This window comes from Prionailurus bengalensis, chromosome E4, assembly GCF_016509475.1.
Source record: "Prionailurus bengalensis isolate Pbe53 chromosome E4, Fcat_Pben_1.1_paternal_pri, whole genome shotgun sequence".
Taxonomy (NCBI): domain Eukaryota; kingdom Metazoa; phylum Chordata; class Mammalia; order Carnivora; family Felidae; genus Prionailurus; species Prionailurus bengalensis.
The window spans coordinates 52,872,956-53,017,134 of NC_057360.1; the positions used below are offsets into that span (position 1 = coordinate 52,872,956).

The following is a 144,179-nucleotide window of genomic DNA, read 5'->3' on the forward strand; positions in this document are numbered from 1 at the left end:
GGAATGAGTTAGTGTTCTATTCTTTCTTTTTTCTTCTTATTAAAAATACCACACTGTTCTAACCATGTTGCTTTTGTTAGCCCATTCAGTCCTCACAAGAATACTATACAGAATGCTTACTATTATCTCACTGTACAAATAAAGAAACTGAGGAAGAAAGATGGTAGATAGTTTAGATGCCTACAATTTGCACAGCTGGTTATGTGGTGGAGCTACTTCTTAACCAGTTTTCCTCTTTGAAACAAACTGCTTCAACTCGCTTTACAAATCTTCAGTTGATTTTCCCCCCTGTGGTAATATTGTATTAATTTCTAAGGTTCTGTCTTGTTCTCTCATTTTATCTCTTGTGTAATGACTTGTTCTGTTTTTCACATATACAATATCTTTGTTTTTAAAATTCATTATGGATTTTTGGAGTGTCTGGCTCCATTCTATGTTGTTTTGGGGAATTTCATGTTGTCATTTTTCTTTTGGTTTTTGTTTCTTTCACATTAAATTTTTCTTTAACTGCTTAGTGATAAGGAATGAAGCCTTCAAGACAAAGTGGCAGGTGCATATAATAATCAGATTTGTTGACTGATGGGCCTCACTCTGGGGCGATACTTCCCAACTTTGGCTGCTGGGTATTTTTAAAAAGAATGCTATTTCAGGGGCACCGGGGTGGCTTAGTTGGTTAAGAGGCTGACTCTTGATTTCAGCTCAGGTCATGATCTCATGGTTCCTGAGTTCAAGCATCCCCAGCTCTGAGCCTCCCTCAGCTCTGAGCCTCCCCCGGCTCTGAGTGTCCCCTGTCAGCATGGAGCTTTCTTTGAATCCTCTCACTCTCTCTGTCCCTCCCCACTCACAAGCACTTACAAAAATGTTTTTTTTTTTTTTTTTTTTTTTTTAGTACTGGTAGTTCAGTCTATCCCCAGATATTTTGATGGTTGAGTGGAGGTGAGACACAGGATTCAGAATACTTAAAATCTCCCCCCCGGGAGATTCTAACATGCAGACAAGGTTGAAAATGACTAATCTTGGTGGACCCTTAGCATCATTTGGAACTAGGTATTCTGTTTGGGGAAAGAAGCTTTACAGTCTCCTTGGATTGGGAAGTTGAGGTAAGACAGAGGACAAGAATATCAAGATGTCCATATGCAAGGTATGAAGATGGGGAAAGCAGTGAGATGGGGTTTTATTATATGAGTAAACTCATACAAAATCCTATGCTTTTAATAGCAAGTCCCACCCCCACCCTCAAGTGTCCAGTGCCCCAAGTGAAGAAACCCTACAAGTTCACCCTTTCCAGAAAATAAAAGTCCAGTCTGTTGCCAATGGGAAAAATGGTGTCACTTGACTGTGAGAAGTTGGAAGGGGAAATCTGGGAAGTTTAAAAACATAACATGAACCCCAGTTTCAGCTCAGATGTCTGATCATTTGAGTTTCAGAGTCTTTCCGGAATTTTGTACTTCAGCAGGGGAAATCTGCTCATTTGTGGGTTGCCCCCACCCCCTATAAAACAGTCGGGCTTCTCTTGGTTGTTGAATCAGTTACCATGCATCCTCTGCTTTATAGTTCCTAGAAGGTTGACTTCTTTTGTCAGCTAATCTGTGCCATTCTTTTGTTTTGGTGTATTTGTGCCTTTTATGCCTCTTTATTATCATTTTTTAAATGTTTTAGATAAAATCTAAAGGCTTAACCATAAATCTCCCTCTTACTGTTTCTAAATCCAGCTAGGAATTGGACTAATGAAGAATGTGAACCTCGAAGTCACAACATCAAAATATGGAAGAAGAGAGCTTAAATACGGGTGAAATATCAACAGAGTTTCTCAGGACTTGTTTCTCAACAAGTCCTGAGAAACTCTGTTGATATTTCACCCATATTTAAGCCACAGGAAAATATGTTAAGGAGCTGTAGTTCCAATAATACCAGCACACACGGTTCCTCTACTATGCCTTGGGCTAGGAGTTCTTCCTGTTTGACAATTAGTATACCATTTTATGAAGTTTATTGGAAACATTTCTTTACATGTTTGTCCCAACCTCTTAGCAGACCATGGATTTCTCAGTTTGAAGTGACTAATAGACCATTACCTAATGGATGGCCAATTAATTTTTTTCAGACCAAAGGAAGAAGGGAGGAGGAGAAAGGAGAGAGGAAGGAAAAGTGATACCTGTTCTCAATAACTTATCGGAGATTGAGAGACACCCGACCAATGAGACTACAGGTTTGACTTGACCCACTGTTACTGCAGACTTGACATGTGCTAATCACTATGTATGACACTTTGCATATATTCTCTTTTAAATTGCTTGATAATCAGGGGCACCTGGGTGGCTCAGTCAGTTAAGCGTCTGACTCTTGATTTCGGCTCAGGTCATGATCTCACAGTTTGTGGGATCCAGCCCCATGTTGGACTCTGTGATGACAGCATGGAGTCTGCTTGGGATTTTTTTTTTCTCTCTCTCTCTGCCCCCTTATCTCTCTCTCAAAAAAATAAATAAAAAATAATAAAGTAAATAAACTTAAATTGCTTGCTAATCCTAATAGCTAGAAGGTATCATCTCCAAGTTCAAATTGAGAAAACGGAGTTTATTTTTTAATTTTTTTAATCTTTATTTTTGAGAGAGAGAGAAAGAGAGAGGGAGAGAGAGAGAGAAAGCATGAGCAGGGGAGGGGCAGAGAGAGAGGGAGACACAGAATCTGAAGCAGTCTCCAGGCTCTGAGCTGTCAGCAAGAGCCCGATGTGGGGCTCGAACTCACGGACAGTGAGATCATGACCTGAGCCAAAGTCGGAAACTCAACCAACTGAGCTACCCACACACCCCGAGAAAACTGAGTTTCTGAGAGGATAAATAAATTGTCAAACTCACAAAGTTAAAAAGGCTTTGAAATGGACTGTTTTTTTCTGAGCCCCGAGTCTATGCTTAGAACCCAATGCTGCCTCAACTCATGAGTCAGGAATGAAACTCAATTCAATACAGTTGTCTTTCCTCATCAACAGAGTCATTCAGAACATGAACAATATCCCACAGCATGGAAATAAGCTTGTGGAAAGGAGGATCAACATCATTTGCAGGCCCATATTTTCATTAATTCATTTTAAATGAATCCTACATACTGACCAGATCTACTTAAATGTAATAGCCCCATAGAAACAAACTGTATCTAGCCCCAAATCCTTCTACTCCAACTTAAACCCATTTCTTCTTCTTTTATCCTCAAGAGAAAAGGGAGATATCTGATAATTTTGCTTCTAATAAGACTGCCACACTTTTGAAAATTGTAATTTATAGTGTCTCTTACACAGTAGCAGAAAAGAAAAACCTTCTCACTATACTCAGCATTGGCCAGCCTCTTATTATTTATGTATTCATTCTTTATTGGATTTATATAGTATCTTTCCCCTGAAGAGCTCAAGGTTCTCTTCGAGAACTTTTAAGCAGCAAATATTATTTCAACATAATAAGCCCGACTCTGTCTCCTACAGAAAGAAAGCAGAATATCATAAATTTAGCCAGAAAAGGGTCACTAATCCACAACAAGCCAGGCCCAATTTGTAAATGCAAAGCACCCAAAGAGGGTCAGCGTCACTGGGAGTAGGAGCAGAGCCAGAAGGGAGAGTTTTCTCTGAAAGGCATCCAGGTAAAAGAGGAGTATCAGCTTTTCTTGCCCGTGAAACTCATCTCTTGCAGTGCCTGTGGGAAAGAGTGGATGGGGAGGTCCTGTGGGTGGGAAGGAATAGCAATGGATGGGAGAAGAAATGATATGGGAAGGGCAGTTCCTACGGTAAAGACAGTTAGCAGAGAGGAGAGCTCAGAGTGAAAGGTAAGAGAAGTTAATAAGCTTTAATGGGGTACCAGGGAATAGGGGTTTATAGCAGATCCTGACCCTGAAGACATCTGTGCCACTGTCCATGATCTAAATACAGCCACCAATGGTCCTGGGGATAAACTACCTCAGAGTGATTCTTTTAAACATATATCTTTACACAAGCTTTGTTTAAACATACTGTGATGGTAAAGAAATTAAATAGATCATATGGTTAAGGGTATAGTCTCCTAACTTAAGAAAAACTCACACCTTTGAAGAATTTCATTGTTAGTTTGTGTGTGGTCTAGCTAGGAGGTTTGGCTATCCAGACATGAAAGCATGGGTTTTTCTCCATGTTGTTTTTCTCTATCGTCCAGAGCATGGGAGTCTACTTATGGGATACGTATGCCCTGAGTAGATAGACAACCTTATCAGACCCAAGATCTTGAGCCGCTGTTGCACCTGGTGTGGTTAATTCTGAAACAACCAGATTAAGAGGCAGAACACCCAGTTAAATGGCCCATAGCAACTCAGAATATGCAAGAAAAAAAAAAAATTAAGACACTGAACTGATATAACTCCCTAACAAGAAAATCTGATTCCATAATATCAGGGAGAGAACTATCAGAGTTGGAAGGAATATTTTGTAAAGCTACTTGGAGAGAGATAATGGGGTGAAGCCCCCAAAGAAATGCTTGAGTAATAAAAGACAGTCATGACATACCCTTCTGGGAAGAGTGAGCCTCATCTTAGAAGGACAAAGCTTTTGTTTTAATAATTACTGTTTCTCAGAGCTACAGAAAAAAAGCAGAGAATTTCCCTCACTATTCTTGCCCCAACAACACCATTACAGGGGTTAAGAAATTAAGCTCTAGAAGGACCTGATTTTGCTTCCAGGCCTTCCTGCTTAGTTGTTGGATGACTTTAGAAACTCAAACTCTTTGAGCCTCAGGCTTAGCAGTAGGAAACGGGACTAGTAATAGTATTTGTTTTATAAAATATGTCTGTTGATTCAATGAGATAATGCATGTACAGTGGTTCATGTAATGCATGATTACTTAGCCTATGAACACTCTACGAATATGTCTTTATCGACATCATTATTATATTTTTATAGATTCAAACTTTTTTTAAGTTTCTTTTGAGAGAGATAGAGAGCATGAGCAGCGGGAGGGGCAGAGAGAGAGGAGAGAGAGAATCCGAAGCAGGCTGTCAGAACAGCCCAGCACCCCACGTGGGGCTAGAGCCCACAGACCATGAGATCATGACCTGAACCAAAATTAAAAGTCAGATGCTCAACGGACTGAGCCACCCAGGCGCCCAGATTTAAACTTTTACCTATCAACCAATAAAAAGAAATAACCACACTTGAGTTCTTATCATTCCCTATGCATAAACTTTCTTCAAAGTTTTAAATTATTTTTCTTCTTGACACAAATAGTTTATTTTTTCATAACAATTACAGTTTATTTCAGTTATTATTTGACTCCCCCACTGGAATATAAGCACCAAGTGGACAGACCCTATATCCTTCGCCAGAACCATTGTAAGTACCAACCCAAATCTGATGAAGGGGACGCACAGGCTTGGCACATGCAGCAGGATCTGTAAACCTTTATTTGGGTAGATATGAATATAAACCAATGTGTGGGTCCAAAGAGTGGTTGGAAACAACTCCATCTTTGGTGTCAGTGGCTGTTCCGCTCTGTGTAACCTTTCTTACACGGCAGGGAACACAGTGAGTGGCAGCTGCTTTATTACTGATTGAAAACTGGTTAATGAATTATGACTGCTTAGCATAACAGAGAGGTGAGTAAATTTGAAGAGGGCCAGGTTGATCAGCAGAGTGATTTAAATGTTCAAAAATAGGATTTAGGACGAGAGGCTGAGGGAATTGGGGTTATTTAGCCTGGAGAAGAATATGGGAGAATGTTGTACAGCAGGCTAAGGCCAGCTGTTCTCCATTTTTAAAGACTAATCCATGTAATGAAATGCAGGAGGTGATGTGTTAAAATAAATTCATCAAGGGACTGAGGATTTTTTAAACATACATTTATGTTCCGACTTTGGGGAACTCTCAGATTTAAATTATACCAGAGAATTAGAGATGGAAAAAATCACAATGGAAATAGCTATAATTAGTCAGAACACGAACCATACAAACAAACCTGACTACCTTAATCGTATGTGTAGCCCTTGCTTACTAAATTTGTTGTACACTTATTATTTCCAAGAAAATGGTTTAAATTCAGTAAAATTTTGATTCACATATGATTCATCACAGGGTTTTCCCCAGGAAATAAACTAATCTAGAACTTTACGGGTAAAAGAAATATGCAAGATAATTAATAGCATAAAATTTTGCATAATCTTGATTCGGTAATAAAAGTACTAGGATTTGATGATCTGGAATAATCACTTAACTTTCATCTCACTTTATGTAATTTACTTCCCAAAACATGTCAATTGTATCACATTATGAATGCATTAAAACAAATTACAATTTCAAAATGTGTCATTTTAGGAATCTCTTAGTAAGGAATTATTTTGCAACTTAAAAACTAATCTTCATATGAACAATTCTGTCGCTATCTATTTAATGACTATTTCAGAGTTAACAGACCTGTACTAGAAATACATGTTCTAATTTTACTCAAAGGATGTTGCCTTAGTCATTTTTTTTCCACAGGTCTTTCTTTCCTCTCTGCTGACTTAGAGTTTACCTATAGAAGGAAATCAGATTTTTTTAGATATCTTCTGAAAATAATTACTGCCACATAATGGGTATGTACTAAATATAAGCACTGTACGTGCTTCTGTTTTTCACAAGTCTTTAAACTCACCAGTATTGCATTGATTTTCTAGATGAAGAAAATCTAGTGAGTAGCATTGCTGGCATTCTGTCCAAATACATAGGACTCCAGAACATATGCCTAACACTTTCAAATGTGCTTACGAGGGGCGCCTGGGTGGCTCTCTTGGTTAAGTGTCCGGCTTTGGCTCAGGTCATGACCTTACGGTTCATGAGTTCAAGCCCTACGTTGGGCTCTCTACTGACAGCTCAGGGCCTGGATCTTGCTTCAGATTCTTTCTCTCTCTCCCTCTCTCAAAAATAAATAGACATTTTAAAAATATGCTTATGAAAAATAATTGCTCAAAAGAGTAACAGTAATCTGGGGAAGTTTAAATAATACATTTTATAAATATGGATTCAAATTGTATGCAACATAGTTATAGGGCTGTTACAGCATACTGGTTAAGACTACGAATTTTGAAATTAGATGGATTAGGTTCAAATGTTGGCTCCAAATGTTTGCCATCTCTACACAAGCTTCACTCTCCCTCTGTGCAAGATGCATCTGATAAGTTACACCTACTCAAAGCTGTTTTGAGGATGAATGTACATCCTGAATGTAAAACACGTATCACAATACCAGGTATACAGTAGATGTTCAATAAATGTTATGGGTAATGCTAAACCACATGTCTTACATAGACATAGAAAGCCCGGTGTTCATTTTTACATAACAAAACAATGAATTTCTGATTTTCAAACTAGCATATATGCCTTTAACATATTATTTCACCATTTCCTTTTTTCTGCCACTCTCATACTTCCCTTCCAGCTCTGTTGTTGGAATGGAAGACAGTAAAATGGTTGCAGGATCCTGCATTTTTCACAAGTGTTTTAATTTGATTTGTTAGCTCTCTTGTGGATGGCTGCTGTTTAATAATACATTTTCAAAAAAAAGCATATCCTTTAAATTAAGTTGTTTACATTTCAAATGCAATATGGTAAAATTCAAGTACATTGTCATTATTCCACAGCCTTGGAGGTTTCATACCATCAGATTCTTTGAAAGATGTTTTTTCTCTTCCCAGCTGCCTAAGTGGTACATGAGCGCCATCTGTTGGCCAAAAGGAGTCATGAATTTGACTTTTTTTCATTAACCGTTGTTCTCAACTACTGTCTTGTAAGGCATCATTCTAAAATTGACCCAAATGAAGATAAAATTAAAACAGTTAAATTGTCCATTTGTAAAGTGATTTTAACCTTGAAGGAATGAATCAAGAAACTTCTTTCATTTCTCCCACAATAACTCAAAAAAATGAAATAAACAGCAAAGATATAGTTTAGAAATAGATTTTGTCGATCCAGAATCTTCTTAACCATTCTGCCCCTAACAGGCACGTATCCAAAAAGGCCAATTCACAGAAGAGTACTGACTCCATGACTGCTGTGTTGTGTGTGCCCGGATCTCATTGCAACAATCACCCAGCATCTCTGCAGTGTTCCCAGGTGATGCTCCGCTACCTACCGGGGCTGCTAGGCCAAACTTACTCAGTTCTAAGGCTGGATGGACTCTAGCCCTCTGCCTTTTCCGGGTGTGGGCCACTCTCGAGATTTCTATCGGCCATTTTACTAATGTGACACTATTTTTCCACTGTGACATTGTGAGGCCTTTGCTCTTACTGTTCCCTTGACAATGTAATATTTTTTAATCAATATATTAAAAAATTCTGAATATATATTTATTCAACTTCTGAGAAGACTCTGAGTTGCACAAATTTAGTAAGGTCGTTGTTTCATGTCTTTGGAGAAGCAATAAAATCAGATAAAATCCTGCTGAACTTTTATGCATGTGGTTGTATCTAACAAAATCGGAGACAATTTGTTTACTGGAAATAATTAAGAATTTTATTTTTTTTTTTAATTTTTTTTTCAACGTTTATTTATTTATTTTTTTTGGGACAGAGAGAGACAGAGCATGAACGGGGGAGGGGCAGAGAGAGAGGGAGACACAGAATCGGAAGCACGCTCCAGGCTCCGAGCCATCAGCCCAGAGCCCGACGCGGGGCTCGAACTCACGGACCGCGAGATCGTGACCTGGCTGAAGTCGGAGGCTTAACCGACTGCGCCACCCAGGCGCCCCAAGAATTTTATTATTTTTAAATGCTAAAAAAGATTATATATACTAATTTGCATTTCCAATGGTACAAAATTTCCCCAACTCTTAGAATTTATGTATTAATTTTTAATGGGAAAAGGAGGCATCCCAGATTCTAAATATAACTCTCTGTCTTTCCCTCTTTTCCTCTCTTTCTCCCTCTCTCCCTCCTTCCTTCCCTCTCTCCCTCCCTCCCCTGTTTTTGCTTTATCATAATATGAAGAAGAAAAAGTTTTGAAAATTTATTGGTGAAAAAAGATATAGCTCAATCTATTGTTCCTAGGGCTTTGTATTTAATACAATATAATGACAGTGATAAAACAGTATAAATTCAAAGAAGTTAACAAATCCATAGTACTTCAAAAGTGTATATTCGTAAGTAAAGATAATACCTTGCTTAAGAGACATTTTATGTGATCACTGTAACATCTTGTTAGGTCAAGTCCTCTGGTTTCTTTCTAAAATGGAGATTTGTATGAAGCAAGTTTGTCAGATAGCACTCGTGTTACCAAAACTCCTGGGCAAACCAGAGAAGGAAGTTTAGGTAGAGAGGAAAGATTGAACTATGATGCAATTCAACAGTTCCAGAGCAAAGATGGTTCCTCAGAGGTGTCCCAAAATTAGGCAAGGGACCTGGACCTTTGCACCATTTCACTGAGCAGTCATCAGATGCGGGCTGACCACACGGAGACCCCATGACCTTACGCAAGGCAGCTCATTTTGACCAAATGTAATTCCCAGGATCTAGCAGCCATCAGTACTACCAACAGCTGGTGAATGAAGGCTTCTAACCTGAAGGGGCAAACTGGGCCTTACGCTTCAATGTCCACTGCCTCGCTAGAGCTAGATAAGGAAAACTCCCCATTGCTTATTTTTTTAGTTTTTAGCCTTCCTCACTCATCTGATATATCCAGCCCATACTTTAAATTCAAATGCCATTTAATGCAGAAATTCTTAAAGTGAAATCTAAAATAAAAATGTTAGACTTACCGACTCTGATGAGTTCGTAGTGACTTAACAATTACGACTTCTTGAGCAGAACAATTGCTACATTTTTAAGTGAAAGAATAAACTCAGTGATGGGGTGCCTGGGTGGCTCAATAAGTTCAGTGTCCTAGTCCTGATTTCAGCTTAGGTCATGATCCCAAGTTCTTGGGATCAAGCCCCACATCAGGCTCTGGGCTGGATGTGAAACCTGCCTAAGATTCTCTCTCTCTAAATAAAAACAAATAAATAAATTTAAAAGTAAAAAAAAAAAATCAACTCCTGTGGTACTATTTTCAATGCCAGTCTTTCAGCATCATGTTCCCAAACTATGTGCCAAAGTACTGGGGTACTATACCCCTATACTGTACTATACCTGGGGTACTATAGCAAACCCACTGGAGACCCACAGAATATTTCTAAATTTCTAAGGAAACACAAGAATGTCAGATAGCATATGAAATAGCACCTCAAAATAGTTCATAATTTTAACATTAGATCAAACTCTATTCCTTTTAATGATGAGTCTTTGTAGAGCTGCAGTTTCTGGATGAAAAAAAACTACTGACATGCAAAAATCAATGTAGAATAAGAAATGAAGGCGGCGAGATCCAATCCAATTGTAAGACTTGAGATACTGTGCAGTACCCAACAGATGCACACATCCCACTAGTAAGTAACCATGGTTGAGAAAGAAATATAACATTTTCTTCTTTTGCTTTAAGTGTAATACTTCTTAAAATGGTTGCTGAGTTGTTGGGAAATAAATATGTATTGACATCAGTGGGTGCTAAGTAAATATTACTGAGGCACTAAAGACGTCATGAACCAAGAAAATTTGGGAACCTCTCTTTCAGCATTTGATCACAGTTGAGAGAAGGATGTTCCAGGTAAAAGAAGTTGCATGTGCAATGGCCCTGCAGTAAGGGCATACCTGGTATATTTAGATCAGTGTTGTCTCTCTAGTACAAGTAAACACTGGCACGCATGTAATAAAAGGCACAATAGGATGTGGCAGAGGTAGGGCAGGCTGGCTCTGACACACATTATTGACTTAACTATTAACTTAATATTATTTCTTGAAGGCAATAGCGAGGGTTTTACTACTGGGGAGACACAGAGTCAGAGTTGCATTCTAAAAAGATAACTCTAGCATAACTATCAATAGAGTGTAGTATTTTATAAATATTTGAGACAGTTTAATGACCCAGGAAAAACATGAGGACCTAAACCAACACACATTTGGTTGGAGTAGAAAGGTCAAATTCTAGATATGTAATTAAAAGAGCCTGGCCATCAACTGGATGTGAGAGAAATTCAAGAATGACTACCTGACTTTTGTCTAGTACAACATGAAGATCTATGTACCGTGATAAGGAATGTAGTGGAGAAGCGTACTTTCACAAGATGATGATAAGTTTTGATTTGGCACATAGATCATCTAAATAGAGCTGGCCAATAAAACTACCCACATGGATCTAGAACTCCAGGTAAGACCAAACAATGATATTATGCCAATAAAGTGAAAGATGTTATCTTTCTGCCTTAGAAATACAGAAGAAGGGGAGAGGAGAGGAGAGGAGAGGAGAGGAGAGGAGAGGAGAGGAGGGGAGGGGAGGGGAGGGGAGGGGAGGGGAGGGGAGGGGAGGGGAGGGGAGGGGAGGGGAGGGGAAGGGAAAGAAAAGGAAAGAAGGGAAGGGAAGGGAAGGGAAGGGAAGGGAAGGGAAGGGAAGGGAAGGGAAGGGAAGGGAAGGGAAGGGAAGGGGGCCATACACCTGCAATTATGTTCACCTAAAAAAAAGAAATCTATAGTATTTGAAGCAGTATAATAGTGGGTGACTCCACAGCATCATCAGGAATTCAAGCACCTAAGTTTTCTGCTCTACTTCCTGAAGGCCTAATCAAATTCCAAGACGGTTTTTGGAGCACTAATAATCTCATCAAGCAGAAGGAGAAAGACAGCCGGCCCACTGTCTTTTAAAGAGAAAGCTATATCCCACATGACATTTCCTTCACATACTATTGACTAGAAACAAGTCAGATGTGAGATGACCAGTTAACCCAGGTTTGCCTGTGATTTTCCCAGTCTAATTATTGAATGTCTCCCAACACAGAAAACCCAGCAGTCCCAGGCAGACCAGGATGATTGGACACTCTAGTCACGTGATCCCATCCTGCAGCCTGAGAGACTAGAACAAATGCTTTTTAAGCTGTTGAACAATGAATTCGATTAAAAACAGGGTTTTCTACTAAGAGGAAAAGAAAAACTGACATGCAACTAGCATACAAGAATATAATAGACATTGATAAGCAATTAGCAATGTCTTCTGTAAAGGTAATAATCAAGACTTTGAGCACATCAATACGTAAGAGAAAGAGAAGGAGAAAGAGAAGGTCATTCAGGAGGTGGAAAGGACTGTTTAAAATGGAGAAAAAGCATAACAAGTGAAAGAAATTACAAGAAAAGAGTAAATTTCAAGAGGAAGTTTTCACCATATAATCACATGCTACAAAGTCTGAAAATTACCCCCCCCCCCCCCCGCCAGTTGTGTTGCAGCTAATGCAGCCATGGGTTGGGGTTCAGGTGCCCTGGATACCTAAGAAGAGAAAGGTTATCAAGAACTGGGGGTAAAACACAGAAGGAGAGGTGAAGGGCAAATGAAAACAAACCTCACTTCTATCAGAACTACCAATATCAACATTAGATCTCAGGGTGATACTGAGAATAGATGTGCTTCATTTTTTCCCAGCTGTTTGAGATATAATTAACACACAACACTGTGTAAGTTTAATGTACACAATGTAATGATTTGATATACGTATACATTACAAAAGGCTTACCACAGCAAGGTTGGTTAACATATCTACCACCTCACATAATTGCAATTTTTTGTGTGTGGTGAAAATTTTAAGATCTGATCTCAGTAACATTTACATACATGGTATAATGGTATTAACTATAGTCACCATTAGATCCCCAGAACTTACTCATCTTGTAACTGAAAGTTTGTACCCTTTGACCACTTCCCCCAGTGAGATATCACTTCATACCTGTTAGAATGGCTATTATAAAGCAAACAAACAAAAACGTAAAAATAAATTTTAAAAAAGCAATAACAAATTCTGGTGAGGATACGGAGAAAAAGGAACCCAGTGTACTGTTGGTGAGAATATAAATTGGTAAACATTATGGAAATCAAAATCATTCAAAAATTAAAATACAACTACAGCACGACCCGACAATTTTACTTCTGAGTATATGCATGAGGAAACAAAATCGAACCGTGAAAAGATATCTGCACCCCCACGTTCACTGGGTTGCTCTTCACCATACCCACGTCTTGTGCCAGGTGTGTTTCATAGCTGTGTAACACTAGTGCTGTAACAATGTGAGAACGTACATTTTCTTTGCCCTGGACACCTTATTTCCTCTGACAGAGAGCTTCCTATAATATAGGTGCTCTGTCCTGGCTGAGTCTTTCTTCCTGGCAACATCACAAAGTATTTTATCTGTGTCTGCCATAGAAACTGCCCACTTCAACATTTGATCAGTGGGAAAAAAAAAAAAAAAGGTTCATGGTCTTAATTCTCAAGTTTTCCTGTCTATGATCATAAAATTCTGGACAGGGTGGAAAAAAGCAGAGGTTATGGTTTTTGATGGCAAATGAAACATAACTTCATTTTTTAATGTTTATTTAATTTTGAGGTGGGGGAGGGGCAGAGAGAAAGGAGGACAGAGGATCCAAAGCAGGCTCCACACTGACGGCAGCCAGCCCATGCGGGTCTCGAACTCACAAACCATGAGATCGTGAACTGAGCCATCCAGGCGCCCCAAGCAAAACTTCATTTTAAAAAACAGAACTCCAACACTCTATTTATTCCGGCTTATTCACTCAATTAATTTACCATATAATGCTTACTTATGAGGATTTTAAGTTCATTGGCCACCCCTCTGCTTTCTCCTTATTTCTCCTGCTTTCTCAATTTCCCACTGACCTCACTTCTTTTCCTGTCCAGCTTTGGTTTCATGGCCCACCACATCAATCACCCTTTTTTTTTTTCCAGTATCCTCATTTCCCCTATTTCCCTTGTCCTGGCAAATCTCAACCATGATCCAGCCAGCTGCCCAGTTTGTCCATCTCCGCAGCACAGCACCTGAGTACCACTAAAGAAACTCACATTCTACTCCTTGTAGACTCTCTCGCCTGTTCTTCACAGAGGGCTACTCTATTCTCAAAATCAAACTGCTTTCTTCAGTCACCTGTATTTTAAACTCAGCAGATGACCTTACCTTCCACCTCACAGATCAAAGAGAAGCCATCAAATAGGTACTTCAACCTCAGCACAGCTGCAAAATCCTCTTGTTCTAATGGAAGAGGAGCTGGCTCTCCTATCTCTCCATGTGTCACACTGGACTTCATCTTCTTTGACCTTCTTTCTTGAAATATTGTCAATTGCCCCTTCCATCTCCCATGTTATATTTTTTCCTTTTTAAATTCCTTCCCCTGAATAGCCAAGCAAACAACTCTCAAAATTATATATATATCCTTTCTTGAGTCCTTTGTTTCTACTCTCTCTTTGCAATCAAACATCTCAAATAAGTTTTTGTGTACATTACCTCCATTTATACCTGCCCCCAATCACTTTGCAATTTGCTCTGATCTGTATTCTGTCCCTGGAACTCCACTGAAATGACATTCAGTGAAGTCACCAGTGACCATGATGTTACTATAGCCAATGAATGTGGTTTACACCCTTTTTGCATAGACCGTGTGTCAGGACACAGTAGGACTTCAAAGAGTATTCAAGTTGATACAGCTTTGCCACTTGCTAGCTGTGGGACTTAGGACAAGTTCATCAGTATCTACTTTTATATAAAACGAAGACAAAAAGGGAAAGTACCTAAGAGTTGTTTTGACAAGTAAATGAGATAAATAATAGCACAAGATACATAACTAAATATTAGTTTTGTTGGTAACTATTTTTGTCTCTCCCTTTTATAGGAGATAGTGTTCTAGGAATTTCTCATATTTTTGCACATCTTGAGAACAGAGACACTGATAGCTTTTTGTTGTGGAATATCTTTTCAAAGATTTCTATATACCGTGTCTTCTTAGAAGTAAGCATGTTATTTGCTACCCAGTATATTGGAGATAATATCTCCCTCCCAGGAAAATTTGGATAATTTTGCTCACAGTACATGTTAAAAGATTGGGGTCAAGATCCATACCTGTCATGTACACTCACGGTGTGTGGAGCGTCACCTGGGTCCACTCTTCACTGCCTCGCGGAACTTGGAAGACATGAGAGCAGATGCAAATGCAAAGTTCATGGCGTCTTTTCAGTCACAGACAATATAGTCCTTTGTATTCTGACTCAAGAGTCTCATGGCTTCTATCAGTACCTTGAAATTGTGGTAGACTTACTTGTTAGCTTGCAAAACAGAGTGAATAAACTCTCCACAGTTCTTTTGTTTGTTTACCCTTCACAGTTCCCAGGATCTTGGATATCTGTCTTTGGAAACTTGAGAACATTTTCATGAAATTCTGTCTTTGGCTTCCATTAAACTCCACTCTTGGCTTCTCCTCTTACCTCTTCTTACTGTATTTTGCTTCTTAGTCCTACAGTAGTCATGTGTGCATTGTTGGTGTTCCTCAAAGTTCTGTCTCTCTTTACTTTTCCATCTTAATCCTTCCACATTTGTCCAAAACACTCTTCTCTTTCTGCATGCTTTCACTTAACCTTTTTTGTTTTTGTTTTTGTTTTGTTTGTTTTTGATAGAGAGACAAAGCAAGAGTGGGGAAGGGGCAGAGAAAAAGGGAGACACGGAATTCAAAAGAGGCTCCAGGATCTGAGCTATCAGCACAGAGCCCGATGTGGGGCTCAAACTCAAGAACAGCGAGATCATGACCTAGGCTGAAGTCAGATGCTTAACTGACTGAGCCACCCAGGCAACCCTCAGTTAACACATCTATGTCAATGATTCAAAATCTATACCCATAGTCCAGATCTTTCTCCCAACCAACAAAATAGAAAGCAACTTTAAGAAGTCAAAAAGCCAAACAGAAACATCAGCAATTTCCTAGTACTGGATATAGAGTTCAAGAGTCATTAATGAACAAGGGCCACGATAGACATCCCATGATAGACATCTCAGGTCAGTTAAGACCTATAGTAAACTGAACTCTAAGAATAAGGCAAACTCAAAAGGGATTTGACTTCACTAAACATGATCTGTCTGTCTTCTATTTCCCTGACAGAAAACAATCAAATCCTCTCCAGGCCAAAAGAGAGTTTCCTGAAGATTCTAAAATTGTCAGTATACTATATCCATCATTTAATTTACAAAAACCAAGCATACCAAGAAGTAGGATTATGATCATGAATTAAAAAAATAAACAGACCATATATGCAGACCCACAAGTAGTCCAGATATTGAGGCAGACAGACAAGGACTTTAAAATAACCATATAATACATTCAAGCAAAGAGACTTTAAAACAACTATTTAATATCAAATAGAAATTACACACCTAAAAAAATCCTCAATAAATAAAACAGCAGAAAGAATTAGGGCTAGTCAACTAGATGAAAAATTTGATAGAAACAGATCAAAGCACAAATAAAAGGGTACAAAATATAGGAAATGATTTAAGAAGCATATGAACAGGGCGCTGAGGCCTAACACATATGTAATGGGAGGTCCAGAAGAAGAGGAAAGATTTAGACAAAAGCAATATTAAAAGATAATTGGGGGGTGCCTGTTTGGCTCACTCAAGCGTCCAACTCTTGATTTCGGCTCAGGTTATATCAGGGTTCATGAGTTCAAGCTCCACATTGGGCTCTGTGCTGACAGCGTGGAGCCTGCTTGGGATTCTCTGTTTCCCTCTCTCTCTGCCCCTCCCCAGCTTACATTCTATTTCTCTCTGTCTCTCAAAATAAGTAAATGTTTTTTTAAAAAAGATTTTTTGCTTGAAGATTTTTATAAAACTGATAAAAGGCATCTATCCAGCCTAAAATTTAAGAAGTTATATAAACTTCAAGCAGGATAATAATAAGAAAACAATGGGTGCCTGTATGGCTCAGTCAGTTAAGCATCTGACTTTTGATTTCAGTTCAGGTCATGCTCAAGGTTTGCGGGTTCAAGCCCCATGTGGGGCTCCATTCTGATGACACAGAGCCTGTTTAGGATTCTCTCTCTCCCTCTCTGCCCCTCTCTTGCTCTCTCTCTCTCCCTCAGTAAATATTAAAACAAACTTTTAAATAATTTAAAAAAAAGAAAACCACACTTATCAAAAACAATGGGCATAATTTTGAACAAACAATTCACAAAGGGGTGCATTCAATGACCAAAGACATTTTTCATGGCCAGAATAGCCCTGTATGGTCTGCGCACATCTACCTCTCATATCTTATTTCCTACTACCTTCTACCTCAACCATGACTCTTCTTTCCATTCTTACAACAAATCCAATCACATTCATGCCTTAAGCTCTATCTAAGTGTTTCTCCCACTCTCTGAAATATGTTGTGTACATTTCCATGTGGCTGTGTTCTCATCATTTGGAGGCAGCTCCCGATTACCCAAACTAATTATATTCCTTCCTTACTCTCTCCCTATCACATTATTCTATTTAAGTTCTTCATAGCACTTCTGCTATTGAATGAATATCAGCTTCTCTGCTCACTTGTTCTTTTCTTTATTGAGTAGAGCCTCTCCAGAGCATCTAAACCTCATTTGTGCAAAGATATTGTCTATCTTATTCATCGCTATATCACCAATTTCAGAGCTGAAAAGAAAACTGGGCATGTAAAACATGCTCAATATTTGATGGTTAGATAAATTAACAAGTTAACGGATGTATATGTCATGCTCATCACTGACTTCATGAGCTAAGACATGTAATTATCTTTAGATATTAATATCCTTAGAATTTTCTCCTGCTCTGTTCTACTTACCTGTACCTCTCAAGGTCCAGCTACATTTTTGTATCTACATAACAACTTTGTTGATTAATTCCACCACCAGTTATTTTCTGAATTTTGGTGGGTTTTTTTTTTGTATTTTCTGAATTCATACAGCCTTACAGCTTCATCAATATTTTATCATTTCATTTTATGTTCTAAACTTATTCAAAATTATAAGTTTAATTATTTGCTTCTGTATGAGACTAAAAGCTCCTTGAAAGCAGTCCTTTTTGTATTTCCCACAGCACATGGCATTTTTCTGAACAGTATTCATTGATTTACAGATTGGTCGATGATGAATGTAGCATAATAGATAAAAAGTGGAAACAAGGCAACAAGGATTCAGAAAGTAAGAACAGTGGTGACAAGAGAAAGGTTGTAGCTCTCTAACCACCTGACACATCTGGCTGTAATCCTTTAAAGGGATTACCCTCATGTTAATGGTTTTAAAGGTCATTTTTCAGTTCATTTTTTCCTGTATCCTTTTTCTCTATCTTCTCACTGAAAATAAATGGAACTGATATGCTGGTGATTGTTAGTGCCTGACTGTCTTTGAATCACTTTAGTTTGGTCTGTCTCCAAAACTGTGAATTGTTGTCTAAACCATAAAAGAAAAATTGTGGTGTTTGGCAACCTTTCCTCTTGTTAAACCACCCAAAACCTATCAATCCTTTAAATCTTGCTCAAATTCTTACCCTCTCTAAAGTCTTCCCTGGCTCATATAGACCAGATTAATATTCCCCCAACACTTCTTGTGTATCCCTCTTTGTTCTCGGCATGTGGATAAATAAATAGCTATTCTGTAAGTCTCCATTTGAATAAATTATTTTTAATTAATAAAGCAATTTAGGATTTAAGGAGTAAAAAAATAATACACTCTGAATATTAGAAAGCCAGTATGTTTTCAGAATTTAAAAGAGAAAAATACAGAATTCACAAGTAATTGAGGAATGCGGAGAGTGACAGACTTATAAAACAAGTTGAAGCAAAATAAAAGAATATTAGGTACAAAAAAAAATCAGATGGACCATCACTTTAAAAAGTAAATATATATAAAAGTACTTACTATGGTTTAAAAGGGAGAATGGATCATTTATGAAAAGCAAAGGTGATTTAGCTCAGCTGCAATAACATGAAAGATTAAACAAGACATAATGCTCTTCAGACACAAAGGTGACAAGAGACTGGTTAAAAAGAAAATTGCAGTGTGAAATGCAAGAGACTTCACAATACGGAGAAAAACTAAGCGAGAAAAAAAAAAAAGTAAAGGGAAAACAAATCATTTATCAAAAGGTGAGATGGAAAATAAGGACACCTGGATAAAAAAGCAAAAACATCCTTAGAAGAGTGTGAAGAACAAAAGCAGACTCACCTGAAGAGAGACAAAAAGTAGTTGCCGTAAATCCGGTGAACTACCTGGGCCCGAAGAACAAGAACACGATTGACGTACACCGGGTGGAGGTGGAAGGAACGTGAAGCGGCTGAGATACAGAAAGGGCTTTAAAGATGACCTTGGAGTACATTAAAAGACTTAAAAATAGGTGAGGCACAAAGGGAATAACTCAGCTGCAGGGAAAAATATGGCCCTTGTACTGCCCCAAATGAGAACGCTCCGTTACCACGAAGATACACGCAACAGCACACAGCGCACGCGGAGCTGGAAGAGACTGCACGACACAGAATCGGAACACGGCAGGAACCGGAACACGCAGGAGTCGCTGGACGTGCCGAGCCCGCGGGACTCGAAGACGCCGGGCAAGAGACTAAGCGGCCAGGTACTCGACCACACAGCGCAAAAGTAAGTTGTGATTTGCAGGAAGCCAAAATAATGGTTTCGGGGGTTTACAAAGAGTGTGGACAAGTGATGCAGTTGGTGCAAAATGAATTTATGAACAATTGTTTGGCATTGTGGGGAGAAAGGAAGGGATGGGAGGTGAAATAATAAAGTCACACAGAACTCAAAGTCTTTACTAGATTACCATGGTAGAAAGTCAGGAGATGGGCAAAAGTGAGATGGGACAATGGCCTTCTGTAATTTAAGGATGGGATGGCGAGGGTGGGGCGGGAGGGCAGGGAAGGGAGGATTTTCTTACACAGATGCCAAAAGCGTAACACACCGACATCTTGACTCTGGAAAAATGAACTTAGCCAGCAATCAAATGAAGAAAGGTGAATTACATTATATAAGCAAAATAAATAGACAAAGAGAAAAAAGAGTGAGGCTGTGTAAACCTGAAAGAATTATTTCGTGCATGTATTTTACAAAATAAATTTCAAATCTGTGAAGAATAATATATAGAATAATAGGAATAATAGTAGAAAATGCAGTTTGTATCATTTCAAGAAAAGCAAAACCTTGCTTACCTCACATCATATACCCAATTCACTGCAATTAAAAAAAAAAGTGAATGTTTACCGAGTTTGAAGTATAGAATAGCCTTCCTGAATACACATATCAAAATAAATCTATAAATTAGCTAAAGTATGTACATATCAGAAATCACTATGAGAAATATAAAAGATAAATTTAAAATAAACCAGGAAGACCATTTACAACCTATATGACAGTTACCAACTTTGCTATAAAGAGATTACTCCAAAATAAATGAGAAAAAAATATCCTAATCAATGAGAATAAGCAGTCCCCAAAAAGAAGAAATACAAAAGCCCACTACCCTTTTAAAATTTTTATATTTCATTATTATTTCAGGAAATATAAAGTTACAAAATAATATGATAGCTCATTATGCCTTTTAATTTAGAAAAGAAAAAAAGGAAAAGAAAAAAACTAAAACAAAATCATGGTAAAACTGTAATATCAAGATATCATGTAAATGAGTACTCACATATACTCTAACCCCAATTCACATGTAAATGGATGCATGTTGTATGGAAGACAATTTAGCAATGTATATCATAGCCTAGCAGTTCAATTTAGGATAGGAATTTATCAAGATTAAAAAAATAAAAACAGGACTATGAATCAAAATATTTCTAAAGTGAAGCTAATTGCAGAGTTGTAAGAAAAAAGCATTGGGAACTAATATATTTAATAATCTAATTTGATCAAACAAATCACTCAATATACATAAGGAAAAATATTGTTCTGACATGTTGTCCTAATATGTTAAAAATTAGTATTGGAAAATATATTGTGACATGTAATACAGTTCACTATATGCTACATAGATGAAAACATGAACAGTGTTTATCCTGAGTAGTTGGTTATAAGCAATTTTTATTTTCTTTTTCTTATTTATATCTTATCCAATAAATAATCATTGTTTTAGTAATATGAAAAACAGTGTAAATATGTTAGAGTAGAAGGCAGTTTAATGCGATGGGGAAAATGACTTATAAGACAGGATGTAGGGGCACCTGGGTAATTCAGTGGGTTAAGCATCCGACTTCAGCTCAGGTCATGGTCTCCTGGTTCGTGAGTTCTAGCCCTGCATCGGGCTCTGTGCTGACAGCTCACAGCCTGGAGCCTGCTTCAGACTGTCTGTCTCTCTCTCTCTCTCTGCCCCTCCCCCACTCATTCATTTTCTCTCCCTCTCTCTCCCTCTCTCTCTCTCTCAAAAATTAATAAACATTAAAAAAATTTTAAAAAGAATAAGACAGGATGTATATTATACATTTATGAAGAGAAGTAGACTACATACACACACACACACACACACACACACGACACACACGCATAATTAACTTCAGGAAATTGTATTCCAGACTATTTTAATGGGTAATTTTTTCAAATTGTTCACAAGAAATGTATATCACTTTTGCATTAGGTCTGTAAAATGTTCTTGAATAAGAACCACTTTTTTTGTTAAGGGGGAGCAATTATTAAGTTGAAGTTTGCAGAAAATCAAGGTACATGAACTACAAAAGCTATCCTTGTATGTGTATCATGGTATAGAAGAAGATAACTCAGAGGAAGGAAGAACGATGAAGAAACAAGTTGTTTTACTCTGATTATGAAGAAAAACAACTGCATGGGGAAGATTTCAAGAAAAGTAAAATACACAGAAAATGAAATAAGTGATCAAAGTTGATTTTCCTGGGTCTATAGTGATGAACCCTTCCCAAAAAAACTAGGAGACAGGAGCCCATGAGGAATGGGGCATTAAGATGACATATCAGTAGTTCCAACAGTAGGGCAATAAATAGAGAACTTGAATAAAAAGATCATGTTCTGTGGACATTTTTAAAATTTACTATTGAGCACTTTAAGAAAATCATTGCTTGGGGCACCTGGGTGGCTCAGTTGGTTAAGTCTTCAGCTCAGGTCATATGATCTTGTGGTTCAAGAGTTCAAACCCCCCATTAGACTCTCCGCTGTTAGTAAGGAACCCACTTTGGATCTTCTGTCCCCCTCTCTCTGCCTCTCTCCCATTGGTTCTATCTATCTTCTCTATATCTCTCAAAAATAAATTAAAAAAAAAGAAGAGTCATCACTTTGTGTTGTGCATACAAGGAGAAAGAAAGAGATTTTTTTTAATGTTTACTTATTCTCGAGAGAGAGACTGAGACAGAGTGTGAGTGGGGGAGGGGCAGAGAGAGAGGGAGACACAGAATCTGAAGCAGGCTCCAGGCTCTGAGCCATCAGCCCATAGCCTGATGCGGGGCTCGAACTCACAAACTGTGAGGTCATGACCTGAGCTGAAGTCGGACGCTTAACCGACTGAGCCACCCAGGTGCCCCAGAATAGATTTTGAGAGACAGAGAGAGAGAGAGAGAGAGGGGGGGTTACTCTGCCCTTAGGACCTAACAACCTAATGGAAGGAACAAGAAATATAAGTAAATATAAATATATGTGTAAATAAATATGCACGTATTAGACATTGTTGGTGAATGTCAAAATAAGCATTATCAGCCATGAAGGATAAAATAACTCAGAGCAGGGAGAAAGAATGAAGGGTTGCCTGGGGTTATTCAGAAAGTTTTCACAGAGAAAATGGGATTCTGAATATCATTTAGGAAGTAGAAAATGGGAAAGACAATGTAACAATGCACCTAGGGTGACCCAAAAGCTCACATCACCATTCCTTTTCCAGAGAGGAAGAAATAACACCTCAGGCAAATGGCAGCCCAGCTATGCGGCTGTGCACTCCACCTTTATGTATGTGAGGCAAAGAGGAAAGCCCTGCCTCTTCATGTGTCAAGCAATGTTGTACTGCACGGAATCGTTTCTAGCTGTAAAGCGAGGGTTCTGCAACCCCCTTGTACTCCACTAGAGGGCTAACAGAAAAACCGACAGACAACAATTGAGGATGTGTACACAAAGTTAGACGTAAACCATCTGTAGTGTCCCTGAGGTGACGAGGGTGCCGAAGAGAAGCAAAGACAAAGTGAAGGCAGTAAGCAAGCAAAGATACGCTGCCTGGGGCGGTCTCGGGTAACTCATGAGAAGAGTGAACAAAAGTTGTGTTTCTCCGGGAAGCAAACTTTAAAAAAAGAATGGAAGAAATGGACCGACAGTTCACAAGGAGAGAGTCTGATTTATGTCATGCACCTAAAGCCAAGTCAGAAAGGAAACAGCTGGAAATCAGAAAATGGTCCTGAAGTTCCACTCTTGCCATGCCTGCAGCAAACATTTATTGCGTGTGCATGTTCTTGTTTGACCTGAGAATGAATAAAAAATGCGATGTCCTTAGAAAACTTGATACCCCGGGGTTATCATAGATAGAAGGAAAAGGTTTGTAAATAAGTGTAAGATACCATATTTGTTGAGATCAATTGTGAAAGAAGAAACAGGAAAAGGAAAAGGAGAAGAGAGGAGAAAGTGAAGGGAGGGAGCCCTCAGGGGAAATTCCTTTAGCCCATTGGAGAAAAGTCAGCAGCCCCTAGAAAGGGGGGGAGGGGGGACAGGAACAGTAATGGTAGTGACGTCCATGAGGAATAAAGTTTGCATTTATGAAGAGACCTCCAATACGGACTTTATGAAATGTAAAATGCCTACAAGGCCCTGCCCAGCCAGAACCCATCTTCTCTCTAACCTTACTTACCTCCTCCGTCTTCCTCACTAACTGTACTGCGACTTCCTCCCAGTATCCCATTGACACCAGTGCATACTCCCAGGTTAGAGCCTTTAAATTCCTGTTCCTGTCACCTGGAATATTCCTCACTCAGATATCAATGGCTCACTCCCTCACCCTTCAACTGAGACCTTCTCTAGGTGCCTATTAAAAGTGCAAAATCCTGGGGTGCCTGGGTGGCGCAATTGGTTAAGCGTCCGACTTCAGCCAGGTCACGATTTTGTGGTCCGTGAGTTCGAGCCCCATGTCAGGCTCTGGGTTGATGGCTCAGAGCCTGGAGCCTGCTTCCGATTCTGTGTCTCCCTCTCTCTCTGCCCCTCCCCCGTTCATGCTCTGTCTCTCTCTGTCCCAAAAATAAATAAACGTTGAAAAAAAAAATTTTTTAAAGTGCAAAATCCTATCCCCCTGCAATACATACAACAGTACCCACATATACATTTCTTATCACAATTCCCTGGTGTATTGTTTTTCCAACAAGCATTTAATGCCTCTTAATACAGTAGACTGAATTTTGCTTATTCATTCAGTTGTCTTCTGTCTTCCTATTTAAGATGTAAGGTTTATGAAGGCAGGAGTTTATGTTCGCTTCCATATTATCAGACCTAGAAGATTGCCTGGCACACACATGTGCGCTATAAATATTTGGAGAATGAATGAATACTTTAAAAATTAACAGTGTACTAGCTTAGTATTCAAATAGAAGAAGACTGAAATTCCCAAGCCCTGAGGAACAAAGGACAAGTAAGCACTGGACAGAAAGAGGATAATTTAGGTGTTTCGTGTTTTTACTTAGCTGAAAGCTACATAAACGGATGAAACTGATGCAGGAGCAAGGTTCCTTAAAGACTTAATATTTAAGAAGAAAAACAATACCTCTTCCAGCACAAAAGAGCATGATGACCACTGTTTGTAGAGATATTTTCTGTGCCAGGGGAGAAAAGTTACAATGTTCCCAGGGAGAATTACTATGAACTAAACATGTAGACAGAAGACCTGACTGGGAGACAAAAGTTAATGAACATAGTTTGTATTTTATAATTTCTGTGGAGTCAATGATGAATAACACATACCATAGAGGGTGAAATGTATACATTGTGGCTACCTAAGGGAAAATTCTGAGCAAGACACCAAGAAGACGGCGTAAATATGTGGAACACAAAGGAGAGTGTGTATTGCTACAGCATTGCTGTGTCACACTGATGAGTAAGCAAACTGAATTTGTGAAATTGACAACCTGGGTCATTTTGGAACACAGAGAGAGAAGACAACTTGGCTCTACGAAATAGAGGTCCTTCAAGAAAAAGTTAGAGGGGTGCCTGGGTGGCTCAGCTGGTTAAGACTCCAGCTCTTGGTTTTGGCTCAGATCGTGATCTCATGGTTCACTAGATTGAGCCCCACCTTGGGCTCTGTGCCACCTGCACAGAGTCTGTTTGGGATTCTCTCTCTCCCTTTCCCTCTGCCCCTCCCCTGTTTGTTCTCTCTCTCTCTCTCTCTCTCTCTCTCTGAAAATAAATAAACTCTATAAAAAAGAAAAGAACTCGTCTATAATGAGGAATAGCTATATAATTTATGTAAATTGTAGACATACAGAACCCTGTTTGTGTTCTGACAGACACAAAAACAATTTTGTATAAGAAATTTGCTTTCTCCAAAATCTTAGGAATGAGATTATATTGTACAAAACAACACATTAACTATGTCTTCTTCATTTTGATGAGCATAGAACTCACACTAGGCCTTGCTCTTAACAAATTGAACAAGTGTTTACCTGATGTAATAATGAATATAAATGAAAAGGCAAATGATGACCCCAGAGTCTGTTTGTTTTTATGTAAAAAAATTTTTTTTAATGTTTATTTATTTTTGACAGAGAGAGAGACAGAGCTTGAGCAGGGGAGGGGCAGAGAGAGAGGGAGACACAGAATCCAAAGCGGGCTCCAGGCTCTGAGCTGTCAGCACAGAGCCCAACGCGGGGCTCAGACTCACAGACCACGAGATCATGACCATGATGCTCAACCCACTGAGCCACCCAGGCACCTCCCTAGAGTCTGTTTCAAAAGAAAGGCACAACACTGCATATTCCTACTGGGACGAGGAAGATCAGGGGAAACACTGCAGTGCTGGAGAGTAAAATCTACACGTATGCAATAGTATAAAGTCAGGTATACCTAAACTAGGAGAAACAGAAACATCTCTTGCTCTCCTAAAGCGGGAGAAGCAACCTGCCCTCCTAAAGCAAGAAATATTGATAGATGCTTGCAATGAGAAAAGATGACACAGCCGAGCAGCACATGAGGTGAAAAGGTATACCAGGAGCACGTAGAAGAGCAGGAATAAGAGAACAGAAGGTGACGGTATTATACGTCTGTGCTGGGAAGGAGAAGAGCCATATGCACCGTGGCACAGGGGGGAAAATTCAACAAACTTGGGCACAAAGACAGAAAGATGACTCACGGGGGATGGCTTATAAAGATCCTGCTTTTCCCTGGAAGGAAATACAAGGCATCTGGATCACATTGGGAACAGATGAAGCATACAGGGGGGAAAGGTGCATCTGGAGTCCACAGAGGTGTATGTGGTTGAGGAGGGGGTGGGATTAGGTGGAGGAATGGAGGCAACTAATAAGTACTGTGAGCAAGAACGATACTCTTAGGAACACTGAGGGAAAATTAAATATTCTTTAGTCCCACTGGAGGAAAGGGAGGTACTTTATGCTGACTGACAGATGTAAACACTGTTAGGGAAGTGTTGTTACAAGTGAAGCCTTAAGAAATATATCAAGAATGGAAATAATAATTATACAGCAAAAGGAAGCAGATCTACTTTGTGCATTGGTGACAAGTGTGTACTAGGGATTCCATTCCAGCTGAGTGTTTTGAGCACACCAAAGGAAAGATGAGAAAGATAGCCATCTTTCTTGAGGATGTTCTTGGGGAACTTGGGGATGGGGGTAAGTCTACCAAGGAGAAAAGAAGAAAGTCTGAAAATAAAACCCTGGAATGCACTAGAAGAACATTTGAAACATCCACGAACTTTGGCAGATCATTAAAAGTACTTCCAGTATCTAGAAGAGACAATACCCATGGGATTTACTGAGGGGAAAAGGAAGGAGAAAATTATGAGCTATGAGTGTGGACACATGGAGCATCCCAACTAAATCTGAATATTATTGGGCTCTTCCAGGAGATAATGACTCATATTCTACCTTTTTTCAGATTATATTTGAGTATTTTTAGTGTGGAAAAGTATCTGGGTGCATTTGTGTAGGAGTTCCACCAGCAAACTGGTTTGTTGGAATATTGCTGGGACAGGCAACTTAACCCTCACAACATGCTTAGGCATATCTGAAACAAATTATTTACCTAGAATGTCAATAAAATTCTTCAGTATAAAATAGCACTGTTCAACTTTGGAAGCAAAAATATCACAGATTAGGGTCTCCCTAGGTCAACAAAATTTTGATTCTGTGGGTCAGTCCTTGCATAAGGAATCTACATACAGAAGTCACTTTATGAGCTATAGCATGATGTAAATTGTAGCTACTGCACTTCTGGCATCCACCACTTGCAGCTGTCCTGAGATTCCTGGCTACCTCGGTGGGATGTGTTTCTTACAAAGCTACAAAACAGAAAGTGATGACAGGAAGTTGAAGAGGTCAGGCTTTCTGATAGAACAGAACTCTGTTTACGGTACAAAGAATGAATAAGGTGTACTATTTCGCCAGGGTTACCTGCCTGATTAGTACCTCATTCAGAGCCAGGAATCTGCCACTGTCCTAGACTCTCTTCTCCTTCTGGGGTCCGTGTCCAGTCAGAAACAAGCCTGTTCCTTTCCATCACCATCACCATCACTATTGTTCCACCCCTGCATGTTTGTCTCCTAGACAGTAGCTTCATAACTTGCCTTGCTGACTTCTGTGTTGCTACCATCAAGTACATCCTCTGCTGTGACCAAATCAGCCTTATCTTACTAAATCATTTCCTTGCTTCTTTGCCTTTAATAATTTCTTCCCACATACAGAAATAAAGTTTACCCTACTCCTAGAGTGTGAATAGTGAAGACAGCTTCATGACCTCCACACATCTGCCTTTCTATTCCCATCTCTCACAGCTCACCTATACCTACCTACCCCGTCAATGCCCCAACCCACACCTACCTACCCAGTCAATGCTACTTTGCAGCCAGCACAGACCTCGCTGCCCCTTACCTCAAGACTTTGCATATGCCATTCCATCTGTCAGACATCTCTTCTCTCCTTGTCTGTATAATGATCTGTTTCTTTAACAGTGCCATCGAGGGTCACCTGCCTCCCTCTGTGAAGCATTCTCTGATATCTTCAGTGTCAATAATCCTCTCCTCTGCCCACTTATATAATTTTGTCACTGTGCGTATCACACTGGAATTTAACTATTGGCTTAAATATATGCTTTCCCTTCTGTATTGTGATTTTCTTGAGAGCAAAGACTATTTATTTGCATCTTTCTAATCTCAACATTTTGTAAAATGCTATGTATAGTCATCTTAAAATATTTGTTTTTGCATCTGTATAGACTAATTGAATGAAAATAATCTAGGAGATATGAATAACTAAAAATTCAAAGAAAAAATAATATGGAGAGAAGACGTTAAAAGAAAATTAAATTACAGAAGTTAATGTGTCCTGAGATAAAAAGAACAAAATGCAATAATTACCTGTTAAACTTGAGTGTTGTATAAAATGGTAATCCATCTATGTTTTAATCGGTCTAAGATATCTAAAAACTATACACAAAAGTCATGAAGACCGTCTGTGAGAAAATGATATCTATATAGATTTACCTTCACTAAAATATAATATCTGTGTTATGGAAAGAGAAACAGTGATATACTGCCAAGATAATAGAGAATAACAAAGTGATTACTGACTGTTTGGATGGAAAAATATAATGCATTCTGCCTGATGTACCAAATAAAAGAGAAGTTTTATAAGGCAGCAGAAGAAATGAAATACTTAGAAACTCTTCACCACAGAAGAGTAAGTACAATAGCCTCAAATTCAAAGAGTCCCAAACCATAGACACAATATGAAATAGAAAATTGATGAATAATAGAACTGATGATAAATTTTATTTAGCATGAGAAGAGAAATGGCAATTTATCTGCTGAGCAAGGGGAAATGACCATATAACTTGGGACAAGTAGAAGAAAAAGTGATGGTTTTACACGCTGAGAATAGAAAAGAACTTTCTGAAGTTGAATAGACTTAATAGAGAATTCCATGCTGAAAAACAAAGGGAAGAATTGGCTCGTGGGACCATAACACTAATACTAGTGATCCTACAGAATGGCCTCTTGGAGGGAAGGGTGCTGCTTGTGGGGAGCCAAAGGAAAGGTGGCCAGGAAGAAAGAACCGGCCCCCTACAGCAAAGAAGGGGCCCTAGACAGAGGAACAAAGAGCAGAGAAGTTCTGGCCCTCATTCAAAAAACAAGAACACATGGTATTGGCAAAAATGTGAGAAAGAAGGCAAGGTATATAGTATATTAAAAAAAAAGAAAACACTAGATATGTAAGAGGAAACACTTTGATCTTCAGACGCTATGGGAGAAATCCAATGATAAAATCATGAGAAAATTTGATAGACTAGACATATAAAAAGAAGAAAGAAAATATCACTCTTCTAGACCATCCACTGGGAAGGAAGAAAGGTAAACTTTTTAGGCTGAAAAAATACCATGCTTTTCTGAGAAAATGAATAAAACTTTCAAAACAGAGTTCTAAGAATATCTTGGGGAAATGAAGACATAAGTAAATTAAGTAATAAAAAAATTATAAATGGAAATTTACCATGAAATTTAGTAAAGTAAAATAGGAAACAACTAACATGTATAGAAAGAGACCTATAGACTCTTAACCCAAATGCAAGAGTTCTCAAAATTGGTTTCTTTAGTAGAGATAGGAAATGAGAGACAATGATGGTGGACAAAGGTTTGGTAGCCAGAGAAAAAGAAAGAGGAAGCCAATCAGCTCTTCATCTTTCCCCAGGTTGGTAACCAGCTTATTGCAAATACTGACTGGGCCACAAGGAAGATCTGTCATACTTAAATGGAAATTGAAGATGGTTAATTCACTGGATAGAAAACTCTAGTGTTTTTTTTTTTAATTGTTTTTTATTATTTACTTATTTTGAGAGATAGAGAATGCGAGCGGGAGAGGGGCAGAAAGAGACAGAGAGAGACAGAATCCAAAGCAGGCTTTGTGTACTCAGTGCATGATCATGACTTGAGCTGGAGTTAGAAGCTTAACCAATTAAGCCACCCAGGTGCCCCTCTAGTTTTGTTTTGTTTTGTTTTGTTTCAAATTTGAGAATGTTCTGTGAATAAAAATAATTTTAAGATTTTCTGTTATTTAGTATTGGTCATTAAAGCTCTGAAGTCTACTACGGTTTTTATTTAGTGGCAAGGGAAAAAATGGATGGCTGAATACAATTTCACTGGAGAGTAAGAGACCAAAATAATACTGAATTTTAATTACATCCCAAAAGTTGTGTACATTAAATATACCAGTTAACTGTATTTGTTATGGGTGTGAGTATTTGTGGATATGTATTTGCATATGTATATCAAATGCATATACTCACCTACTCTATGAAACGCCAATGCAAAGTGCCATAGAGACAAAACTAAGCACAAGATACTTTGTATATCTTTTAGATATTTCTGATCAAATTAAGTAGTCAAAATAAACATGAAAAATGGAATACTACAAAGGAATTAAATAACTTGTGTAAATAAAACATCGTAAGAAATAACACAATTTCCTGTGATGGTAATTATCAAATAATTCAAAAGAAGCATAGATAGAAGGATTTAAAGCACAATTCCTGGAGTAGCCTGGAAAGATTTCACAGGGGAAAGTAGGAAGGAAAGTAGCATTTAATCATGCAGAAAAGGAAAAAGAAGAAAGAAGTATGGCTTCTGGGTACAGTAGCACTGAAAATAAAGCACAAGAGGATAAAACGTTACATACTAAAGAGAAAAAATCAAGTAACTTAATAAATAAGTACTTCCGTGGACTGCCAACCTGGAAAACCCATCATGGACTGTCATGGTGTAAGGTCTAAAACCAAGGCTCAACGTTATGTGTTATTTTGACATCTGGAAACTGGGAGGGCCTAAAATGGTCTAACTGCATGCTCCCCCTTCCCATTCTGCCCCTATGGAGAAAGTGCCCTAGCTAAACAATACTCTTTCTTGAGCAGGCACAGTTCCCGCTCATCCCTAAATAGTGGGTTTCAGTACCCTCCTGAGCCACAAAATTATTCAAACAAGACAATGACATCCTCTCACTGGGACAGGAGATACACTGTCCTCTTGATACTACAGAGCCTGCTCCCTACCTTTCCTGGTTGTTCACTCTTGTTCCTAAGTGGCCCCATGTGCCATGTAGTATCCATCTCACTCAGGCTATGAGTATACATAACTTCTAAACTGCTGCCAATCTCATCTGTCCAGTGCCAGGTGTGTGTGTTTGGTTATCTCCATAACCCTAGAGCAGGAATCCCTGCCAACGGGCTGAAGAAGCAAGTAAAGCATTTGTTTAAAAACAAACGATCAAACAAAAAAAACAGTGTCTTGACCTTAGATCAACTGAGTGAAAATCTCAGGTGTTAAACCCTCCCCTCATTGATTCTAATGTCAACCCTGATCTTGAAAACTACTGTCTTAAAGGAAGAGGCATGCCCTCCCTTTTTACCATTTCCATCTTGGACAGGGCTTGCAAGGACACCTTAAGAATGGTAGAACAAGAAAATAGAAGAATTGTGGGTCCTTGAAATCTTGCTGGTTCCTCATACAAGATTAGACTTTTATATAAGATCTAAAATGTCTGTCGTCTTTTAGCACGTTATTATTATAGGTCTCTATAATATAGACAGCAGCCAAACCTATACCTTAACTAAAACACAGACTTTGGTGGTGATTCCATCACTGTCACCTTTGAGTACTTAATAGTAGACAAATTCCTTAAGACTCTCCCTCCTCTCCCACTGTACTATTTATTTCATTTTCAAAAATAGATGGAATTATTATTTCATACCCATTTAAAGGAGTAATAATAACTTACGATTCTAAAATAAATGCCAGGCATGAGTGGACCAAAATTGAAAAGTCACTATTCAATTTTAACTTGTTTAAACTCTACAGTCCACACTTTCTGCAAATGATAATAGTCACATTTTACAGATAAGGAAATCAGATCACAGAAAAGTTAAGAGAAGTCCTCAAGGTTATATAGCTGGTCAGTGGTAAAACTGGGACACTAATCCAAGCACTTCAGCTTCAGAATCTGTGATTTTATCTATTACAACATACTAAAGACCAATTAAATGAGAATTAATAAATGACAGCACCTACTAACATGTTTATCACATATTAGGCATAAATAAATTTTTCACCCTTCTCTTCCAGTCTTCACTGACTAAACTCACATACACACACACACACACACACACACACACACACACACACACACAACTTCTTTTTTCTTCTCTCATGAGATTACTTAAACAGTAGTTTTCCAGAAAATGATATTGAGGCAGAGTTGAAAGGTAATGTAGGGAAATTCTTTGGCATGGGTAGGAACATAAAATCTCTACCCAATGTGAAAAGGAAATACCCCATTTCCCCCACCAATTTCCATCAGCCCCCCACCCAAACTACAAAACTAAATTTGCATCTACTGTCTCAACACAAAATTCAGCATGTAAAAGTGAAATGAAAGTTCATTGATGATACTTATAACAGTAAAATTACAAGCAAACTTGTTTTGACAACCAGAAGTTAAAAACAACATTCACAATAAAAGTACTGAGTCCTGAAAATAAAAATTAAGTATAGATGCCCCAAGGACGTAGAAATGTCACAAATGGAATGCATGCTGAAAAGAGATGTCCCTCCCTAAACACATTAAAGGAAAAGACTGTCACCTACTAGACACATAGACAGGAAAAGATGTCCTGACGGGGTAGAGAGAAGAGTATACTCCTGGAGCTTATGGTTATAAAAGATGAGGTACTTGAATACAAAGGAAGAGTATGACTGACCCACATGTCATAAAAGATGACACACTTGAGATGCTATAAGGGAAAAGATGATTTATCAGAGAAGTTAGTAGGTAAAATATGGAATGTTGTACTATTACAGAGACAGATGGTGGCTTGTGAATAGCTCTTCTGAGTCAGCTTACCATGCTTCTTTTGTTCCTTTCATGTTGGGAGGGATGGGGTGAAAGAATTAGAAGAAAGCCTCCTGAGATCTTCCGATCTTACCAGTATTCCCTTTGTTTTTACTGAATGCATTTAATAATTCAACAAAATGTGTTTCCAAATCTGTTAAGAATAGCAGTATAATTTTTATCCCAAGAAGCAGTAAGCAAAACCAGAAAGTCTCCAAGTTTAGGCATATACAAACAAAGGAATTTTCCAATATGATCCTATAAAACCCCTGCCATCTTGGCTTTGAAACGTTGTTGAGCTGTCTACTACTTCATCCATAGTATGCATATAATATTCACTACGAGTGAATTCATCCTTATAACTATCCTTAGAAGATGTTTGGGCTTAATTCTGTGACGGGTGAACAAAACTAGTGTGAAATACCACACTAATTATGGTTCCAAAGAAGGCTAAAACCTTCGAAATTCCAAACCCAAATTATTTTCAAACATTATTTTATTAATCGACTAAATAATAGATGTCTGTATGATAAATGCTTCAAAGGAAATTTTAAATAAATAACTCTTCTAGAAAGCTGGAGAGGAACTGCCACTGACGTTTTGGGCTTTTTAAAGTCCTACCTGTGCACTAAATGTGACAGGAAGTCATTGCTTGAAAAGTATCCACAAAACAGCATAGATTGTGGGAGGGTGTTGAGAGGTGCTGTTCTGTACTGATATATAAAGAAGGTTTCAGGGGCGCCTGGGTGCCGCAGTTGGTTAAGCGTCCGACATCAGCCAGGTCACGATCTCACGGTCCGTGAGTTCGAGCCCCGCGTCAGGCTCTGGGCTGATGGCTCGGAGCCTGGAGCCTGTTTCCGATTCTGTGTCTCCCTCTCTCTCTGCCCCTCCCCCGTTCATGCTCTGTCTCTCTCTGTCCCAAAAAAAAAACAAAACAAAAAAAAAAAATAAATAAAAAAAAATAAAGAAGGTTTCAGGGCACCTGGGTGGCTCAGTCAGTTAAAGTGACCGACTCTTGATTTCAGCTCAGGTCATGATCTCACTGCTCGTGAGATTGAGCCCCACGGCAGGCTCTGTGCTGACAGCTGCTTGGGATTCTCTGTCTCCCTCTCTCTCTCTGCCCCTCTGCTGCTCATGTTCTCTCTGTCTCTCTCAAAATAAATAAACATAAAAAAAGAGGATTTTAATCCTGTCTAGACCTCTTAGTAGCTCTAAGATTGTGAACAAGTTATCTAAAATTTTGATATCTCAGTTTCTTATTCTGTAACATCAGGATCACATCATATACACATCAAAGCATTTTCATAAAGATTGAATGAGTTAAAATCTATAAAGTGCTTAGGATAACACTTGGGTACATACATATTTGACATTACTGTGATTACCATATGACCTTTAAAAATACTCCTCTCAGCTTCTTGCCTGGATATAGCCAAAACCTGAATAAATGAGGACATTTATTTTTTTTTAGGAAATTCAGAATCTCAAGGAACTGTGCTTTTCCTATCACATCGGCAGGAATTCAATAACAATGACAATGTACTCGGTGCGTTCAAGGAACGGTGGAAGCTGCATCTTCTTTCTCTGCTGGTGCATAGCTAGGTTGGTACAACCACTTTAGATCTTAGTTTTTTTCCGTATTTTCTCAGAGAAGAATGGAAAAAAATATGCCAGATGAAAACAGTGGTTACTGATCTGTGCTGCATGCAGCATGTAAGCATTATTTCGCGCATATGAGAATGGTTATAATATGACCTTAAAGCCTGTATGCAAATACAGCGCAAAATAGAAATTTATAGACATCATAAGAGACATAGAAAAAATGCTATGCAGGTTTAGAGTTAGAAAAGCTGCTTCCATCTGAAAGTAATTGCATCAAGTTTCAGGTGATCATGGCGTTTGTGCAAGCTGGAATCTAGACTGTCAGGGAAGGAATGTGGGATAACTTTGCTAATAGGGGGAAAGCATCAGATAGAAGACAGGATTGGGCATATTTAGGAAACAATAAGGCATCTAGTTTGTCTACAACTGATACAAATGGACGTTCTTTGTGATGTCCTGAGTCAGAACTGGAAAACCACATGCATTGAGTCATGTTACACAGAGACAGTTATAAAAGAAAAAAAGAATCAGGCAAAGTGGCATTCAATTTTTTTTTTTAGTAAAGCTTTAAAATCCTAAGATTTTAAATGAAAATCCTAATTCCAGGAATATCTAGTCTGAATGTTGGTCAGTTGTGGCTGCATCCCTCTTGAGAGCTGAGATGCTGAGATGTGCTTTACAGGGTCATCACGTATACGGCACACACACCCCACACCCACCTCTCGCTCCTGCTCTGTTGCCAACCTTTCCCGCAGAGGACTCTGCCGTCCACAGAAGGACATTAGAAGCCTGATGAATGGAAGGACCAGGATATATTTCAAGACTAGATTGTCTCTTTAAGGTAAAAAAAATGTGATTTATTCATTCAGTAATTTATACCAAGGTAGATCGCATCCAAAAGGAAAGGCAATGCTGCCATGTGCACGTTCTATGACCTGGGAAGGGAGGTGGCTGCTGATTCTGTTTAAATGCTGTTTGTTTTTTTCTCATTTTGCCCCCTTAAATCAAAACCAACTCAGATGTTTGATTTCTTTCCTCTCTTCTCCATTATTTTTTCCTTTCTTCCAAACAACATGGAAGAGAAGCGTGGCCTGTTCTTTCTTGTGGATGCTTGTTCTAAGGAGTATAAAACTCTTGTAAATGTTTAATTAGTATTCATTACCTGAGCTTCGTCCTCTTCCTAGTCCATGATGCTAATGCATTATGACATGTATCAAATTAGCGTGTTTCCTAATGTTCTTTAATGTCTTTCCTTTATGGTCTAGAGCTCTCCACACCCCCGCCATTTTCACTTTTGACCTCTATGCTCTCTCAGTCTCTCCAAGGAGCTGATTTAGGAGGGATTCCCCTGGGATTTTATAGTTTATTTAAAGAATGTACATTTGTTTTCTATGTAAAAGAATTTCTATATAAACAGGATTGTGAAACATAAGAAATGTTAGATGCATGTCTCTGAGAACAGGAGTCTCTGTTTCATAATGATAATAAGATGGACATTTACTGAATGCTTCTTATGAGCCAGGCCTTTTCCTTAGTACTAAATGAGTCATAATACATTTACAATTAAATTAACTCTTAACGATTAACTCTTCTCAACAGTTTCAGCTTCACAATTCAAGAGGGAGCTACCATTTTTCCTTCCACATTGCACAGATGAGAAATTGAGAAACAAAACACAAAGTAACTTTCACAACACTCACAGCTGGTTGGGAGCCCAGCCAGGTTTCAAAGGCAGGCAGTCTGGTTCCAGCACCCCACCTGTACCCACAAGGCTAGCTGCCTCCCACCTGTCCCACCCCCAGTGGTCACACATGGCCCAGCACGCAGGACATGGTCCGTGAGTGCTCACTGGCTTCACCTCAATTTCATTATGAAGTGCTAAGATATGTATAAAGGGTCAGATAGGAAAAATGGAAACTGCAAATGTGTAGCTATCATTTCAAGTGGCAGAAAACATTATTAAAAATGTTACACTAAGTCCTTATCTATGACTTTTTTTGTTACTTGCTCATTGTCATTTTTTTTTACATTCACCCATGCACCTTAAGGAAAGATGTAAGATAAAAGATTCTTTATAACACAATTCTGTTTTAATCAACCACATATTTTTATGTTTAAAAATTTGAAAATATAGAAAAGTAGAGGAAAATAACATAATAAATGACCATGTTTCCATCACCCCAGATTGACTAATGTTAGCATATTTCATTTATCTTTCTTTGTTGGTAAAATAAATAAAACAATGAAGAAAAAGTTGCAGTGCCCTTTAGGGAACACAATTCTTTTTCCTTGGCATGATCTAGTTTTCTTTGATCGAAGATGCTGGTTCATTGCCAAGAGTGAATCTCTTTCCAGCCAAAGATGAATCTTCCCTTATAACTCACCACCCTTCCTAAGTAACGTGTAGCAAGAAGTATGGTGTCTCTAAAACTATCCTTGCAATTGCCTTGCTAGGGTCAGCTAAAATAGCTGAATTGTCTTTAAATATATTAGTTTACAATGTTTTCAATTTTTCCCATTATACATTAGGATAACATAATAACAATCTATTTTCAACCTCATAAATACTCCATCTGAAATACTATTTATAAGCCAGTATCTCTGAAGCCACATTGTGGAAACCTTGAGATTTTCCCTTATTTTTCTCATAAAAAGTTTTTAGATTTCAAGATGCTTTCCAGAGAAATCCTCCACAGAAAGTACAAGAACCAGTAAGTATTCTTTAAGCCTCAAACCAGTCAACAAAATCCTTTACTTCCATCAGCTGAATGGCACATCTGTGAGGAGCTTTAGCTCTTCATTCCTTTTCATATATTCATTCTGCTTTTGGGAAAAGTTGTTTAGAGTGTATCACCTGCATGCTTCCACCCCCCTCTTTATCTTTGGTTTCCAAAAGAATGCCCCAAATCACTTATTCCCACTATATTCTCCTGCTACTAGTTTCCAAAAACTTCTCCTAACTATGAGTGTCCAACAGCCTCTTCACTTACAAGAAAAGAATATTTTCTCTTTGTTGGTTTGTGCAGAAAAGTCATAGTGCATACTTAGGTAGTAGAGACTAGATCCCAGCAGGATTTCTGCATCTTCAGGCTGCCTAGTTGTGCATAGGCAAACATCAGTGCATGTAAAATGGTAAAACACTGCATAAATATTGGTGTTATTTTTTATATAAAAGATATGTTTTAGTTATATTATTCAGCCTTATAAAAATTATCACTACTTACAACACAATAATGACAGACTCACGTTTACAAACACTATAATTTAGAGCTATCAGCGAACATAAAAGCTGTGATAACTTTCTGTAGTAAGATGTATAAAAGACCACTATTTATATCACATATGCAAACATACTCATGCACACATCTAGAAGTGGAATTATAAGTGAGAACATATAAAAGCAATCAATATTGCTGTTTACTTTCTTACACAAGAACATGACTACTGAGTTTGAGTAAATGAAATGAGATTAAACATTTAAAAATATATCCATACATATGAAACATAACTATAATCCTAATGTACTTGAAGGCACCCCATTCCCGACCAGCACAGGTTTCTGCAACCACTTTCTCCTAACTAGATTGCCTATAGCTGGTAATGGAGACTTTGTCATTATCCACTTATAACCCATAGATTGGGAGAAATTGTCTCCTTGAGGACAAGGGCTTGGTTCAGGCGCGTTTTGACATAGGAGGCTCCAAGCCAAGATTTTGTACACAGCCTCCACTGAAGTCAGACGGTGTCATTTCTCACCTGCTGATTTATTCACATGTTTGCATTATTCTCCCTAATATACAAAAGTGCAATTCTAGTGCCACCCATTATAAGACTATCTACCACTGGTCTTACTCAACACCTTCTAGAGGAAAAGCAGTTTGTACCATGGATACACAATTTGCTACCAAATTTCCTCTGAATCTAGAATAGCTGGGGGACTATACACCATTGAGATGCCCTGTCTCACAATCAATGTATTCCCCTCTGATGTCACACCCACTGTGCTTCTGGGTTCTAATTTCCTCCACATTGGTTGGAACTCCCATTTAACCATGTCTGTCACGGCTCTTTGTGACCCAAGTGGCCTTTGCTCTCCTTACTACAGGTTTGAAGGTCTCTGCTGCCTTCATCATGGTCTCCATGGCAATTATAACTTGACTAGAAGGCAAAGGCCTTGCTTCTGAGTCAACTGATTTGCAGGAAAATACTAGAAAGGATGACACAAGTTATTGCAGCTTTCTGGTTACTGCAACATAACCTCAGGTTTCCTAATTCCTACTTTGGAAAACAGCGCTCTTGGAAAGATTCCTTTGGCTACCCCACATGCAGTGTGGATATGCTCATATAGGGAGTCTCTTGCTCTGTGAGCATCTCTCTGAGCATCTCATATAAGGAGTCTCTTGCTCTCTGAGCATCTCCAGGAGTCTCCTTCAACTGGGGGCCTATATTCTTCAACAGACTGTCTCTCCTTTCAGGCTAAGAATCTAACCTTAAAGTCTCTATTCACCTTCACAGAAGCCTAAAGGCATACACAGAAACAACACAGCTGTCTAGTTAGAATGCCCCTGTCCCTCAGATGGGAAAAACTGTTCACCCTACAGTGTGTCTAAAACATACTCATTAAATTCCGTAGGCCTGGGTTACTCACATTTATCACATTCTTAAAGGCTATATCTTACATTAGTGGTGAGTCAAACCATATTTTTCACTCAATTATGTTTTCTAATGGGTAAACTCCACAGGCCCTTATCTGTCTTTCTGCTCATGAGCCCTTCCTAATTTATCTTCATTTTTCTGATACTGAAAACTCTGCACTAAGTTTAGTGGTCCATGTGAAATATCTTTGGAACCCTGTGAAAGAAAACTCACCATATGCAACTGCAAAATATTGTTGCCAGGGTTTTTTTGGTCTGTTATTCTGGAGATACATATTTAATTTTCTTCACCCCTTAGTGTTTTCTGCATCAGAATAGAGACTTTTGCTCCAGTGTTCTGTTCTTCATTGTATTTTACAATGCCTGTTTCACTTTATTTTACAATTTTGTCCCATTTTAAAATCAACTTGCTATTCTCCAGTCTTATTGGTAACTCTACTCTTTTCAAACCTTATTGTATAAAAAATGGAACATTAAATATTATAAAATGTGATGTGCATTAAAAAGTAAAATGGACCAATTGGGTAATGGCCCACTTTAAGTTATATCACACTAATTAATTTGTAAGAATTTCCTACATTATATTTTTGTTCCCAATTTATATATTGAATTTGACATTTAAATGAAGAATCCATATGCCGTGATGTCTTGTCAAATATTCTGCCAACAAAGCCAAATAATGTTCACACTAATTGACATGTTTGAGATACATAACTGTGAGTTCTTTTGAGTCCAAGGAGAGGAAAGGGGAGAGAGAAAAAAGGAGATGTGAATATCACAGGGTAGACAGTTTTTAAAATATACATTTTGGTATAAACAGTTTCCTAAGCTTATTTTTCCAAGAATCTCAACTGGTTTCAGGAAGCTATTTGCTATCAGAGTTTCACATGTGTGTCACCAAAGCATCGGGTTCTCTAGCACTAACAGAGAGTCTAATACTAGTATGCCTTTCCCACTATGACATGCCCAAGGGCCTGGAAGGGCCCATGTCATCTCAGAATATATGACTTAAATCAGTTTCAAAAAAAGCAACAAGTAAAAAAAATAAAAGAGTACAAAGATATAAAAACAAATCAAAACCCAGAGGAAAATAACACTATGGCTCAGCCTGCTTGCGATGTAAAATCCCGGTCTAGTTCATGCTTCATTTATAGCAGACAACAAATGTTCAGAGCCTTGCCGGTGTTTTGTTTATGTTTTTTAGACATACAGACATGTGTTTTTTTTTTAACAGTTAAGTGTGTCTTGAATTTTATTAAAATTTTTTAATATTTTTTTAAATTTGAGAAATTCTTAGGGAGTTTCTAAAAGAAAGGAAAAGTTTCATGAAGGAGATCTTAGACTACAATAAGGTGAGTCATGAATAAGAATGACTTCTGTGAAGGAGGTGGATATATTTGCTCATTTTCCCTTTAGGTTCTGGGGATGTTCCTAGTCAGTGGTAGAAATGTCTGAGTAGGTGTTCCTTTTCTTTAGTTTATTTTCAATGTCAAAGAATGAAGTTATCTTTTTTCCAGCTAGAACATAACCCCAATACCTTTGTTTCCCTTGTAAGTCACCTGGAATTAACCACAGTGAATTTTTTTTTTTTTTACATTTTAGTAAATCAAAACTACCATCCTAATAGGTTGAATTAACTGTTCCAAGCCTCTAATGTGTCTGCCAGCCAGAGATGGGCTGGTATGCCCTTTCTTTACTGGCTCCATAGTCTGCATCCAAACACTCTGTTGTATTCACGTCTGCAGCTTTTGTCTTTGTAGAAGTTGTACTGAAGAAAGAATCCAAATTTGCATGATCAAAACTACCACAATTTCATCAGGCAGGACTATACCAAGAAAGGTATGGTACCTGAGGTATGGTACCCACAAAGCTGGGCCCTCCTTTAAAGGTTCCTTCTCTTGATAGAAAGATGAGAGTGAGGGGACGCCGGGGTGGCTCAGTCGGTTGAGCGTCTGACTTCGGCTCGGGTCATGATCTCACAGTTTGTGGATTCAAGCTCCGCATCAGGCTATGTGCTGACAGCTCAGAGCCTGGAACCTGCTTTGAATTCTGTGTCTCCCTCTCTCTCTGCCCCTCCCCTACTCACACTGTCTCTGAAAAATAAACAAAAACCGTTAATAAAAAAGATGAGAAGGAGAGAGGGAGAGGGAGGAAGGGAGAAGGGAGAGGTGGGACAAGGAAGGAAGAGGAAGAAGAAGAGATTGAGAAAATGAAAGTAACACAGTGTTGGTAGTGTCAGTTTTAGAAAGGAGATCTAATGCAGAGTATAGTGAATATGCACAGCAATATTGTGTTCTAATCGTGAACTTGGCAAGAGACTAGATCTTAACAATTTCTACCACAAAACAAAAGGATAATTACATGACATGATAGAGGTACTATCACTACAATGGTGATCATGTCACAATGCGTCATGTATCAAATCAACATGCTGTATACCTTAAATTTACACAGTGTTATAAGTCAAATGTATTTTAATAAAATAATAGGTAGGGGGGAGTCACTCAAACCTTATCCCATCATTGCTCTCCAATACACCAGGCTGAGATCCAAGGTAGCCACCATTTTTACCCTAACCAAGATATTCTGTGTGTCTTCTTTTCTACTTTCTGATACGTAGGGAATCTCAGTTTCTCTAGCAGTGGCTTACATTCTTTCAGTAACCCCCATTGTCTACAGAACGTGGTTCAGACCTTAGAAATCCTTTCACAACCAGGCTTCTTCACCTCGTTTTAGCCTCAGGTCCATGACACTTTGCTTAATTGAACTACATTTATTTCTCAATGAACGCGAAGACCTTTCCCCAACTGTCCCTTTACTTGAGCATCACAGTGAGGTGGTCCTATTCCCTTTATCTTGGAAGTTCCCTGTCTTTTATGTCCGTGTAAAGTGCACATAGTTTCAAATCCGATGAACTTTTCACTTTGAATTATTTTCCAATTTCATCCTCTGAAAAGATTGCTATTTACTTTTCCCTTCTATCCTCCTAGAGCATGTGGTCTATATGATTTTATTTGTGTTTTCTTTATATTTAAGTGTGATTTTCACTTACTAAGAATATGCATTTTGAGGTCCATGATGAACATTTCTGACATATGGTATGTAATGAAAAACTGCTATATTAATAAATAGAGAAATTGTTCTCATTTTATTTTTTAAGATTTATTTATTTATTTTGAGAGAAAGTGCAATCAGGGGAGGGGCAGAGAAAGGTGGGGAGAGAGAGAGAGAGAGAGAGAGAGAGAGAGAGAGAGAGAGAGAGAGAAAGAAAATCCCAAGCAGGCTGTGCACCGGCAGTACAGAACCTGATGCAGGGCTCGAACTCATGAACCGGGAGATCATGACCTGAGCTGAAACCAAGAGTTGGAAGCTTAAGTGTCTGAGCCACCCAGGTGTCCCAAGAAATTGTTTTTATATTTATTTATTTATTTTTAATGTTTATTTATTTGAGAGAGAGAGACAGAGTGCGCACAAGTGGGGGAGAGGGGCAGAGAGAGAAAGAGGGAGACAGAGGATCTGAAACAGGCTCCTGGCTCTGTGCTGACAGCAGAGAACCACATGTGGGGCTCAAACCCATGAACCATGAGATCATGAGCCTAAGTCAGACACTTAATGTCTGAGCCACCCAGCCACCCCATTTTTCTTTTTATATCTTACCTCATTACTCAAAGGAAGTTCTACATTATGGCTAATAAAAATACATTGAATACTTACTCTATTCACAATTCTAGGCTGGTCATAAGACAAATTATAAAGTAGAACACTTTTCCAGCATTTATTCTCCTTAAGTTAAAAATCTCTTAGGGCAGCTGGGTGGGTCAGTTGTTTGGCGTCTTGATTTCCGCTCAGGTCCTGATCCCAGGGTCATGGAATCAAGCTGCACATCAGACTCTCCCTCTGCCCCTCTCTCTTTGCCCCTCTCCCCTGCTCATGCTCTCTCTGTCTCTCTCTAAAATGATATAAAATAAAATAAAAAATCTCTTCAGGCCGTTCTCATCTAACTAAACTTTGGGTTCCTCCAACCACCTAGAATTCTCTAAATTTTTCGAAGCTCCAACCTAGCACTCTCAGAAAAAGTCTCATTTTTTAGACTCAACTTTTCCCTGAAACCCAGAAAACCAAAACAGTTACCTTAGACTTCACACATAGAAGATAAAGGTGTCAGCCTGTTTCCTGGAGCTACAAAGGACAACTGGGGACTTGTCTAGTAAGAAGAGAGGAAGTCTTTCCAGTGACTGGTCAAAAGTGCTTGGGGGTCTTTCTAATGAGAAGGAAACAACTTCCCCTTGCCTATCTCCTAAAGACAACTGAGCAAATCAAAAAAGATAAATCTTCCCTCTATTTACAACAACACATTGTCTTTTTATGTTAATTCTTTTGTTCATGTAAAAAATATGGTTAGGTTAAAAAATAGTAAAATATGGGGGCGCCTGGGTGGCGCAGTCAGTTAAGCGTCCGACTTCAGCCAGGTCACGATCTCGCGGTCCGTGAGTTCGAGCCCCGTGTCGGGCTCTGGGCTGATGGCTCAGAGCCTGGAGCCTGTTTCCGATTCTGTGTCTCCCTCTCTCTCTGCCCCTCCCCCATTCATGGTCTGTCTCTCTCTGTCCCCCCAAAAATAAATAAACGTTGAAAAAAAATTTTTTTTGAAAAAATAGTAAAATATGTTAGAGTTGTTTTTTATTTTGATTACATTTGAACAAAAAATTTCCAATTATATGAATAGAAAAACTGATGTCCTGGACACTGCAACTTCCTAGCAATGAATATATAGAAAGAGGTTTTCTTCCATTCAAAACTACTAGGTTAGAGGCCCATGTTTAATTTGGAGCAAAAGTTCAATTTATTCTAAGAGGCTCAAATAGAGTACATGCCGACTCTTCTCCACATTTGTATCCAGTAGAAAGTAAGCAGTGGCTCTTCTGTAAATTCTCCTTCAAATTCTTTGTAGATCAATAAAGATCCAAGTACAGCTAATTTAGAAAAGCCTTGCCTGGCATTGGAGTTACGCTTCTGCAGGAAAGGGTAAAAATGACTTATAAAAAAGAAAGAAAGAAAATGAAATTGTGTTCTCTAAACGAAAAGTGGTGTATATAGAGTCTGTATAATCTGTTAAAAATATAAGTAATAGGATCAGGAAAGAACTAAATTCCAGATGCCAGTTGAACAACTCCAAGCTGGGAGAACTTGGAACTTTGTTTTGTCATTCGTGAAGCAGGGATAGTGGTGGTGCATTCTGAATTAACCTGGACAGAAAGCAGACCATCAGTGAGATCATCACTCCCACCCAGATAATAAGAACAAGATAGATACACTATAACATCATAGTTTTTAAAGAAAGCATTCAAAGGGTGAGGAAGCAAAGAAACCTGAATGAACTAAATTCCAGAAAGTGATGAGCCTCTCCCAGGAGAGAAGAAACCTGATAGCTTTCATCCCACGTAGCATGGTCAAAGGGAACCACCAGAGACAGTCAAACTCCTACAGTGTTTGATAGCTTCATACAGGCTACCTGCTCAGGTTAACGTTCCAAGGACCACTGGTCACAGAGCAAGCCCTTACCTCCCTGCCAAACCTTCCTCGCACGCTTCATCCAGCATAAGGGAGAGATGCCCAAGGCTGTGAGGAGGGCGTGGGAGCTGAAAGAGAGCCCCTGCTCTCCACGCAAGGCAGACTCTGCTAGCAAAACCTTACAATGATAATACAAAGACATAAAATCAGCTTCATAGCCCTCTTGAGCATAGAAGGAAAATCTTTAAGAAAATTAACAAATTAAATCCAACAGTGTGTAAAAATTTAACTCCAAATAGAGTTCATCTTAGGAATGTAAAAGTTACTTTAACATGTTGAAACAGCCAGTTGTATGTCATTTTTGTTAACGTATGCCATGATGTTAATGTGACATATTAATAAATAACAATAATAGGTTATGATGTTAACAGAATAAAGGATATAAATAATATTAATATCACAAAATATGCATTAAAAATTAGTTCTAGTATCTACTGAAGGTTTTTAAAAATCTCTCAGACCAATAAGAATAGAAGGGAACTTCTTCAGTCATCTATGAAAAACCTATAGGTAACATTATACTTAGCAGTCATAATATTTTAGCAGTATGTATACAATATATATTATCAATATACAAAATAATTGTGTTTCAATATGTTGGTAACAAACAACTGGAAAATAAAATATAATACATATAATTTACAATGCAATTTCAAAAAATATCTACACTGAAAACTAGGAAGCAATGTTGAGAAGTTGAGTAAGACATAAATAAATACAACATATTCATGCTCATGTATTAGAGAAGACTACTGTTAAAATGTCCATTCTTTTCTAAAGTTGTCTATAGATTCAACACAATCAAAATGTCAGCATGCTGTTTGTAGAAATAGACAAGTTGATTTTAAAATTCATATGGAAATTCAAAGGATTTAGAATCACCAAAACGAGAACAGAGTTGGAGAACTCTGCCAACTGATGTCAAGAGTTACTATAATACTATAGTAATCAACATGGTCTGGGATTGTCAAGATATGAACAAATAAAAATCAATGAAATAGAATAGAAAGTCTATAAAGAGATCTGCACATATAACGTCAGTATTTGAGAAAGGCAGCAAACAAGTCCATAACAAAGTAATGTATTTTTAACAAATAGAGTTGAAATAAATCGATATCCCAATATGAAAAAATAAAACCCTACCTTATTCAATATGCAAAAAGCAATTCAGCTTAGACCATGAACCTAATCATAAATACAAGAACCAAAAAGCCTCTAGAAAGTATGTAGGAGAAGATCTTCATAAACTTGAAGTTGGACAAAGAATATTTTAAACAAGACTGTAGAAACACTAACCACATGCACATAAAAAGACAAGTTGGACTTTACCAAAATTTTAAATTTCTTTTTATCAAAAGATACCATAGGGAAAATGGACAGGCAAATAAGAAGAATAAAATCGTGTCATTTGTGACAACACACATGTATGTAGAGGATATTATGTCAAGTGAAATAAGCCAGAGAAAGACAAATACCATAGGATTTTACTTACATCTGGAATAAAAAAAAAAAAAAAATTAACAAGCAAAACAAAACAATAGCAGACTCATAAATACAGAAAACAAATTGGTAGTTACCAGGATGGGGGGGTGGTAGGAGGGATGGGTGAAATAGGTAAAGAGGATTAAGAGGTATAAACTTCCAGTTATAATATAAATACCTCACAAATGTATAAAATACAGCATTGGGAATATAGTCAATAATGTAATGTAATTACTTTGTATGGTAACCTATGGTAACTAGATTTATTGTGGTGATCATTTTGTAATGTACATAAATGTCAAATCACTATGTCATATACCTGAAACTAACATAATATTGAATGTCAGCTAAACTTCAATTTTAAATATAATAAAATTGGGGTTCCTGGGTGGCTCAGTTGGTTAGGCATCTGACTCTTGGTTTCGGCTCAGGTCATGACCTCACGGTTCATGGGATTGAGCCCCATGTCAGGCTCTGTGTTGCCAGCATGAAGCCTACTTGAGATTCTCTCTCTCCCTCTTCTCTCACTCTCCCCTGCTTGTGCACTCTTGCTCTCTCTCACAAAACAAATAGACATTAAAAAAAAAAAACACTTAAAAAATATGAAGAAGAAGAAAATGAACAGGCAAACCATAGTTTAGAGAAAAAAAAAATTTACAACGTATATCTGACAAAGGGTACAAATAAAGGGCACATAAAGAACTATTTCGAATCAGTAATTAAAAACAAAAACCTAGGCAAAATCATTAAACTCTTACTTTCAAAGAAAGATTAAAAAAAAAGGCAACTAGACCCTGAAATAGTGCTCAACATCATTAGTCATTGGGGAATGAAAAGTGAAGCTTCAGGGAGGTACTATTCCATATCCTATAGAATGGCTAAAATCAAATCATAATATCAAATTTGGTGAGAAGATGAAACAACCAGAAGTCTCACATGTTGTTATTGGTAGAAATGGAAAATGAAAAAATGTCATCTTCTTACAAGGTTAAACATGACCAGAAGTCCCAATCCTAGGTGTTTACTGAAGAGACATGAAAACGTATATCTAAAGAAATCCTTGTTTGGGAATTTTCAAAGGACATTTATTCATAATATCCAAAAGTGGAAAGAATTCAAATGTTCATCAATATGATACAGGAAAAATAAAGTACGGTATATTAATACAGTGGAATATAATCAATTTTTAAAAAATCAGACACAGTACAACATGGAAAAATTTCAGAAAGATATTATGTTGCGTGAAACAAACCCTACACAAAAGAGCAGAGAAAACATGTTTATAATTAAATGAGGTTCAAGAACATCTAAAGTACAGTAGTGCTCCCTTATCTACAGTTTCACTCCCCACGGTTTTAGTTACCCGTGGTCAACCACGGTCTGAAGCAGATGATTGTCCTTCTGACATACAGTCAGAGGTCCGTAGTAGCCTAGTGCTGTGTCACAGCACCTACATCACTCACCTCACGTTGTCTCATCAAGTAGGCATTTTATCATCTCATAATATCACAAGAAAGATACAGCACAAGATACTTTGAGAGAGACCACATTCAGATAACTTTTATCAGAGTATATTGCTATCATTGTTCCATTTTATTATTTGTTGTTGTTAATCTCTTACTGTGCCTAACTTATAAATTAAACTTTATCATAGGGGAGCACCTGGATATCTCACTTGGTTAGGCGACTGACTTCGACTCAGGTCATGATCTCGCAGCTTGTGAGTTCGAGCCCCTTGTCGGGCTCTGTGCTGACAGCTCAGAGCCTGGAACCTACTTCAGATTCTGTTCTCCCCCTCTCTCTACCTCTCCCCTGCTCATGCTCTGTGTCTTTCTGTCTCTCAATAATAATAAATAAATGTTAATTTTTTTAAAAAAATATAAATAAACTTTATCATAGGTATGTATGCACAGGAAAAACATAATATATATAGGATTTAATACAACTTGTGGTTTCAGGCAACCACTGAGGCACCTTGGAAGATATCCCCTGTGGATAAGGGATGATGACTGCAACAGAAATTAAAAATAGTTCCCTGGAGCGTCTGGGTGGCTCTCTTGGCTGAGGGTCCAACCCTTGGCTTCAGCTCAGGTCATGATCCTGGTTCCTGGGATAGAGACCCACACTGGGCTCCACACTGAGTGTGGAGTCTGCTTGGGATTCTCTCTCTCTCTCTCTCTCTCTCTCTCTCTCTCTCTCTCACTCTCTCTGTCTCTCTCCCTCCCTCCCTCCCTCTCTCTCTCTCTCTCTCCCCCTCTCCCTCTCCCTTTCCCCTTCTCCCCTGCTCACACACACTCTAAAATAAGATAAATAAAATAAAAAAATAGTTCTCCTGGGATTTTGAGGGGTGAAAACTGACAGCTAAGTGGTACATGGCAACTTTCTGGAATAATGGGAATATTCTACATATCGTTTGAGATGATGATTATGATTATATGCAACTGCCAAAATATATTGAATAGCAACAAATCCATAAGGTAATTATATATAAATATCTGAACTTAAAAAGTAATGTATGTACAATATATAAAGAAAAATAGTATCTATTTCATTGATCTTTATATAAAGTTCTTAACACAGCTGTAGATACATAAGTTAAGTCAGAGCTTAGCCCAGTGGCTGACAAAATAACCAAAATATTTTATTTTGATGTTATCTTAAAAATGGTGCCTCATTCAAGGAAGTAGGCTTGTATTGTATAGGTAATTTAAAAAAAAAAAAACTAAATGGAGGGACAGAGTCACAGATGCAATCCTTCCTAGCAACTACCATCCACATTCTCTTAAAACAGAGATCATTACCCCTGTCTTGTGCATAACATCGTGGGAAGTAGAAATGAGAATTCAAATTAAGTGTATTATGAACATTTCAAAGGCCTAGAGAAATGTCTGGAATCATTAAGATTAACAACCACCAACCTGGCATCAGTGAAGCAACTGTGATTTTGTTTCTGTCCATGTTGCACCTGTTGTGAAAATTCTGAAGAAGTAGGTTAAAGCATCCTCTTTCAAAGATACAACTGAGCTTGAGATCCAACCTGACATGCTTTGTCTGGGAATGGATGTCTTCCACTTGTTTCTGGAATCAGCAAGGCAAGTTGCTGAGGGAAATATAAATTCCCAATTGGCCTTGCAACAGCAAGATTCAGTCTCAACTGGAGAGAGAAGTGGAGGAGCAAACAGATGCATCAGGATTTCTGATTGTTGAAGGTGAAGACCCTCCACTGAGGACACTTAAGGAAATTACTTTTTTTGTTGTTGTTGTGAACTTGCCCCCTTCCATTGTTATCTCATTCCTTATCCTCAGTGAGTGTTAGAGCCCTGAAATGTTCATCTTTTATGGTTTGGGTCATTTGTGCCTTGCACAAATATATAATACAGATTAAATTTCTTTGCTTTATTTTTCTTCAATCAGTCAAGAAAAAAATAATACCTTTGTATATTTTCAACTTAAAACACTTTATCCAAATTTACCTGAAGGTTTCATTCGACTATTATTGATTTAATACAATTCTGAAATATATAAATATATAAAGATCCTTAGAATAATGCTGAGAAGCAGTATTATAGACATCATCACAAAGCTCTGTTCTCTAACAGAAATTTTCACAAAGAATGTCCTGGAAAAAGGAAACAAAAAACAGTTCTGTAGAAAGTTCTGTGGGAATACAAGTTAGGGACATGCTGCACTCCTCAACCTCTCTATTCATAAGGAAGGTGTGTACAAATACGATGTACAGGTCCTTTAACAAAGGACTTTGGGGGTGCCTGGGTGGCTCAGTCAGTTAAGCATCCAACTGTTGGTTTCGGCTCAGGTCACGATCTCACAGTTTATGACTTAGAGCCCCATGTCAGGCTCCACACTAAGGTATGGAGCTTGCTTGGGATTCACTCTCTCTTTCTCTCTCTCTCTGCCCCGCCCCTCCCCTCCCCTCCTCTCTCTCTCTCTCTCTCTCTCTCTCTCTCTCTCTCTCTCAAAATAAATAAACATTAAAAAAAGGACTTCAGATAATTTGAACATGGAAACTTTTTCTAAGAAAACATTCGTTAAATATTGGATAAATACTGAATCATTTCACTTGGACCTGGATCTGTGATACTTTGTGCAACTCTGTGAGTAATGATCCTGAAGCTTCCATATAAAGAGAAAACTTGGAAGTGGGTTCACAGTTTCATCACGACTTTGATTATTCATTTTGTAAAAACAACTAATTCATCATTTGATGCTAACTTTCCTGGAGCTTATTTCCCAGGGCAGAAAGTAAAAAAGATCGAGCAAGGATAGATACAGAGGCAAACACTTGATAGCTTTCATTTGGGACTTGGAGGTATTTGGGCTTCAGTGAGTTACATTGTCAACAGGGAAGTGAAGATTATGTTTGGAGACGGAAAGTAGCTTCCTGCATTTGAACACTCATTAGCCTTGGAGAAAGAAAATGTGGGTTTTCTCTGAGCTTTGTGTGACCTTGAGCAATAAAGTTTACTTTTTTTTTTTTTTTAATCTGGATTCCCATGTGGAAAATACAGATGATAGAATCTGCCCTAGCAATTTAGGTCTGCAGTGGGGATAATATCCAAGGGAAAGGGTGCATTTAAATTTGTTTAGAAAAATCCAAAACACTGTCAAATGTGAAGTATGATTAAGATATAAATTTCAAAGGCAGAGAGGTTGGACATATTGTCGAGAAAGAAGGTCAGAGACCAGGAATGGCTGGCAATTTTCCCAGGAAGTATATAATTGCTGCTCCTTTTCTGTCACAGCCTTTCTCTTAACCCTTTGGGAGGGTGGCGGAGATGTTGGTTTAGAAGCTGACAAAATGGCCAACAGCTGAAAAATGCACTATTTCACTTCTTTTCAGGCTTAAAACAATCTGAGAAGTATCCCTGACCCTCTGGGATTACCAAGAAATTCAACAGAGAGAAACATAAGTGAACCACAAAGAAGTTCAAAGAATGTGAATTTCCAAGAAATTAAAAGAATTTATTAGTGAACCTTACCATTCACGTGCGTGAACTTAAAAACACTTTGCTATTTCCAACAAATGCATGTTATATTTCTGCACATATGTAACTTGGATATCAGCTCTCTGGCTATCTCAAATCTTTTACTATAATGAGGAGAACCTTTTTAGTAACATTTGAATTCAAAAACCCCAAAAGTTCACCCTAAACACACTGAGATCTGGAGAGCTTACATTTTTCCTCATTCTTTCGTACTCAAATTCCCATCTTTATCTAAACCATTCATCTCTCTTCTAGGCCTTGCTCTTTAACCCCTAAATGCTACCTCTACGGAATGTGAGCCGCAATTGAAAGTTTATGTGCAATAAGAGACTTAAATTGAGTTACCTCATGGCAGATAAGTTTAAATGTTATATGTAGACATTGCAGCTTCAGACATTTCCCTGAAAATATTCACCTCCTTAGAAAATTTTCATGGGCTCTTTCTCTTCTCTGGGCCACTATGAACCCTGGCTCTTTTATTCTCCCCAAAGGGTCCCCCAGAAAAGAGGTAAATGATTTATATTTTAGCATTAATGAGAATAACAATTTACTATAATTTAAAATGAAGATTACAGGCAGGAAGAAAGTGCAGTTTAAGTATTAACTTGATTCTTCTCTCCCAAAAGATGGTAATGGGGAGATGAGAGCCTAAAGGAACATATGGTTGTCTTTGCCTTCCGAAGCTTATGGATGAGCTAAGAGTGTAAAGCCACTAAGGTAAAACCCTGGAGGAAATGGCCTTTTGCTAGCTGAAAACTCTTTTTTTTGGTGGGGAGGGGAGTAAAGTTAGATCTTGATACGATTTTATATAGACAGGGAAGGACTGGATTTCTTTGTATAATAAGGTAGAAAAGGTGTCCTACTTTGTAAAGCTGAGTGCTGGGTAAATGTGTATTCACTTTATTATTCGTAAATATGTCTGTATGCACATTATATTTTGATTTCTAAAACAATCCATTTAAAAAACTGAGCCATTTTCCCCAAACATAAATATATATAATATTTAAATTATATTTTTAAATTTTTTCTTAAATATATATGTAAATAAATATAAATATAAATATATATTTTTGTTGATTCAGAAAGGAACAGCAGAAAAGCTTCACATCTTAGTGGACCCTTGCCTGCATTCAGGAGTGAAGAAGGTTGAGTTCTAGTACAGACTCATAAGATAAGAAATTGTGACCTTGAGAAAGGCATTTCTCTGAAATTTATCTGTGAAACAGGGATTATATTTTCAAACTGGGAGGGTTCACCAAATTCAGATTCTTATTTTATAGATAAAGAAATTGAAGCCAAGATTGATTAAATAACTTGATCGAGAACAAGGGTGTTCTGATCACAAAGCCTCAGGTGGAGCCCGGGGCCCAAGCTTCCAGTGGTCTAGCCACTGAACAGACTTAACAGAAGCACCTGTGGGGTCTACCTATCAGAGCTTTGTGGAATCCAAGGTGAATGAAATATAATTCAAGGATGATGGTTCCTTCGCTCTGAGGGCAGAGTTGTTACTTCTTGCTTAAGTGAAGAGTTGTTACTGTTGACCCAAGATGGGCTTGCATCCTGGATCTATGTGTTTCTTTTTCCTGACATTTTCCCCCTTCTATTTTTGGAATTAAATCAGTATTAACACAGGTTTGTTTCAGAGCTGAAGCAAGTTAGTCACCTTTCTCTGGTCAACAGTGCCATCTGGTGGACACCTAAAAAATCTCTGCATTTGCTTAGAATTGACAGTTCTGGGATCCTGAAGGTCTTCAAGCCTCAGGCAGGCAAATCCAAGTTGCAATTTTAAACAATGTGAGAAAGACACAGTGCTTACCATGGTGTGGGAGTTCAAGAAACAGAAAGAGGATTATAAATTAAGCTTTAGTAATATCAACAGAGCTTTCAAGAAGCTAGAAATCACCCAAAGAAGTAATTTTTTAATGGACTGCACTGATATTCCTGATTGCTCATGACTCCCTAAGATAGTATGTCTAATTTATGTCATAAATAAATTAAAAGCACATTTTATCCTTTCCTTCCCCTTTACTCTTGTCACTACTGAAGCAGATAGCTAAAGATGGGGCAACTTTGAGAAAATGAAAACAGAACAAAATAGCAACAACAACAAAAAGAAATCCCTGTTAATGTGTAGTTTCAAGGTTCAAAAAGCCCAAATGCTTGTGGCAATAAAGAATACTCAGGCACAAATGTGAAAGAATGATCCAGATCCAGGCAGGGAAAGCCTGGGTGGGCAGGCAGGGATGGGGCTGTCGGGAAATGTGGAAGGAGTAGAGGAGATGAGGGTGATGAGCTTGTCAGGTTCACGGGCTCCACACTGTCACAACGTCCAGGGAGACAGGCTCAATCAGGAAGCAGCCTCCTCATATGTCTCAGCTGATGCTGCTGCAGAGAGTTTTGTGGAGATTCTTTTGCACTCGCAATTAAGGAAGCAGATTTTTCCTGTACCAACAGAAGCATGCAAGACCACACTCTTGAAAGGTCAGGGGAGCAGGGCCATAAGGACAGTGACCTTGGCAGTCTCAGTCATGGACTGATGACATTAAAGATGAGATGGTCCCTCCTTTCCACCTCCCTACCACAACGGTACTAAATAAACTGTGATGGTGACCTTTATGTGTCACGTTGGCTGGGTCACAGTACCTGGATAATTGCTTAAGCATTCTTCTAGACATTTCTGTGAAGGTGTGTTTTAGATGAAATTAACATTTAAGTCAGGAGACTTTGGGCAAAGCAGATTATCTTCCACAATGTGGGTGGGCCTCCTCCAAATCAGTTGAAGGCCTTAATAGACTAAAGTTCCCAGAAGAAAGGGAATTCTGCCAACAGACTTCTTTCAGATGCAAACTAGACTGTGTCTTGGGTCTCCATCCTGCCAGCCTACTCTGCAGATTTTGAACTTGCACCTCCATGATCATGTGAGCCGATTTCCAAAAATAAACATCTATGTATAGAGATAGATACACATATATGTGTACACACACACACACACACACACACATCCTATTGTCCTATTAGTTCTGGGTTTTGTTTGTTTGTTTTTTGAGAGAGACCGTAAGTGGGGGACAGGGGCAGCGGGAGAGAGAGAGAGAGAGAGAGAGAGAGAGAGAGAGAGAGAGAGAGAGAATCTCAAGCAAGGTCCATGCACAGCACAGAGCTCAAATTGGGGCTCAATCCCACAACCCTAGGATCATGACCTGAACTGAAATCAAGAGTTGGACGGTCAACCGACTGAGCCACCCAGGCTCCCCTGGTTCCGTTTCTTTGAGGAACCCTGACTAATGCATAGGCTCCCAGAGATTAGACAAAACTCAGGATAAAGCATACTTATATGATACGGGAAAGAGACTAATTGATAGTAAGATCCTGTTACTTCTGGTAGAATGGAAGATTAAAATAGAAGTAAGTTGTTATACAGAAAGAAAAATGAGCAATTTGTTTATACACTGAGGTGCGAGTCTGCTGCATCAATGAGAGGAGAGTCATGGAGGAAATGTGCTTTTATGCTTGCCTAAGAGAATCCAGGCCAGGACTGTCAAGTGCTGGTTATTGTTGCTTTTCTTCTGTAGCACTGACAGATTTCTCAGCAGCATTGTTTGAAAAAAAAAAAACTATTTAAATTTTTGTAATGTTTATTTATTTTTGAGAGAGAGAGAGACAGAGTGCAAGTGGGTGAGGGCAGAGAGAGACAGAGTGCAACTGGGCGAGGGGCAGAGAGAGAGGGAGACACAGAATCCCAAGCAGGCTCCAGGCTCCGAGCTGTCAGCACAGAGCCTGACATGGAGCTAAAACTTGAGAAGGGTGAGATCATGACCTGAGCCAAAGTCGGATGCTTAACTGACTGAGTCACCCAGGTGCCCCTGCAAAAACTATTTACATATCATTTTCATTAAAGTAAATATATAATGCAAAACTAATATGTAAGTTTCTAATAAAGCAAAAAATTGTCTTTAATTGAATATCAGAGTGACTACAGTACATCTCTATTCGTCTTAAAATACAAACCTTTAGAGTGCATTGTTACCAGATACATGAGATCTGTTTTTGTCTTTTTGTTTTAGATCTGTTTTTGTTACTGAGGGATAAGCTAGTTATTACTTTGATGTGAAAATTCGCATTTAAGAAGTTGCTTTATTTTTCCCACATGGCTATTGACTCAGAACAAATGATATTTTGCCAACAATTTTTAATTCATCCATGCTTTATTTTTAGATTTGATATTACAAAAATCTTTCTATCTTGCTTTGACTTGCTTGTTACCGTTATTTTCCTAATCAACTTTTGACACAACTCAGGAAATTTTTTCCAAAGTATGTTTTCAATTTATCTTAAAAATATTCTTTTACTAATAATTCAAAGACATTTACCCCAAATGCATGTTTAATTTGTGTGTAGGTCATGTGTCTATCAGAAAATAGCTTATATTAGCTTTTAAAACAGAAGATATCTATATCAGCAATATATAGCCCAAAACAGATCTACTGTCATTTTGATATAATGCACGCACCTGTTTACCACATCTATCTGGAATAAACAGAGTGAATAGATTTGGCCTGTGGACCATCTGGGCAGTGAGTTACCTAAAGAAACAGGTCAATAGCATTGTGACAAAAGTCACAACCTGGAGTAAAAGAGGTTGTAAAGGGTCTCAGGGACCTCTCTGCCAGAGGTAATGCAATACATCTTAACACTTCAGAATTGTTGGATGAGATCCTTTTGAAGTATTTTACTAGAAAAAACTTTAGAAAACATTTTTCCTTTCATCTACCGAGAAAGGTGACAAGATAATATATTATCTCAGTGGTTGAATAACAGTAAAATTTTTAAAGCATTTTCATATGCTTTATACTTATGCCCACCTATCCTGATATCCAAAAATCTTTAGAGTGTGTTCCAAAAAAAAAAAAAAAGAAAGAAAACAATGATAATTACCTTAGCTTGAAAAGAAATGAAGGAAGATAATCTACCCCCATCTATATCTACAAAAATAATAAGTTTAGGTTTGACATCCATATGAAATAAGTGCTCAGTAATCAAATATGCAGTGAAAACGACAGGGTATTTCAAAAATGTTAATGGTTTTATTGTTTTATATTTTCAGAAAACTATTTTAGTCTTCTTTTTTAGTTATCTTTGTTCTATTTTACTTCCTTGAGGTCTAGAGCATTTCAATTCCATCACTGGATCAGCCACATAAGCTCACAGATCCCTGCCCCAGCCGGTCCTCTCTTAGGGGTCAAAACAATTCTCATCAGGTGTCTCTTCCCACTTAGAGTGGCTTGGAAGTTAAGTCCTAGTGCTGGAGTCTGGTGTGTGGAACCTCCTCTTAACAAAGCAAATTGTCTTTCCTTGATGCCCAAGACAAAAATGATGACCAAACCACCTAGTCTCAAAATAGAACCCATGTTTTGCTGTACTTTAACAGAAAGGGTGTGTCCATGAAGATACCATATACCACTATAGGGAGTGTCTGTGCTCCAGTCATGTCTGGTAGGTCCTGTATTTTTTTTTTCCTCCCATTGGTAATATTCAGCCATATGAACACTCTGTGTCTGTTTCAGTTGGGTTCCCGCCCCCCCACCCCCGTCATCCTTAAGTGGCTTCAAAGAACTTGCCAAAGCCAGGTCTCCATGGCCCTTTGCTGAACTCTTTAATTAATTGTTTCAGTCATATAAATGTTCAACAAAAGATCACTTCTATTAAATACTCATATTATTAGCCACGGGTACCTTCATCTAGAAAATAGATAACAAAGTGAGGAAAGACAAGCTTAAATTGTAAACTAACCCATTAGGTAGCTGAGACCCACACAGGCCAGCACAAAAGGGGGTCTTCCTTCTCACTAGGAAGGGGATGGAGAGACGACTCAACCTTCCCAGCCTATTTATTCAATGACTATGAGAGCCATTGAAGAAGGAGAAAGAAAGAATTGGTTTAAAATAAATAACATTTGGAGAGTCTCAGCCTGTCTTCACATATCTTTCCTATTACTCTGGCTCTTATCATAACATGTCTTCATCCTTACCCCCTCATCCTAAGGCAAGTCTGGAAGGCTAATACAGATTAGAAGTCCTCTCCTTCACCTCCAGCACGCAGAGGAGGACTCATCAGGGTCAGAGGGGATGGGGCAGAACTTTGGCCAATCACTTCCCTCCAGCTGCATCCTAAAACTAATCCCACATCGAGAAGGAAAGTAGTGAGTTGGATAAACGACAAGGTTACTGGAGGAGGGAATAAGGGAAGAAAGCGTTTTCAGATTTGAGAACTGAGGTCAGGTTCTGTGATGCTCATTCAGTCATTGGCTCCCATTCTGAAGACAAAACACTAAGACCAGATCAAATTACTAAATGTGAACTTTAGGCACCTCAGGATGCTTACACTGAACTTGCTGCAATTGTCTAGATGTGCTTGCAAACTTGGAAGTAGAGCTGTGTGTCCATCCAGTGCAGTTTTGGGCATCATTTTACCAATGGAAACAACTATTAACATGTGTTTTGTAAGGGCACAACTGTGACTGTGTGACACACACTAAAATCAGAAACTGAATAATTTAAATTAATTAACCTCATTACATGATAAACACTGTTCAAGGAGCTGAGAAGGATGCAAAGAAATATGAGTGAAGATCTGTTCTTCACAAGATTAAAACTCTTAAGGAAATGAGCAAAATGTTCCAAAATGGGTAAACTGAATGATTCCACAGCACTGCTGTGGGGTTGAGGTGATGGTACCGAAGGCAATGGATGCATCTGAAAATGCAATGGTAGAGGAAGAAACAAATCATTCTTAATAGCGCATAAGACATTTTCAGGACATATTCAATTTGGAAACAATTCCTTTTCTGCCAAAAAGCATAAATACACATAAAGTTTCTCACCAGATGTACAGATATCTATAGCATGTATTTTAAGAGAGCATATTGGGAGAGGATGAGACTTATTTAATTTTTTAAATCAGCCAAGATACATGTGTAACAGCTTACTCACTGAGAATTAGTGTCTCAGATGTGGTTTTTTTTTTGGGGGGGGGGGTCTTAAATATTGTTTTATCAATCACTTCATTTATTTTTCTATCATCAGTTTATTTATTTTAAGCCTTAGTGCTATTTAAAATTTACTCCCTGCTTTGGGTCTCCAATATTAGATTTTTCATTTTCCTGTGGGAACACAATGCCTTTGTTATGGAAAGGGCTGTTAGAGTGTCGTCTTGTAATTGTAGGGACAAAAGGTAAGCCTTTGTCCTTTGTGGTGCTGTGGGGATGGGATTTTTTTTTCTCCATGTTCCCTTCAGGTACAGAGCATCCCTGAGGCAGATGGACCCTTGAACTCTCCTGTCCCCAAAGCCTGGTTGTGGCTCTGAAAGCAGGCTCGGGAACTCTCCTGAGGTCAGCATTTGCAAACAGTGGATGTGCTGGCCCAGCTGAGTCCTCCTACTCTTGAGCCACAAAGAAGACTGATCTTGGACTGGGGTAGGCAAACCTTGTGGATCTTGGAAATTTGGGCAATGGGAAGCCCTCTGGTATTAAAAATTGCTTGTACTTTTAACGATAAAGGAAATAAGGTCTTGTCGCATACTCTAAGCTAGTAAAAGAGAACATACTGGCTATGTTTTACATGTATCAGAGTTGATTGCAAAACAATTTGGAACATGAAATAGTAGTAGTAACTATCATGCATGTGATGCTTGGCTAAAGCAAGCCTGCCTTCTAAATTTTTTATATTTGTTTCTGAATATATGCTTGGGGAAATTTCTGAAAGCTTGTCACTAAGATATTAAAGCTGGTTATGTCTGGGAGGTAGGCTATAGGGTGATTTTTAGTCATAGCAAAATCACACACAGTTTATGCAAGTAGAAATAAGAACCATTGTAAGTCTATAAAGCAGTTTGTTATTATGTTTAGTATTACAAAAATGAAGATTCCACATATATAAAGTATAAATATTTCTATATATGATATATGTGATGATTCTCAGTTGATTGGACCTACCCTTTAGTTACCTATATATGTTTACTCAATCCTCACAACAATAGTATGACATGAAAAAAACATGGCACAAAAGAGACAGAAAGGTCTCATGTACTTGATGACTGTTTGTCTCTCCCAGGTGACTAGCCCTGTCCCTGATTGCTATCTTGCTTGCTATGGATGAAAGGTCGGGAGTCACACCAAGAAATGAAGGAAGGTAGACTAGTTGCAGAGCAGAAACCTTAAAATGGATTAAGCATATCTCTTCATGTGACTGGCTCTATAACATCATTATTAGTTAGAAACAGCATTGTGTTCAGCTAAGAGAAGTTGGCACTATATTTGCACTTCCTTTTCCCCATAAGCTGTATAAGTTAGGTTTGCAAATATATTCAAAGTTTAGTCTTTGTCATATCCAGGGTTTTGTTTAATTTAGAGGGATAAATAATCAAATGTTGACAGAAATGAGCAATGCTCCATTCAAAAAATCTAATCTTTCTGGCCTTTGTTAAAGAAACATCAGGGAAAATTGACGACCATGAAGATTTATATTTATTAATCTAAGGAGATTTCTTTCTAGCGTTGGAATCATAATAGTTATTTGAATTATGGCTGGATAATGGAGACTGTTGAATCATGGAGTCCCCTTATGGTTAACACTCATTAATCATTTTTATAATTAAAAATATATTCCTCAACTCAATCTACTTTTCATATTTAAAGAATATCTATCAGAATGAACCTTTCCAGATACCCAATATGGGAAGTTGTTTTTTTTAAGTGACTAAAAAAATGATAATAACAAAATATAATTTTTTTAATTAAAAAAAGAATGGTGGAGAGAAGGGAAGTCTAGTCAACTAAGCCTCATCGCACATATATATATAGAAGTATAATGTCTTATATATGTGGAAATCTTTTATTTCATAATACTGAACAATTTACATAAATTGTGTGTACTTATTAAAAAACTCAAATGCAAAGTACTGTGAAGTAAAAATCACTCTACATCCTACCTCCCAGACATAACTGAGTTTAATATCTTAGTGACTGGCTTCAGAAATTTCCCCAGGCATACACTCAGAAACAAATCTTGCTCACAGAAACACTCACAAAATTTCCATACTAATATGCTATTGTGGAAATAATCGAAGACTACCTAAATGAGACCAAACAGAGGTTATTTATTCAGAACTCACAGGAGCAAGGGATTCAACCACCATCACTTGCATTTGGCAGAGACTCAAAGGCAGAGATGGGGAGATAATGCCTTACGGTGGGAAGAAGAAAGTTTCAGATGTGCTCTTCTGGGTGATGATGACTGGCATGAGGAAGGTGGAGGGACTTCTAGAGCCCCCTTCTGTAGGCTAACTAGAGGAAGGGCATGTTATGTGATTGGTTAGAGGAACATGTTTTGCTTTCTCTGGATGGTTCAGAGTTGGAGGTGGAGGTAAAAAACAGAGAATTTTGCAGTCATGGACCACACCCTCCCTGTTCGGGGCTATTGGTTGCACAAGTGTGGTTTGGTTTCTCAGCTGGTGGAAGCTTCCTTTGATGCAGAGGTTGAAAGTCAGAATTCTATTATCACATATGGCCTGGCCATTGCCTATCCCTGTATTAAGTTTCTTACTATTCATGATTTGAATTTAACTTAAAATGTTCTCCTTTAATAATAGGTTCAATCAATACTTCCTGATAACATTATCATTAATAGCTAAATATTATTTCATTTCATAGATGTGCTATACTTTCATACCTATCTTAGAGATATGCCATAATATAATATCAGCCCTCTTTTTAATGTCACTTGAATAATTTCAAATTGCCTGTATTTTAACAACAATGAAATAAACTTCCTTGAAGATAGTTATATTTGCCTTTTTCCATTTATATTTTAAATATAAATTTTCAGACATTTTCATGTATGGAATCTGAATACAGAGTACTAAACTGTTCTCTAATTAAAATGCTTATTAACTCCCTATGTGGATGGAAGTGACAGATATCACTAACACTGTCACTAAAAAAGATTGCTAATCCTACAGATGGCAAATGTTCATTTATTATGAGGTTGAATATCTCAAGTTTTTGTTGACCATTTGTATTTGTTCTTTTCTCAATTGTCAGCTCATGTTATTTGCCCACATTTTTATTGATACAATCTATTTTCCTTCTGATTTATGTGCTATTTTTCACGTAGTGAAATTTTTCCAACTTCTCATTAGTCTTTTAATTTTTAAATGGTGTTGTGCTTTGTTTTTACTATGCAAAGTGCTTACACTAATGGCATTTGGAAAGTTGCTAAGATTTTATGCCTACATATTATGGGTGATGGCCAGATGGCATTGTTGTCTTTAGAGATAGTGAGGACCATCAGATCTAAAATGCTGACCTTTATTTTTATTGTTGTGATTAGAAAATAAACTCATTAAAAAACACAAGAAGAATAGTTTCCAAATTACTCCACAGGGAGTAACCAAATACTTTATTTTAATAATAAATATCCGAATACTTAGGCTATGCTATATCACCTGCTTACACAGATTATATATTCTTTGTTATACTCAACTTCTGGCATTTTCTCAGTTTAATCTATAATCCTTAATTTACAATTATATAATCCAGGTGAACACTAACCCCTCAGGCTTTCTTCCACTCTTGCTGAGAGGATCTTAATTAACTAGTTGACTTATGCAAGTATAGACAGTTGAACAGCTTTCCATTAATGAGCTCTGAGTGAGCAGGGCCAGTGGTTCTTTTTCCAATGGGGAGGTCTCCAGCAGAGTTTGAGTGTCCTTATTCTCCATCCACAATGGACCCACTCTAAATTCTCTTCAATCTGGTAACTAACAACTCCCCCCCAAGTGTCAGCAGTTTTAATATTGGCTATAAATTCGAATTACTATGGAGTATACAAAAATTTTTCATATCTCATTCCATTACCAGAAACACTAATTTAATTGATCTAAAGAGACCCCAGCATCAGTACATTTAAAAAAATCTCTCCAGGTGATTCAAATGTTCATCCTGCACTAAAACTCATATTAACTCATTTTCCCCTTACCTTTTATTAATATGCCTTATATATTATACAATTTATCTTCCACAACATACTTGCCAATTTAAAATGATTGCAGCATGAGTTAGCTCACTAACTACATCAACTTTTTAAAATATTTGCTTCTCTTTTGAGTGATTTTAAATATAAATGAAAATAGCTTATAATGATTAAGCAAAAAAAGTTTTCCTTCAATATTTAAGTCATCTAGTGGGACTTGATTAACTTAACATTCATATTCTTATATTCAGAAAGATTCATAAATATTATATCTAAAAGGGATCCTAGAGATCATCTAATTATACTATTATACTTTATCTATAAGGTATCTGAGACCCAGAATTAATAAAGTGATTTTTCATAATGCTGAGCGGTTGTTAAGTGTTAGATTTTGGCCTATAATAATCAATATTTTGGTATATGAGTTCTCAAACACAGTATAAGAAATCAGTCCAAAACTTAGCAACAACAGCAACAAAACCAACATGCATTTATGACCTCATACATGTCATATAGTGTCTTTGGGTCATGAATTCAGGAGTGGCTGACCTAGTTATTTCTGGCACACTGCACTTCATGAGGTTGCCATCAAGATGTTGCTCAGGGCTACAGTCATTTGAACGCTTGACCAGGGCTGGAGAACCTGCTCCCAAGCTCACTCACATGGCCACTGTCAGTTAGTTCCTTGTCACAAGGATCTTTCTTTCATAGTGCTGTTTTAGTATCCTCGTGACGTGACAACTGGCTTACCACCAAAATTCTTGAGCTAAGAGAATAAAATAGGAGCTACAACCTATCAATGAAATAGCTTTGAAAGCCATACTCCATCAAATTTGCAATTTCCTATTAGTGACACAAGACATTTTTATTCACTGTAGGAAGGGAGTACACAAGGGTGTGAATGCCAAGAAGTAAGACTCCATTGAAAGCCATCTTGGAAGCTATGTACCACAGGTATCTTCGCACATCATACAATTTTAGCTCATAAGTAAATCATAAATTTTAGGTCTTTGGCAGTGCATTACAATTCATTAAGTTTTTACCACCACTAATATATTTCATGTCTTATCATCACTTGATATTTCATTATTTGACAATGTGTCATCTAGTAACAAGTTCAAAAATGTAGCTTAAAAAATATAGTTTCAATACTTTGTGATGCTTTAACAAAATCTGCTTTGATCAATTGATATTTTTTGACATTTACCTTAAAAAGATGTTTTTTTTCAGAGACCTGAGAATTTTAAATTTCAAATTTTTATTTTTCTAATTTAAAAGAATTTTTTAAAGTTTATCTCCTCAGAAGACATATGCAGTCTTTTCTATCCACAAAAAGTAAGATTATTTTCTCAATGATCAGTATACATGATCTATATCAGCACATCACCTACATCCTAGAGATGAATCAATTCTCATGTTTGAGATTGCCATGAACTTTAGGAATGAAGCAAGATGTGTATTATCAGGTTTTTTTTTAATGTTAAAAAGAATGTTAACATTTTATAATTTGGGGGTAGAAAAACAATTTTTAGTTAAAATTTACTTTAAAGAAAAAAAGTGATATTTAAAATCAGTCCTTAAGTAATGTATAATTTCAAGAAAGATGAAATCTACAATACTGATAGAATGATTCCTTTCTCTTATCTCCTACCACTAAAAATATCTGCTATGCCCTGAAAAATGAATGTAAGGAATTACAAGATGTGAATGTCTTATTACTTATATAATCACTAATAGCTTATTGAAATAGGACCTTAATAACTACTCTGGCAATTTTAAGGTATATTAAACTACTCAAGTAATTGTAAGCTAATGGTAATAGACATTATGTTATTACTAAAAGTAAGACAGAAGTAAGGACTCTCCAGTTCTTGAGCCAAAATCTACCCTCTGATGAGTTTAACATAGTTTATTATGAGTTTAATATAGCTTATTCTTTTCGCATAATACTAAAATGAAGCATAGCTTTAAATGACTTTAATGGCCAAATCCTTAAAAATTCCAAGGTCAGTTATCTTTATAAGGAAGAATGATGCAGGTGTGTCTGTCTGTGAAATGTGTCTCAATGTATTTTTCATCTGAGTTTCTGAGGCCCTATGAAGACTTGGCATGCCTCTCTTCATGGAATACTTTCAGCTATTCATTAGTTAATTAAGTCCATTTCATCCCCAAAAGTGCCTAAAGTAAGTAACTCTGGCATTTGTACGTAGGGTTTGTATGGATTAATATATGGGGTGGAGGACTCTATGTGTGTGTCTTTGATGAGTTTGCCTCTGTTCTTGGTCTACATTTCCCTAGGTCTACCTGTGTCTTTCTGAGTTAAACAATTTATTTTTATGCATCAGTATTATACCTCATCTCATCCCAAAGAAGATTTGAGGCAGCTGCATTACCCTATATGCACAACTTTCTGTATGTCATGTATGTCTCTACCTCTGTATCTTCGCTTTTGTCTTTCCTTTTCTTCTTCCTGCCTCATTCCAAGACACAAATAACCCTATATTTAATCATTGGTTCTTCTTTTCATAAACTTTATTTTAAAAACTTTATCTCATTATTCATCATATGAACTTCTGCAAAGTCTTATCATCAGTTCTGCCATCTGTTTCCAAAAATATGGCTACCCTTTTAGTGACTGCAGGGCACTTTAGCACCACCCTCCACTGAGTCTCAAATATATCACAACTAAACTTTGCAGAAGTATGCTTCTTAAATTTCAGATCACAGCTCTGGTCTCCCCAAGCTATTCAGAGATCTATTGCTGAAACTGAGGGCTAAGTCTATTTCTAAAGCAGACCTCTTAGTGGTGCTGTTGGGTTATGGGTCATGCCCTTCCTCATTACCTTTTAATGAGTATAGGGAAAAATGGGTAATCAACACAGTTGCTAGTTAGATTGACCAAAACCCTCTTTCATAAGCTACGGAAATAAGATTTCTGAAAATAAAAGATGGGGGGAGAGGAAGTGGTTAATATTTTTAAAGACGTCTTGGGCTCCAATCTCCTACCCCTACTGAATTACTCGTGTATATGGGTAGCATTTTGTAACTGATTAAAAATAGCAATGAATTTTTTGGCGACTCTTTCATGGAAAATTAGATTCTAAATCTCTTCTCCTTTAATCTGGCTTGGCCTTAGTGACTAGCTGGGCCAGAAGAATGCATTAGAAGTAAAAGGATGAGATTTCTGAGGCTAAGATACAAATAGCCCTTCAGTTTCCTTTTTTTTTTTTTTTTTTTTGAATATTGTCTCTGAAATATTTTACATGGGTCATCGTGTAAAAAGTTAGACCAATTTCCCTGAGTCCACCATGTTGGAGAGGCCATGCTCTGGAAAACCATCCCAGCTGAGCCTTGCTTTTCAGTCTCCCTACCAAGATTCAGGATATGTGAATTAAGCCATATTGGGACCAACAGTCTAGCCCATTTACCAGTTGAATACTAATGAGCAATATTCATAAATTGATGTGCATAAAATAGAACAATCAGCCAACTAAGCATGCCTAAATTCCTGACACAGATATGAGATACAATATAATCGTTGTTTTAAGCCAACTAAATTTTGTGGTTATTTTATAGAAGTATGTTGCTGGAGCACCTTACTATCCTACATTCTACAGGTTCTCTCAGTCCCTGACTTGCAAGTAAAATTTCAAATCCTTTCTTGATTTCCAAACAACACAAGCATCCAACACTCACACGTCTAATTTTCCTTCCTATGTACAATCCTGGTGCAAGGGTGAGGCAGGGAGGGAGAGAGAACGAAGATAGTTATCAATTCCTGACATAGTTTACATGTATGACTTTTTTCAACACCAAATTCTATGAAAAATCTACTTGTTTCTATTGAGATATTTGGAAGCTACCTTTAACCTATTGGTCTCTCTATGACCATATCTCTTTATGATCAATTCTTGTTGCTTTGGCCTATACATTAACTAGGTTCCTTCTGGTTATCAAGTAAAAATTCTATACTTAAGCAAACTGAAAAAGAAATTACTATACTGAGTTTCATATAATACAGACAATAAATATTTGTTTTATTGATTGAATCTTTAACTCAAAGGTCTCTTCCAGTAAATCTTTATATATTTTTGTCTGTGCTTCAGGAGTAGAGCAACAGAACATAAGGATAGTTGTGATAAATGAAAAAAGGAGGGTTCTGCCATTTTCCACTACCAGAGATTTCTCCTTGTTACTGAAACCTTATATAATTTCAAGAAAAGAATTCCCCAGAGGTTACTTTTCAAACATGGCTATTTTTGTTAAATTATGAACAACAGAAAGAAAAATAGCTTAGAGGCATAGTGCATTCCATGGGACAAATCTCTTCACATCTAATAAACCCCAATGGAAAATATATGCATTTCTCTAGGAATGTATATATGTACATATCATGGAAAATTATTTTCCACTCAGAGCCTCATATTACCAGGACACTTTAATGGGTACCTCCAGGAGTACCATTCACATGTATTATTTCATGGAGCTGTGCTCCAGACAGTGGCATTCACACAGACATTAAATGGAGCCCCAAGCCAGAAGTACTTCCTTGAGTTACCTTCTCCCTATGTGTCTTACTCCTTCCTATCCTCTTCCATCTATGCCTTCTCATCACCTTCTGAGATAAGTTAATAGTCCTTAGCTTGTACTCAGAAAGAGTACTTTCATTCTCTGCTTTGGCAAGCCCTGTTTTGGAGTAGACTGGGATAATTTTTCTTATCAAAAGCACTGATAGACTCAATATTTTGGGAAATGCACTTTTCAGTGTAAAGCATTTCAGCTACCTTTTACCTAGTGCAGACTGAGAGTCAGGGGGATTCCAGAGCTGCTAGCTTTAGGAATTACTTCAGCCGGTTGACTTGAGCAACGCATGATTTCCATTTTTTTTTTTTTTTTTGGTCTGTGAAGCTTACCTCCAATGAGAAATATTTAAGCAAAGGTTATACATGTGGAGGCATTCTTTTGGATAAAAAGAAATACTGGAGTCAACATTCCCCATGTTGTTAGTGTGATCCAAATGTCACCAAACTGTTATCTCTGAATTACCTGCATTTTATGGCACTTTTCCGTCTCAGATTTGGGATTAGCAAGAAACATAAGTCATCTGGTAACTTAATTAATATTAAGATAATACATTAGAGGATTCTATTTAACCATTGCTAAAACTTGGCTCATAATGAACCTACCTCTCAGTTGTACGATGCCAAAGTGAAATGCCAGAAACAACTACCTTCTATTCAGGACTGGGAGCCTCCCACTAACAGCAACTAGTTGACTGTTGTGAGTGCCTCAAAGTCATCAGACTCTGAACTTGACTTCTAAAAGTATAAGAAGATGGTGAGGTAGGTAGAAGGTAAGATATCACACACACACAAACACATACATACACACACACACACACACACACACATATGCACACAAACATACACACACATGCATGTACCGGGTTTGTTCTATTTGTCTCATTCCTTCCTCAGGCAACTAAAGTCTACACTGAATGTACTTAAGATCAAAGAGTAACGTTCATTTTGTACAGGACACTTTACTAAGCAGTACAATATCCTACAACATCCTAATTTCCTCTAGATCCACACTAAATTTTATTTAATTTTTTTAATGTTTATTTATTTTTGAGGGAGAGAGAGACAGAGCATGAGTAGGGAAGGGGCAGACAGAGAGGGAGACATAGAATCTGAAGCAGGTTCCAGGCTCTGAGCTGTCAGCACAGAGCCCAACACGGGGCTTGAACCCACAAGCCACAAGATCATGACCTGAGCCAAAGTCACTTAACCAAATGAGCCACTCAGGCTCCCCTCCACACTAAATTTTAATGCCTGTGGAGTCACCCTAATGACATTGCTGGGAAGTTCTATTCCTTAATCACATACTACAGCTCAAAACTGGGCTATTTCCTTTCTCCATTTTTCTGCCTCTACCTAAGATAATGACTGACCTGGTGACCCACAAGCACTCTGGGTGTGGCCTCAGAGTGTTGACCATATCTCCGAGGACATTTGCCCTACACATTTGGAGTATCAAATTACCTTAACCTCTTTCACGGGGCATATTTTATTGACCTGACAATAGGGTAGACAAGAAAAGTAGATCTACATGCTAATTCCCGTCACTGTAAATAATACTTAAACCACAGTCTGCCTATGCAGATATTCATCATTAGGCATTGGTGAAAACATTTATTGTCAGATTTCCCAAGATGGTCTTTTTCTAGGTCCACCACCGGAGCCCTGTGCATGTAGTAGCTATCCCCCTCTTTCTCCAGGATGAGTGCCTGAGTTTTGAGTATTCTCTCCCTCTGTCACTATTTTCTCTCCCTGGTTTTTGGCCTCATAATGTCTTCATTTCTCAAACAAACAAAAATCATTCTCTCATCTCAATTTTATAATGCAATATAATGCTACATTAAAGCTACATTTTTATCAGAAAAAAAAAGGAAAAAGTCTATCAGAATCATTAAAGTCTGTAGGTCTGGGAGAGTTTACTGCTTAAATATTTCCTGAGGGTAAATATTTTTATGCCTTACAGGGAATGTAGGAGAGGCAAAGTGAGTCCAATATGAGAAAGAAAAAGAGAAAAGCCAAACAGCTAATTTCTCCTAATATGTTGGCTGAAGTTCTTAACAACTGTACCTCTGAATATGACATATATCAGAAGTCTAAACTCCATTTACCTGTGCCAAAAATTATGCTTATTTTTCTCTTTGTTACTGAACAAAGGGTCCATTATGGGCTAAATTACACTTCCTAAAATTCATGTTGAACCCCTGCTACCACAGAATGTGACTATTTGGAGATAGGGCCTTTAAGAGGTAATTAAGTTAAAATGTGGTTATTACAGTTGGCCTTCTTCCAATCTGACTGGTATCCTTATAAGAGGAGGAGATTAGGACACCAGAGACGTCAAGAATGCATAGTCACAAAGATAAGGTCACATAAGGGCACAACAAGAATATATCCATCTGGAAACCAAAGAGGGAGAGGCCTCAGGAGAAACTAACCTCAGGAGAAACCTGCCAACATGTTAATCTTGGACTTCTAGCCCCAGAACTGAGAGAAAATAAATTTATGTTGCATAAGACACCCTGTCTATGGTATTTTGTTATGACAGCCAAGCAAATTACACAGGGTCCAGGGGAAAATACTCTTTCTAAAGTCTAGGTCTCATAGATATCTAATATTTAAAAAACAAAAGAGAGAGAAGAAGAATACAGCAGAAGTTTTACATTTTTGGTCCCAGTTAACCAGTTCCAAGAGAGAGACCAATTTCCTCATTAAGAGGAAAAGTTTCTTCTTCAGGAAACTACAGCAAGGTCATGGCGATGAGTCATAAATGCAATGTTGTTCTTTTCCTTCTCTTTCCTCTCCTGGAAGGAACATTTAAGTACACATTTTCTTCCTTTGATAAAATTCATCTAAAACACTTTATACCCCAAACTTACACCCATAGCAGAAGGCTTCTCTAAGAGTGCAGATTCTTGAGCAATTCTTACCCAACCTCTTACCCTAGTATCCTGTTAAACCTTAGGAAAGCTTTTCAAAATTTACCAGCACTGCTCAGGTAACAAAATTTAATTATGTAAAATAGATGATAAAATGTTAAACTTGAATTCAGGAATTCAAGGTTGACTTAGAGTCTAGTGAATCTCCCCAGTAATCATTAAACCTTGGCTTTGTACAGAATTTCTCTATTGCAGCAATTTAAAAAGTTTTATTAAGTTTAGATGAATCCTAAAAGCCTCTTGTGTTTTCATAATTCCACATCCCTTAGCCATTGCAGTTATTAAATTTAGTTTTTTTATCAATGTTCATAATGTTCATTCTTCTGTTAGTATTTGCCTTGTAGTGATGTGTACATATTTTTCTTTGATGAATCTTTAAATACAAAAAGGAAAGCGTCTCTTTACAACTGCTCTAACATAGCAGTTTATTCTTAGAATATCTCAAAAGCACGAGCTGCTGTTATCAACTTCCTCCAGTTAATGTCACCTCTGCCAGTCATACACCACCTCTACAAAAAACTGAGCATGTAATCGTCACACCCATATCTGTTGAGAGGACAGGGATGCTGGAATATCTGTCCCTGGGATTATAAGCTGCTTTTAGTTTTCCATTTTTAGCAGAATGAATGGTGAACTTTGAATGATCTCATATACCTCCCCTGAGAACTAGGCTTTAAATTGGCTCATTGTTAATATAACCCTTTGATAAGAAAGCATATGATAAATTTGAGTTTATGTATACTAGCTAACAACTGATATGTATTGCCCTACCATTTCTTTCTCTCAGTAGGGAATCCCATGCTTAACACTAAGCTTAGTTTTATCAACATAACCAGTAAACGAAGGAGAGAGTGAAAAGTCTAGATGATAATCCGAGTCCTTACAGAGAATGATGTGCAGAATTCGGCACCTGTGGAGTATCTTCTGGCCTGCGAGGTGCTAAGAAGGCCCCAGTTGCTGCTGACCTGTCTGCAGCTTCCCTTCAGAGGGCCATTGCTTTGTACGTGGGAGGCCTTTTTAAAATCCTATGATAAGCACTATCAGCCAGTACCACTTCACCATCTAATTAGCCAAGTAATGTTTTCCAAGGAAGTAGAAGAGTGGGAGAACAGCGAAAGTTGTTTCATAGCCTTGGGGGAGGGAGAAGCACAACATGTAGCAATCATGGGGACAGCTTGAGAGAGGAGAATGCCTCTTGTTATGATCCCAACAGAAAAAAGAGAGACTCTTAAGGAACAGGTAAGAAGACACAATTCAAATAGTTTCCAAGAGTAGACACTACTTGTGAAGTTTATAGTCAAATAATCAACATGCTATGATACCACTACAATCTGCTTTTTTTTATATTACTCAATCCATTATTTGTTCCATTTTTCTAAGTTCAGTGGCAGACTTGTCAAGAGTGGGGTTTCTGCAGCCTTCCTCATGAGAATATGAGGAGCTTTTTTTTTTAGGAGCTTTTAACATCGTGTGATTATCCCTGATGTAATAGCCAGGCTCTAAACATTATGTCATTCTTATTATTATACTCTGAAATACCCTATTAAATGCCTCCTCTCTTGTCTCAATATTTATAGCTTCCAAATAATTGCAAATTATCATGCTCTCCCAAGTAGCCTAAAGTAACTGCTCAGCTCTGATTTAATACCTTTCAGTAGTTGAGTGTAAATCACCTTCTTTGTCTGTTAACTTTGAACAGGTTTGGAAAACTATGAACTTATGCAAGGCATAAAATGAAAGAAATAGTCTGACATACCTAATTGGTCAGACATCTGTCTTTCAGTTTTAGTCTCTTTGCTTCTGGTAAAACTGAGGAGGAATTCACAGCCACCTGGTGATCCTAGCCCTTCTAAATGAAGAATTAAGACTTTATTTCCTTCAGTCAACTCATTAAAGACTTGTGGAGATTGATTTGGTAGCAAAGTGGCCCCTCTTTGAAATGTTATATATTTTGTCTTCCCAAGGATCACACAAAACTCGACTTGCCAAGAGGGCAGCTGCAGTGTTCAAGTGACGCCATCCCACTTAGCTTGGTCACAGCTGGGACTCTCATAGAAACTGTCAAAGTAGCAAGTTGTCAAGATAGTTGGAGAAGCTCCCTGCTGCTGCCATGTGTCCTTCTGCTCTAGTTTTCTAGCACAATGAAAATGTCAGCAATTTCTTTTACACCTGAGAGAGTAAGCTTCAAATTATTCTTTTCTCTTGTTTATTTTTTGTCACCAATAGGACAAAGACCTGGTAGTGTAATAGAAGAGTCTTAGATTTATTCTATTTGAAAGATTCTTGGAATCTATTGGCTATTTTAATTGTGTCTGAGCAATGAGGCTTGTGAAAGAGATTGTGAGGAACATCCCTGTCCCTCCCAGATTCATACTAGAACTGGACCAGAAGGGAACCCAGTGAATAGTGTGGCACCTGGTAGCTATGGCCGCGCCACTGCAGGTAGCAAAGAAATGCTCATGCCACTCAAATGTGTGTTCCAGCTTTTCTCTCCTGTTTTCTTAGAGGACATATGAGCTATCCAACAATTGAGTTAATAGCTGCCAACCTCATCACTTCTTTGCCTAGAAACAGCAGCACAACTAGTACCATTTGCTTTAGTTGACTAAAATAACTTTAGAAATTATTGCATCCAACTCTTTCACTTTATGGAATGAGAAAACTGAAAGTAAGAAGGTATTTACTGAAGTTATATCATAAATTCGTGCCAGACATGGGGATAAAAGACTAGTTTGTTTTTCCCCAAATTCCATACTTGATTTTCTTACATAACTGAGTGACTCTACCCACAAAGAAAAAACAAAACAAAACAAAACAAAAACTCTCTATTACAGCACCAAAGAACTGTATAGCTTCTGTGTTGTTGGGGGTATTCTCCTCCTCCTCCCCCTCCTCCTCCTCCTCCTCCTCCTCCCCTCCTCCTCCTCCCCTTCCTCTCTTTCTTCTTCTTCTTCGTCTTCGTCTTCGTCTTCGTCTTCGTCTTCGTCTTCGTCTTTGTCTTCTTCTGTGTTACAGGAGAGAAAATAATGCAAAAACATTTTTTCAACATATCTCTCTAGACTCACCAAAAAGAAAAGATGAGTTACTATCAAGAATGAAGAATACCTTTATCTCCCAAAGAAGTGTCTCAGGTTTGGGAGTTTGGCAGGTTTTATGAGTATAGAAGGAGAGATTAGGTGGGTTAGTATTACTTTGGCTTCTTCCAGTGGAAGGAATTTCTGGTAGATCCAAACAGTATAAGACAGAGAGGAAAGTTGTAGGTATCATAATTGGGAAAATTGCCAAATGCCTCATAGCCATTTGTGAAACTGCTGCAGTAGATCTTATAATAACTAATCATGTTAACTTCTCCTATAGTGTATTATATACAGGAGAAGAAGCAGTTAAAATTTCTCTCTGCTATGGAACTTAGGTTTAAGTGAATTGTGTGTGAAATTGGCTACTTAAGGCTCAAGTGGCAAATAGAGCTTTCAATCTAGAACCTGACATAAAAGAAGTCATTAGCTCTTTCATTATTGCTTCTTCTGTATTTCATTTCTCTTTAATTGTAAATATTTTCAGACTTAAATAATAAGCACAAGATAGATCCAATAAAGCATTCATGAATCCAAAGGGTCTACTCTCCCAATATCCCATTCATTCTGTAATTGATCTCAAAATTTAGAGTGTTAAGTGCTTTCACCTCAGAGTATGTATTATCAATATTATATTATTATATATATTATGTATATATATAATATTATGATAATATCAAATTATCAATATTGAAAGCCAATTCATTTTTCCTCTAGGGCTTACACTAGTAAAAAGACATTTTGAAACTTAAAATGAACAATGTGAACCATATGCGTCTGAGATCCAAACATCTATAGCGACAATCTTGAATGTTTTGAAGGTAGAAAATCCTTTAGTCAGACAAGAATGAACCAAAGCTTGGTAAGCTAATAGCCAAATTGTTTTCCTCCCTCAGATGTTGCAGAGCTGAGAAGGAACCAGGTTTTTGAAGCGTGTGTATCAGATACAGAGCAATATAGCAAAAGCTGTTTTGTTTCATTCACAACTGAATGGTTAGTACACATATGTTGAAAGTCATCCCAAGATATACTTAACTTGCTTGGTCTCATTTGTAAGCCATCAGTGGAAATTCCTGTTTGAAGAGCCCCACAATCTGCTTTTCCAGGAAAAATTTTCTTGGTAAAAATATTCCTTATATCCTCCATAGAACTTTTTCTTAGGTAGGGGGAGTGAAAAGTTAGACTTTGGCTTCCCATGAGAACTACTTCTCATGATTTCCAAGCACATAAAGTATTCTCTTTAGCCAGTCTAAGAGAGAAAGATTGTCACATCTTCTAAAAGAAACTTGCTATTTCTAGTCTACCTTTTGTGTACCTATGTAATTTAGGACTCCTGAAGCATGTGGGTTGACCCTAGCATTTTGACCCTGAGTACATTTTGATCCTGAAGATGTTCTTATTCTAGCAGGCATTTGAAAACTTTGTCTGCTGACTCTCTGACATTGTGTGTGTGTGTGTGTGTGTGTGTGTGTGTGTGTGTGTGTATCTCTTAATCATCTTCAATGTCTTCTTGACTTTCTCTTTGTCTTTGCTTCTATCTCTCTTTCAGATTGTGTTTCACAACATCACTTACAATTTTTTCCTGACCGAGCTGACTTCAGTCATTTGTGAAAAGGCATAGTAAATAGGCCTGGTAGAAATAACCATAATAAAATAGAATGAATATGGCTAAAACTGTGCAGGGTTAAATGTGTTGGACAAATTAAACCTTCATGGAAAATATGCATCTTCAAATTTTAATCCGAGGATTATGGGCTTAGTAGAAATAATGACTAGAAAGTTATACTTGATAAAATTAAAATTAGTGTATTTGGTAAGATGAGAAACTGTAATGAACTGGATCATTGTAAGATATAAATAAAAATAAACTTTTCAAAATGAAGGAAATTTCAGTAAAATTAAGGAAATTTCTGTATCTGTCCATAGCTTCCAGCGGCTTAGTGGCTGTCTTTGGTATTCCTTGACTTGTAGAAGCATCATCAGGATCTCTACTTTCACATTTACATGGTATTCTCCCCATAGGTGTGTCTGTGTCCACATTTCCCCTTTTTATAAGGACTCAGTCATATTAGAGTAGGGGTATACCCTACTACAGTATGACATCATCTTAATTTAACTAATTATACCTGCAATGACTATTTTCAAATAAGGTCATATTCTGAGGTATTAGGAGTTAAGATTTCAACATACGGATTTTGGGAGGAAACCATTGAACTCATAACAATGTACTTAAAAATATGTTACCATCAAAAATTTATCACACATATATATTTTCTTTTTTATTATATTTTCTTTTTTATTGTATTTTACGTATATATATATATACATAGGTGTGTATATATATGTGTATATATGCATATATATGCACACATATATGCATATAATATACTTATATGTTTATACATGTATCTATATTATATGTATATATATAAGATATATATAGTTAAGTATATACTCAATTGGCAATTGTCAAAAGGAAAATAGATACAAATGAGAGTTGTAAAAATAAATTATAAAACTTCCTTTAAAATAGCCTTTTGAGGGGCACCTGGGTGGCTCAGTCCATTAAGCATCCATCTTCAGCTCAGGTAATAATCACATGGTTCATGAGTTCGAGACCCACGTCAGGCTCTGTGCTGACAGCTCAGAGCCTGGAGCCTGCTCTGGATTCTGTCTCCCTCTCGCTCTGCCCCTCCCCTGCTCGTGCTCTGTGTCTCTCTCGAACATAAATAAACATTAAAACAATGTTTTAAAAAATAAAGAACAAAATAGCCTTTTGAACATTAATAATAAGTAAATACATGAAAATTAAAATAATTATGATATATTATTTTCACCTACCAAATTAAAAAACATTTTTAACAATAATGATACCAGTATTGATAGGATGTGAGAAAAATGTGCCCTTGTAGAAACTGCTAGATGGATGTAAATTGATATAAACTTCTCTGAAGACAACTGGGCAATTGTCTTCAAAAATGCTTAAAGCATAACTGGTCTTCTTTTGAGAATTTATTCTAAAAAATAAAATAAAGAATTTATTGTAAGCAAGTGTGTCTCAAAAGTCTTATTTACTGGATATATTATTGAAAAGTTAGATTATTTCCAAAGTACAGGAATATAGAAATTGTTAAACAAAGCATGAGCATATGTATATACCAAAAGGTAAACTCCATTATATATATCGTGGGTCACTTTGTAAGTAATTTTTGTTTTCTATTTCATAACTGAGTTTTCCGGGTCCCACAGAAAATGGATAGTGGAGCTGTGGTTTGAAGGATCAAGTTCCTAATATCTCTGCTATAATTTTTCTAGGTTCTTAATGTTATTTTATTTATCACCTAAAAGAAAGTTGGTGGGGGCGGGGGGTGGCGCTTGGGTAGCTCAGTCGGTTAGGCATCTGAATTTGTCTCAGGTCATGATCTCGTGGTTGGTGAGTTCAAGCCCTGGCTCAGGCTCTGTGCTGACAGCTCAGAGCCTGGAGCCTGCTTCAGATTCTGTCTCTCTCTGCCCCTCCCCCACTCACGCTCTATCTCTGTTTCTGTCTGTCTCTCTTGTCTCTCTGTCTCTCAAAAATAAATAAAAAATTTAAAAAAGAAAGAAAGTTAGACTTTTTTTTCTGGAATCAGAATGAAAAGATGATCTGTGTGGTCCTTGAGAGACCACAAGTTCATGTGTCCAGGGAGGGGGACAGTATCTCCCACCATCTTGAGCCTTCAATGTTGTGCCTCTGGGATTGGTCCTTTAATTTTCTTGTTTTGTTTTTTTTTTTTCTTCCCCCTCAAATTTTCTTTCTTTTTTGTAGTTTCTACTTTGGGAACATTTACTCAACTTCATCTTTCTTCACACTTTTTTTTTTTATGTTAGCTTGCAGTTTTAATTTTGAATGGCTGTTTCTTATTCTCTGATTATTCCTGTGGATAGCATCCAGCTCTTATTTAATGGATGCAATGTCTTCTCTTACCACTGGGATAGTTGACAAATTATAGAACTTTATCTTAATTTAGGTTTTTCTCTGTTTCCTGAATTGTCTGTTTCATTTTTTTCTCTTATTTGGGCCCTCAGGTTGAAGACTTTTCTCAAATATATGTGGAACATTGCTCTAATATTCACACAAAGAGGAAAGCCTGGACATGAGAGCTCTCATCTGGTTCCCACACCAGCCCCCCCACCCTTGTCCACCTCAGGCCACCTCAGGTCAGAATTCAGCTGTTGGTAGTCACTTATGCAAGTTCCATGATCCTTTATGAGTTTCTTTTGCTCTTTCCGTCTCTGTATAAATAGTCCATTCTGGAAAGTCTTTTCAATGATCTCCATGGCTCTGTTTCCTGCCCTGCCACATTAGCCAATAAAAAAGTAAATCCTATCTCTTCCATAGTTTCCAGACTCGGTACACTATAAATATAGTTTGAATAAATCAGTTAATTCACAAGGCAAATTTCCTTTGGCACAGGTTATTTTACCTGTAACCCTAGGGCCCATAGTGCATATGTGCATTTTTCTAGAAAGAGGACCCATAGCTCCCATCAGGATCTCAAAGAATTTATAATCTAAATATAGTTAGAAATGATTCTTTTTAGCATTGTATTTGTCTTCCAGAGATGTTATGTCTGACATTCTGGTAGCTGATACCTGGAGGCAAAAACGTAGTGAGTAATTAAACTATCATAACTCTTCTCTAGAAGGTGCTGATTTTATTTTAGAGATAAAAAAAGAGGTGGTGACTTTGATATGTTTTCTTATAACTGTTATGCTCAAAAATAGTTTTTAAGTAAATTTCTTGCATAATAATAATCAGTATCATTGCTAAGTAAAATTTAATTGGACTAAAATGTCAGTAAACTTTATTATGTACATCTACTATACAATTCCAAAATAACATTATGCATGTTGCCAAGTATTTTATTCTTTGTTATAAACTGCATCTCCTTTCCAAAGGCCTACATGCCTATAATTTTATGTATATGTAGAAATTTTAATGAGAACACAAAGTTTATGTTTAAATCACAGGTTTTCTTGATATTGCTTTACCATTTTTAATTATTTTAAAACATACAAAAATATTTCAGTAATTATATCTGAAAATTTATAAATCATTGGCAGAATGTAACAAGTCAAAAGAAAAATATGGAAGGGCTAAGTTATTACCCAGGATAATCAGAATAGCATCTCACTATACAAAACAGCATGAAACAAAATTCAAAACTAATGGACTAAGTCTCACAAGCATATTGTGTTTAATAATTGAACAGGAAAACAGATATTCAAGATTTTTCAAAGTGACGTTAGTAAAAGTTAGGGAAAGGCAATATTTCCTTTTGCAGAACTGACTTAATCTTCTTCCTGTCTTGCTGTGCCTAATATCTTCCATAATTGTTGAAGACAGGCAATTTATACTGAGTGATGGGTAACTTAAATATTCGAATAAAGGCAGATTCCTTCCACTTAAACTTGCAAAGATAAGAACAAAATAGAGAATTAGATGTTTCTGGGTATGTAGAAACTAATCATTCAAGAATATATAGTATCCTTTATTATTTATTTTTTTTAATTGCATGTAAAAATATTTTACAGTTTTAGCTGCTAGAGTCATCATCTATTTGCAGCTTGGAGTGAAGCACCAACCACGTTGCAGTGGCTTTATTTTGCCACCCAAGATTTTATGAAGACGCACTTCTAGTAATTCTTTTCCCTGCAGTCTTCCCATAGCTCTGTATCTACTTTCTCTTCCCTACTCCCCTTAAAATGCATAGGTTTTGCTGCTTTCATCATTCATCTGTTACCTTTATCAAACACCTATCCTGTGATAAAGTCATCACTTGTGATGATGGTGAAGCCAGGACCTGGTAAAGAGGATGTTAAAGGAGAGAGCCTATTATTTCACTTATATGGACATTTCATCATGGAATCAAGCCCACCTCTTAATGACCTTAGGATTTAGACATGTCCCTGGATTTCTTTGAATCGCTAATTAGTGAGGGAGGAGGAGGACCATACCTGAACTTTTTACCTTTGGATTTGTGAAGGTTAAATGAGGAAGTGAAAAACATTTTAAAATTGTTAAGTGCCTCTGTTATTTAAGGCATGCTTTTTTTTTTAATTTTTTTTTAGTTTTTTAATTTATTTTTCAGAGAGAGAGAGAGAGAGAGTGCAAGCAGGGGAGGGACAGAGAGAGGGAGACACAGGATCGGAAGCAGGCTCCAGGCTCTGAGCTGTCAGCACAGAGCCCGATGCAGGGCTCAAACACACAAGTCATGAGATCATGACTTGAGCTAAAGTTGGACGTTTAACTGACTGAGCCACCCAGGCACCCCGAGGCATTCTTTTTTAATGTAGAAGTAATAACAGTTAATATATATGTTATGAACACATGTTGTATTCCATATTAAATCCTTTATACTCACTGTCTTATTCAATCGTCAGAAAACCCTATAGAGTGAGGACTATTATTATCTCTATGCTACAAAGAGCCTGAGGTATATAGACGTTAAGCAATATACTCAACAATCACACCGTTAATAAGTGATAGCATCAGGCTATGAACCCAGGCAGCCTGGCACCTGAGGCCATCATGCTGTGCTGAATTCTGCTACATTACTTTCCATAAGGTTAAGTTAAAAAACAAAACAAAACAAAACAAAACAAAACAAAACAAAAATGTCCTCTTGAGGAAGCACCATGTTTTTATTTTTTTTTCAATATATGAAATTTATTGTCAAATTGGTTAGCACCATGTTTTTAGATGAGCAGTTCTACTATCATAATTCTGGAAAATCATCCCCTCCATACCCATCATGGTACATTCTACAGATTCTCTCTTTGTTTTCTCCCTGCTCCTAACTCCCTAAGAATTCATTAAATTAGGACTGTCATGTTAAGGTGAATCAACAAAGGAATGTTATGTTTAACTGTCATTCTAATTGATGGTATGAATTCTTACAGCATATGTGGAAAATGTAAACTTTAAGAACTTATTGCATGTGTATATATAAATATCAAACTTAACAAACATGAGACAAATAGAAGAAGTCATGTTCTTTAGTTTTTAATTTTGTTTAAAGTTTATTTATTTATGACAGAGAGAGAGAGACAGAGTGTGAATGGGGAAAGACAGAAAGAGAGGGAGACACAGAATCCAAAGCAGGCTCCAGTCTCTGAACTGTCAGCACAGAGCCAACGTAGGGCTCTAACCCACAAACCGTGAGATCACGACTTAAGCGGAAGTCAGATGCTTAACTGACTGAACCACCCAGGCGCTCCAAGAAGCCATATTCAAAATGAATTTACACTTTACTGGCTTTTCTTTATCTCTCCTATGCAAATTTTTTTAGTTAGTTTTTTTTTTTAAGTTTATTTATCTTGAGAAATAGAGAGAAGGAGAGAGAGAGAGAGAGAGAGAGCGAGCAGAGGAGGGACAGAGAGAGAGAGGGACAGAGAATCCCAAGTAGGCTCTGCACTGTCAGCACACAGCCCAATGTGGGGCTCTAGCTCCTGAACCGTGAGATCATGACCTGAGCCTATACCAAGAATTGGGGGCACCTGGGTGGCTTAGTTGGTTAAGCATCCAAATTCGGCTAGGTCATGATATCACGGTTTGTGAGTTCGAGCCCCACGTCGGGCTCTGTGCTGACAGCTCAGAGCCTGGAGCCTGCATCAGATTCTGTGTTTCCTTCTTTCTCTGCCCCTCCCCCACTTGTGCTCTGCTTCTCTCTATCAAAAATAAATAAATGTAAAAAAGTTCTTTTTAATTAGAATTGGAAGCCACCCCAGTGCCCCAGTGTTTTAGTTTCTTAAGATTATCGATATTTGAGAATTCCATAATCTCCAAGGTAAACTTGTGAGAAAAGTAACTTGTGACAGGGTGTCTAACAGATTGATAATTTTGTTGAACATAATTTGAGTTGATCAGTTAACTTCAAAGGGGAATAATAATAGTTAACATTTGACTGAGTGATCACTAAGTATCAGATGTATGCATTATCTCATTTAAAATCTCAAAATTATGCCATGAGGTAGACATTGCTCTTATCACCACTGCATATGGAGAAGAATAAGGCTCAGAGGTGTTAAATCATGTCCATTAGGAGGGACAGGATTTGGTCCCAGTCCTGAGTCAACAGGTACTTTAACCACAAAGTTTCCAAAGGGGGGCCACATTTCCCCAACTAGATAAGTCCCCATATTTTCCTAACTAGCCTTCTAGCTGAGTAATTCTTTGCCATACTATGTGAATATGCCATTACAAATTTGGAACTACCCATATTTGTTGATGATTTACCACGGACCTATAGCACTCCTTTGCAGCACAGGAGAACATTAACAAGCTGTTAGAGCTGATTCAACATATGTAAAGTTGCAAATTATATTTAGAATAATTAGTGACATAGGACCAAAGGCTATGTCTGTGTCTCATTCTCAAGATCTCACTTTAAATATAATTATCTGATTTCAAGGAAAAGTGATTTCTGTGAAGAATGTTTAGATGTTATGCATGGTGAAAATCAGGATTCCTTTTTTGTAACTATCTGTTAAGGACATTATTACCACTTTCTTTTCACAACCAGGAGTGGTAAGCCTCCTCAGTCAAGAGGCAGATCTTATTTCTGTTCTCCCTCTGCCACATTGAACTGCTTATCTCTCAACTAACTCATGTGCCTCCCTTCTGAGCCTAGGTTTTCAAACCTACCAAATAGAATTAGTCTTACATAGTCTATCTTCTAAGAAAAGATTTAAAGATCAAATTAAAATGTATCTGCAATGTTGGGTGGAAATAAGTAGCTAGTAATTTACAAGTATAAAAAATGTTCCTTCCTGGGATGCCTGAGTGGCTCAGTTGGTTAGGCGTCCAACTTCGACTCAGGTCATGATCTTGTGGTTCTTGAGTTTGAACCCAATGTCGGGCTGTGTGCTGACAGCTCAGAGGCTGGAGCCTGCTTCAGATTCTGTGCCTCCCTCTCTCTGCCCCTCCCCTGTTCGTGCTCTGTCTCTTTCTCTCTCTCAAAATAAATAAACATAAATTTTTTTTCAAGTTCCTTCCTAAAACCAGAAGCTCAGAGCAATAACAACATTCTTATAATTTGCCAAACCCACCCTGTCTCTGTCAAGAAATGAACCAAGCTCCTTTTAAGAAACATCAAGTCTTGCTTGTTTTTAAGGCGATTGAATTTAAATCTTTTTCACATGCTGTTGTTAATCTGCTTTTCCAATTTTCTGTAATCTTCTTTGGCTTTTACTACAAGCACAGGAACTTGCTTATAATTTAAAATATAAGCTGTATGAAAGCAGGAATATGTTTTTGTTTTTTGTTTGCTGATGTATCTGTAGCAATTAGAGAAGTGTCTGCCACGTGAATTGCTCAAAAATATTGCTGAAGAAACTGAATAAATGTAATACAATTCAGTGCCAGTTTCCAAACACAAGAAAGTACATGCATACATTGCGCTATATGCTAGATACAGCGCTGTGTGATTTTGTACCGTATTTCCGTAAGTATTATGAAATCCTGAGGGGAAGGTAACTTTCAGGAGAAAAAAATACCTTACTCCATGTTTTGTAACTTCCAAAGTCACTTTTTAATAGCCGAAGTAATGAATACTTATATAACAGCTGCCATTTATGGAACATTCCAAACTAACTGTGTTTTGTTCATCCTTACAGTAAACATACCAAGAAGGCATTATTCTTATTTTAAAGATGAGGAAATCAAGACACAGTGAATAGGAGCTCAAAGCTGATGACCAATAAATCCCTATCGTTCATTCCCTGGCATCAATCTAGCATTTTCTGAACCCCTCGGTGCTACAGTCAACCTCTTCCATCTGCCATAATGATCTCTTCAAGTCCACGTGAGGTCTGGGAATGGATAGGAACTTGCTGAATATTTTTGAATGAAGAAATGCTTTTATCCAATGTGTGAGAAGCTGGAAATAAGTAAGATTATGAACCTTGTCATTCAAGTGGAGTAAGATCATTAAAGAGTGGTCAGGACTTCCCCCAAGTATTGGAAGGCTTACAAAAGAAAGTGGCCTGTGATCAAACAAATTTCAAAGACAATGAGAAAACAACTTTATTTATAAGCAGGACCTTTCAGCACCTTTATTTAATATCCGATATAATTTTTATGAAAACGTATCTTAACCAAATTTTCTCCAGATTTGCTTCACGAGAGAGCCTACTTTGAGAGTAGTTATTATGTAGGTTAGTAAATGATGGATACCAGTGTCTACTGTATTTGTTTTTAGTGGTTTTTTTAATATAAAAAAAAAGTTTTTCCCCCATAAAATATATCAGCAAAGCACTGTGTCATGGAATTGGAGGGAGCCGTGTTACCTCTCTGGTATTTGGATAGCATGGGTCTAAATCACTGCATATTTTAAAAATGTCTCCTGTAGATATAAAGTTTTCCTAAATATAAAACTTAATGGAAAATAAGCTTTTGATCTTAGCACCATGGGAAATAATTGTCTGATTAGGACCTGACTCTAATCTCTGTAAAAATTATCTCCTTGTAAACACTTGCATCGCTAATAAATTTCTTACTTAAAACCTGAATTAAATATATAAATGTAATATGTTCCTGCTGAAAAATAATTTCCTAATGAGAAACTAAGTCATACAACCTATTTAGCAGAGTTATTATAGTTATTACTAATAAAATTGGCCTCCCATTTAAATGTGGAGAAGCTGCAATGGTTCCAATACCAATTATACATTATCCCTAAATTACATATTGAAACTTGGTGGAATTATGCCAAGATGTAATCAGAAGGAATCATGAGGTGAGCAATTTTCAGAGCTCAATTTAATTCAACATCTTTTTAACTGTATCTTCCAAGATTATAATTACACTAAGAAATTGGTTTGATTGAAGGGGGAAAAAAATCATACTGCTTCATTGACCACCATTTTACATACTTGTTTGAATGGTATTGCACGTGATATAATTTGTAATAAGTTCAATTATGTGGAGAGCAGCAACACAGATTTTTTTTTTAATTCTAGTGGAAGTAACATAAGTCAAAGAGCCTTCTTTCTAAAACTCAGTGTCACAGGTTACATCTCTTTCTCCCAATTTTTCATGGCAATTCATGTATTGGTTGATCACAGAGACTGTGGGCTGTTGGGTAGAACAAAGGTTGAATTTCTGAATTTGTCCCTTACAGTCTCTGGGATGTTCGGCAAGGCGCGAAGCAGATACTGGTTCTTTGCATCTAAAGTGAGAATTATGAGCTCCCTTTATAGAATTGTTGGGAGAATGGTATACATATACATGCTACACACACACGCATGCCACATACACTGTATACATGGCTGTAATATATACTGTTAGGAGACAGTTCTCCATGGGTCTGCCAAATTTTTACATGCCTGTGACGGTTTTTATTCCAGATAATCTTTTCCAGAATATTTGTAGAGCAAACAGCTTTGAAAATTGGCGGTAGTAATTCCTTCTGGAATAGAGGACAGATTTGTCTCCCGATGAGCATCATAAAGATACAGTCTCCCTTGGTGTTACAGGATGGACGAGACTGTTAGCAGCCCTCTTGACACTGGGAGTCTCCTAATCTCGGTATTCTTCGGTGTGACACAGACTGCGCAGCATCCACCCGCATCTGTTCAATATCACCTCCGTCCGTGGAACTGGAGGACAAAGGAAACCCAAGTGAATGTTATGCTCATGTTGCCTCCTGTGCCGTGAGTAACGAAGACCTTTGTCTCTCACCCAGCAGTCCCACATTCTGCCGACATCTATGAAACACTGACGGGTGAACTTGTCACACTGTAAGGATAACTGTGCCCTTCACAGTTCTTGACACCCAGCATGAATCCAGGCACTTACCACTCTTCCTGACCATTGTGAAATATGTAATTTTTAAAATACTGGCATGTAAAAAGTAAAAATATCAATGGTCATACTTTATGTGTGAACTGCGTACTGTCAGGGAAGCATTTGTTAAATGAAATGCTACTGCCACGCATATGCTTACTAAGCCTTGCCCAGTATCTTATTTCCTCCTTACATCTTTCCTTTACTTCCATCAAAAAATATTGGAGAGGAGACCCAGGCACTTGACTTAACCAGGAATCTGGGTCATTTTATATTGGTGTCAAGCAAGAAAATTAGGGGGTTGAAACCTAGTCACCACACATCTAGCATGCAAAATATGCAAATCTGTCTTTTTTTAAATTTTTAAAAAATTTTTTTTTAATTTTATTTTATTTTTTTTTAACGTTTATTTATTTTTGAGACAGAGAGAGAAACAGAGCATGAACGGGGGAGAGGCAGAGAGAGAGGGAGACACAGAATCGGAAACAGGCTCCAGGCTCTGGGCCATCAGCCCAGAGCCCGACGCGGGGCTCGAACTCACGGACCACGAGATCGTGACCTGAGCTGAAGTCAGACGCTTAACTGACTGAGCCACCCAGGCGCCCCTGTCTTTTTTTTTTTTAATATTTAATTATTTATTTAAAGGGAGACAGAGAGGGGCGCCTGGGTGGCGCAGTCAGTTAAGCGTCTGACTTCAGCCAGGTCACGATCTCGCGGTCCGGGAGTTCGAGCCCCGCGTCGGGCTCTGGGCTGATGGCTCAGAGCCTGGAGCCTGTTTCCGATTCTGTGTCTCCCTCTCTCTCTGCCCCTCCCCCGTTCATGCTCTGTCTCTCTCTCTCCCAAAAATAAATAAACGTTGAAAAAAAAAATTAAAAAAAAAAATAAAGGGAGACAGAGAGTGTGAGTGATGTGCATGGGGAAGGGGCAGAGAGAGACAGAGAGAGAATCTCAAGCAGGTTCCATGCCATCAGCACAGATCCACAGAGTGGATCCCACTAACATGAGATCATGGACTGAGCTGAAATCAACAGTCAGAAGCTCAACCTACTGAGCCACCCAGTCCTCCTGCAAATCTGTCTTTAATTAGCTATTGTGATAGAAGGAATACAATGTTTTTGGTAGCTTTTTCTTTAAAGAGAATCAGGACAATAATATCCATTTAAAAACAATATATGAATAATAGGCAAAATATTTTAACTAGGTCCTTCTTTCAGTAATTTATGCAATTATTGATGGAATCCTTCATTTCATGACTATATTATAATTATCAATATCACCTCTACCATTTTTAAATAAATTTTTAAAAAATTAGTTCACACATGACTCTCCTTCAGATAATTCTCCTTTTTCTTGTGTGTGTGTGTGTGTGTGTGTGTGTGTGTTTCTTGTTTAAAAATAACAAATAGCAGAATCCCCCTCTTCCTTCCTTCAGGGGACTGAAGAACTTCTCTCTGTTTCTCCGCCTGGAGCAGAGATTCACATCAAGAGTGCAGTAATTCTTGCATTAAAGCATTAAAGCGTAAATCTCCTTTTTCCATTAAGGGATGCCTTTGGCAGGAAACAGAACCGGATTTGGCCATACCGGAGTAGGTTTTAAAGGAGCAGCAAACACGCACTGCTGCCTGTCGCTGTCGACCTGAAATATAAAGCTGCCTCTTTAATACCTAAATTCTTACCTACTGCTCTTCCCCCTAAGCATTAGAAAAGTGATTATGATATCCAAAGATGAGTATGGATTATTTTGAAGATAACGTTTTGAGGTTCAATGGGAAGATAAGGCCCAAAATGTACTGCAGCAACCATCTTTATTTTTCTCCAAATTAAAGTTGAGAGAGCTCAAGAATGAAACTTAAAAAAAAAAAAAAAAAAAAGCAAATCACACGTTCAGCGCCAGCCTGAACCTTCTTTCATTAGTACCTCTGGGATGGTTTGCACAATAACATTTGTATGCACATTTATTACAGAGTCTTTATAACCATCGTTCAAATTTGATTTTACCTTTCCAAAGGACCTTTTATTTTTCTTCACTGGAACAAAGGACAAACTAATGAGGCAACAGAACTAGCAAACCTTATATTGAAAGGGAGTTGCTCTGAAAAGCAGCAAATAATACCAAACGAGTTTGACTCCTCAATAATCTTTCTCTCCAAGCATTGTTCTAAACGGTCACAATAATCTCATTTGTTCTTCTTGCCAAGATATGGTTTAGAAATGAACGTTTTGACCAATAAGAAGGAATATGCAGGGGAGATTTCCAAGGATGGATTCCTTGTTTGTAAATGAAGAAGTAAATAGATATTGAGAAAAGATCTCTTTTTCCTTTTGGCTGTAGTCAGTCTGCGTGTGATGCTGAGCATGGCTGAAGAATCTTGAGATCATGAGCCAGAGTAAGATCCACAGAGGATGGCAAAGCAGAGAGATGGGAAAAGAATGGGTCCTCACATCAGTCAAACTGATTGAACAGTGGACTTTTCAGAATGTGGTATGTTTTGTTTTGTTTTGTTTAAGCTAGTTTGAGTCTTCCAGTTGAAAATATCATTGTCAATATGCCATCCAAGATCCCCTTAATGTCTGATTGTGCAGACTCAGCTGTCCTACAAGACTTTCAATAATGTTATGGAAAGACTTAGATGGAAGTGGATTAGATAATATTACAGGTTTATTTCAATCTTAAGATTCTCTTCTTATCCTATAATTCTATGTGTGTCACTATTTTTAATGAGTGGAGTTGACTGTAAAAGAAAAAAGAAAATTACCCTGTTGAATATAAACCATACACTAGGAACTTAATATCTACTCTCTTATTTAATTTTCATAATAATTGCATTAGGTAAATTTTATTGATCCCCATTTATGGATTAAGAAAGAGGTTAAAAAATTCAACCTACATGCCCAAGATTACATAACTAAGTAGGTAATAAAAGCAGAATTTAACCACAGTTGGTCTTTCTCCAACGTTTTTGTTTTTTTCCAAGATAATATCTAAAGATATTATATATTTATAATATTTGCAAAGCTAGATGCATGAATGAGGGGAATGAGGTAATAAGCAAAGCTATATAAATGAAATGATGAACCAGTAGTTTTTGCTTTGCATAATTGATTTTGCCTCAATAGTGTTTGACCTCAATCTGAACTCTTGTGAAAATGGAATAATAACTTATTTTCTAGTGTTAAGTGATATTTATACACATATTTGAAGATAAACTACTGTGGGTATGGAGCAACATAACATTGCATGTCAGTTCTAGACAGAAGTTAAAATAATTCAAACTTTTAATGTCTCAGTAATTTGCCTTATTATTGATGGGACTAAACGAGGATGTGGGTGTGGGCATCTGATTTAATGCTTTTGATTCTTTACTGAAACATCAGAGTGTGCCAATAAACTGTACATTGTTTTTGCCATTTGCCTTTGATACTGGGACTGGAGCTGTGGAGTTACAAAGTGTTTACTGATCTTGTCCATTAAATCATGAGGAAAGAAACATATCCTACCTCTGACAGTCATTTCTGTGTAATGTTATTGCAATGTCTGGAGAGTGAAGAGAGAGTACCCCCAGAGGAGACATATGAGCACCACCCATCTCTGCCTCATGCCAGATCTCTCCAATCCTCAGCCTACACCAAGGCCACAAAATGGTTGAGAAACCTCAAAAGGATGACTAACACTGGGGTGGAGAGTTATATAATGTAAGAAAAAATAATTAGAGCAAATAAAATATCACCTTCAGTGCTGATTTGTATTATCACTATAACCAGCCTACAGGGGAAAATTAAATCTAAATATTACTAAGTTTGATGAAGATTTCTCTGAAATATATTGTCCATATATTATATGAGGTAACTTCTCCATGGAGGTATTTAAAAAGAAACATGTTAATTATTCTGTAATTCAAAATTATAAGTAGAAAAGAGTTATGTATTCAAAACCACATTTTACACTTTGTGAACACTTTGTGTTCATTTAGAATTCAAAGAAAAAAAATGATGCATTATAAGTGTTTTATTTAAAGAAAATTAGAGGCAGACAGTCTGTAGAGCAGAAGTGGTCTACCTGGATATTGACTTTGCATTGTGTCTCTTGTCACTGTGAGTGCTACTACATTATGCATTGTGATGCTTGGTTGTATTATGTCCTCAATTTGTGTATGTCTTGATTTGCAAAAATCATCAGTTATTTGGTGGTAGTCAATGGGCCATGTAATTAAAAAAAATAATAACCCAAAAACCTCTTAGACTAACACAGAAGAAACTCAACAACACTAAAACGATCCAGCACTCTACTGAATGTTTCATTATAGTTATGTTTCAGTTTAATGCTAACCTATATTTTCTAGAATTCCAGGCAAAGACAACATAGTTGGCTAAAGTCAAATTAAACCAAAGAGTCAATTACTGATACTTACTCATATTTCCCTTGCAGTGCATATTTTTTTTTAACATGAATACTGGAGGCTAGTGGACAAAAGCAAACATTATCAATCAACCAATCAATCAATCAATCAGCAGAGGTGTATTAGTTGAGTATCTGCTATGTTTTCAGCACTGAGTAGATACTCAATATCCCTCTAATCAATTGATTGTTTTTTTTCTCTCCACTACCCTCAGTAATTGATTCTTGTTTTTATTTCAATTTTTTTCTAATAAGGAAATAATGACAATTCATCTTAAAACATTGCTTAAATTTAATACAGGTATAAAATATGATAAAGTACTGATGGTTAAGTTTAACTTCTATTTTTGAAAATTGTCATCAAAACTGGTGTGAATAAATTGCCACTAAGGAGTTCATCTTTTAGCTGTGAAACAGCTAATTGATGTGGAAAATACTCCAATAGGCTTCATCTTACTTGTTTTGTGTTATATGTGCTATAATAGGGTCAAAGTTTAACTACATTTGAATATTTGTGCCTCAAAAATTCAATTCATGAAGTTCATAAATTCATAAAATTCATAACATAAGAGCTATTCAATGTGAAGTCATTAACATTTAAATTGGGGGGAATAGTGGCCGAATCTTTTCTTTTTCATGATTATGAAAACTACTAAGCTAATCATTTTAAAGTACATTTTAAAATTCACAAATTGGCATATTTTCATGTTAAAAGCTAGTGAACCAGACAGAGCTCATAGCATCTACCAAAGACAGAAGGATGGGGCTTTTGTAAGAGTCTGTGATGTCTTAGAAACACCTAGACTAGTGTGCTAACAACCTGATGCACAGCCCAAAGAAAAAACTGATTAAAGAAGAGGAAGAAAAGGAGAAGGAGGAGACTTGTATGTTAATAAGCTGCATCTAGGTGAATGTGGAAAGGTTCTGGGGACTAATTCTGCCGTGTTGGCCCTCCCTGATGGCCGTGCTTTTACCTGCAGTCTGGACGGGGGACAGACAACTGGGAGGGGCTGACAAATGGGCCAACCACATTTTTATAACAATAATATTTAAATGTTTCTGAATAGTTTCCAAAATACAACCTCCCTTTATTTTTCTGAATTACAGCACTAAACAAGCAAATAACTGTAATCTGGCCTCAAACTGTAACCCTGAAAATAATTAATGGCAGGAAATTTGTCATTAATGTGAAAATTTTAAGCATGTGGGGGAAAGAAAGCTGTTTGATTAAATATAAGTAAATTCATACTGTAGAATATTTTGTTTGTTGATCTTTCCCAAAAAACCAGAATATTTTTAGTACAAAGTTACACAGCTTTTTATTATTATAACTTGATTTTAAAGATTCAAAAATTGTTTTACAAGTTTACCTATGTGCTCAAATGCCGTTTGTGTATGTTATGATTAGTTTACCTGCAAAATGCATTTCAAATAAGTTCTTGTTAAAGGGGATATATGACACAAAGGTGTTAAGCTGAGAAAGCTCTGTTTCTATTTTGAAAGGATATTAAATACAGTAAAGTCCCCCCCCTTTTAAGAAACCCAAAGAATAACTATTCAACAATCCCAAACAAATGATTCTTTTGGTCTTTACAAATTTTTAAAAATGATATGAGATCTGATGCCAGGTACTTTTTATGAAAAGCTGCCACCCAGTGGACATTTTATGCAAAGCTAGCTACTTGCTTAATACTTGGATGGACACGATGTTTAAAAGTTGTCTTTAACGGATCTGAACAATTACATTGTAAATGGCCATCTAGTAATAATAGCTAAAGACAAAGTGGCAGGAAAAAAGCTTAAAGGCTTCTTAAAATCTGCACGTAAAATAGTGCCGTGATCACGAATGTTTGTATATTTTACAATTTGGCAACCAGTTCAGTGTTAACAATTATATTGTAAGCAAAATGTCACTATATAAAACTTAATGTAAAATCTGTGTCCTTACCTATCAGTTCCCTTATTCATAAAATAGAGACAGTATTAGTAATATCTACTCCACAGGGATGTTGTGAGGAATAAAGGGGACAATAGAAGTGAAGCTCTTAGAACTGCCGTCAGCAATGAATTGCTGTACCGCCACTGGTCCTATTATTAGATCAATGATTTCCAACAGGGTGAGACAAGGCCCTCCTTGGGCCTTATCAGATTTGCTTGAGGAACCTTCAAATTAAAGCCATTTCCTCCCTTCAAGGCCCTCCTTGGTACCCATGGGTCATGCTCCCATCACCCATCCTTTCTTCTCCTATACTCACCTATACTGATTGAACCCTCCCAAACCTCTCTCCTGATAGCAAACAGGCTGATACATGTCTATCGCTGGAAACAAATTGTTCAGAATCTTGATCTAGATAATAAAAAAACCAACTGGGTGGCTCAGTCAGTTAAGTGACCAACCCTTGATGTCGGCTCAATCTTAGGATCGAGCGCCCACATCAGGCTCTGTTCTGACAGTGAGAAGCCTGCTTGGGATTCTCTCTCTCCCTCCTCTGCCCCTCCCTCCCCTCAAAATAAATAAGTAAACTTAAAAAAAAAAAAAACAATTGATCTCACTTGTGGAAGCATTAAAATAAAAGGTGAGACAATTTGTAAATGCTTCAAAAAGGATGTGTAAGTTTCCTATTACTGCTATAACCAATTACCATAAACTCAGTGGGTTAAAACAACACAAACTTATAAATCTGGAGATCAGAAGTCTAAAATAGGTCTCATGGGGCTAAACTCAAGATGTCAGCCGAAATGTGTTTCTTCTAGAGGCTCCAGGAGAAAACTGGTTTCCTTGCCTTTTCCAGCTTCTAGAAGCAGCCTGCATTACCTGGTTTGTGGCTCTTTCTTCCATCTTCAAAGTTGCGTCACTCTGACCTCTGCTTCTGTCTTCATATCTTCTCTGATTTCTCTTGTCTTCCTTTTTCAATTATAAGGACTCTTGTATTACATTTGCCCCACCCAGATTCTCTAGGATAATCTCCTCATCTCAAAATCCTTAATTCAACCATACAAAAATCTCATTTGCCATGTAAGGTAACGTGTTCTGGATGTGGACACATTTGAGGGGCCATTATACCCATCCCATTGAGGTAAACTATTTCCACAGGAAGCAGGAAGAACAATTAGCAATCTAAACTCCTGCGAAACAGAAACCAACATGATTTCATGAAGGACTCAGTGGAAACCATAAATAGTTGAAAACAGCTCAATCACCTGCAAATGGCGTGAAAGGGAAATTATAATAGACAATTTATGGTTCAAAACATGACAATTGAGAACTTATTTCAAAACATTCTGTAAACCAGTTCTACCACTTTCTAGCTGTGTGACCTTGGGAAATTTACTTGAAGCCTCTTTGAACTTTGGTTTTCCTCACCTGTAAAAAGGTGTAGAAATACTATGTGTAGAATAAGCCTATCTTATTGCCCGACAGACTCACCCAAATAAACTGCTTGGTAATAATTGAATTCAAAATGGTTTCAAGTTGATTTTTCAATGCTATTGATAGAAATTGCTATCCATTCCAGGGAGCAATGTGAGTCGATATTAAAATCTTTATTCTTATCAGGTCCTTACTTTGCATTTGTACTAGTCTTTGTCCCTATAATTGTGAGTCAGTGCCACAGGGTAAAGTGAGCCCAGGGTAATTCCCAGTAGCAGTAATAAGTCTATCAATAGCTAACAAGCAGCAAGTGTTCAACATTAAGCCAGACATTGCTCTAAATGTTTTACAGATTTCATCTCTTTTAATCCTCACAATGACCCTATCAACATACAGTTGGTGATTGTCATTATTTTGACAGGACCCTTCTCATGTTAAGACTACTGATTCACTGGCATGTTACTCATAACTGGTTTGTTAATCAAAAGGAAAAAAAAAACAGAGTGAAATGGAATGCCATACTGCTTTAGGAAGTGTCTGAAATCATTTTGCCTAAAATGAGTCTCTGAGAAAGGGTGCCTTATATAAATCCACTTGCCTGCATGATCCACTTTCCAGTATATTTTATTTTCTTAAACCTCTTAAAATGTTTGCAGGCAAAAGCCCCAAAGGGAGAATGATAACTTAAATTTCAGCCTTCAAACCAATGGTATGTGTTCAAAGCAGGTTTGGTAATCTTTCTCTCTTACTCGCACCTAGACTTTGGAAGTTTGCATCTGTTTGGTAGATAGAACCCCCAGTGGCTTCCAAATGAGTCATCCTGCCCAAGTGCTGCTTCACGTGAACTGAATTAAACAGAGACCAGGACTGGATATGCTGTGGTCTGACACGTGGACGAGAGTTAGGGAAAACACCCGCAGTAGAAATGCCATCGATAGGGATGATCCCCATGAGTGTCTAAGACACCTTTTACAACATGGACTAGAAGTTCTGACCCTTATTGTATATCAATGAACAAATGAAAGAAAGAAAAAAATGAAAATATGTACTTTCTCCTCAGAGAGCGCTTAAACCAAAGTGAAGAGTAGCAATATGTATGGTGTTCTGAAGGCCAGTAATTGTGATAATTTTTAAAGGAATTCCTGTCACCACAAAGGACACAGAAAATGGCCATAGTATTACAAACTTTCTTTTTCATTAATCTGATAAAAAAAAAGCTTGAAGCATGGTGGTATTTAAAAAAATATTATTTAGTATGAATTAAAATGAACCCTCATATGGCGCACTTGGGTGGCCATATATAGGTTAAGTGTCTGACTTCAGGTCGTGATCTCACGGTTCGTGGGTTCAAGTCCCGTTTCGGGCTCTGTGCTGACAGCTCAGAGCCTGGAGCCTGCTTTGGATTCTATGTCTCCTTCTCTCTCTGCCCCTTCCCTGTTTGTGCTATCTCTCTCTCTCTCTCAAAAAATAAACACTAAAAAAATAAATAAATAAATAAAATGAACCCTCATAAATTCTAAACAAAAATATTATCAAAAAGATTGTGAGCACCTTTATATCAATTATAAAAAATAGTTGGGAGAGTCATCCAAATGTGCAGGCAAAGTAAATAATAGACTGAGGTATGATTTGAGTATCATGGAATGACCAAACCGAATAAAATTTAGTCCTAGAAGTAGCTGTGATATAGAAAACCACGTCCACATGGTTAGTTCTTTGAAAGCCTTCTGGGAACATGTGCATATTTACTGGATTAAAACTAACATTTTTTTATATCTTCACCTACTACCACTTGGCAAAGGGCATTCTTTAAGGAATGAGAAAACAAAACAGGTATGATTTTATAGGGAAAAGAGTAGGAAAGCTCTAAGGAAATGGACAGTGTGAGAAATGGACTGCACATTGGCTCCTAAAATTGAAAGTTCTTAGTTGAAATGTTTGATTTGCTCACCTTAATTATTTAGCACAGCACTTAAAAGACTCAGTAATGTTTATGAAAGTGAATAGCAATCATGATGATGGTGATGATGCTGATAATGGTTAACATGTGAATACTTATTATGTGTCAGACATTATTTGCAGTGCTTTCTACTTTTTGAATCCTGTCAATATGTTGAGCTACCCTGTTAGGTAAGTATTGAGCTATATAGGGAAGTTCAAGAACTTGTCCACTAAGGTTATGCAACAAGAAGGTATAAGAGCCAGAATTCAAAAGGAGGCACTTGGACTCCAGCTCTGGTTAGAAAGAAGGGAAGGCAAAAGGATGGAAAGAGGAGGAAAAGGGATGCAGGGAGAGCAGGACTGAAAGAAAAAAACAAACATAAAAGGGAAAAAGAGACAATAAAAAGAGAGAGTGGGAGTTTTGCCAATTCTGTTTGCCTCTGATAGCCCCCAATCAGCATTGAAGCAGTGCTTCCTCATTGGAAAACTGAGAGTCACCTAAATAGGCAGATGGAATTTGGAAGATAAAGGAAGCAAAATAGACAGGAGATACCTAGGCAGATACCCTACAACCAGAGTTTAAAAGCTCAACAACTGAAGGGTACTTAACTCTGTCTTAGAACTGGTCAGGCTCAGCATCGCCTCTCCTGCCCTCCAGGTGGGAAAGGAGGTAGGAGGTTGAAAGCACCAGTACAATTCCTCAGGGAAAGGAATGTCTCCCATTTGACTGACAATCAAGTAAACTATTGAATCAGAAACACTTACTTAGAAGGTAAGGGGTATAGTTCTGTTTTCTTATGAGCAACATTTTATGTCTCGTCACAACAGAAGGTGGTTGAACCCTTAGAATTTTACTCCATTTTCTTCTTCCAGTTCTTTCCAAAGACTTTTCTGATATGTATTGCAATCTAAGACAGATCATCCTGGGGATGATTTCAAATTAATTGTGCTGTCTCTCACCCATTCATAATTTTGCATATTTAACATAATTAGCTTAAATGCTCTTTCCCGTGTTGCCAAACACTGGGACACGATATAAGTAGGTAGAGTAGAGACTGACTTTCTAACTATGAAACCGCAATTGTTAAAGCAATCTGACCCTCCAAAAAGCTCTTCCATCCACTTGCTGAAATTTGAAATTTTCTCTTTAGCAGAAAAAAAGCCATTTGTTCCTATGCAAAATAACACAGTATAAAGTGTAAGTCCCACCAAAAGAGGCAAACCATGGACTTAAAATGATACTAAATGTAAACAACTGACACTAGCTTCCTTTGGGGTTTGCACATTTTGAGTGTGACAGAGCAAAAGAGCCGTGGGGCTGCAGGAGTGACAAGGGCACGGGCAATGGGTGGAGATGAATAGGTCAAAACAGAGACGCTGCAAGTCGGGAAAATATCACCTACTGCCCAACTTTTCCTAAACTAGATTTGCACCCAGATTAATACCATCTCCCATTCATCAGATGGAAAATGCATGCAGAATATAATATGTGGTTAAGAACTTGAACTATGATCTGAAACACCTGGATTTAAAACCCTGTTCTGTCAACCAGCTTTGTAAGGTAAGGCGGGTTCCCCTCTCTGTTTCAGTTTCCTCACTTGAAAAGTAGGTTAATAATAGCAATACAGTAAAACCCTAGATGGAGAGTAACTTGCTCTGCCAGTGCTCCACAAGATGAGCAAACATTTCTAATAAATTTTAACTTGATAAACAAGTGGTGTCTTACGATAAGAGTAGTACCTGACGCCAAACATCACATGATCACAACGGAGACAATGGTTCTTCTCCCCCCCCCCCCCGGGATTGTGGGTGATCATCTCCCATGCCCAAATGCTCAGTCTCAGGCCATGATGTTTGGCAGATATCAGTGATTTTTCAGAGCATTGCAAGGTGCCCACAACTGGCACTGGTGTATTTTTTGTCACTTCAAAGCACCTGTGGACAGTCCTTTGCTTTTCCATACAAGAGTGAACTTAGGAATGCTTTGCTTCATTCTAGGTCGTTAGATAGGTTCCTTGTTAAAGTTGCACAAAAAGAAAAAGATTCCATTGAGCCAATGGATAGCAGTGATTCCATTAGTGATAGTGAAAGTCGTCCTATGCAACAACCCTCCTCTCTCTTGTCTCCCGCACACCAGCCATGAAGGTTTTCAAAGGTAAGTTCAGGTTAATTTTTCTTTGTATTTTGTATCTTCTTTATTATTTTGTATTACAGTACAGTACTGTAATAATTTTTATATGAATACTTTTGGGTGATGGAGCAAATCATCTGAGTTTCCATTATTTCTTATGGGAAAATTCACTTTGATATTCGAGTGTTTTGGATTACAAGCATGTTTCCAGAATGAATTACGTTTGCAAACCAAGGTTTTACTGTATTTCAAAGGGTTGCTGAGAGGATTAAAATAAATACATTTAGCATCTATAAAAGTGCCAGCATATACTAGGTGCTTGACTAGAATTAGCTATTACTATTGCTGTTATTACTTAACACAACAGGAATTATTTAGAGAGAATTATTATTATCTTGATTTTGTAAGTATGTCTGATGAATAAATGGAAGAGCTTCTCATAGGTGACATTTCACTAAGTATTTCTTTTGGTCTCATTAAATCAAATAGTACTAGTACTAATAAGCACAAAATAGAAAAAGTAAGATTGTTTTTCTTTAAATATTTGTTCTACTGGCTGGCAAGTTTATGTCAAGTACACTTAGAGGATATTTACTGATCAAAATATGTTAATTTAATCACAGATTTTTCTGAAGCTAGAAAATAAATAATGACTCTATGTCACCAGGCATTTTTAAAATTATTTAGTAGAAGTTACAATTATTGATACATGAGTCCTTAAAAAATAGAACTTTTGTCTTTTTTAGGTAATGCCTTTCTCTAATTTGGCTAATGTAAATGATAATCTGCAACTCAATTTTGTCCTGCTTGCATCATTCATTCTGACACCATTGAATGTTAAAAGAAAATATGAAAATGAATTATAGAATGAATGCAAGACCACTGACTTTAGAGCTACATGGGACCTTGGAAGTCAAATAGACTTCAATCCAGAGAAGCCCAGGGTCTTGAGCAAGGTGCCACATCTCCAGGAAAAGGGAGTAGTTACATATGACATTGTCTTTTTACACACACAACCCTACATGTCTAGGAAATTTCTTAGAAAGTGTATTTCTGCAAGCCCAGGTAGCAAATGTCCCCCTTCTGGATTTTCTTCTAGAGTAAACAGAAGTCACAACACATACATGGAACCATGCTCTGTTGCTACTCAAACGTTAGCTCTTTAAAAAGTCCATTCTGTCTATCTAAAATTCACCACTGACACCACCACTGCACCCCCACATTGGTTTTCACCCCCTTAACCTGCTTAGTTCTTCTTCAAAGCACATTAATGATACAAAAATATAATTGTTGTTGTTGTTGTTGGAAATTGGGTGGCTGACTTGTTACTTTATTTCTCATTGCTCCCAGGAGAATGTAAACCTCAGGAGGTCAAGGGCTTTATTTCTCTTGTTCCCAGGTGCCAGGACAATACCTGGCATATCTTAGATGCTCAGAACACTAACCCCACCTTGGCCAACATCCTGAGTAGGGATATATAACCTACACTTCAGTGTATAGCCCAGACCATTGATTTGGAGACTCTAGAGGAGAGAGAGAGAGAGAGAGAGAGAGAGAGAGAGAGAGAGAGAGAGAATCTTTCTCTGAATCCATAAATTACAGGAATTATACAGGCAGAGGGCTGTCTGTGGCCAGTTCTTCTCCAGCTAGGGGAAAATGTGAGATAGTTTCCAAGAAAAGTTCAGAGCCCCTTAGGTTGTCAGTTGACACTCTTTAACAAAAAGATTGATCAGAGAAAAACAAGCAGTTTATTAATGTGTGCAGTGCACATCCGGTGGGAGAAACCTGAAGGAAAGGAACTCAAAATGGTGGCTTGGGTTCCATCTTACGCAGCATCTTCAACAGTGAACAACACATTATAGAGAAACAACAGAACAAAGCACAGAGTCATAGGCTTCCAAGGGTGGCAGACCCAGGGAAGGTAAACACAGGTGACCCTTGAACAACACTGGTTTGAACTGCATGAAACCACTTACACTGGGATTATTTTTATACATATAAATATAGTACAGTACTATGAACGTATTTTCTCTTATGATTTTCTTAATAATGTTTTATATTCTCTAACTTACTTCATGATAAGAATAGTATTTAATACATATAATATACAAAATATGTGTTAATTGACACTGTATGCTATCAGTAAGCCTTCCATCAACAGTTAAGGTTTAGGGGAGTCCAAAGTTACATGCAAACTGGGGGGGGGGGAGATTGGTGACCCTAACCCTGTGCTGTTCAAGTGTCAATGTGTATGGGAGAGAATTAATAAAGTTGAGTTTTATTTGCAGATTCCTCTGGAGGATCTCTGGGCTGATCCGAGTGTCACCAATAAAAGGAATATTTATTTCCCGTCGTGAGGTAGAAAGGGGAAGCTTTTGTGAGTTTGCTTCTTCTTAATTGCTTTCACCTCAAAATAATTTTTATGTCAAAGAGGCATACTTTGGGGTGACATATTCTGGTTTCCTTCACTTATATCTGATCTAACCAGACCTAGATTCATTCACAGTTTCACAGGCCCTAAGATTTCTTCATTTGCTTATTTCCTTTAAACCCTGTTCCTGTCATTTGCAACTGAAAAGGTCTCAACAGTAGAAATTATACAAAGAACAATTATGGTGCCTCAGCCCTGGTTTGTGTTCTTACTGTGATACTTTGTCTGATGTAGTTTTGAGTTTTCTCTTAATTGACTTCAGGTTTATTTTAATTATAAGGGAACAAAATCAAAAGAAGGAACACTTATTAATCACCAGGATGAATTATTTATTACAGAGGCAATGTCTGGAAAAATCAATTTACTGAAAATGTTTCCCACAGGTTTGCAGATTTTAGCAATTTACAAAAGCTACTATAATTCACACAAGGAGAACATTCATTGTGTTTCCAATAACTCATTTTGATAAATTTGGCCCTGATTGTGTCAAATTTTGTAGATAAGTATGAGTTTAAAACTCACATAGTGCACAGGCCCTGTTTCTGATGATGACCCATTGATAGAAAAGCTGACAATATATGGCATCTAGAGGCTGTATGGGCAACAACATTGTGTGTGTGTGTGTGTGTGTGTGTGTGTGTGCAAAATTGAGATATGTTTGGGAGTTCAGTTCTTGCTACTTAAACAACAGGATAAGGATATTGGAAAACAAGCAGCAGATCTTGTAGGAAATGAAGAAGTTAAAAAACAAAGAACCTGCCACTCCTACACCAGGAGGCATTGGCCTTGTGAAGTTAGAGCTGAAATCCATACCGTGTACATCAGAAAATAACTTAAGGTTATAAAATACAATATTCTACTTTTTTAATATTGAAGTTTTACAAAAGGTTCAGTGTATTTATTTTTCAAGGTGTTGATTCAGTATGGTGACCCAGTCCTGGTATCAGAGGGAATTTCTTACAAATATTCCTACAAATACCATCTTATCTTGGCAGAAGGCGGTAATGAGACAATATCATTGTGTTATAAAACCAAGAGATAGTTTCTGTGTACAGATTTGTGTGTGTATACAAGAATATGCATGTGCGTATAGGTATGTGAAGTTGTGTATGACAGATTCATGAAGAAGATAAGGTGCTTCTTGTGTTTAAGAAGTCAGTTTCTAGATTTATAATTTATAATTCAAGGGACATTTAAAAGATATTTCTGGGGGCGCCTGGGTGGCACAGTCGGTTAAGCGTCCGACTTCAGCCAGGTCACGATCTCGTGGTCCGTGAGTTCGAGCCCCACGTCCGGCTCTGGGCTGATGGCTCAGAGCCTGGAGCCTGTTTCTCATTCTGTGTCTCCCTCTCTCTCTGCCCCTCCCCCATTCATGCTCTGTCTCTCTCTGTCCCAAAAATAAATAAATGTTGAAAAAAAAATTAAAAAAAAAAAAAAAGATATTTCTGATTGACCTAATCTATTAAAAATTTGTATCATAAAAACTATTCCAATTTCAAGCTGCTTTTAAGATCCATTTTGGGCTTTTATTCCCTCAACTAAAAACAAAGAAAATTTAGAAAGTTCCGTCTAAACTGTATCTCTGAAGCTCTTGGCAGTTCTTACTTTGGAACAATGTCCTTTTCTTCCTCACTAAATATGAATGGTTTAGAGGATCTATTTTAATTTGGAAAGGCCTCTTTTTCCTTATTTGAGGGCTAGCCACTTGACTAACGAGCGTTTGACTGGATACTTATGTTGCACCATAGAAAATAGCACTGAACACAGCACAGAGAAGAGAGGCACAAATACGGAAAGGGACGGGAGAAGGGCCAGGTGGCAGACCTATACACACCCTGTCCACATTTAGGCAGATGAGTATTGGCTAAACATTAATGAGTGTCTGCAAAAACTTCAGCAAATATAAGGTAAAGATTTAAAAAATAATCAGAAGCAACCATATGCTAGCTCATAATTAGTGCTGTAAAGCAGTGAATTCCACTAAGTTTGTCTCAGAGTACTGGTGAAAATGCTTCACAGGAACAGATGTTTGAGTCTACAAAGGAAGGGCAAAGTTAACATACTGACAGAATATCCTCTTATAGTTCATCCACTGGCGCTGTCCTGGGTCACACCTCCATCTCTTACCTGCTATGATGTAACAGCCTCCTAGCAATATACCCACCATCAATCTCTCTTCTAACTAATCTTTTCTATATTCTGGTGCCATACTGATTTTTCTAGCATTCACATTTCATCTTACTATGCCTCTATTTAAAAATCTTTTAATGATTGCTACAATCTATAACATTATGTCAAAATATCCAGCTTGGCATACAAGACTCTTATAATACGCCTCCTACTTATTTATCCATTTTTCATTTTTACCATCCCCAGAGCCACCCCACTCTGGATAATCACCATGTGTGAGATAATAGGAAAAAAAATATATATATATATACACACACACACACATATATATATAGGTCTCTGCCCCTAATTCCTACCACAGAAGTTCTAAAACCCTTCTAATTTCCCAGGTCACAGGAATGTCTTTTGTTACAATGAGGGGACTCTTGATGGGCTCCTGGATGATTTCTGAATAAGGGTAGTCACCAGAAAGACAAAGCCATTATTAGAAGCTTTGAAATTTAGCCCCACCCCACACTCTTGTGAGAAGGGAAAGGGGCCAGCAATAGAATTAAAGATTGATCGGACCTTCATGATGAAGCCTCCATAAAAATCCGAGAGCTTCCAGGTTGTTGAACATATCCACATACCAGGAAGGTGATACACTCCAACTCCACAGGGATGGAAGCTCCTGTGTTCAGTACCCTCCCAGACCTCACCCTGTGTATCCATTCATCTAACTGTCCATCTGTATCCTTTATCCTATCCTTTAATAAACTGGTAAATGTGTTTCTCTAAGTTTCATCAGCTGACCTAGCCAATTAATTGAATCCAAGGAAGGGACTGTGGGGAACTCTGATTTATGGCCAAGTTTGACGGAAGTTGTAGGTGACCTGGGGAACTATTACTTGTGCTTGATATCTGAAGGTGGGGGCAGTCTTGTGGGACTGAGCCCACAACTTGTGGGAACTGACACTATCTTCAGGTAAGTTGTGTCAGAATTGTAGGACACCCAGCTGATGTCATAGAGAATTGCATGGTGTGGAAATCCCACATACACATATTTGGTGACCAAAAGTGTCAGAAGTGAAGTGCTCTGTATGAGTAGTAAAGACTCCTAGGAAAAAAACCAAAAAACAAAAAACTGATTCTGGGGGAAGGGTTGAAGCAAAAACTCTATGCCTTGCAAGGGGGTAGGACATCCCCTTAGGCTCAGTATCTTCCACAGTTACAAAGCAAAAGCCTGTTAACAGGGATAGAGGCAGGGGACGGGAGGGGGTGGTCAGGAAACTCCTGCTCAAACCTTGCATAGGAAGAAAGCCCTACCCCCAAAGTACAGGAGTATAAGACTACTGTGAGACTGAGGATCAATCAAAGCAAATGAGAATCCCTTGCCTTTACAAGCCTACCAGGATTAACAGCAATCTACTGCTGAGGAAAGACAAGAGCACAGACAGAGGCTCCCTCTAAGTTCAGACATGCCGGGATTGCTAAAAGGCAGAGGTAGAGAAAACCTAAGGAAAAAACTTTGGCAGCCCAGGTCATATTGTGACCTGAATCAGGAGCTAGAGAAAGCCCCAGGAGTAGCCAAATGTTGTAGAGAGCTGTACCCTGGAGAAAATGCACTGACTGAGCAGTGGGAGAAAAAATGGTGGGCTTTCTGGGAATCTGCTCCTTCATTCTGAAATGTCTCTCTAGTGTCCTCTATTGACAAAATTTAGTTTTATGCCAGCTGGTGCAGGGTGAAGATCTATTTTCATGAATGAGACAATGAAGTATAAATTTGGAACTAAGAGGTTATAAATCAATAACTGGCACACATGGTATATCTCTTTTACCTTTTTATTTTTATTTTATTTATATATTTCTATTTAAGTGGATTTCTTATAGACAGAATATTCTTGGGTCTTGATTTTTTTTTTAATTTTTTTTTAACGTTTATTTGTTTTTGAGACAGAGAGAGACAGAGCATGAATGGGAGAGGGTCAGAGAGAGAGGGAGACACAGAATCCGAAACAGGCTCCAGGCTCTGAGCTGTCAGCACAGAGCCTGACGCGGGGCTCGAACTCACGGACCGCGAGATCACAACCTGAGCTGAAGTCGGACGCTCAACCGACCGAGCCACCCAGGCGCCCCTAGGTCTTGATTTTTAAAAATAGAATCTGACAATCTCTGAATTTTAATTGAGGTATTAGACCATTTATAGTTTATGTAATTATTGATATGTTTAGATCCAACCCTATTTTGTGTGCTGTTTTCTAGAAAATTATTTTTTATTAGTTGTTTAGTTGTTTTTTTGTTATTGTTGTTGTTCCTTTTTCCCCTTTCTCCTGCCTTTTATTGGATTCAATTTTTATATGATTCAGTAAATGTCTATTTATTTATTTATTTATTTATTTATTTATTTATGTCAATTTAAAAATATGAACTGGGTAACTATTGAAGTATTCTATAACAATTCAATCAAAATGATTACAAAGTTCTCATATTTTATCCTCCTAAAAACGAAAAATTATGGAACTGGAGAAATGTTTCTATTCTGTACTAACAATCCTATTCCAAAGAAATGGTCAGACAAAGGTTTGTATCAGTAAACTGTATATCACTTTGGCTCATCTAGATATATTTCTTTTGATGAAATTTTGGGACTGACTGATGGCTAGTGTTTCAAAAAACACTTGGGACTTGTTTTCTCCAGGGAGTAAAGATTATATTTCTGGTATTCTGCAAGTTCTATCTAAAGGCCACCTGCATAACCTAGAGAAAAGAAGATGCACAACACCCTAATGACTTAATTTGCAAGTAATCAATTATAGGTATTACTCTATTCACATTGTGTAGACCGTGATTACCCCTGGCTATTTTTAGACAGCATAAGAGAATTGCCACCAATGTATGAGATAAGGGAGATGATATTGAACAGCAGAGATCTACATTCTGTGTGACCATAAATCAAGATGATATGTTGCTAAAATAGCTGTCTGCGTATAATGGAAAGCAGGTTATGACCAACTGCCCAGAAGTTAGCTGTGTCCGGAAATCAGCTGGGGAAAACAACAAATCTCTAATTGAATAGTTAATTGAATAATGTTTCTGATGGAACACCATTCCTTATAATAATGCTGGTAATGAGATTATTTCCTCACTCAGGAAAAATGGTTGGATATTTTAATCACCATTGAATTTTCTGTCTTTAAAAGTCAGTGGCCAGGTTTGGTAGACATCAAACTAAAGAAATGTTTGTATGTAAACTATGATGAACATCATATATGATAGAATGCATGACTGGCTGGTGAGGCCTTTAGTGATGTTCTCTAATGAACCAACTGCCAGAGATATAAAGATAATTTATCTTCCCTGAGGTATTATCTGTTGATATTGGACAGATAAAGGAATGTCATCCCTATAGAAGTAGATGGACAATATTACATAATGATACCTGGAACTCGATATCTGTAAAATCTTTACTACAATAGCTGGTATATGGTTCTGTCTACAAACCAGATGTAATGCAGAATTCACTGAACAATAGTGGCCTCTTGTCACCACCTAGGACAATGGAGATTGTAATATGTCAGAAAGGTCATTTCTGTTGAGAAGGGGTGGAGAATCACAGTATAATCTAAACTGTTTTGATGTGTTACTATTTTCATCTCTGCCAAAGCTATACAGTAAACATAGAATTGTTATTTCATTGACTGAATTAAATGAATATCAGACTTATGTAAACAATGATCCCTATGATAAGAAAATATTATGCAAGTTAAAATCTACCACTTACTAACACTCAGAAAATTTTTGGATAAATTTCTTTATATATTCTCTGCAAAATGGCTTTTTAATGGCTTTTAGAAACCTCAAAAGAGGAGAGTTCTCATATCATAATAGTTCTTGTATCATAATAAATTGTTATAAAGTAGTATTAAGCCTAAACAATTTTGTCAACCAAAAAAGAATCATTAGGATGTGCTAGGTGGAGAAAGGTTTGAAGTAATACTCTTCTCCATACCTAACGGTGCTCAAAATAATGGTTATGGTAAAATATGATGAAATTTTTCCTAGACCAATCTTTCAGATTCTATGGAAACTTTTGATATTCAAATTGTATTTAGCATAATATATTTATTCATTTAAATAGTCTATATATAATACTTTGATATATTGACAAAAATCTTGTTTGTTTTACTCACTTTTTCTTTTCATCATGTATACTCAGTCTGGAACTTGAAGAAAGAAATTTCTGATTGAAAAAAGGAGATCAGAGTTCTAAGCTACTGTGATATTATTTCGTATTTAAACCAAGGAGTTACGAAGTGCTTTCTCAAAATTCATGTACAATTGTATAGATTTCTTGGTCCACATATTTTCTACTATATTGTACAAGTAAGTACAATAAGGTGGTACTTTTTTTTAAATAGTCCTCATCACAGAAGCCAATTTTGGTTAAAAGTCTTAGTGAAATGAAGTCCCTCAAGTTAGTCTGCTTTCTCTTTATTAAGACTTTCACTATAGTAAGACTCTCAAACTGTTAGCAGACATATTAAGAAAATACAGTACTTTTGAATTTTTTTTCAACGTTTTTTATTTATTTTTGGGACAGAGAGAGACAGAGCATGAATGGGGGAGGGGCAGAGAGAGAGAGAGACACAGAATCGGAAACAGGCTCCAGGCTCTGAGCCATCAGTCCAGAGCCCGACGGGGGCTCGAACTCACGGACCGCGAGATCGTGACCTGGCTGAAGTCGGACGCTTAACCGACTGCGCCACCCAGGCGCCCCCCTTTTTTTTTTTTTGGTACTTTTGAAATAATAAAATTTGTTAATATTTTTCCAAGAATGTAAGGCAGAACTAATGCCCTCTTAAATGATAAACGGTATCGATTATAGAGGAAATGTTTCTATATTTTGGGCTTTTGTAGAAACAAACTATATCAGTATAATATCATAATTTGAACACATGAAGAATTGTTCTGATTAATTCCCTCTTATTTCAAACCTTGCGATGATGGGATGGGATTTGGATTTATGGTTTTCAAAGCCCTTTTATGTAATGATTTATTAACTTTTAATGAAAACTCAATATATATTGACTAATGGTTACGGGAGGCTTTTACTCATTAATAATATATGATTTTTTGAAATACTCTACTGAATATATTAATCAATATCATCATCCGAGAAATTGTTCTGAAATAGAAATATTCATGTAGCCACAGTAGTCTGTTTTTGCTCTTTCTACACTTTACAGAACTGTTGGTACACAATTTTGTGTAAATAAGAATCATATATGTACATCTCGTTGTATTTAAGGTTTGAAACTTTATGAGAAATCCCATATTTCAATTTCAGTAACTAACCCCATTTCTGATTTAAAGTTGCACAACATCAGGGGTAAATAGGAAAGACAACTCAAGCTCTGGGAGTTTCCTCTGGATGAGATGAAAGAAAATCATTATACTGCTTTCTTTCTACTTATGGTGACAAAATGGGGAGAGAGTCCTGCCTAAAAATTTTATCGCAGGCCAAAAAGAAAAAAAATAATAATAATCCCAAGTCATCTGCCAGTTATTTGTCTAAAGGCAATGATTTCTCTGTTCTTTGGAAAGTTACAGTAATGGGCCTGATCTATTAACTATCAGTAGGCACTAGGCATGACCTAGGTTGAAAAACTTTCTTTATAAAAGTCCAGAGAGCAAGTATCATAGGTTTTAAAGGCCATATGGTCTCTGTCATGACTGCTCACCTCTGCCATTGTAGTGCAAAAACAGCCACAAACATGGCCATGTTCCAGTAAAACTATGCTTCCATAAAACTTTATTTAAAAAGACAGATAATGGGGCGCCTGGGTGGCGCAGTCGGTTAAGCGTCCGACTTCAGCCAGGTCACGATCTCGCGGTCCGGGAGTTCGAGCCCCGCGTCAGGCTCTGGGCAGATGGCTCGGAGCCTGGAGCCTGTTTCTGATTCTGTGTCTCCCTCTCTCTCTGCCCCTCCCCCGTTCATGCTCTGTCTCTCTCTGTCCCAAAAATAAATAAACGTTGAAAAAAAAATTTAAAAAAAAAAATAAATAAATAAAAATAAAAAGACAGATAATAACCCAGATCTGACTTGTGGGCCATAGTTTACCAGTGACTGGTCCAGAAATAAGAAGATAATAAAAGGAAAACTGAAATAGTTCTGCTTAGTAATTGTGGATTCTTCCATTGTGGATCTGGGAAAATTTAGCAGAATATATTATTATTGTTAGGAGTATTATTGCTTCGAACATCTTGTTTTACCTTAGGAGGGGTGTGTGTGTGTGTGTGTGTGTGTGTGTGTGTGAGAGAGAGAGAAAGGGGAGGAGGGGGATGGAAAGATATTAACTAAATAGGGTTAAAGGTACTCTTTAGGGAGGTGTGGGCAGATTTCAGGGATCCAGGAAGGGATGGTAAAATACACAATGACTAGGAACAACAGGAAGCTATTTTCCCTTTTTTAAGGGAAGACATGGTTTACAGGGGACCTAACCAGACTTAAACCTCTGAAAGAGGAATATCTTACATGAAGCGTGACCAGAGAAAAACACAGACACTTCCAGAACTATGCAGAAACAGGGGAAAATAAATGTCCTGGCCATTGTCTCGCTATGCCCTGAATCTCCAGCTTGTACCTCCCATTGGCTAGCACCAACTGGAAGTCAGCAGGCAAGGGAGCCCAGGTGATGCAGTCCCTAATTTAAGTGTCTCATAGCACATAGGAAAAAAGAAAAAGGAAAACAAAATTGTGGAATGCGAGAGTGGCTTAGTATTATTTCCCGGAGTTACCACAGATGATTAGAACACGGCAGAATCCATGAGGAAACATTATTTTTCACAATGCATTTGAGGTATAACTAAAATACAATAAACTGCACTTATTTAAGGTGTACAGTTTATTAAGTTTGGGTAGATGTGTACATACAGAAAATCATCACCACTATCAAAATAATGAAATAACCATCACCCAAAAAGTTTCCTTGTACCTCTTTGTAATATTCCCCACCAAATACCTTTCCATCTCTCCTCCCCAGAAAACCACTGATCTATCCATTTTCTGTGATTAAACACTGCTTTACATTTTCTAGAATTTTATATAAATGGAATCATGCAGTACATACACTTTTTTTTTTGGTTCGGCTTCTTATATTTATATTTTCACTCATTTAATTATTTTTACACTCATCCAGGTTTTTATGTATAGTACTTCATTCACTTTCATTGTTGAGAAGTATACCATTGCAAGGAATGGAATTTGTTTAGCCTTTTGCCTGATGATGAACAGTTGGATTGTTTCTAGCTTTTGGCCATTACAAATAAAGTTGATACAGATATCTGTGTAATAGTTTTTGGAAAAACATGTAAATAGTGGTTCCCAAAAGATATGTCTAAGCCCTAATCCCTGATACCTATGAATGTGAGTTTATTTGGAAATAAAATTTTTGCAGATGTAATTAAGTTGGGTATCTTGAGATGAGATCATCCTGGATTTAGAGTGAGCCGTAAATTCAATGACTGGTACCGTTATAAAAGAAATGAAAGGGAGATTGGACACACAGAGACACATGAATTTCCAGGGAAAACCCCACCTTATTGTGGATATATTATTAATTTGCATTTTGGGGGATTCATCTAGGTTCATGAGGGAAATTGGTCTGTAGTTTACTTGTATCTCTTTCTGATTTTGGTATCAGGGATGCTGTCCTCAGAGAATGAGTTGGAAATTCTTTCCCAATTCTTACGTTTTGTGGAAGGGTTATAGAGAATTGACATTATTTCCTCCTTAAATATAAGCAGAATTCACCAGTGAAGCCATCTGTTCCTGGAATTTTCTTTGTGGGAAGATTTTTTTAAGTGTACTTATTTATTTTGAGAGAGAGAAAGGGAGAGAATGTGAGTGGGTGAGAGGCAGAGAGAGAGAATCCCAGGCAGACTCCACGCTGCCAGCATGGAGCCCAATGTAGGGCTTGAATTCACAAACCATGAGATCATGACCTGAGCCCAAACCAAGATGCTTAACAGACTCAGACACCCAGGTGCCCCTTTGTGGGAGGATTCTGAACTACAAATTACAATTCTTCCCTAGAAATAGAGCTTTCCAGGTAGTCTATTTCTTCTTAAGTCTTGGTAGTTTGTGTTTTTTGAAGAATTTGTCCATTTCATGTAAGCATACTTTGTGGGCATCCTTGTTCATAACATCCCCTTATTTCCCTTTAATATTCCCTTTAATAGTGTGATCAGTAGTGTTACCACCTCTCCCATGCCTGAGATACATTATTTGTGTCTTCTTTCTTTTTTTCCAAATTCGTCTGGCTAGAGGTTCATCAATTTAATTAATCTCCTCAAAGAACCAGATTTTGGCTATGTTGTTTTTCTCTTTTCTATTTCATTGATTTATACTTTGATCTTTATTATTTCCTTTCTTCTGCTCACTTTGATTTTACTTTGCTATTCTTTTCCTAGTTTCTTAAGGTTGACTCTGATGTCATTATTTTCTAAGTATTGCTTTAGCAGGATCCTGTACATTTAGATATTCAGTTTCAAAACACCTTTATTTTGAACAATTTTTAATTTCCTTATAACCTATACATTATTTAGCACTGTGTTATGCTGTTTCCAAATATTTGGGGATATTCCAGATATCCTTCTTTCTTTCTTATTTATTTCTTACATAATTGCATTGCAGCCAGAGACCATAATCTGTATAACTTGAATCTTTCTAAATTTACTGAGAATTGTGTTATGGTCCAGAATATGGTCTATCTTGGTAAAAGTTCTGTGAGCACTTGAACATCATGTGCATTTTGCTCTTGTTGAGTGGAATGTTCTACAAATATCAACAAGTTATTTTAGTTGATGTTGTTCAAATCTTCTTTGTCCTTACTGATTTTTTCATCTACTAGTTCAACCAATTATTGCAATAAAAATACTGAAACACCTGCCGATAATTATGCACTTCCTTATTTCTCTTGGCATTCTATCAGTTTTTTCTTCCTATATTTTTAAGTTCAGTTACTAGGTACATAAATATTTTCAATTGTTATGTTGTCTTAATGACACAGCTCCTTTATCATTTTGAAATGATCTTCTTTATCCTGGTAATATTCTTTGTTCTGAAATCTACTTTGTCTAATGTTGATATATCTGTTCCAGCTTTCTCTTGACTAGTATCAGTATGGAGTCTTAGTTTGGGCTGCTATAACAAACTACCATAGACTGGGTGGCTTATAAACAACAGAAATTTCTCATGTTGGAATGCTGGAGGCTGGGAGTCTGAGATAAGGATGCCAGTATTTGTTGGGTTCCGGTGATGCTTTCTTCTGTGTTTCAGAGTGCCCTCTTCTTACTGTATCCTCACATGACAGAAAGAGGGCAAGAGAGCTCTTTGCCATCCCTTTTTTAATGGTACTATTCCCATTCATGAGGGCTCCACCTTCCTGACCTAATTTCTTCCTGAAGCTCCCTCTCCCCATACTACCATATTGGGGGTTAGAACTTTAGCATATGAATTTGGGAGGGGATCCAAACATTCAGTCCATTGCATATGGCTTATTTTTCACCTTTTTTTTTCATTCTTTTATTTTTAACTCATTTGTGATCTTATATCTTAAAAGGTTCTCTTTTAGGTGGTATATTGTTAGGTCTTGCTTTTTTTTAAATCTAGTCTGGAAAACCTTGCCTTTTAGTTGGAGTGTTTAAACCATTTATATTTAATGTGATTATTGATAATGGCTGGGTTTAAATCTACCGTGATGCTAATTGTTTTCTACTTCTGTCATCTATTCTTTTTCTTGCCTTGCTATTTTTATGCCTTCTTTTGGATTAGTTGAGTATATTTTTTATGGTTCTATTTTGTTTCTCTTGTTGTGTTAGAAGAACAAACATCTCTCTGATAAGGTGATATTTAAGCAGAGTCCTGAAGAAGTGAGGCATTTGTCTGTCTCAAGGAAAAAGTTTAAGCAGAGGGAAAAGCAAGGTGTACAACCCTGAAGCTGGGGCATATTTGACATTTTGGAATAATAATAAGGTGGCCAGTGTACCCTGAATGGAGTAGCGAGGTAAGAAGGAACATGGGAAGAAGATAGCAGAGGGAGACTGAATGCCAATAGGAGATATGTGAGATCATCTCAGACCTTGTAGACCTTGAGAGACTTTAAAAAGGCTTTAAAGAAATAGTTTTCTGGGAGTGTTCATTGAACTTTCTTTGCTTCAGACAAAGGCCTTTGCTGTCATCCACACCCCAAAATTAAACAAAACCTTCTCTGAATCACAACCACAATCTGCCTAAGGGAACCTCAGGACTAATCTGTTCATACCAATTTTCGCATTTTATATTGTTCTGCACAAAAGTCCAGCACTCACAGATCATATCTCATTATCCACTCTTCTCCCCCAAAATACAACCCTTCCAATGTGTGCTTTAGAATTTATGGTCCCTTATAAGGAAAATAACCTTCACCCTCACCGTCTTTTCTCAATGTTCTTGGCACAGACTAAAAGTGGACTCTCCCCTATGGACACTGATTCCCTTGCTTCCTTCTCAACTCTAGTCTATTTTCTTTCCCATAATCCTCATACCATGGGCCTGGAGGGTAGATGTCATTCTGGCCCTTCACCAATCTTTCCAAATTATTGTCCTACATCTTTCCTTAAACCACAACGTCTTTGATGAGTGTGGCATCAGACTAGGAATATGTTTTGTTTGATCAGGTCTGAGGGATAGGATCCAGTGAACCTCTGAGACCTTTTCCCTTTTTCTATGGCTTGCCTTTAGATATTGACAGTTCTGTGGAGAAAGTTTTTCCAATTACTGTCAGTAATCTCAAGCCAAGGGTTTTAAAATCTGGTACACAGAGTATATCATTAAAGACATACCCAAATAATGGGTGTATCTACACTTAGAGTGGCTCAGAAGATAGCAGTAATAACAATGGCAATGGCAAACACCGGACAAATTACCTATCCTCTTTTTGGCTCAGTTTATCTTTACTCGTTGGATACATGTGGTCTTCCTTCATCTACTTAAAGACATAACTTTAATCATTATCTTCTTTCTGCCTCTCTTGACTTACCAGTTTTTGCTCTCTACTAAATGGTTTCTCTCAGTATATGGTTATTTATTTTACCATATTTACAAAGTTCTTTCTTGACCTTACTTTCTCTGCTTATTAGTATCCATTTCTTTACTTTTCTTTACAGCAAAACCCCACCAATCATGCCATTTCTCTCATTGCTGAACTAGAACTATTCTTACTTAAAAGGTCATCAATTTCCTTCATGTTGCTAAACCCAATGGTCAATTCTTAGTTTTTTTATTTGGCCTATTATCTCACTGGACCCTCTGCTCCCTTGGTTTTCCGCCAGCTTGCCAGAATTCCTTTCTCCTTGGCTGAACCTTCTTCTTCTCCCAGTCTCCCAATGTTGTATAGTCAAGGGTTCCCTCCTGATCCCTATTTTTGTCTCATTCTACATTCTTATGATCTTATGATCTCAGGCAGTCCCATGGCTCTAAGAGCCATCTCAACACTGCTAATACCAAAGTGTTTTTTGTTTTGTTTTGTTTTTGTTTTTGTTTTTTTGAGAGACAGTAGGGCAGAGAGAGAGGAAAAGGGAGAGAATGCCAGGCAGGCTCCATACTGGCAGCATGCAGTATGCAGGGCTCAAACCCATGAATCCGTGAGATCATGACCTGAGCTGAAACCAAGAGTCAGAAGCTTAACCCACTGAGCCACCCAGGTGCCCTCTCCACCAAAGTTTTAGTTCAGCAAAGTTTAAGAGTATTTTCAGTTTGAATCTCTCTTCCAACTCCTATATTCAACTGCCTACTCAACATCTCACTTGAATGCCTACTAAGGGATTCTGCACACAATTCCACTGTAGAAAAAGGAGGGGTTTTCTACCACCATCAAGCAATTCTCTGTACATCAGTTGGGGGGCCAAAACTCAAATCTGACACTATCTACCTGGAGGTCGTATCAGATTCCATAGGTTAAGGGCTCAGTCCTCTAAGAGTGTCCTCCACTTCAGATGCCAATCATAAGCACAGTTTGTTACCTATGCTTCTGACTTACTGGCTGCAGATTAGAGGTTTCTCCAACTCACTCTTTGGACTTTAGACACCAGTTCCAACTCCAGGTTGTTACCAATGCTTCTAAATGACTGGCTACAAATCATAGGTTCCCACAAAACCCCTCGTTGGATTTGATTAACTTGCTAGAACAGCTCACAGCAGTCAAGAAACCCATTTACTCACTGGATCGTTTGTGTATTATAAAAGGATATATCTCAGGAAGAGCCAGGTGGAAGAGGTCCAAAGAGCAAGATATAGGGAAAGGGTACAGAGCTTTGATGCCCTATCAGAGTGCCACTCTCCCTGAATCTTTATGTGTTCACCAACCTGGGAGCTCTCTAAACCCTGTTTTTTGGGGTTTTACAAAGTCTCTGTTGATTAAATCACTGGCCATCGGTAATTGATTCTTCCTAGAGGTGGGAGCTGGGGGTGGTGGGACTGAAATTTCCAACCCAGTAATCACAGGGTTGGGTCGTCTAGCAACCAGCCCCTAAACTTTTGGTTACCTAAGGGCTTTCCAAAAGTCACCTCATTAACATAACAAAAGGAACATTTATTGCTCTCGTCACTTAGGAAATTACAATGGTTTTTAGGAGTTCTGTCCCAGAACAGAGGATGAAGACCAAATATATATTTCTTATTATAAATCACAATATCACAGGCCTTAGTCTAACTCCAAGTTGCCTCTTGAATTCACTGAAGGCAAAAATCTGTTAGTATGCTTTTACATTCTTTCAAGTTATGGGCCTAGGAAAAACTAAATGGCCTTTTTACCACCTAATTCTATACTGCCAATTTGAAAGCAAAACTTTAGATCCTAATAGAAATGGACATTATCAGTTGGAGCAAAGATAGCTAACTAACACTGTTTAAAGTATGAGAGATTCTTAGTGTGCTGCTCCTTAATCTAAACTGTTACTCACCTCAGTATAAAGTGAAGGTTTAGGGTACAGAGAGAGGCCCTGAAATTCAACTGCCCACCTACAAATTCCTGCTATGCCCCTTGCCAGCTATGTAATTTTGAGCAAGTTTCCTGATCATTTTAACTCTCAGATTTTTTTATTTTTAAAATAGTGATAATAGTTGTAAAGAAAAAGAATGACAAAAAATATGTAAACCATCTAGGATGTGAAAAATTGGTAATAAATAATGTCAAAAAGAAAACCACAGGCCCCAAATGGTATCACTTAGGCCAAGTTTAAGTGCCAGCTGGGCAGGCTGAATACATAACCTGACTGCAGTTTCAACCTCCCCCAGAAATGTAAGTTTTAACCAGGCAGTCAGGAATTTTCTGATAGCACCAATGAAATAATCTGTCACATGGGCCTTCTCCATCCTCCAAAAGATGAAGTAATCTAAGACCCCTTTCCCTGTCCCTCCTTGCAAGGGAAGGTGATCTTGCCAGAAACAATTCTTTCTTGTCTTTTGCTGATAACTCTCTTACCCCATCTTCCTTCCTATAAAAACCGTGCATTTTGTACAATTCCTTAGACCTCCCCTCTACTTGCTGGATGGGATGCTGCCCGATTCATGACTTGTTTAATAAAGCCAATTAGATCTTCAAATCTACTCAGTTGAATTTTGTTTTTTAACAATACAAATTAGCTATTATTATTATCATTGTTAACTGGGGTAAATAATATGTATCATATAAATAGTGCTAGCCTCGGGGCGCCTGGGTGGCGCAGTCGGTTAAGCGTCCGACTTCAGCCAGGTCACGATCTCACGGTCCGGGAGTTCGAGCCCCGCGTCGGGCTCTGGGCTGATGGCTCAGAGCCTGGAGCCTGTTTCTGATTCTGTGTCTCCCTCTCTCTCTGCCCCTCCCCCGTTCATGCTCTGTCTCTCTCTGTCCCAAAAATAAATAAACGTTGAAAAAAAAAAAATTTTAAATAGTGCTAGCCTCTTTTAAATCAAATTTGGATAAAGTCATCATTATCACTGGTATATTTTCCAGCAGAGTGTTTTATTTTTTTAATTATTATGACAATGAAAATAAAACCATAACATCATGTAGGTCTTCAGTTTGAATCCCTCTGGTAAAACTATTTTTAAAAACACAATTCATGCTAAGAATTGTTAAACAAAATCCAACTGAGTAATTTGAAGATCTCATTGGTTTTATTCAACAATTCATGAATGGGGTAGCTTCTGACAGTGGTACAAAAAAACAGTTTTAGAGGCAAAAGGAGGGTGGAATGGGGAGGTTTAAAGACTCAATTATTCCAGGTAGGGTTACCTTTCCTTAGGGAAAGACAAGGGGGCTTATCTGGCAAGTTTCCTCACTAATGCTGATTGGGAAATTCCAGACTAATTGCTTTATTATTTATTTATTTTTTAATTTAGTTTAGTTTGAGAGAGAGAGAGAGGGAGAGAGAGAGAGAATGCAAACAGGGTAGGGGCAGAGAGAGAGGGAGAGAGAAAATCCCAAGCAAACTCTGCAAGCACAGAGCTCAATGCAGGGCTTGAACTCAGGGAACCATGAGATCATGACCTAAGCCCGAAATCAAGAGTTGGTGGCTTAACCGACTGAGTCACCCAGGCACCCCCAGACTAATTGTTTTAAATTTCCAGTCCTAGAAGAGGCTTAAGCTGCAATTAGGTTAGGCATTAAGTTTTTTTGTTGGATTTTTTTTTTTTTTTAATTTTTTTTTTCAACGTTGATTTATTTTCGGGACAGAGAGAGACAGCATGAATGGGGGAGGGGCAGAGAGAGAGGGAGACACAGAATCGGAAACAGGCTCCAGGCTCCGAGCCATCAGCCCAGAGCCTGACGCGGGGCTCGAACTCACGGACCGCGAGATCGTGACCTGGCTGAAGTCGGACGCTTCACCGACTGCGCCACCCAGGCGCCCCGGATTTTTTTTTTAAGATTTTATTTCTAAGTAATCTCTATACCCAAGGTGGGGGTTGAACTCACGGCCCTTCCACATGAGCCAGCAAGGTGCCTCAGATTAGGCACTAAGTCTTGATGGGGTTTAGCAAAAGTGACTCCATCTTGAGTCTTTCTTTTTAACAGAGTTTAGTACCACAGACTAATAATGAACTCTGAAACATGTTAGCTAACATCAGGTATTATAGTGTTATGATTTTAAAAATATACTTTAGGGGGCTCCTGGGTGGCTTAGTCAATTAAGTGTGGGACTTTTGATTTCAGCTGGGTCAGGATTGGGGTAGGTGTGGTGGGATGGAGACCCCATCAGCTCAGCACTGAGTGTGGAGCCTGCTTGGGATTCTTTCTCTCTCTGCCTCCATGCTCGTTCTGAAATTTTTAAAAAAATTAAAAATTATGTGTATATATAATTATATACATACATACACATACACTTTAGTAGCGGCTAAGTTTTCAGATTCCAATATATATTTAAAGTAAACAATTCTTAAAGTATTTGTGTGTGTCTAACACTGAATGCTTACTGTATTCCAGAAACACATTGCCCTACACATGCTAGGGGTTGTTTTTGTCCTTTTGTTTCCTTCCCGGTTTAACAAAACAACAAAACTGCTTGGGGGACTAGGGTTGAGACTGAAGAGGGTAATACAGTAATGAATTTGCTGAGATAAACGCTATTTTAAAAAGTTACAAAATCCCCAAATTTTCACTGTATTTGTATTTTTTACATTTAGGCAGCAACTACTACCTCCAGGATATTTCCCCTTCACCTCCCAAATCGGCGTGAAGGGAGACAATAAAGTTGCTTAGGACAGTCTGCCCAGACTTGCTTGCCCCCAATGTGGGGAATCTGACTACTGGAAAACCTTAAATGTAAAACGGAACGGGCTGGGATCGCGCGGGGGGTGGGGGGCGGTTGGAAAGACCTGGAAACCCGCGCCTACGGGCGGCGGCCCAGGAGCACATTCCCTTAACTCCCTCAGTGCCAGCCCCGCTGGGTTGGGAAGCTCCTCCCCCGCCCTTCCTTCCTCCTCCTCCTCCCCCCCCTCCCCCGCAGCGGCGGGCGAAGCGGTGAGCGCTGCGGTAGTTTGTCCCCAGCAGCGACCCCTTCTCCCAGGCAGGTTGCGGCTGCAGCGGCCGCCTTGGCGGTGGCGGCAGCGGTGGCGGCGGGAGCCGAGCACTAGGAGAGGCCGGGGCCGGCCCTGCGGCCTGGAGGCCGCGAGAGGTGGAGGCCGGGCCGCCCTCCCGCGCCGCGGGAGCGGAGGGGAAGAGGCGGCCGCGAGAGAGCTCGGCCCGGCCGCCGGGAAGGTGGGGGACGCTCCGGGCACCTCCCGTCCTCCGGCCGCCGCCGCCGCCGCCCTGCTGGCCCTGCCGCAGCCGCCGCCGCCGCCGCCCCCGCCGCCGCCGCCGCCGCCGCCGCCTCCTCCGCCTCCTCGGGCTCCCTCTGCGGGCTCGACGGCCCCGGCCGGGGACGGCGGGCGGCGTGCGCGCCCGGAGCCTCCGGAGATGGCGGGAGGGCACTGTGGCAGCTTCGCCGCGGCGGCGGCTGGCAGTGGCGAGATCGTGCAGCTGAACGTCGGGGGGACCAGGTGAGTCCGCGGAGAAGGGCCTCGGAGCGGGCATGCGGCGGACGGCCTGCAGGGGGACGGCGAGGCCAAGGTTGGCGGGGACTTGGGCGAATGTGGGAGCCGAGCCCGGTGGGTGACGCGGGGCCCTCCCGGCGGGAAGAACGTCGGCGGCTCTCGAGTTGAAGTCTCTGCTCCGGGGACGGAGAGGCAGGAGGGCCTCTTGGAATTAGAGCAAGCCGGGCCCATGTGCCCGTGGCTGCCTTCCTAGAATGCCAACCTTTGTCCCTCCCCCTTTCTAAACTACCAGGCCAAGTGGAACATTAAAAAGCCTTCCTTACCTAACCTTAGAGTGTATTTGAGGAATTTATTTTGTAGAAGCCTGGCCTTGTGGTTTGGCTTTTGCAGATGAACCTGCTTCCCTTTTCGGTCAACAAGGTGTCGGTGGGCGTGGGTAAGAAAGAGTACTGTGCTCTTTTCCCCTTCTAATTAAGGAGTGTTTGCAGTCTCGAAGGATTTCGGTGGATGGAGTACAGTAGAGTTGCCGTACGTTGTTATTTATTTTCAGAGTTTCTGGGTGTATAGCTTTGAAGGATCTGTTCAACCTGCAGGGCAGTGGGTGCAGGAACCGCAATTTTAACAGTTGGTTCTGAGAAGCTTTGGATATTGGCACTGTCTACTCAGAGTAGACAGACTGAAAGCTCTTTATCCTCTCTCTTGCCTTCCACTCCCTGTCTGCGACTTCTGTTAAGCTTTCTTGGGGGAAAATCATTTGTGGATTCGGTATGGCTTATGAGTCACTCTTCTCAAAAATGGGACTTTGCCAGCTCTGTTTGAAGGAAGGAGTGGTTGAGTTTTAAGCTTGGTAGGAGATGAACGATAGAGTGCTCGAGAACATGAAAGGATTTCAACATCCCGGACGTAACTAATATTTTTAAAAATACAAAACGACATTGTGAACCATACGGATAAAAATGTATCGTACTTTAATCCTAAACGTTTAATTCTAAGTGTACTATTCAACACAAGAAGCAGTAATTCTTCATTCTTTGCCTGTCGCCCCCTCCCCCCATGCAAAACCGTTCAACAGTGTGAGGTAGATTATTGCGCTGTATAGATACTGGTCTTCTGGAGAAGGCATGTGTCCTAATGTAAGAAATGGATTTTTTCCCTTAAAATCACATGGAAATTTTGCGGGTTTGATAACGTATGGATGCAAAGGAATACCCCCTCTAGAGTCGACCTGCAGTGTGTGTTAATGCTGAGGAATAGCACTATAGTCATTGAAAATACCTACACTGGTTCCTAATTGCTATAGATTGTGGATGATGTTTCTTTTCAGGCATTCTAAAGTATTACGATATTACTATTACGATAAAAATTAAATGTAGTGTTATTTACTGCATGCTGAAAGTGGATGGTTTAATAATGAGTGAACTCTTGGTAATGACTATAGAATTGAGTTTAAATTTTTTAATCATAAAAGGCAGCCATCTTGGAGCTGAAACACTTTATTTTGTTTCACTGTTTATGAAACTTGATTTTATCAGGGTGTAAGTTTTTCTAAGTGATGATATTAGCAAAGAATACAAAAATAAGATAAATATATTATTGGATCGAACAGTTTAGAAGACATACGAAAGTTGTTAGATAGGAATGAGAATTAAAAAAAAAAACAGCATAAACTTTATAGATTTGCTAGGATAACATGGTTTATAAAATAAGTAATGACATGGCCTATAGAAAATAGGACATCCAACTTCAAGTGTTCTAAGGCTATTTTCTTGAGTTACTTTGAATCATAGACTCTTGCAGCAGTTTAGAGCTAGAAGGGATCCAGAAGTCATCTGTATCTTGTACAAAATAGATTAACACAGTCACCTTAGCCATTGTGAAGAAAGAAAAATCCTGATTTGATTCTCAATAAAGTTGAGGAATTGCCCCTGGGAGAACTACCTGTGGCAAGAATGGAGGTAGGCTCCAAGGTGATAGAGTAAAACTCAAAAGGAGGGTATACTGTGAGCAGAGAAGCATATGTTATATAGGTGAGGTCCTTTCCACCCCCCGAAGAGAGGAAGGATATGAAATTGGACATATTCAAAGGAATTATAGAAATGAGCAATTTTTATGATTTATTTAACACTGTGTGGGTAATTCAGGAAGTAGAGAAGATAAGGGTTCACTTAGAATTAACATTATTTACCAACCCCCCCCCCCAAAAAAAACCTAAAGAAGTGAAAGAAACCTAATATGACTCAATTTGTGATTAATTCTGTTATGAATGAGTACAATTTGAGGCCTCACAAGAGAGGTCTGGGATCTGCTAGTGGGGAACTTATGGACAAAGGACTTTGGAATCATGCAGATACAGATTCCAGTTCCCAGGCTTTCCCTGTAACTACTCAGCAGCCTAGGGCAAATTATTTTTTAGTGCTTAGTTTTCCTAAAATGTAAAGTGATGATAATAGTACCAGCCTTACAGGTTTGATAAAGGAATTTGAAGTAAAAATGGGAAATGTAGGGGTTGGTGGCATAGTAACATCGAAGGATAAATAATTTTAATTAGATTGCTTCCAAGTTAATTTAGAGGGAGGCAAAGAGCAAGAACTATAAGTGTAGATATTATGCTAATATCTTCAGTAACATTTCTGTTGAGACCAGATTGGACATGGCCCTTTTCTTGGCACACTGTGGATAGGAGCTAAAAACCATTAGATAAGCCTTTCATATATATTGCAGAAAATTATGCTTGTCACATGTAACTTTACTTATTTTTTTCTTTCAAGTTTTGCTAATTTATTTTTTCTTTAAAGTTTATTTTTGGGAGAGAGTACATGCACACCTGCACGAACAGGGGAGGAGCAGAGAGAGAGGGAGCGAGAGAATCCCAAACGGACTCCAAGCTGTCAGTGCAGAGCCCAGTGTAGAGCTAGATCTACAAACATTGAGATCATGACTGAGGTGAAGCCCAAGAGTTGTACGCGAAACTGACTGAGCCACCCAGGCACCGCATGTAATTGCAATGTCATTTTTATGATGTCATACTTGAAACCTAGTTTTTATGTTCTGTGGGGTTCCCGCCCCCCATTTGTCTTCCTCTTGTTTGAAAAGTGGAAAATTGGTGGGGGAGAGGATCTAATCCTTTTGCCCATAAATTTCAGATTACTAACCCTACCCCAAACTGCTGATTTTAATTGAAATTTCTAATGCAACTTTAAGCAGACCTGTGTAATTTTCTAAGTGACACAAAATTTGAGTTCTCTGGCAGTCTGCTGAATAATGAGTGAGTATGAAGGATCACAAGTTATAAGTGATCATTATTTGGAGTTAATTTGATAGCCTCAAGAACATAGTGATTTTGTGGGGGGGGGGGGGGCAGTGGGTCCTTGTATCCTTCAGTTTGCCATTTACTGAATTTGCTTTTATTTATTTGGCCAAGTCAGTTTCCTTTGACTAGCCGTAATCTGCTCCTCATGTTTTCTTAAGCTTTTGCTAAGATACACACTTGCAAAATTTGCCGTGGTTTCTTGAATGAACTCCCTGGATCCTTTCTTAATCTGATTAATGGGCACAGGGACTGCTTTAAAACAGTCATAATGCTAGACAAGGAATGTGGAGAAAAGCAGAAGTCTGTTTGGCTGTCTTCTGTGTGAGGACACATGGTGATGGCAACAGAAAGTAAAAAAATATATATAGGTAGAGTAGATACCCAATGAGAGAGTAAGCATGAATTGTCCAGGGGTATTGAAGTACTATCTTATTAGATGGGAATACACTTGTGTTGGAGAGATGGAATGGGACTTGAAGGTAATTGTAAATGTTGAGAATTTTGGACTTGTTGTGATGGCTTTGTTGATTCTTCAGCAGATGGCATGCTGGAAAGTGGTATTTTAAGAAGCATTATATGTTAGCGAATTAGTTATTTGATTTTGGGAGCACCTGGGTGACTCAATCGGTTGAGCGTCTCACTCTTGATTTTGGTTCAGGTCACCAAGTCAGGATCCCAGGGTGATCCCTGCATCGGACTCCCTGCTGAGCATGGAGCCTGCTTGGGATTCTCCCTCCCTCCCCCTCTCCTTTTGCCCCCCCCCAGGTTGTATACACTCTCTCTCTCTAAAATAAAAAATAAAAAAAATTCTGTGATTTTTGTTGCGCTCTCTTTGAATAATCTTAGCTCTGAATTGAAACTGGCACGATTTTAAAATAATAAATGTACATAATTGATGTAGCTATAGCTGTGCAGCAACTTGTAAATTATTATATGAAAGCAGGTTAACTGAGATTTCAAATCATGTCCTCATTTATAATACCAGATTATTTTTAATTGCAGATTTAGTACCTCAAGACAAACCCTTATGTGGATTCCAGATTCTTTTTTTTCCAGGTATTTTATATAATTCTTTAGTACCCTTTTTTTTAGAAACTTGATTATTAAAGTAATAAAAAATTTTATTTTTCCAGTTAAATTAATGTTTTCATTTTTTGGGTAAAAATCTTCACTTTTAAAATAGATTTAAAATTTTTGTTTTATTTTGAAGATACGATGATTCATTTGTATTGGTCTTGGACATTTGATAAAAAATGAGGGCATTCTATTCATACTCAGATTTTAGGAACTAACTGCTTATTGATCATGACTATTCTAGTTTGCTGAGTGGACGAATTTCAACACTGCGAGATGAAACTGGTGCTGTGAGTATAATATGCTGATATATATTTCTAACTTGAAATGTTTATTATTAATATAATTAATTATTAATATTAATGCTAATGATTGTTCCATATTATATAGTGACTCTAAGAAGACAGAAAAGCTAATATTTTAATAACCACTAAATGAAAGTGATGTATATGTACTTAAAAAGTGTTTCATTTCTTGTTACATATAGTGTTTCTGTAATTAATAAGACCTCAAATTGGAATACTGCATATAGCAATTTAAGTATTTATGATTAGAGAGGTTGGATGATACAAGCTTACATTGTCAGGAGAGGAAATACTTTTAATCAGTAATTAAAACTTTAGCAATAATTAGATGAATATGAATACTAAAGCATTTTGATATTGAATTAGAATGGTAAGATATTGCAAATTAATTAAGTCCTACAATTTTTTTTATCTTGGAGAAAAACCTTAGGAACCTGTACAGCAATGGCAAAATGAGGGAAGGAAAGAACTATCAGGGTGCAGTACAGAAATACTAGTTTATACATTTAAAAAACAGTTATAATGTGCACAACGGTATGTAAAGGAAATGGCTAGTACTCACAAAAGCTAAAATAGCTTTCTGTTTGGAGGCAATAAAGTGACCAGACGTACTTATTTGCTGTGATGGGATTTGCAGATGAAATTAGGCAGCAAAAGCACGTACGTCCATGTGAGATTATAGACATCAGTAGTAACAACATCTGCACCAATCTGTTGTGTTTCTCCAACTTCTCACTGGTCCTGATAAAAACAAAAGCAAGAGCTTATGTAGCTAGAACAACCTCATTTATTGTAAAAACATAATCAATCATAGTATAAAGAGGTTTACTGCTAGCTATCATTTTTCTGTCTAATTGAATAATACAAGTTTTAAAAAGGTGTTCATTTTTATGGTTAGAACTTTTATAATTGATTTAAAATTTGTATCCAAAGTGTTGGTATACATTCCTGTAGAAAGTTATCAATTACGTATTTCATATTTTCTAAAGCATTGTTTTTTTTCCCTGTATCTGGTGCAGTATTTGTTATTTAAGAAATGTGTTTTGTCATCATCCCCCACCCCTGGCTTTTGAGGAAACTGAGATAATGGAATGTAAAAATGCTATGAGAATAGTATTCATTTCCAGTTTTTATAGTAATGTGCAGTATTTATTTTTCTTGATTACCCTGTGTGTTTTATTAAAGTACATTGTTGTTTCATTAATTCACATATGAATCACAAATTATATAAGTTACAATCATTGTCACCAGTAATTAATGATAACATAAGAAGGTATTATTTATGTATAATGGTTTTGAAGTATTTACTGATTTCTACAATATTTCAGATAAAAAGTATTTCACTTTCACCAAAAATATCAATAAATAGATGCCAGTATTCCTACATTTAAAATATTATCAATCTAATAATAGGTTTTTGGGTGAAGAGACAATACTACCTTAAATGCACACATTTAAAACTGCATTCTAACTTTAGAAACATTAAAATCTAAGAGTGGGATCAAGTAAATACGGTATTTAAATAATTTAGTGTTTGTCCCCTTAGTGCTACAGATTAATTAGTTGAATTTATAATTTGAAAATAAAACAATTCTTCATTCACAGATATTTATTGATCGAGATCCAGCAGCATTTGCACCCATTTTAAATTTTCTTCGGACAAAAGAACTAGATTTAAGGTAAGAAATGTATCTTTTTAAGGTAAATTCTTACTGATAGGTCTGTGTTTTTGGAATATTCTGTGGAACAAAAAAGTTCTCCCCCGCCCCCATCCCCAAATTATTTTTGCTTGAAAGTTTCCCCAGAATTAAACTCACAGGTAGAGGCCACCATCGTATCTATCGTCTCTTCCTTTAGACCACTCCAGTAGCTTCCCATTCAGTTTCCTGCCTGCATTCTTACATCCTTCCGATTAGTTTTCCACACCGTAGCCAAACTTATCTTCTAAAAATATAAATGTCATCTGGTTGCTACTCTACTTAAAACTCTTATTTAATATGTTCTTGGATTAATGGCTAGGGATTTGGGAGTTTATTGTTTCATAAGGCTCTCTACGATCTTGCCCCTGCTTAATTTCTCTTGTTGCAACAGTTTCACCTCTTTGTGGTGTTGGTCTTTTTTAATTTTTTTTTTATTTTTTACTATTTATTTAGTTTTGAAAGAGAGAGAGACAGAGAACGAGTAGGGGAGGGGCAGAGGAAGACACAGAATCCAAAGCAGGTTCCAGGCTCTGAGCTGTCAGCATAGAACCTGATGCAGGGATTGAACTCCCGAACCGTGAGATCATGACCTGTGCCAAAGCGGGACGCTTAACTGACTGAGCCATCCAGGCGCCCCTTTGTGGTCTTGGTCTTGGTCCTGACTTCTTCAATAATGTCTGGTATGTTCAGTCAGTATAGGTCTTCCCAGTTTCTTGTCCTGCCATTACCACAACATTTCTTACACATTTTCCTTTTTTAGTAGTCTATCTTCGGTTTGACTTTAAATTCCAACAGGGTAAGCACTGTCCTATATAGTCCCAGGATCTAGCATTGTGTTTGGTACATGAGTTTTATGCGTCATGTCCAATACGTGAGTTTTATAGATTGTAGATAAACGAATGACCGTTTAAACTGTTACTTTAACTTTGCCAACATCTGGATTCCTACTAAGAATTTACAGTCTAATTTGCCTTTATTATTCTTTTATTCCCTATATTCCTAGTGAACTTTCACTGAAGATCTCTTTATACTTTTTTAGACACAGCTTTTAAAATTCCAATTGTTTAGAGGTGCCTGGCTGGCTCAGTTGGTGAAGTATGTGCCTCTTGATCTCAGGGTTGTGAGTTCAAGCCCCATGTTGGGTATAGAGATTACTTAAAAATAAAATCTAAAAAATATTTTAAAAATTCTAGTTGTTTATTTGACCTGCTTCTTTATAATATTATGTAAGTTTTGGCTTATATTTACTGGAATATGAACTCCTTAAAGATGACAAAAATCTTTTGGTCTCTTGTTTCCTGTGATTTTTCCAGTGTTAAAACAGTGCATATAAAACAAAAAAGACTGCATATAGTCACTTTGTAGCTTTTCAGTAGATATTTACTGAATCAATAAAATAGTTTGTTGGAGCTTTTTGGTTTTTTTTTGGTCCGTGGAGGTGGCAAATAAGTTACTAACTACTTGAATAAAATTATCTTGACTCATAGAATTTGATGAAAGAAGCCTAAATTTACTTGTGGTCGATTTCTTGTGACTAGTTCACAGCTAGATAACCCAGGAAAGGCAGAATTAGTAAGAATTAAATATCTGTATTTATTGATTGCGCTTCTTATAAATTGCTATGTTACTTCATTTAAAGAGGCCTATCAAATTAAAATTCTCTAAGTAGTAGTATCTTTCAAAAGAAGATGGGAAGGAATTTAAAAAATACTGTATTCTAATTTTCTACCTTCCATAAATGCTTCTGTTGCCCTTATCACACTGCTATAATTACCATATTTGTTTTTTTGTCCTCCCCAGGAGACTGGGTTCAAGAACTGTTGTGACCTGAGCCACCTTGTAATTAGCACTATGGTGCTGTTAACACAGATGGTTTTGAAAAGAAAGGTTTAACTGTTTTTGTGTTAAACCAGTCACAACCAATTTGGCAAACAAAAGCAATTTAACATTGCAGTTGTACGTGTTTATTAAACACAAGGAATTGTTTAAAAGACCTTTTTTGGAGCGGTTTTAGGTTTCCAACAAAATCAAGAGGAAGATACAGAGATCTCTCATGTACCTCCTGTTCCTACACATGCATAGCCTACCCCATTATCAACATCACTTTCCAGAATGGTACTTTTTTTTTTTTCATGCCAAGGGTGAACCTCCATTGACACATCATAAGCACGCAAAGTTCATAGTTTACATTATAGTTAACTCTAGGTCTTGTGTATTCTGTGGGTTTAGACAAATGTATAATGACATGTGTCCATCATTTTAATATCATAGAAAATATTTTCACTAACTTAATCTTTTGTGCTCTGATTGTTGATCCCCCCCCCCCCGCCCCCCTGCAACCATTGATCTTTTCATTATCTCCATAATTTTGCCTTTTCCAGAATGTCTTATGCTTGGAATAATACCGTAGGTAGGCTCTTCAGATTGTCTTTTCTTTCACCAGTATCACACTGTTTTGATTACTATAGCTTTATGGTAAATATCATGGTTGAGTACTGGCAGTCCTCCAATTTTATTCTCCCTCAATATTGTGTTGACCATTCTGGGTCTTTTCACTCTCCATATAAACTCTAGAATCAGTTTGTCAATATCCATAAAATAACTTGCTAGAATTTTGATTAGGATTTAATTGAATTTCAGATGAAGTTGTAAAGAACTGACATGTTAACAAAACTGAATTTTCTAATCCATGAGCATGGAATATCATTCCATTTACTTAGTTCTTTGATTTTGCTCATTAGAGTTATGTAGTTTGCTTCATATAGATCTTAACATATTTTTTGTTAGATTTATACCTAAATAATTGTTTTTGGTGGTACTAATGTAAATGGTATTATGTTTTTAATTTTAAATTCCACTATTCATTATTAGTACATAGCAATTGACTTTTATATACTAACCTTGTATCCTGCAACCTTACTATAATCGTTTATTAGTTCTAGGAGTTTTTTGTCTGTACTTTTGGATTTTCTACATAGATAACCATGTCATCTGTGAATAACAGTTGTATGTTCTCTGTGTGCCTTTATTACAGTTCTTGCCTTATGGCATTATTGAGAATTTTTGCACCAATGTTCATGAGAGATACTGGTCTGTACTCTTCTTATAGTGTCTTAGTTTTGGTATTAGGGTAATACTGGCCTTATAAAATGAGTTAGGAAATATTCCTATTTCTAACTTCTGAAAGAGATTATAGAGAATTGGTATGATTTCTTAACTTAAATGTTTGGTAGAATTCACTAGTGAATCTTTCTGGGTCTGTTGCTTTCTGTTTTGATTCAATTCCTTTAGTAGGTATAGGCCTATACGGATTGTCTCTTTTTTTCTTATGTGAGTTTCAGCAAATGATACTTTTCAAAGAATTGGTCCATTTCATCTTGGTTATCAAATTTGTGGGAAAAGAATTGTTGACAGTATTCCTTTATTATCCTTTTAATTTTTAGTGATGCTGCTCTTATTTCTTCCCAGGCAATATTTTTAAAGTAAGGACAAGTTATAACTGCAAGTCAAAATGAATCATTAGTATTGTAAGCTCTTAATCTTCTGTTCTTTTTACTTTTTATTTTCATATTATTTAATGGTCCTATAACATCTTCTAGTAAGCTTAGCCCTTTTTAAGGCTAGTCTTCCCCCCTCCTTTTTCTTTATATTTTTATTTTTGGTTTCTGATGAGAAAAGTCATTTATCTGAATTTCTTTGTTCAACAAATATTTATTACATAATTATTATATATAGTCATTATGCAAGGTATATGAAAATGGATGGATCATGCGCTTGTAGGGATCTTAAGAAAGTTTTTTTTTAATGTTATTTATTTTGGAGGGAGAGAGAGATAGAGGGAGAGCGGGGGAAGAGCAGAGAGAGAGAGGGAAACATAGAATCCTAAGCAGGCTCCTGGCTCTGAGCTGTCAGCACAGAGCCAGACATGGGGCTCAAACTCAAACCATGAGATCGTGACCTGAGCCAAAGTTGGACGCTGAGCCACCCAGGCGCCTGGAGTAGGGATCTTTATAGTATAATTGGGGAGGTTAAAATATATATAGAAATAATTATGATAAAAATTTAAAAGCAATAAATGTCATACAAGAATGATTCTTACTCTTATTTGCCTTAGGTATTTCCTGATAATTTATTTGTATTAACCCTCTGAAGCCCTAATTTCTCAGTTACCCAATTCATCTACACGGGAATGGTTTTTAAGTAAAAAAATGTTTTCGTTGGCATGTGTTTTGTTTTTTGTTTGTTTGTTTTGTTTTGTTTTGTTTTTATTTAGAGCTTTTAAAATGACTAAAGATATTAGGAGAAGAGTAAGTTTTAAAGCCTTATGACTTTGTTCACTTTAAGAATGTAGTACTTTTTCCCTCTGCTTCAGATAATCCAAGTTGCCAGTGTTGGAGGATTTATACCATTTGTTTGGTGTTTTGTTTTTTTTTTGTAGGGGAGTAAGTATTAATGTTCTCAGGCATGAAGCAGAATTTTATGGAATCACTCCATTAGGTATGTGTTGTCCTAATAATTTTGTTTTTATGATTTGACTTTTCATGTAGTAAACTTGTCTAATGAAATATGTTTTATACCAGGTCCTGTTTTTTGATGACCTGGTTCAGTGTGCTTACTTTTTGTGGTTTTTCATAGTGAAAAGATGTTGTCAACTGATTTAACTTAAACATTTTCCTTTTCTTTCCTTATCCTCTTTAACTAGAGAAAATAAAAATGGAGTACTATTTTTCTGTTTGCATGTACTCTTGACAAGTTTGCTTTGAAATGTTTTTAGTAAGAAGGCTTCTCCTCTGCGAAGAACTGGAACGCTCATCTTGCGGCAGTGTCCTTTTTCATGGTTACTTGCCTCCACCAGGTACTTCTGCTTCGTTTAGCTAGTCTTTAAGAAAATTTGTTTTTTCATCGTTTGGCAAATACAGGCATGTAGAGAGGAAAATCTGATTTCTTGATTATTGAGTTTCTCGTGTATAAATATACTAGGAATGCTGAGAACTTTAATTTTAACAGAAGTCCTACTGTATGTTAGAGTGGGGATGTGCCAAACTTTTTCTTTTCTGTAAAAAGCCAGACAGGCTTGTGGGCTAGAAGATCTGGATGGCAAGTACTCAGCCCTGCCGTATGCTCTGCAGACATGAACGGATGCAACCAGTACAACTTTATTGATGTAAACAGCCATGGCCCGTAGCCTGCCAGCCCGTGTTAGAGCACCGGCTGTCAGTGTCCTTTCTGTTGAACCCCGGGAGCTCTGCAGGCATAGGCCAGTGTACGAGAGAGAGGCCGTGAGGCGCCTGTCATCCCTGCCCCACCTCGGTCAGTTAGGAGACTTTTGCCTTTACCTTTGTTAAGCTGGGCTTCTGAGCAAGATTTCATTCCAAAACCGACTCTTCTGCCAAATAAAAGACATTTAGTAAAAGGGGCAGTTGAGCTGTAAAGCAGTTTCCGTGAGTGCCTTGTACCGAACACAAAGCAACTGGAAACACTGTAAACAGACAGCAAATGTGAACACTGGTGACAACTGAATTAATGATTGATTTCAGTAAGCTAGAGTTAGCTAAAATGGAATATAACGTGATTGATAAATAGAAATCTGTTGAAAGAATTTATTTCATTTTCATTTTGTTGTTTTTCACAGTAATTAAATTATTTGTAATAAATTGCTATATTGGAAGGCATGTTTTAGCTATGATGAAATTCACATTTGTATGTTTCTTTGTTACAGTGTGAAATTATAAATTTTTGGTAGGTGAATTTAGAAATAAATGTACCTTATTATTTCTTTTTATAGGTATTCCTAGTCGTAAAATAAACAACACAACTAGATCCTCTGCTGGTTCTAGGAATGGATTAAATTCCACAGAAAGTGAAGCTCGGGGAAATGGTACCCAGCCTGCTCTCTCTGGAACTGGAGAAGAGACTGTTAGGCTAGGTAAACAAAGATTACAGAAGTAGATAGAAAAAAAAAAATGCAAATGGTTTTAGTTCTGAGTGATACTGAGTAATTATTTTTTAAAGATGTGATCTTTGCCTTACCTGTCTTTTTAATGTAAATATATCATTTATATTTTTATATCTCATTTGACATATAATTTATTTAAAAAGTTTGTGATCATCTGTCTGCTCTAAATCTTTAGGAGTTGACAAACCTTTTTTTAAAACATTTCTTCATTATTGAGAGACAGAGAGAGACAGAGCAGGAGCATGGGAGGGGCAGAGAGAGGGGTAGAAACAGAATCTGAAGCAGGCTCCAGGCTCTGAGCTGTCAGCACAGAGCCCGACGTGGGGCTCGAACCCACGAGCAGTGAGATCATGACCTGAGCTCAAGTCGGACGCCCAACCTACTGAGCGGTGCCCCGACAAACTTTTTATGTTAAAGAAACAGGTGCCCCGACAAACTTTTTATATTAAAGAAACAGTAAACATTTTAGGCTCTGTCAGAACTGTTTGACTCTGCCATTGCAGCATTGAAAACAGCCAAGGGCAATATGTAAATAAATGTGCTTGGCTGTGTTTCAGCCAAACTTTATTAATCAAAACAGGTAGAAGACTGGAATCAGCCCATGGGCCATAGTATACGCACCCCGGCTTTAGAACATTAACCACTTCTTTTTCTAAAATCAACAGGGTTTCCTGTGGATCCACGAAAGGTGCTAATTGTGGCTGGCCATCACAACTGGATTGTAGCTGCATATGCTCATTTCGCTGTGTGTTACAGGTACTGTATAAGTAATAAAGGTTTGTTTTTGGAGAGGTGTAGTTCTTAATAATTGTGATTTTATATTTACAGACATAAGAGTTGTTAGTCATATGTTTTTCCTGCGTATTTTGCCCACTTCTGTGTCTCTTGACTAGATTTCGTTTCGTTTTATTTATGTAATTAATTTGATAAATGTTCTGATAGCTTTTATATATCTTTCCCATTTAATATCAACTGTGATAGAATTGAGGTATCTTGAGGTTATTTCTTTTTGCTTATTCTGTCCAGCTCTTGAATCACTTAACTATTAAGTGGCTAGGCAGAATTATTAATAGGAGTCTTGTGATTTTCTGTCTATAGTGATTTCAGTCTTTTGTACTCTGCAGGTGGGGGTAGTAAGACTTGGTCATGACTTTCAAAGAGTTGGGAGTGAGGTATTGAAGCAGGACAATTGTGGGCAGCAGTGATATGGTTTAATGTCTGTAATCTGTGAGACTTACACAGAGGTGGTTTGGTTTTACTAATTCTTGCATTCTCAGAAACTAAGAGAGAATGAAAAAGAATGTAGTGGAGACCAGTGATTCAGTTTTTTTAAGTTGGAGAAGGGGTAGGATTCTTTGTTCACAATCACTGTATACAGTGTTACTCTGACAGAGTGGCATAGTAGCACATAGACGGTTGTGATTATTATCCCACTAATTGCTAAAAAATAAAAATATATAAACATTTTGTCACTATTGAGTTTAGTTAAGAAAAAATAGCCACAATAGATTAAAAATATGAAAAATAACTTATAGAGTTTACAGATGTATTTTAAAGAATCCCAGATGTATTTGTTTAAATCTGAGCTTATTGGTAGGTTAGCCATTTGGGTAAAAAAGCCTTTTGTAACAATAATCTCTGTGTTATATTTTCATTGCAATAGAGAGTTAGTGCAAACTTTTCCTTCTGAGAGTATTCTGTTTTTTTATTTTAATTATTAAATAGTATGGAAATGACTTTTTGGGTGATTTCTTTGGGGGATGACTTTTATATGAAGCAAGACTGATTTGAAAAAAGGAATTTTTTGAGGGGAGGTGTTTTGAACTTAAGGGCTGTGGCTCTAAGTTGAGAAAACTATTTTAGACTTTATTTTTTATTTGGTTAAATATTATGTACGTGTTTTTATTAATAAGGAATTCCAGAGGAGTTGTGAAATAATTATGTTACCCAGGTGTAACCTCTGTTATTGCACAGCAGTACTGAAGATTGCTACTTGCCACACAGAGACATGCAGTATTGCACAAAATTTCCCTCACTGAGTGACAAATATCAGAAGGATGCTGTTACATTTTCCATTTTTTGTGTTTGCTTTTGACCATGACCTCTCTTTGCTTTCTCTGAGTGTTGTTGATGACAGACTAATTATGCATAGTGATGAAGGAAGAGAATTGAGGATGTATTGCATTTCCTCGTATATGGTTAAATCATTTAACACAGTGGCAATTAGAAGATTTCAAAATAAATACTCAAATGATTTCAATAGTGTAATCTTTTCCACAAGTTGTTTTTCCACAGCTTTTCATAAATTTAAAACCCTAAAAAATGAAATAGTACATTGAACCCCTGTATGTTCTCACCTAGATTTACTAATTTTCCACATTCTTAGGCTTTACTTTTTTTTTTTCCTTCAAATTTCTATTTAAATTCTAGTTAGTTAACACACAGTACAGTGTTGGTTTCAGGAGTAGTTCAGTGGTTCATCACTTACAACACCCAGTGCTCATCCCAACAAGTGCCCTCCTTAGTGCCCATCGCCCATCTAGCCCTTCCCCCACTCACCTCTCTCCCTCAGCCCTCAGTTTGTTCTCTGACCTTAAGAGTCTCTCATGGTTTGTTTCCCTCTCTCTTTTTTTTCCTCCCTCCCACGCTTACCTGTTTACTTTTGTATATCTATGTTACTGAAGAGAGGTTGTGTAAATTGTTGCCCTCCGGGAGCTTTTTGATCTTTAATCCATTCGGAACTTGATTTTGGTTTATGGTGTGAGATTTAGGGATCTATTTTCTTTTCTTCCAAGAGGGTAGTAGCTAATTATGTTCTGATTAGTTATCACATAAATTATCCTTTCCTCAGTGAATTTGCAAGCCCTCCTTTATCTTGTTTTATATTTGTATAGATATACTTAGATCTAATTTTAGACTCTCTTCTAAAATGACCTATTTTGGGGCGCCTGGGTGGCGCAGTCGGTTAAGCGTCCGACTTCAGCCAGGTCACGATCTCACGGTCTGTGAGTTCGAGCCCCGCGTCGGGCTCTGGGCTGATGGCTCAGAGCCTGGAGCCGGTTTCCGATCCTGTGTCTCCCTCTCTCTCTGCCCCTTCCCTGTTCATGCTCTGTCTCTCTCTGTCCCAAAAATAAATAAACGTTGAAAGAAAAAAAATTTCTTAAAAAAAAAAAAATGACCTATTTTATCTGTTCCCATATAATCTGAGGTACTACATATTTGTAGTAAGTTGCACAATGTTGTCAGGGCATGACTCCTCCACTACATTTCTTTTGAGATTTTAATGTGGATGGTATTCATACTCTTTGCATAAGTCTCCTGATTTCATAGTGTTGGTTCACTGGGCAGGAGTAAGGAGGTAGAGTACCAATCAAAGCTCATCTGTCTTGTTTTACATATTAAAGTTTTGTGTCACTTGTGTGGAAGATGATAAAGCATATATGTTTTTCATCTTTGTAGTTGATTTTAACTTAAAAATAATACCACCTATCATATTGAATTAAATTTTCTTTTTTGTTTAATCTTTAATCAGAATAATTGATTTATTCTGAAAGAGAGAGAGAGAGAGCACATACATGTAGGAGGGACCGAGAGAGAGGGAATCCCAAGCAGGCTCTGTACTCGCAGTGCAGAACCCCATGTGGGCTCAGACTCATGAACTGCGAGATCATGATCTGAGCCGAAACCAGGATTTGGATGCTTAACTGACTGAGTCACCAGGTGCCTCGAGTTAAATTTTCTAATTGTTATAATCACTTTCAAATATGTTGTCCTGATTCTTTTACTCTTTTTTGGCATCCCTATTTTATAATAACCTAATTTCTGTAGAGAAAGGTAACTTATAGGTATGATTTCTGTAAAAGATGAGCTCATATACACTTACACATCTAAAGTAATGATCACAAAACTTACATCATTAAATTCTGCACAGGGTCTCTATTGAACACCGTCCTGAGCCTCGTATGTGTCTGTGTCTACATCAGCAGCGTGTGGTCACTATTCTCAAGGTGCTGGCAAATCCCTGCATTGTGCCCAGTTTGACAGTTCCTAAGAGGGCCTATATGTCATATCTCAATGTTTGTACATGTTTAGATTTTACTAAATGATTTTTTTCTGTTTATATATCATAACACATGATCCCATCTGGTGGCTGAAGTGAGTAATTGCAGAACCATATAATGCTTAGGAAAAATTGTGCATTTTCTTTTTTAAATTTTTTTTTTTCAATGTTTATTTATTTTTTGGGACAGAGAGAGACAGAGCATGAACGGGGGAGGGGCAGAGAGAGAGGGAGACACAGAATCGGAAACAGGCTCCAGGCTCTGAGCCATCAGCCCAGAGCCTGACGCGGGGCTCGAACTCACGGACCGCGAGATCGTGACCTGGCTGAAGTCGGACGCTTAACCGACTGCGCCACCCAGGCGCCCCAATTGTGCATTTTCTTAAAAAAATTGTGCATTTTCTGTATATTCTTTTGAAGTGAAGGAAATCATTAGTTCTTTGAAATGATAAGGCTGAATTGCATATTTTTGTGAGTAATGGTTGTATTACTTTACCGTACTTCAAAAAAAAATTTTTTAAGTTTTATGTATTTATTTTGGGGGTAGGGGAGAAAATCCCAAGCAGGCTCTGTGTTGCCAGTGCAGAGCCCATTGTAGGCTTGAACCCACAAGCTGTGAGATCATGACCTGAGCTGAAATCGAGAGTCAGCTGCTCAACCGACTGAGCCCTCCAGGTGCATGTTAGCACACGTTATTAAACAAAATTGAAGCGAAAGTATTTCTACCCGGGTCCTCAGGTAACTGTCATGTATGAACACTGAAGGTTTTTTTTGTGATTGTGTGTCAGGTAGTATATAAATGAGCATCGTTTTCTTCATGTTGTGTTTATTGTCATAGGTAAGGCAAATAAAAACTTTACAACTTTGTTTCCATCGGTGTGACTTCAAAAGCAGATATTCCATAGTTAAGGTTGAGGTCATTACTTGTGACTGCATAACTATAAGTTCTGAATGTATGAAGGCTGGCTATATAATTATATGGAATACATGGCTGAAAGACTTAAGTTCAGGTAGGGCAGAAAAATTACTAAAAACTTACAGGTATGTTTATAAGTAATGAAATATTAAAGCATTTATATTCACTCAACTGCAGATCTGAACCGTGGTAGGCTTTATTTATTTGGAAGGAATAGGCTCATGAAATTTTTTCATTTAGAATGAAACCTTTAAAATCAGGCTTTTTCAAAGCCCTACATTTTTTTCATTTGATTGTCCCAGTTTATTGGAATGCATAGTGGTATATACCGGATTATGCCTTTATCTTGGTTTACCTGGATAGACTATCAGCCCTGTCGCCTGAAGTACCAAAAAATAATAGGTTGATTGTAGGTAGTTACAGTTAATAACTGAATAACTGATTAATAATTGAAAGGAATAATATCCTAAAATTCTCATTTTTGTGACTGTTCTATCCATAATGATAGTAGCACTTTTCTGAGTAGAAAAGTGAAAGATACAATCTTTTTCTTTTTTTTAAGTTGTTAAAGCTTTTTCAAAATCTGAGTGATTGTTCTAAACTTTCCTTTGGAGAAATATAAAACGCTGGTCTCTTGTTATGTGGCTTATATGTCCTATGTATGTAAATAGAAGATAGCTTAAGAATATTGTTCTGGCTTTGTAGAGGAAATATATTGGCAGAATCTTGTATTTAATAAATATAGCTGTGATTAATTTTTTTTGGAACATTCGTTTGTATTGTTTGCTTAATTGCTGCTGAGTCTAACTTTTATTTTATTTTTACTAACAGAATCAAAGAGTCTTCAGGATGGCAACAAGTGTTTACCAGTCCATATTTGGATTGGACTATTGAACGAGTAGCTTTAAATGCAAAAGTGGTTGGAGGTCCACATGGCGACAAAGACAAAATGGTTGCTGTTGCTTCAGAGAGTAGCATCATCTTATGGAGTGTCCAAGATGGAGGGAGCGGAAGTGAAATTGGTAGGGAAATTCTTGTTTCTGCTGCATTTTGCTGGTATATGTAATATTGTGAAGTTTAAGAGGGATCGCCCATCAGCATAAGAGCCAACCTGGACCATTACTTAGCTAGAGCTGCCGCATCATCTTTCCAGGGTTCAGTGGTAATAGAACTGCTCAATGTGAGAGGAAAGATCTAGTAAAGATGGGGAAGTTTAGTGTTTTAGGAGAGAGGGGAGAGTTTTTTTTTTTTTGTTTTTTTTGTTTTTTTTGTTTTTACCAGTTTGCTCCAGCTGAAAGCTGGCAGCTTTATGAGCATATATTTTTCCTGGATCCCAGTGAGTGGGGCCACTTTCTCTCCAGTTCCGTATACTGTGGGCCTGAAGATGGGGTAAATAACCGTCTTTCTCATCCTCGTTTGTTGCCTCTAGAGCAGAAATTCTCAAACTTTTTAATCTCAGAACTACTTTGTACTCTTAAAAAGTCATTCAAGACCATTAAGAGATTTTGCTAGTGTATATTATATCTATTGTTACTTATCATTAGGGGAATTAAGGCTGAAATTTTTATAAATGTTTATTAATTAGTTTCAAAATAGCAATAATAAACCCATTGTATGGTGACATGAATAACATTTTAATGAAAACTAGCTTTGTTTTCCAGAAATGTTTGTGAGAAGAGTGGCATTGGTTTAGTTTTGTGAATCTCTAATATTTTACTAAGTTCCAGTGCCTGCCTGTTTGTGCATTTAGTCTGCTGCATTATGTGTTTTTGGTTGATCTACATGAAGGAAATTTGGCTTTATGCAGATATGTAGTTGGAAAAAAAAATTTTAATAGTCTTTCCAGGTAATTGTGGACATTGTTTTTTTGCTACTTTTCCTAAACATTTGAAATCGTATCAATGAACTTTGCATACTCTGTTAAACTAAAATTCATCAATCTGTCTTATTTATTTAGTTTTTAATTTTTTTAATGTTTATTTTTGAGAGAGAGAGACAGACAGACAAAGCATGAGTGGGGGGGAGGGGCAGAGAAAGAGAGAGACACAGAATCTGAAGCAGGCTCCAGGCTCTGAGCTGTCAGCCCAGAGCCCGACGCGGGGCTCGAACCCACTAACCGTGAGATCATGACCTGAGCCAAAGTTGGACACTTAACCGACTGAGCTACCCAGGTGCCCCTCAGCAGTCTATTTTATACTTTGAATGGATGTTTTATCCATGCGTGGTTTTGTGACATCATGCATTGGTCATTTGGAAAACGTTGGTTTACTGAGTTATGGAGATCTTCCAAATGTTGATCTCCTTCATTGTACAATATCCAGGAAAAAAGTCACTACTTATCACATCTCTAAATTCTAATGTATTGGGACACCGTCACATTCCCTGTGGTAGATAAAAGTTTTCCACAATTCCAATTTTCACTTGAATCATTGAATTTTTATCATTGAAATAACAGGCTTATTTTGTTCTCTTTTGAGGGAAGTCTACTAAGTACTCAAATCTGAATTACAATGGTTTGTCACCCTTTCAGATAAAAATGACATTCTGTGAAAACTGCTGCTAGGTTAGCTCTCAGCTCCAGCATTCGAGATGCTTTTCCTTGACTGACGTACACATAGTACTTAGTTACACGGAATATTAAGAACACATATACTCAAAATTGAGATTGAGTCAGTACGAAATGCTATATAAATTGCTTCATCAAAGCCATTCTTAAACTGGCCTTTTTTTCTTTCCTTGCGAGAGTGTGTGGCAGAGAATTGAATGACTGCTGGTACAGTTTGGTGCCCCTGCTTTAATTTGTGCTCAGGTGCCTGCCATTGTCACCCACGTTGCTCTGCATACCTACCGTCAGTGCAACTGTCAACACAGATGTTTTAGGATAAAGCATGAGATTCATAAAAGTTTTTAATGTTTCGAGTATTTCAACACCACATGCGTTTGTGGCCGTACATTCACGCAAAAGATCTTTAATGATTGATGGGTTCTGACACCAAATTAATAGAAGCAAAATACCAGGGTCAGCTACATCTGTATATGAATCTGTTTGCAGGACAAAAATGTAGTCTGGGTCACAGATACAAAAATGTAGTCTGTCTCTGCCAAGTCTTTAATTCAGGAACTTACTGTGTAATTGAAAAGTGGCAGCATTGTGATTTTTTTTTACTGACTTTTCATCTAGTAGGCATTCGGCATTGTCATGCGTCCCAGGCTTTCTCAGCTGCTAGCAGTTGTGTGCGCCTCTCTAGCCAGTCCAGCACCATAATTACCCTGTAAAGTGCTTCAGTGCCTCTTTCATTTCTACTTTGAAATTTTATAACAGTTCTGGCTTTTGAAGACCTTTTCACATCTTCATTTAAAATATTTTTTCTAGGGGCACATGAGTGGCTCAGTTGGATGAGCGTCCGGCTCTTGATTTCGGCTCAGGTTAAGATCCCAGGGTCATGGAATCGAGCCCCATTTTGGGCTCCGTGCTGAGCATGGAGCCTGCTTGGAATTCTCTCTCCCGCTGCCCCCCTCCCCTGCTGGCACATGCTCGTTCTCTCTCTCTCTCTCTCTCTCTCTCTCTCTCTCTCAAATAAAAATAAGGTTTTTTTTGTTTGTTTGTTTGTTTTTTTAAGTTCATTTATTTTGAGAGAGACAGAGTGCGAACAGGGGAGGGAGGGACAGAGAGAGGGAGAATCTCGAGTAGGCTCTGTGCTTTCAGTGCAGAACCCAACACTAGGGTTGAACTCACAAATCTGTGAGATCACGACCTGGGCTGGAATGGAGTCAGATGCTCAACCAACTGAGCCACCCAAGTGTCCCAAAATACTTGTCTTTAAACTGAGTATGTGATCTCAGTGTGCCCACAACTGGCATTAGGGCAGTATTCAGAAATGTTCTGTTGGATAGGCACAATAAGGCAAGTTATCAACATCTATACATTTGAGGGAAATAATAATTTTTGTTAATTCTAATAGTTATTTCCTATTTTCCTATTTTGCTCCAGTCTCCCTTCCATGTCATATCTATATTTGTCAGCACCTTTAGACTTAGATGGCACAGCTGTGGGTTTTGCAGCAGACAAATGTTTTAATTTTATCATTTTGAAGCCAAAGAACCATCAATAAGTAGATGAAAAATGTATTAGAATAAACTTATTTTAGAATAAAGTATTTCAAACAGTTTCAAATAAAGTTTTAAAATTTGTAGAGGTTTCCAGAGCATTTTTAATACTAATATTGCAAAACACAGCAAAGTACATATGTCTCAACTGTGTTTCTTTGTAGGCTCGAGGAAAGTTTGGGTTTTAAGGTAATTTTTTGGACAATAAAGAGGTTGTAACAGAGGTTACAGCAGATAAAACTGAAGACAAACAGAACATAGTGGAAGTATTTCCAACAAACTAAGTTAATCTTGGGGAAACTTACAAAGTTAGTTATATCATACAGCTACCAATATAGACAATTCTAGGCAACATAAGAATAGATACATACATTCTGTTAGCTGTCATAGTGATGTCCCCATTATGTCAGGTAGCATCTGGAAGATTCCTCTATATTCTTGAGATAACGACAGTAAACAAGGCAAATAATTCTTTAATATTACATAAAAATAGTCTTGACCTCTCAGACTTCTAGAATGTGTCTCAGAGACCCACAGAGACTCACATACCACACTTTGAGAATTATTGTTCTAGACCACTTGCCTTCCCTTCTCTCCAGCTTCCCTCCTGACCTCCCCACATTTCAAATCTCCTGTGAGTCATCGGGACTTCTACTTGGTATGTCTTCACCTGGGTCATTATCCTTTAGTGCTTTGAAGTTACCAGCTCTAGTTCCCCAGCTCAAACATTCTTTCACTTCCCTGGGATCTTTACTTATCGCTTCCCTTGTATCAGGTTTGGAATCTGTCATCACATTCCCTCTGGCACAGAGCCTCAGTTTCCTCGCACTACTCCCTTTGCTGTTTTTCCCCGAAGAAACCCCAACCCTGGTGGGGGTGCCTGGGTGGCTCAGTTAAGCATCGTCTGACTTTGACTCAGGTCATGATCTCATGGTTTGTGGGTTCAAGCCCCACATCAGGCTTTGTGCTGACAGCTCAGAGCCTGGAGCCTGCTTCAGATTCTGGGTCTCCCTTTCTGCCTCTCCCCTGCTTGCACTCTGTCTCTCTCTGTCTCTTAAAAATAAATGTTAAAAAATTTTGTTTTTTAAAAAGAAGTCCCAATCCTGACCAAATCCACCTTTCTACCTGAATAGCTAAATATGACTTGGAAACAGAAATGCATGCATACAAAGCAATACTTCGTCTCCATTCATGACCTCTACTCTCAGGTGGGCCTTTAAAAGCTACCCAGAAATGCTCATGCGTTATCCTTGTCACTTTGCCACTCTCCTAAATGACTATTTCACACTGTTTTTCTTTTCTTTAGACTTCCAGCACTTTCTGCCATTCTCATTGAGAGAGAATATCAAGTCATATCTGTGTATCTGTGCTCGTATACGCTGTTGTCCCATGTGTTACCGTGACTAAGTTGTCCCTGCTTTAATCTAAGGCCAACTGTGTGCATTTTGTTGTATAACTAGATCCTGTTTGCTTTCACTTACAAGGAGCAAGGACATTGCTCCAGTAGCCGTTTGCTCTGTCTCCTGCGTCGTAAGGACTGCTCACCTCCTGCTCTTGGACCTTTTCCGCCAGCACACAGCCATGCTGTAATTGTGTGGTGAGAATAACAACAAAAACTACCCTACATTCTCTTCCAGGTTTTGCTCCATTTTTCTGCTTTCCTAAAGCAGAAGATAGGAGTTACCTGAACTTGTTTCAACGTCCTCCTCTGTTCTTTCCTGAAGTTGCTCTAATCATTCTTTTGCCCCCACTGCTTCATAAAACTACTCTTGTTAGTATGACCTGTGGTCTGTACTCTGATAAATCCTATGATCAATTCTGAGTCTCCTCTTATTAAAACTTTAGAGCTGTCATTTGATACCATGATTCCTTTCCTTTGGAGGACTTTTCCTCTTTTGGCTTCCAGGATACTTTACAATCCTGATTTTTATCCAACCTCCTTGTGTCTTATCGGTTCCTTTTTGATAGTTCCTCCTCATTGGACTGATTTCAAATTGTTGGAGGGCCCCAGAGCTCATCTTTCCTCTGTATTTATTCTGTTAGTGATCTCATATACTCTAATGGTGCTGTGTGCTGATGATTCACATGTTTATGTGTCTATTGTTGGCCCCTCCTCTGAACTTCAGAATTGTGTTTGTGTGAGGGGTCCCAAAGACCACTTCCAGTTTCAGTGGTTTGCACTCACAGGATTCAGCAAGAGCTACTTAGGGTTATGATTTATTACAATGAAAACATACAAAGCAAAATCAGTAAAAAGACGCATGGGATGAAGTCTAGTGGAAATCAAGTATAAGGTTTCAAGAATTCTCTTCCAGTGGTGTCCCAAAGGACATGCTTAATTTCTCCAGCAATGGATTGTAACAATACCTGTGGAATGACTGCCAGAGAAGCTCATTAGACATTTGGTGCCCAGGATTTTTCCTGGAGGCTAGTCACAGAGGCAGCCTCTGCGTGGCACGTACTAGGGGTCCAGAGTTCCCAAAGGAAAGCAGGTGTTCACCATTAACCCCATTGTTTACACAGTTTAGGTTGTCTGTCACCATGGATTACATTTCCCTTGTCTAGTTTCATGAGTGGAATTACTTAGTATATATTCTTTTGTGTCTGGCTTCTTTGATTTAGCATAATGTTTCTGAGATTTATCTATATTGTTGTATGTATCAGTGGCCCGTTCCTTTTTATTGCTGAGTAGTAGTCCATTGAATGAGTATCCTAGAATTTGTTTATCCATTTATCTATTGATGGACATTTGGTTTATTTCCAGTTCAGAGGTATTATAAATTCAAGAAGTCGTCTTTCTCTGGGCATGTTTTCTTTTCTTTCTTCTCTTGTTTTGTTTTGTTTAGTGAATATGTTTTCTCAAGGTAAATCAAGGTAAATAACCTAGCAGTGGAATTTCTGGGTCATATAAAAAGTGTATGCTTAATGTTATAAGACACTTACAAACTGGTTTCCAGAGCAGTTGTATTATTTTACATTTCTGCTAGCAGTGTATGAGAGGAGTATATACAGTGATTTTAATGGTGGTTTTAATTGCATTTCGCTGTGGATTAATGATACTGAGTATCTCTTTCATGTGCTTTATTGGCCATTTATATTATTTCTTTTGGGATGTGTCTTTAAATCATTTTCTCAGGGCACCCGGGTGGCTTGGTTGAGCATTCGATTCGGTTCACTTCGAGATCCCAGGGTTGTGGGATCCAGCCCCTCGTGGTTAGGCTCTGCGCTAAGTGTAGAATATGCTTGGTGTTCTCTCTCCTCCCTCTGCCCCTCTTCCCCGCTTGTGCATGCACTCTCTGTCTCTCTCTCAAAAATAAAATTAAATTAAAAAAAAATAATTGTTTGGGGCATCTGGGTGGCTCAGTCGGTTAAGCGGCTGACTTTGGCTCAGGTCATGATCTCACAGTTTCGTGAGTTCGAGCCCTGTGTCGCTTCTGTGCTGACAGCTCAGAGCCTGCTTGAGATTCTCCCTCTTTCTCTGCCCCTTGCCTGCTCATGCTCTCTGTGTCTCTCAAAATAAATAAACTAAAAAAAAAAAAAAAAATCATTGTTCTCTTTTTATGAGGTTGTCATTCTATTATTGATTTGTGATAGTTCTTTATATATTCCGGATTAGAGGTTTGCAGCCAGGAATATTATCACGTAGGAGGCATGGAGACATTTTTGATCGACACAGCTAAGGGAGTTCTTTGTGTGTATCCCTCTCTCTTCCTCCCTCCCTCCCTTCCCCTCTCCATTATCTCTTTCTCCTCTCCTTTTGTCTTCTTTTTGGAACTCAGCTTTGTATTAGACTATTTCATATTGGTGTAGAGATCACTGAAGCACTGTTGGTTTGTTTCATTTTTCTCCCCATTTTTAAAACAATTTAGATCAGTTTTTTTTATGCCTTTAATATTATTTACCCATTTTTTTCAGTTAAGCCCATCTAGTAAGTTTTTTATTTGCAATATTGGACTTTTAAGCTGCAAAATGACCTCTTTTGATTCCATTTTAGTTTGTTTTTCTGCTGAGATTTCTTAACCTTTTTACTTAATGATGTTCTACTTTTTATTAAATCCAGCATATTCATTATAGGTGTTTCGTTATTTTTTGACTTTAATTCCAGTATCTGGATCATCTCATATTTTTATTTCAGGCCCTATCCTACTTTGCACGTCTAGGAAGTTTTGACTGTATGCAGGGCATGTGCGTGATATATCATATAGGGGATATGATTATGTTCTCTCTTAGAAGATGTGAGGTTAGTCCTTAGAAGATGTGAGGTTAGACAGTTAAATTACTGGAGGATCTTCTTGATCCTGCTGGCCTTGTTTTTGTGCTCTGTTAAGGGTAGTTAGCCTCGCGCTGCTTGATTTTTTTATTTAAAGGCTTGGCTCCTATTCAGGGGAGTGGTCCTTATTCCTAAAGTGTTGCTTTTTCTGGAGTCTTTACGGAAGGAATGTCTGAGGTGTTCATCCAGGGTTCTCCACTCTTCCTGAGCTGGAGCGACCCATGTAACCTCTGTCACCTGTACTCTGCACTCAGGCCTGTAGCAGCCTTTCTCTTCTGTTTTTTGGGGATTTTTCCTCTGCCCAGGTGCAGTCCGGCCTCTGCCAACGGGTAGGAAACCCGTGTGCAAACCTTCTGTGCCGCCGGCTCACTCACCCTGGCGTGCCTTTTTCTTACCACTTTTGCTCTCAGGTTCTAGCCACCTCATCAGCTGCGTGATCTACCTCAGTCTCTTCAGGGAGAAGCCATCACTCTGCCCGTGAGTTTGACCTCCCTGTGGTAGGGCCAGTAAAGCGCCCTGAACGCCGAAAGCCGGGTGAATGCGGGGCTCCTGGCTATTTCCCACCTTTGCGTCTTCAGCTACCCGTTGTCCGGTGCCTGAACACCGCTGCCTCGTGTGTTGTGGCCCGTTGTCGCTTCACGGTGAGGAAAAATCCGATGCCGTGTGTATGCCATCATGGCTGGCAGTGGGAGTCCTCCCTAACAACTGTAGGGAAAAAGTTTTAACGTTACAACTTTGAAATTATGATACGCTGGTAATTAATTGTACGGAGAGAAAGTTAAGTTGTGTTTTCTCTCCCCTCCCCCACTCCTTTTTTCAAACAGGCGCTTGTAACACGGCAGTGAGTGGAGATTTCAGG

The 144,179-nt window shown here is 37.8% G+C and overlaps 1 protein-coding gene and 2 long non-coding RNA genes across 4 annotated transcripts in view; 2 read left to right on the forward strand and 1 right to left on the reverse strand.

Moving 5' to 3' along the window:
• The first annotated feature begins 19,411 nt into the window (after positions 1-19,411).
• Positions 19,412-51,244, forward strand: LOC122476107. The gene is made up of 3 exons (XR_006295391.1): positions 19,412-19,493; positions 34,413-34,543; positions 51,107-51,244. It is a non-coding gene; the product is annotated as an uncharacterized LOC122476107 (long non-coding RNA).
• Positions 51,245-117,426: 66,182 nt separating this feature from the next.
• Positions 117,427-144,179, forward strand: part of KCTD3 (potassium channel tetramerization domain containing 3) — a 54,613-nt gene continuing 27,860 nt past the window's right edge. Inside the window, exons 1-9 of one of the 2 annotated variants that reach the window (XM_043568877.1) lie at positions 117,427-117,628; positions 121,935-121,988; positions 122,251-122,296; positions 123,917-123,990; positions 128,450-128,508; positions 128,786-128,866; positions 129,797-129,937; positions 130,633-130,723; positions 135,775-135,965. In XM_043568877.1, coding sequence (XP_043424812.1) covers positions 117,546-117,628; positions 121,935-121,988; positions 122,251-122,296; positions 123,917-123,990; positions 128,450-128,508; positions 128,786-128,866; positions 129,797-129,937; positions 130,633-130,723; positions 135,775-135,965 — 820 coding nt within the window. In that variant the 5' untranslated portion in view covers positions 117,427-117,545. The remainder of the gene's footprint in view (positions 117,629-121,934; positions 121,989-122,250; positions 122,297-123,916; positions 123,991-128,449; positions 128,509-128,785; positions 128,867-129,796; positions 129,938-130,632; positions 130,724-135,774; positions 135,966-144,179) is intronic. The other variant, XM_043568878.1, reaches the window with a different exon arrangement.
• LOC122476330 lies at positions 131,867-133,940 on the reverse strand. Its single transcript, XR_006295457.1, has 2 exons — positions 133,147-133,940; positions 131,867-132,901 (listed from the first exon to the last, which is right to left on the reverse strand). It is a non-coding gene; the product is annotated as an uncharacterized LOC122476330 (long non-coding RNA).